Raw genomic sequence first — 144,179 nt, forward strand, 5'->3', positions numbered from 1 at the left:
ACCTTGACGGCAAACAACATCATTGGCCGTTATGACCCTGCGTAAGTACATGGACAAGCATGCTAAGTACAACAGGGTTAGCATCCACCAAAAATAGCAAATGGCATAGTTAAACATCACAAGTCATGTTTTGTAAGTTTGTAGCCATTGAAATGCAACTGTTTAAAAATGGATTCAACAGTTAATTGCAACAGGCTTAATATACATTGAAACCGGTACTGATAAAAATGCAATTGGCATAGTTAAATATCACAAGGCAGGTGCTGCCAGAGCAGAGAATGGCCCAGATGTCTATAAAAAGGTAGGGATAGTAGCAAAAATGTGTTAGGCATGTTTACTAGAACATGATTAATACATCGACCGTACAGAACATAGCCATTAATTGCAACTGGTATTGGTAAGATTGAACTGGTGAGTACATACTTGGTAAGTCCTGTGAGGTAGTTGCCGCAGTACTTCATCTTGGCCAGAGCTCGCCCAAAGTCAGCGACAGCGGAGGCGAGCTGTTCCTCCGGGTTGAAGCGTGGATCAGTGCCACTGACATGTGTACCTACAGGCAACCAGTAAATAGGTAGAAGTTAAACTGCAATTGCACAAATTATGTGAAATACTTTAAGACATGGGATGCAGCTCACCTCGACGGCAAACAAAAGCATCGGCCGTTATGACCCTGCGTAAGTACATGGACAGGCATGTTAAGTGCAACAGGGTTAGCATCCACTAAAAATAGCAAATGGGCATCATCTCTAGTGATATCCTGAGTCATGTATTGTAAGTTTGTTGCTGGTATTGGTGAAATTGAGCTGGACACGGTAATATTTGAACATCACATAGTGTGTAGTACTGAAATAAACAAGGCACGAACATGCTTAATACATCAACCATACAAATCATAGCCGTTACAAGTGGTATTGGTAAGATTTAGCTGGTCAGATCTTACCTGTTAAGTCCTAGGGGGTAGTCGCTGGGGGACTTCATCTGGGCCAGAGCCTGCACCATGTCGGCGGCGGCGACGGGGGCGAGGTGTTCCTTCGGGTCAACACGCACAGCGGCCATCGCGCCATGGACCGCCATCAACTCTTGGCGGGGGGGGGGGACTTGGAGGCATGACGATCTTTCGCAGGCGCCATTTAAGCAATCAGGCCGGGGACGTGATAGAGGTCGGTGTGTTACCTGACTGGATCCGAGCAGAACGTAGATGTGGTTGAAGCTGTGGTTGCGGCGGAGGTTTAAGATGCCGGAAGGGTTAGGCGCATGGGAGGGGGGATACTGAGGGGAAGGGGATGTGGTTGGAGGAATAAATTCTGAAATCGCGCGCCTAATGAAAATTTCGATGCGAAATTTGAAACTTGGGCGGGGGAACACACAACGTTGACGAAGCTCGTAAAATACTCGTGTGCGAGAAAAAAGAAAGTTGGCAGATCCCGTCTCCAAAAAAAAATGTACACGTGTACTTGATTTTTTCGGTCAATGGTACGCCTGGTTTATTAGGAAATATCGCAGAGGTAACTGACTTATGGGTCATTAACGCAAAAAACGCAGACGGGTACGGCATAGAAACCGTGTGCTTTGTGATCTTCTAAAGATTAACGCAAAAAAAACCCGCACACGGGCACACATGCTAATCAACGCTGAAAGCCCTCAAAGGATGCTCTTACCGACATTGCACGTTAATACTACAAACTTAAAGTACTTAAACTACAAACTTAAACTACTTCTCACATGCTGCCATCAGGGCATGCTGGCCAGACGCCGGTGTTCTCCTTCCCGGCCTTGTAGGCGGCAGCCCACCATGCTTCGATCTCCGCCAAGCTCTCCTCACCATGGCGTGCGGCCTCTTTTTTCTTGCGGCGGCGGGACTCTCTTTTCTTGACTGATTTCTGCCTTTTTCGCTCATTCTGTGCGGCTTTGGCCGCCTCTAGATCCACCACCCATTCGGCCATGGCAGCCTCAAAGTCCGCCCATGTAACTGTCTGGCCGGCGGCGGTGATGAACTCGGCGTGGCGAGATGCCATCGCTTCCTTACCATGTGCGTAGTCGCGGGCGGCGAGGAACACGGCGCGGCGGGATGCCATCGCTCCCTTACCAGTTACTGTGCGCCGCAGTGCCATGGACGATGCCTGGAGAGAGCTCTGGGACGGAGGGGCCGGACAACCATACAGTGCGGTGGTTTTTAAGAGCTCAACCACAAACGACAACAGAAATTTGGCTTCCCTTACAATTTTGCTCGTTCATTATTGCACACGGTTCACCTCCGTCGCTTCCGGAAACAGTGTGCGCTGAGCCTATTGTGTGTTGCTTTATGATTGGCCGGAACCCCAGCCACGCGGATCGCGCGTGTGCACCGTTGGATGCGCCTCGATCGAACGACAATCCACATCCCTCACATCACACCTGTGTACCTGTAGCTGGATTGGATTTATATGCGTTAAATGCCTAGAAAATGCACATAATCCCCTAAAATGGTAAATGAACCTGGAAAAATGCCAAAGTTGAACACGGTGATTTGCAGGGTGTATGTTCGTCGTAGAAAAAAACTCCAGGGTAAAGAACGAAGAAAATTTGGATTCCCCTTCAATCTTGAGGATTTCCCTTTCGAAAGCATGGAACTTCCTCGGTGATGGTTCGATTTATGAAGGGCGTGCATGACAACATAAGCCAAACCTTCTCAAATTTTTGCCAAGGCATGGTGAGGTCATACCATGGCACCATGCCAGGCGTCATGTTTTTAAGCATTTATTTCATTTTTCTATAGTTGAAAACCCAACAAACAGACATTTGTGGTTGACTATTGCCACACATTTCATTGAAATATTTGTCCATTCCTTGTAAAAGGCATGATAATTTACTAAATGGCACGAGCATGGTTTTCTAGGCCGTTCTTGTGGACCCTTTCATGCATCAATTATTTGAACTTGAATTATGCGCATTAATTCCTAGGAAATGCACATAATCCCATAAATATGGCAAATGAACCCGGAAAAGTGCCAAATTTGAACACGGGGATTTGCAGGTTGTATGTTCATCATAGAAAAAACTTGTGGAGAAAGGACAAAGGAAATTTGGACCCCCTTCAATGTTGGTGATTTCCCCCTTGAAACCATGAAACTTCCTCGGTGATGGTTCAATTTATGAAAGGCGCGCATCATGACATAAGGAAAACATTCTCCAATTTTACCAGGGTATGGTGAGGCCATAACATGGCACCAAGCCAGGCGCCATGTTTTCCAACAATGTGTTTCATTTTTTGTATAGTTGTTAACCGAGTAAACGACGCGTTTATGGTTGACTATTGCCACACATTTCCTTGAAATATCTGTCCGTTCCTTCTAAAAGGCATGAGAATGTGCTAAATAACACGAGCATGGTTATCCAGACCGTTCTTGTGCACCTTTTCATGCACCGATTGTTTGAATTTGAATTATGTCCATTAATGCCTAGAAAATGCATATAATCCCTAAATATAGTTAATGAGCCCGGAAAAATGCCAAATTTGAACACGGTGATTTGCAGGGTGTATGTTCGTCGTAGAAAAAAACTCCAGGGCAAAGAACGAAGAAAATTTGGATTCCCCTTTGATTCCCCTTTCGAAAGCATGGAACTTCCTCGGTGATGGTTTGATTTATGAAGGGCGTGCATGACAACATAAGCCAAACCTTCTCAAATTTTTACCAAGGCATGGTGAGGTCATACCATGGCACCATGCCAGGCGTCATGTTTTTAAGCATTTATTTCATTTTTTATAGTTGAAAACCCAACAAACAGACATTTGTGGTTGACTATTGCCACACATTCATCGAAATATCTGTCCATTCCTTGTAAAAGGCATGGGAATTTACTAAATGGCACAAGCATGGTTTTCTAGGCCGTTCTTGTGGACCCTTTCATGCATCGATTGTTTGAACTTGAATTATGCGCATTAATGCCTAGGAAATGCACATAATCCCCTAAATAAGGCAAATGAACCGGAAAAGTGCCAAATTTGAACAAGGGGATTTGCAGGTTGTATGTTCATCGTAGAAAAAACTCGTGCAGAAAGGACAAAGGAAATTTGGGCCCCCCCTTCAATCTCGGTGATTCCCCCCTTGAAACCATGAAACTTCCTCGGTGATGGTTCGATTTATGAAAGGCACGCATCACGACATAAGGAAAACATTCTCCAATTTTTACAAGGGCATGGTGAGGCCATACCATGGCATCAAGCCAGGCGTCATGTTTTCCAACAATGTGTTTCATTTTTTGTATAGTTGTTAACCGAGTAAACGACGCGTTTATGGTTGACTATTGCCACACATTTCCTTGAAATATCTGTCCATTCCTTGTAAAAGGCATGAGAATGTGCTAAATAACACGAGCATGGTTTTCTAGATCGTTCTTGTGCACCTTTTCATGCACCGATTGTTCGAATTTGAATTATGTCCATTAATGCCTAGAAAATGCATATAATCCCCTAAATATGGTAAATGAGCCAAAAAGATGCCAAATGTGAACACGGTGATTTGCAGGGTGTATGTTCGTCGTAGAAAAAAACTCCTGGGTAAAGAACGAAGAAAATTTGGATTCCCCTTCAATCTTGAGGATTTCCCTTTCGATAGCATGGCACTTCCTCGGTGATGGTTCGATTTATGAAGGGCGTGCATGACAACATGAGCAGAACCTTCTCAAATTTTTAGCAAGGCATGGTGAGGTCATACCATGGCACCATGCCAGGCGTCATGTTTTTTAAGCATTTATTTCATTTTTATAGTTGAAAACCCAACAAACAGACATTTGTGGTTGACTATTGCCACACATTTCATTGAAATATCTGTCCATTCCTTGTAAAAGGCATGAGAATTTACAAAATGGCACAAGCATGGTTTTCTAGGCCGTTCTTGTGGACCCTTTCATGCATCGATTGTTTGAACTTGAATTATGCGCATTAATGCCTAGGAAATGCACATAATCCCCTAAATAGGGCAAATGAACCCGGAAAAGTGCCAAATTTGAACACGGTGCTTTACAGGTTGTATCTTCATTGTAGAAAAAACTCGTGGACAAAGGAGAAAGGAAATTTGGACCGCCCTTCAATCTTGGTGATTTCCCCCTTGAAACCATGAAACTTCCTCGGTGATGGTTCGATTTATGAAAGGCGCACATCACGACATAAGGAAAACATTCTCCAATTTTTACCAGGGCATAGTGAGGCCATACCATGGCACCAAGCCAGGCGTCATGTTTTCCAACCATGTGTTTCATTTTTTGTATAGTTGTTAACCGAGTAAAGAACGCATTTATGGTTGACTATTGCCACACATTTCCTTGAAATATCTGCCCATTCATTGCAAAAGGCATGAGAATGTGCTAAATAACACAAGCATGGTTTTCCAGACCGTTCTTGTGCACCTTTTCATGCACCGATTGTTCGAATTTGAATTATGTCCATTAATGCCTAGAAAATGCACATAATCCCCTAAATATTGTAAATGAGCCCGGGAAAATGTCAAATTTGAACATGTTGCATTTGAGGAGGTATGTTGATCGTTGGAAAAAAACTGAATGACAAACTAGGACGGAAATTTGGATTCCCCTTCAATCTTGGGGATTTTGCCTCTCGAAAGCATGGAACTTCCTCGGTGATGGTTCGATTTATGAAGGGCGTGCATGGCGACATAAGCGAAACATTCTCAAATATTTACCAGGGCATGGTGAGGTCATACCATGGCACCATGCTAGGCGTCATGTTTTTAAGCATTTATTTCATTTTTTCTATAGTTGAAAACCCAACAAACAAACATTTGTGGTTAACTATCGCCACACATTTCATCGAAATATCTGTCCATTCCTTGTAAAAGGCATGAGAATTTACTAAATGGCACGAGCATGGTTTTCTAGGCCGTTCTTGTGGACCCTTTCATGCATCGATTGTTTCAACTTGAATTATGCACATTAATGCCTAGGAAATGCACATAATCCCCTAAATATGGCAAATGAACCAGGAAAAGTGCCAAATTTGAACACGGGGATTTGCAGGTTGTATGTTCATCGTAGAAAAAACTTGTGGAGAAAGGACAAAGGAAATTTGGAACCCCCTTCAATCTTGGTGATTTCCCCCTCTAAACCATGAAACTTCCTCGGTGATGGTTTGATTTATGAAAGGCATGCATCACGACATAAGGAAAACGTTCTCCAATTTTTACGAGGGCATGGTGAGGCCATACCATGGCACCAAGCCAGGTGTCATGTTTTCCAACAATGTGTTTCATTTTTTGTATAGTTGTTAACCGAGTAAACGACGTGTTTATGGTTGACTATTGCCACCCATTTCCTTGAAATATCTGTCCATTCCTTGTAAAAGGCATGAGAATGTGCTAAATAATACGAGCATGGTTTTCCAGACCGTTCTTGTGCACCTTTTCATGCACCGATTGTTCGAATTTGAATTATGTCCATTAATGCCTAGAAAATGCATATAATCCCCTAAATATAGTAAATGACCCCGGTAAATGCCAAATTTGAACACGATGATTTGTAGGGTGTATGTTCGTCGTAGAAAAAAACTCCAGGGCAAAGAACGAAGAAAATTTGGATTACCCTTGGATTTCCCTTTTGAAAGCATGGAACTTCCTCGGTGATGGTGCGATTTTTGAAGGGCGTGCATGACAACATAAGCCAAACCTTCTCAAAATTTTAGCAAGGCATGGTGAGGTCATACCATGGCACCATGCCAGGCGTCATGTTTTTAAGCATTTATTTCATTTTTTATAGTTGAAAACCCAACAAACAGACATTTGTGGTTGACTATTGCCACACATTTCATCAAAATATCCGTCCATTCCTTGTAAAAGGCATGAGAATTTACTAAAGGGCACAAGCATGGTTTTCTAGGCCGTTCTTGTGGACCCTTTCAAGCATCGATTGTTTGAACTTGAATTATGCGTATTAATGCCTAGGAAATGCGCATAATCCCCTAAATATGGCAAATGAACCCGGAAAAGTGCCAAATTTGAACACGGGGATTTGCAGGTTGTATGTTCATCGTAGAAAAAACTCGTGGAGAAAGGACAAAGGAAATTCGGACCCCCCTTTCAATCATGGTGATTGCCCCCTTGAAACGATGAAACTTCCTTGGTTATGGTTCGATTTATGAAAGGCGTGCATCACGACATTAGGAAAACATTCTCCAATTTTTACAAGGGCATGGTGAGGTCATTCCATGGCACCAAGCCAGGCATCATGTTTTCCAACAATGTGTTACATTTTTTGTATAGTTGTTAACCGAGTAAACGACGCGTTTATGGTTGACTATTGCCACACATTTCCTTGAAATATCTGTCCATTCCTTGTAAAAGGCATGAGAATGTGCTAAATAACACGAGCATGGTTTTGCAGACCATGCTTGTGCACCTTTTCGTGCACCGATTGTTCGAATTTGAATTATGTCCATTAATGCCTAGAAAGTGCATATAATCCCCTAAATATGGTAAATGAGCCCGGAAAATGCCATATTTGAACACGGTGATTTGCAGGGTGTATGTTCGTTGTAGAAAAAAACTCCAGAGCAAAGAACGAAGAAAATTTGGATTCCCCTTGGATTTCCCTTTCGAAAGCATGGAACTTCCTCGGTGATGGTTCGATTTATGAAGGGCGTGCATGACAACATAAGCCAAACCTTCTCAAATTTTTACCAAGGCATGGTGAGGTCATACCATGGCACCATGCTAGGCGTCATGTTTTTAAGCATTTATTTCATTTTTTATAGTTGAAAACCCAACAAACAGACATTTGTGGTTGACTATTGCCACACATTTCATCAAAATATCCGTCCATTCCTTGTAAAAGGCATGAGAATTTACTAAAGGGCACAAGCATGGTTTTCTAGGCCGTTCTTGTGGACCCTTTCAAGCATCGATTGTTTGAACTTGAATTATGCGTATTAATGCCTAGGAAATGCGCATAATCCCCTAAATATGGCAAATGAACCCGGAAAAGTGCCAAATTTGAACACGGGGATTTGCAGGTTGTATGTTCATCGTAGAAAAAACTCGTGGAGAAAGGACAAAGGAAATTCGGACCCCCCTTTCAATCATGGTGATTGCCCCCTTGAAACGATGAAACTTCCTTGGTTATGGTTCGATTTATGAAAGGCGTGCATCACGACATTAGGAAAACATTCTCCAATTTTTACAAGGGCATGGTAAGGCCATACCATGGCATCAAGCCAGGCGTCATGTTTTCCAACAATGTGTTTCATTTTTTGTATAGTTGTTAACCGAGTAAACGACGCGTTTATGGTTGACTATTGCCACACATTTCCTTGAAATATCTGTCCATTCCTTGTAAAAGGCATGAGAGTGTGCTAAATAACACGAGCATGGTTTTCTAGATCGTTCTTGTGCACCTTTTAATGCACTGATTGTTCGAATTTGAAGTATGTCCATTAATGCCTATAAAATGCATATAATCCCCTAAATATGGTAAATGAGCCCGGAAAAATGCCAAATTTGAACACGGTGATTTGCAGGGTGTAAGTTCGTCGTAGAAAAAAACTCGAGCGAAAACGAGGAAAATTCGGATTCCCCTTCAATCTTGAGGATTTCCCTTTCGAAAGGATGGAACTTCCTCGGTGATGGTTCGATTTATGAAGGGCGTGCACGACAACATAATCCAAACCTTCTCAAATTTTTACCAAGGCATGGTGAGGTCGTACCATGGCACCATGCCAGGCGTCATGTTTTTTAAGCATTTATTTCATTTTTTATAGTTGAAAACCCAAGAAACAGACATTTGTGGTTCACTATTGCCACACATTTCATCGAAATATCTGTCCATTCCTTGTAAAAGGCAAGAGAATTTACTAAATGGCACAAGCATGGTTTTCTAGGCCCTTCTTGTGTACCCTTTCATGCATCGATTGTTTGAACTTGAATTATGCGCATTAATGCCTAGGAAATGCACATAATCCCCTAAATATGGCAAATGAACCCGGAAAAGTGCCAAATTTGAACACGGTGATTTGCGGGTTGTATGTTCATCATAGAAAAAACTCGTGGACAAAGGACAAAGGAAATTTGGACCCCCCCCCTTCAATCTTGGTGATTTCCCCCTTGAAACCATGAAACTTCCTCGGTGATGGTTCGATTTATGAAAGGCGCGCATCACGACATAAGGAAAAACATTCTCTAATTTTTACCAGGGCATGGTGAGGCCATACCATGGCACCAAGCCAGGCGTCATGTTTTCCAACCATGTGTTTCATTTTCTGTATAGTTGTTAACCGAGTAAACAACGCGTTTATGGTTGACTATTGCACACATTTCCTTGAAATATCTGCCCATTCGTTGTAAAAGGCATGAGAATGTGCTAAATAACATGAGCATGGTTTTCCAGACCATTCTTGTGCACCTTTTCATGCACCGATTGTTCGAATTTGAATTATGTCCATTAATGCCTAGAAAATGCACATAATCCCCTAAATATTGTAAATGAGCCCGGGAAAATGTCAAATTTGAACATGTTGCATTTGAGGCGGTATGTTGATTGTTGGAAAAAAACTATATGACAAACGAGGACAGAAATTAGGACCCTTCAATCTTGGGGATTTTCCCTCTCGAAAGCATGGAACTTCCTCGGTGATGGTTCGATTTATGACGGGCGCGGATGACGACATAAGCCAAACCTTCTCAAATTTTTACCAGGGCGCGGTGAGGTCATACCATGGTACCATGCCAGGCGTCATGTTTTTTAAGCATTTATTTCGTTTTTTTCTATAGTTGAAAACCCAACAAACAAACATTTGTGGTTAACTATTGCCACACATTTCATCGAAATATCTGTCCATTCCTTGTAAAAGGCATGAGAATTTACTAAATGGCACGAGCATGGTTTTCTAGGCCGTTCTTGTGGACCCTTTCATGCATTGATTGTTTGAACTTGAATTATGGGCATTAATGCCTAGGAAATGCACATAATCCCCTAAATATGGCAAATGAACCCGGAAAAGTGCCAAATTTGTACACGGTGATTTGCAGGTTGTATGATCATCATAGAAAAAAACTCGTGGACAAAGGACAAAGTAAATTTGGATCCCCCTCCAATCTTGGTGATTTCCCCCTCGAAACCATGAAACTTCCTCGGATGATGGTTCATTTTATGAAAGGCGCGCATCATGACTCAAGGAAAACATTCTCCAATTTTTACCAGGGGCATGGTGAGGCCATACCATGGCACCACACCAGGCGTCATGTTTTCCAACCATGTGTTTCATTTTTTGTATAGCACAAGCATGTTTTTCCAGACCGTTCTTGTGCATCTTTTCATGCACCGATTGTTCGAATTTGAATTATGTGCATAATTAATGCCTAGAAAATGCACACAATCCCAAAAATATGGTAAATGAGTTCGGAAAAATGTCAAATGTGAACACGTTTCATTTTGAGGCGGTATGTTGATCGTTGGAAAGAAAACTGAAAGACAAAGTAGGACGGAAATTTGAATTCCCCTTTAATCTTGGTAATTTCCGTCTCGAAAGCATTGAACTTCTTCGGTGATGGTTCGATTTATGAAGGGCGTGCATGACGACATAAATCAAACCATCTCAGCTTTTAACCAGGGCACGGTGAGGCCATACCATGGCACCATGCATGCCAGCCGTCATGTTTTTCAAGCACATATTTCATTGTTCTAAAGTTGATATCCCAGTAAATGACGCGTTTGTGGTTGACTCCATTGAAATCTCTGCCCATTCCTTGTAGAAGGCTTGAGAAATTACTAAATACCACGAGTATGGTTTTTCTAGACCGTTCTTGTGCACCCTTTCATGCACCAGTTGTTTGAATTTGAATTACGTGCATTAATGCCTACAAAATGCACATAATCCCCTAAATATTGTAAATGAACCAGGAAAAGTGTCAAATTTGAACATGGTGATTAGCAGGGTTTATGTTCATTTCAGAAAAAAACTCACGGATGAAAGACAAAGGAAATTTGGATTCCCATTCAATCTCGATGATTTACTATCGCACACGGTTCATCTCCGTCGCCTCTACGAACCATGTGTGTTCACTCACACATGCAAAAGGAAAAGAAAACCCTCGCCCACTTCATCCCCACACTCACTCGCCGCGGACTCCTCCACAACTTTGCACCCTAAGCTCAACGGCTGTTGGCGGTGGCCGTAGGTCGCGCTCCAAACAGCACCGGATTTCGCCTCCACCGTTTTCCACCGCCTATCTGCACCGACATTCTAGACTCTGGTCGACTGGGGTTTTCTGCGGGATTGGGCCGGGGATTTTTTCTCATGGAGAAGGTAATCAACTTAATTAGCGAAATATTCACTCATCTCTTATCGCAGTCCGTCCGTCGCTGTTAATCAACCGGCGGAAATCGCCGTGGAATCATTTTTGTTCTAGCTAATTTGTGGGTGTTCATTCATGTGTGCACAGTGCGAGCACAAATCGGGCAACCGTGGTCGTGGCCAGTCGGAAATGAAGTTCTATCTCACCATTCTGGATGACTTCAGGGAGCGCTTGGTATGTTCAATCTCAACCTACCACGGTCGGCATGGCCTAAATTTGTGAACATATGCCGTCTGTTGCTACATTATCTATATATTTGCATCAAATCTTAGTTACATTATCTATTTTTAATTCTATATTTTTGTACTTTTCTTGCATCTATATATGGATATGTTCTATCAGTTACTCCCATATTTGCATCTTGCTCGGTTATTTCAATATATCTAATTTTCTATCTTAATTTTCATTTCAAGCAGTACATCCCTTGCTTTGCAAGAACAGGAGTAGAAGGAAATCTTGGGCTTTACTTTGCTGGTGACTCCCAGGATGTCATATTGACAACGCAACATGGGTTTACAATGACAGTTAGCGTAATACTTGATAAAGATGGTCACTCCTATTTTAATGCGGACCTTTGGAGAAAAATGTCTAAGTGTTATGAACTGAAAGCTGGCAATAAAATTCTAGTGCGTGCACCACAACCTGGTCTAATTAACATGGATGTTTACTTCCCCAACGTCATCAGCCGATCAAACTCTGATCAAGGTTAGTGTCCTTTCAACTTTCTCCATGCTGTCATATTACTATTTAAGCAACCAATTGATCACTATTTAAGCAACCAATTGTGATATCATATTGTGACTCCGTTCCTAGGCAGTAACAAATTCTGTTTACCAATTTATGCGCACTATATATTCTTCTGCCATGTTCTGAATAAATAATACCTTTCCACCTTTTAAGGAGGATAAGTTGGATGTATAGTGAACGATCTGTATGTTACTAAGCGTACCAAATTTTACTGGAAGGACTTGAAGCATGTCATAAACTTTGTTGATAACCTGACAGAGATAGCACAACGTATGAACGCTGGATTTTGGATGGGATTAATTAGACCTATGGTGCACACACTGAACAAGACCAATTGTGTGCACAAAGCGCTGGTAAAAAGTCTTATTTTAATGTTGATGCTCATAAACTATATATATCTTCAACGATATGTTACAATTGTTTTTATTCTACCTGTCAACAGAAATTGCCCCCTGTAGCCGTTCCTGGATCAATTTCCCTGCGTGGTCGAATTACACTTGTGCCTGCTAATAACGCCAAAGTGATTGCAAGGTACTGCATTTCCCGCAAAAATGGAACCATTCAAATTAATAAGTTCTCGCTTCTCGTGGCAATGCATCCATATTGGAAAATTGGAGACAGTGTTCTACTCCTGCTCTACCAAGGCACAGGAGGGCTCTTCCTTTTCATTGACGAGATGCCAAGTCGCCGTGATCAAGCTGCTTCCAGTGGATAGTTGTGGTTGTTGGCCCTCAGCCTCTTAAAATGTGCTAGTTGTTACTATATATGTTAAGTATGTAGATATGGACCATATGGTTGTTGGCCCTTAGCCTCTTAAAATGTGATAGTTGTTACTATGTTAAGTATGTAGATATGGACCATATGGTTGTGAAAACCGTGTTACGAAGATCCTCCTTTTGTCGAATAGTGTAACCACTATATATATGTTACTCAAATGCCGTTTTCATGGAAACTATTAGTATCGTACACAGTTCATTTAGTTTAAGCGTGTGCCCGATATCCAGAAGGCATTTGCATATTAACTGTCCATATTACAAATTCACACACATGTTCACATAAGGAAATATATGTGTAACATACTAATCATTGCGCACGAGTACTCGCAGATGCATTGTGTGCGATACTCCTAGCCACCGCAAGCAACTAGTTTGCATTTTTCAAAGTTTTTTGTACACACAGAATCACACATGAAGTAACTGTATTGACCGTCTGTGTTGTAATTTCTCATCGCAAACAGTTCATCCGAGTCGGCTGTTTGGCACATGTCACACACATCTTGTTTACATGACTCGTTTGTGTTCTTTTGGCTCATCGCAAACAGTTCATCCATGTGAACTGTATGCTGCATATCACACACATCTTGTTAAGTTGAACCGTTTCTGTTGTGTTCCCTAATCAAAAACAGTTCGTCCGAGTTAACCGTATGCCGTATATCGCACACACATTGATATGGCTGCCCGTTTCAGTTATTCTACCTCATCGCAAACAGTTCGAATGGATTAACTGTGTGTCCTGCATCACACACACATTGTTATGGCTGCCCGTTTCTGTTGTTCTGCCTCATAACAGACATTTTGAATGGATTAACCGTATGCCCTGCATCGCACACGCAACTAAAACTTGAACTGTGTTTGATGCATCCATCATCGCAAACGTTTTGCACCTTTTTTGACACTTTTTTACACCATCGTTTGTGATTATTGCATCGCACACAGTTTCGGCAAAGGGTCTCTGATCGTAGTGTCGCGTTAGCAGTCTCCTGCAGTAGTGTGTGGCATCAGCCATAGTTGTGCGGCGCCCGCTAGAGTAGTGCGTTGGACGGACCACAATGGAGCACCTGCTGGAGACCATGAGAATGAGGGGCGGCGCCAGAGGGAGGAGCAGCCGGGGAGATTTGGCCCTACCCGCCGGCCATGTAGCCTTGCTAGACAGAGCATCGTGGAGGACCAGGCCAGATGGGACCAGTGGCGACGGCTCGCTGGGGGAACCCTAGCGCTGCAGGCAGGGGGTCGAGGTAGAGGGAAAGGGGAGAGGGGATGCAAGCGGGAAGGGCAATGAATGCTTGCGTGTTTGTTTTTACTTGATGGTCATGTGTGACGCGGGCGTGAGCAATTGCATTTTGAGTGTAATATAGGCAGACAACAGAGTCATTTCACTATTCCCATTCCCTTCAATTTTTAGTGAGCTTCTACCCGAAACACCCCCCTCGAAAGCGAAATAAGTTAAGCCCAAGCCCATAACTAAAAAATGACTTCTTTACATCTTTTATCGCTTATTTTGACAATTAGCTTTGAAAAGGTGGAATAGAACCGGCCCTTAACCTGCAGTTCAATTGTGCGCGCAACGATGAATCACTCCTGCCTGCTATAGTGTACATTTAGGCATCATCATACATGGCATAACCAAATACATGTGCATTCCATTGTAGAATCTGGACTATGCAATGTTTATGTTAGTTAATACGTTGCACACAATGTTTAAATGCCCCTTAAATCTGGTCAGTCAAGTGATGGTCTTTAAGCCTCCTTCTTTGCTTCTTTTCTTGATATGTAAGATTTGCTCACACATCTATTCAATTGCTTGTTTGCATCAACCAGCCATACTAGGACTGTTTGCTTTGATTACTTGTTGTTCTTGACCTAACACTCTAACAGAGCTTGTCAACGATTTAAACACTAAGGGCTGCTGTAGTTGGTGCAACACCCCAAAAATTTGACCTTGTTTTACTAATTAAAATTTTGCTAGGAAGTTGAATTTTTATTTTTCTGGATTTCTCCTTTAATTTCAGAACCCTCTTCTCTTTAATATTGTGGGTTTTTACCTCATATGGAAAACTTTCCAAAAGTATTATTGGAACTTGTATGCCCTCTTCATAAAAACAATTCTTTATCAGTGGATTTATTTGCAAAATTATTTTTTCATGGGTTTTACTCTTTTAAAAATGATCTTTCAGAAATTTGGAGCCCCTTTTTGCACTGCAACCAATTGATAAATGCTTTTAAAATTTTCACCAAAATTTGGGGAGGTCATGTAATGTTTCCCCATCACTTTTTTTGCAAAAATATCTTTTGGTTATTGGAGATTTTGAGCTCTACATCAATTTTTCAAATCTGGTCCAGTAAGTATTTTTGTACTATAACCTATTTAAATATTCTTCTAAAAATTCTTCCAAGCGTTTGGAGATGTCAGTGGATGCATATAATTCAACTTTGTCCAAAAACCCAGTGATGTTCTTTGAAAATTTTGAGTGAATCATCTTCATTTTCATTCTGGTCCAGTTTGGTGAATTGTATTGCAACTCCATTTTTCTTTGCTCTAGTGCCCATAAGCTTTTTCCCTACTTGTAGTCCTCCCTACCAAACACTTAAGTCCAGGAGATTGGACCCATTGGAGTATGTTTAGTGCATGCAATGATAGCCTTTAGTTTCTGCCCAAAACTGGTTTTCTCAAAATCTTGCACTAGCAAGTTCCTGTTTTTGCCAAACTAACCTTACCACCTTCTTGAGCTCCTAAAGAGACTAGGATCTGGAGAGTTTGGCCACCCCAAGAATTGCCTAGATGCCCATGGCATTCTGTCGAACACCCTGTGTGCAGGAACAGTTTTGGCATGTCTGCTAGCTTGCATTGTGGACTTGAGCCCCTGACCCATCCAGCATGTCCACTAACCTCCTAGCTATCCCTAACCCAGGCCTGTTAACTACCCGCATCACCCAAGCTCTCTAGAGCGCGCTGGCATATCGTCGAACACCTGGTGCGCGTGCTCTGGGCACGCCCAGAGCGCACGTTTTGCACGCGCGCACACTGAGCCGCCGTCGCCCTCGTCGCGTCCCGTCTCTGGCCCCTGCTCGCCTGCTGAACCACGCCATGCACTCGCCCTCTCACCAGTACCCTCCAAGCACTCCCTGGCGCCCTACAGCGCCGCCTTGGCGGCACGCCGGCGTGGGCAGCGGGCTCTGCCGTGGTCGGCGTCGCCCAAACCACCCGCGCGCGCCAGCTGCCCCCTGGGAACAGCCCGAGCTTATCCGCAAGCCGTCGGCACGCGCTCGTCGCCGCCACGTAGTCCTGCAACTACAGAAAAGTGGTCGCCGGCGATCTTATCCTCGGCCGCCGCGGGACCGTCCTCGAGCGCCTATATAAGTGGACCCCGAGCTCAACCGAGCACTCAAGCAACCCCAGGCCACCCCCATAGCCCTCCCGCAACCAGCAATCGACGGGAAGGAGCCTTCTTCCTCGTCTCCGGCCAGTTCGGCCGCCGCCGAGCTCCGGTGCAATACGTCGCAGCCAGGCCCTCCCCCGCCTATCCAACGCCACCAGACGTCTCCCCATAGCCTTGCGGAGCTGCCCACCACCTTAGCCTCGACCAAGGATCACCATAGCCCGAAGCTCACTTTTGCTCCCGAACCTCCGTCCGCCGCGGAGCTCGCCGCCGGTGACTTCCTCCGTCCCCACCTGCCTAGCGCCCACCGGGAGGACCGCCCCGGTCTGGCGGATCCATCCTTGCCCTCAGTGCCCCGTGGGGAGCTGCCGTTCGCCGACGGCGATCGCCGGAGCCCCGCCCCGTTCGGGCAGAGAGAAAGGAGGGAGAGGGAGACCAGTCAAACCTGACCAGTGGGTCCCCTGGACCCACTGTCAGTGACCCGCTCGCCCGTCCTCTCTGGTTAAGTGGAAGCGCAAAGTCCGGAGTACGTCTCCTCTGCTTCAAAAGCGTATTCTCCGCCGAGCGTTTTCTTTTTCTGGTTTTTATTAAAAACAGAAGTTTGACTAATCTTTGACTGGCTATAACTTTTAAAATAAAACTCCAAATGAGTTGATTATTTTTCCTACCTCTCTCAAATTTCATCTAGTTTATTTTAAGATTTATTTAAAAAATATTTGGGACAACTTTTTGTACTGTTTTTGAAATGTGTGTTATTTGGATATTTCTCAAAATAGGATTTTGGAGAAAAGGCAACCTTCAAAAAAATGCACCCCACATGCATACACTTGAAGGCAAGCATTCTGAACCCTGGTTTAATATTTTTGGATGTTGTTGAAACAGTTACAACATCACCTTGACCTGGAGCATACGCTATTTTATGTGACGGTAAGATCATACGCATGAGTGCATAAGTGGAGATTTCTTTGATGTTATAAACGGATATGCCGGTGATAGCGATCATCCTCGTAAGCTTCTCATGCATGCCGGAAGGAAGTCGGGAAAGTCGCGGTCTTGGGTAGACGCGAGCTTGTCCCTAGTCCCTCGTTGAGACGAGTATATCCGGTATGGCATGGTGGGGCTTGATGAGTGTTAAGCTTATCTGTTATTGGAAATATTTTTGTTATGCTAATCATGCAGGGAACACTTGAACCTCCTGAGTCGGCCTTAGATCGAGTCTTGTCCAGTAACCCCCACACTTGCTTCGTGCTACCACTTGTCCCTGCCATAGGTAGGGTACGGTTCAGTAAGTTGTCAACCTCTTTCTAGCACACACCGTACAGAGAGGCCGTGATGAGGGTCCCATGGCCATGGATTAAAGCGAGTCATTCGGTCCGGGGGCATGGGTGTTTCCGGTTGGGACCGAGAGGGGGGCACCCCTTAGAGCGCGCATATATAAATTTGATCCCATGCTACGTCGAGGTTGTAGCCTTCCCACTTAGAGTTTGGCTTGACAGGTGTTGTGGGTGATTCCAGACACCGGTAAGTTAAGCTGGTGTGTGCAGGTCAGGCGTGTTGTCAATTAAAAGACCGTAGACGGAAATAGCCCTGATGGACTAAAGAAATCCCTTACCCGTGGGTAAAGAGTACCCCCTCTGCAGAGATTATACATCTATTCGAATAGCCGTGTCCATGGTTAAGGACTACAGTCTGGGATAGGTCAAGTGTCGGTCTTAGTGTCGGTCTTCGGAGGAAAAACTGCTAAACTAGAACATTGATTATGAACTGTGACACATATGGATTATGATCATTATTATTATGGACTAACCATTTACTTCATTTGAATTATTGAGTATCCCCGGGACAGTTCTACCTCCTGGATATCCACTGTGATTATTCTTATATAAGCCCTTTTTGTGGCGTCGCTCAGACGCCCGACTGCGGCATGCTTGTTATTTAATTATTCCTTTTAAGCCCTTTACGTGGTGTCGCTCAGACGCCCGACTGCGGCATGCCTGTTATTTAATTATTCTTTATAAGCCCTTTATGTGGTGTCGCTCAGACGCCCGATTGCGGCATGCTTGTTATTTAATTTATTCCTTTAAGCCCTTTATGTGGTGTCGCTCAGACGCCCGACTGTGGCATTGTTAATTTATTGCATCCCTTCGAGGGGTCACTTCAGACACTCGATCCGTGCATTCTTTTATTTTTCTTCCGTATTGCATGTCCATATTTTTCTGCATGCGTGCATCACAGATTCCCGTTTGATTCGTGATAGACGTCATTATCATAAAATATTGCGGAGTGTGATTACCCCTTGTTATATTGTACCCGTGTTCTTAATGTTTGCGAGTACATTCAAACGTACTCACTGGCTTGTCCCTGGCTATTGTCTTGGCCAGATTCCTTGCGTGGAGAAGAGCGTTACGACGACAACCCCGGAACCCATGTAAAGGTGATAGCAACCTCGCGAAGATAGGAGTTATCCTGGTCAGCTGTTCCTGTGGGAAATGGAGTCCCATAGACGCCGATGGACCACAAACCGCTTCCGCCGTCAACCACTAGAAACCAAGTGTAGTACTCATAGGCCACAATGGCCTTGTACTACATATTTTGTACCTTGCTTGGATTTCTTGTATCAAGTTGGTGTCTCATCAGCTAACAGTAATCCTGGGGCTGGTGAGCACAACGGCCATTTTCTGGAGAATTGATATCCCGAAAATCCGGTCGTGACAGACTTGGTATCAGAGCCAGGCTGACCATTGGCTAACCCTATCTTAGCCAGGTCAATAAACCTAGGTTAACCAACCCACTAGACGTTAACCTAACCCCGGCCAAGCTTCTCGTGTAAGATAGCCACACAATGACCCCGACGCTTTTGGTAGTTGGTGCCCAACCTATCAACTTAGCCTGTCGATCACGCGCCAGTCACCGACACTTAGCTTGTCTCATTCGCAAGCGTGCGAAGGAAGACTCCGCCCCTTTTTTCTATAAAAAGGGCACGCTAGCCTCAACACAGCACAACCTCTTTCCCAAACCAAGTCAAGATGCCTGGCCCCATTGTTCACAATGAGACCACAGCAACCAACCTTGGAGGTTTTGTGACCGTGCTCGCAAACCTCACCCGCCGTGCCTATACATTAGAAGAGCCCCTAGAATTTGTTGTGTACCAAGAACTCATGAGCGGTGAGAGCCGTCAGTTCTGGGCCACTGTACACATTTATGGTAGGGGTCTATCGCCAGAACGCCCCTACAGGGTCAGTGGAAGGACCACTTCCTTTGAACCACAAGCCATCCAACTGGCAGCTCGAGAGGCTATAGTTCAGCTCCGGCACTTGTCGCCCAGAGTTAACTGTCGCTCGTTCTACTACTACCCTAGTCGTAACGGGTATGGTAGGCCGCCCCATGTTGCCAACGGAGATCACGAGACGGATCCTGCACTTTTGCATCTGGTGCGCTATGTAAGTGCACTAGAGGAACCGTTCGATCAAATCACCCTTGATCTGATCGCAGCTCGTAGAGAACTGTTTCGCCGAGCCCCGGCGAGAGGAGAGGTGGAGCCCGACGCCGACAACCCGGTCGTGCTGTTCGGACACCCAATCGAGCCCTTGAGGTCTGCCCCAGCCATCGACCAAAATCCTTTGATGTCCCCAGAAGTGCTTCACCGCCTTTTGGGAACACACTCCAACGGAGTTGTGGCCAACAACCCCCGCGATGGTCATCATCGCTACCCCGACCCGGCAGCCACGCAACCTCTTCCGGCAAATCCCGACGGTGAAACCCGTGGAGAAGCTTCATCGTCCACTAGGCAAGCCCGCTTAGATATTAACGGAGTAGACTGATTCACTCGAGTAGTAGTGAGCCTTATTATTTTCTACGCCTTGTAAATTGTGTGATCCTGTATCGCCATTATAAAAGGATGTCTGCTTGTGCGCCCCAGTACCAGAGACGTTTTCTCAGGACCCTGTCCTTTTGCCGTTTTCTTTGTCAACATCATGGCTATGTTTATTTATGTGTTGCAACTTATGTTTGTACCCTAAATTTGTGCTTTGAGCAAACTCTTGGTTCCAACTAATGGGAGTATTATTTTTTAACAACCCTTAGCAAATCTCGAGGACGAGATTTTATTCTTAAGGGGGGTAGTGTCGTAACACCCCAAAAATTTGACCTTGTTTTACTAATTAAAATTTTGCCAGGAAGTTGAATTTTTATTTTTCTGGATTTCTCCTTTAATTTCAGAACCCTCTTCTCTTTAATATTGTGGGTTTTTACCTCATATGGAAAACTTTCCAAAAGTATTATTGGAACTTGTATGCCCTCTTCATAAAAACAATTCTTTATCAGTGGATTTATTTGCATAATTATTTTTCATGGGCTTTACTCTTTTAAAATGATCTTTCAGAAATTTGGAGCCCCTTTTTGCACTGCAACCAATTGATAAATGCTTTTAAAATTTTCACCAAAATTTGGGGAGGTCATGTGATGTTTCCCCATCACTTTTTTTGCAAAAATAACTTTTGGTTATTGGAGACTTTGAGCTCTACATCAATTTTTCAAATCTGGTCCAGTAAGTATTTTTGCACTACAACCTATTTAAATATTCTTCTAAAAATTCTTCCAAGTGTTTGGAGATGTCAGTGGATGCATATAATTCAACTTTGTGCAAAAACCCAGTGATGTTCTTTGAAAATTTTGAGTGAATCATCTTCATTTTCATTCTGGTCCAGTTTGGTGAATTGTACTGCAACTCCATTTTTCTTTGCTCTAGTGCCCATAAGCTTTTTCCCTACTTGTAGTCCTCCCTACCAAACACTTAAGTCCAGGAGATTGGACCCATTGGAGTATGTTTAGTGCATGCAATGATAGCCTTTAGTTTCTGCCCAAAACTGGTTTTCTCAAAATCTTGCACTAGCAAGTTCCTGTTTTTGCCAAACTAACCTTACCACCTTCTTGAGCTCCTAAAGAGACTAGGATATGGAGAGTTTGGCCACCCCAAGAATTGCCTAGATGCCCATGGCATTCTGTCGAACACCCTGTGTGCAGGAACAGTTTTGGCATGTCTCCCAGCTTGCATTGTGGACTTGAGCCCCTGACCCATCCAGCATGTCCACTAACCTCCTAGCTATCCCTAACCCAGGCCTGTTAACTACCCGCATCACCCAAGCTCTCTAGAGCGCGCTGGCATATCGTCGAACACCTGGTGCGCGTGCTCTGGGCGCGCCCAGAGCGCACGTTTTGCACGCGCGCGCACTGAGCCGCCGCCGCCCTCGTCGCGTCCCGTCTCTGGCCCCTGCTCGCCTGCTGAACCACACCATGCACTCGCCCTCTCACCAGTACCCTCCAAGCACTCCCTGGCGCCCTACAGCGCTGCCTTGGTGGCACGCCAGCGTCGGCAGCGGGCTCTGCCGTGGTCGGCGCCGCCCAAACCACCCGCGCGCGCCAGCTGCCCCCTGGGAACAGCCCGAGTTTATCCGCAAGCCGTCGGCACGCGCTCGTCGCCGCCACGTAGTCCTACAACTACAGAAAAGTGGTCGCCGACGATCTTATCCTCGGCCGCCGCGGGACCGTCCTCGAGCGCCTATATAAGTGGACTCCGTGCTCAACCGAGCACTCAAGCAACCCCAGGCCAGCCCCATAGCCCTCTCGCAGCCAGCAATCAACGGGAAGGAGCCTTGTTCCTCGTTTCCGGCCAGTTCGACCGCCGCCGAGCTCCGGTGCAATACGTCGCAGCCAGGCCCTCCCCCGCCTATCCAACGCCACCAGACGTCTCCCCATAGCCTTGCGGAGCTGCCCAGCACCTCAGCCTCGACCAAGGATCACCATAGCCCGAAGCTCACTTTTGCTCCCGAACCTCCGTCCGCCGCGGAGCTCGCCGCCGGTGACTTCCTCCGTCCCCGCCTGCCTAGCGCCCACCGGGAGGACCGCCCCGGTCTGGCGGATCCATCCCTGCCCTCGGGGCCCCGTGGGGAGCTGCCGTTCGCCAACGGCAATCGCCGGAGCCCTGCCCCGTTCGGGCAGAGAGAAAGGTGGGAGAGGGAGACCAGTCAAACCTGACCAGTGGGTCCCCTGGACCCACTGTCAGTGACCCGCTCGCCCGTCCTCTCTGGTTAAGGGGAAGCGCAAAGTCCGGAGTACATCTCCTCTGCTTCAAAAGCGTATTCTCCCCCGAGCGTTTTCTTTTTCTGGTTTTTATTAAAAACAGAAGTTTGACTAATCTTTGACTGGCTATAACTTTTAAAATAAAACTCCAAGTGAGTTGATTCTTTTTCCTACCTTTCTCAAATTTCATCTAGTTTATTTTAAGATGTATTTCAAAAATATTTGGGACAACTTTTTGTACTGTTTTTGAAATGTGTGTTATTTGGATATTTCTCAAAATAGGATTTTGGAGAAAAGGCAACCTTCAAAAAAATGCACCCCACATGCATACACTTGAAGGCAAGCATTCTGAACCCTGGTTTAATATTTTTGGATGTTGTTGAAACGGTTACAACATCACCTTGACCTGGAGCATACGCTATTTTATGTGACGGTAAGATCATACGCATGAGTGCATAAGTGGAGATTTTCTTTGATGTTATAAACGGATATGCTGGTGATAGTGATCATCCTCGTAAGCTTCTCATGCATGCCGGAAGGAAGTCGGGAAAGTCGCGGTCTTGGGTAGACGCGAGCTTGTCCCTAGTCCCTCGTTGATACGAGTATATCCGGTATGGCATGGTGGGGCTTGATGAGTGTTAAGCTTATCTGTTATTGGAAATATTTTTGTTATGCTAATCATGCAGGGAACACTTGAACCTCCTGAGTCGGCCTTAGATCGAGTCTTGTCTAGTAGCCCCCACACTTGCTTCGTGCTACCACTTGTCCCTGCCATAGGTAGGGTACGGTTCAGTAAGTTGTCAACCCCTTTCTAGCACACACCGTACAGAGAGGCCGTGATGAGGGTCCCATGGCCATGGATTAAAGCCAGTCATCCGGTCCGGGGGCATGGGTGTTTCCGGTTGGGACCGAGAGGGGGGCACCCCTTAGAGCGCGCATATATAAATTTGATCCCATGCTACGTCGAGGTTGTAGCCTCCACACTTAGATTTTGGCTTGACAGGTGGTGTGGGTGATTCCAGACACCGGTAAGTTAAGCTGGTGTGTGCAGGTCAGGCGTGTTGTCAATTAAAAGACCGTAGACGGAATTAGCCCTGATGGACTAAAGAAATCCGTTACCCGTGGGTAAAGAGTACCCCCTCTGCAGAGATTATACATCTATTCGAATAGCCGTGTCCATGGTTAAGGACTACAGTCTGGGATAGGTCAAGTGTCGGTCTTAGTGTCGGTCTTCGGAGGAAAAACTGCTAAACCAGAACATTGATTATGAACTGTGACACATATGGATTATGATCATTATTATTATGGACTAACCATTTACTTCATTTGAATTATTGAGTATCCCTGGGACGGTTCTACCTCCTGGATATCCAGTGTGATTATTCTTATATAAGCCCTTTTTGTGGCGTCGCTCAGACGCCCGACTGCGGCATGCTTGTTATTTAATTATTCCTTTTAAGCCCTTTACGTGGTGTCACTCAGACGCCCGACCGCGGCATGCCTGTTATTTAATTATTCTTTATAAGCCCTTTATGTGGTGTCACTCAGACGCCCGATTGCGGCATGCTTGTTATTTAATTTATTCCTTTAAGCCCTTTATGTGCTGTCGCTCAGATGCCCGACTGTGGCATTGTTAATTTATTTGCATCCCTTCGAGGGGTCACTTCAGACACTCGATCCGTGCAATCTTTTATTTTTCTTCCGTATTGCATGTCCATATTTTTCTGCATGCGTGCATCACAGATTCTCGTTTGATTCGTGATAGACGTCGTTATCATAAAATATTGCGGAGTGTGATTACCCCTTGTTATATTATACCCATGTTCTTAATGTTTGCGAGTACATTCAAACGTACTCACTGGCTTGTCCCTGGCTATTGTCTTGGCCAGATTCCTTGCGTGGAGAAGAGCGTTACGATGACAGCCCCGGAACCCATGTAAAGGTGATAGCAACCTCGCGAAGGTAGGAGTTATCCTAGTCAGCTGTTCCTGTGGGAAATGGAGTCCCATAGACGCCGATGGACCACAAACCGCTTCCGCCGTCAACCACTAGAAACCAAGTGTAGTACTCACAGGCCACAATGGCCTTGTACTACATATTTTGTACCTTGCTTGGATTTCTTGTATCAAGTTGGTGTCTCATCAGCTAACAGTAATCCTGGGGCTGGTGAGCACAACGGCCATTTTCTGGAGAATTAATATCCCGAAAATCCGGTCGTGACAGTTGGGGCTTGTCTAACTCATAGGTGACATAAAGGTTTGGCTGTACACTAAAGTAGGCTCTCCAAGAGTACCTGGAGATCCAGTTCGAAGGTATGCCCAGTTTTTACATAGTGCACACATAGTAAATGCTCATTTCATTGTGTGCAAGTGCAAGAGATGTGGCATGTTTCATTTTGTGGTGTTGTTTTGTTATATCTCATCGTTTTGTGTTGTTCACAGACTGGAAAGTATGCATATTTATCTTCGAAGGAGACGAGTAACTAGTTTGTGTCACCTTGCAAAGGGGGTGCAATGAAGATAAGACTGAGGATTTCCAAGTACAAGATGTTAGGAGGGAGCCTAGCAAGAGAAGTAGGAGCAGCGCTGAGCCTGTTCAACCAGTTAAGGTAAGTCACTATATCCAACTCAACAGTTCAATTCCTTGTTTGTTTCAGGCATAGTTAATTTGCTCTTTTCAATTGCTTTATTTGTCCTCAGTTAATGAGATGCCCAAACAATGATGCCTGATGTTGGGTACTTGTATAACTATTAGTTGACATAATTAAAGGACTTACCATTTAATTACTCTGGCAAAGTGTTCCTGAAGCTTTGAAGTCTATTAACAACCTATTACTACATGAGGCTCACAATCTAGTTTATTCTAGGCTAACGATTCAATAGTTTTGCTTGCTATAGTAGGTTTGTATGAATCCCTCTGCTGTTCATTATGCTCCCTAAGACTTTAATTGAGCTACAGAATGGCCAACTCCTTGCTTACTTATACGCAACGTGTTGTCTAAATTTGTAACTTGTCTGTGTTTTGGATTTGGCCCCAACATCATGCTCCTCTGGTGAGCTAAGAGAGATTTCTGTATGGAGGCTGCACAGACTACCATTTTTATAATTTTTAAAATATCACCTACTTATGCTTCATGACATGTAACATTATTGTTAGTCCTGTTTTGCCATGCACAAAATAGTCTGTCTTGCTCGCTTCACTATTGTAACTATATTTTTGCCCTAGTCATGTGTACTTGCAGAAACATTTCAGGATGAAGTGACATCAACACAAAGATCTGCGAGCAGTGCGACATGGCCGTTACGGAATGATTATGGATTGGAATTGGAATGTGCCGATGTTCTCGAGCATCAACTAGAGGTGGCAAGACAACGTGTACATGATTCTCAACGCACAATCAACAAGTTGAGACTGGACATGCAGGTATTAGATGCAGGAGTCAAAAAAAATGAAACAATACACTGAGGTAACCACGAAGGAATTGGAGATTTTGCAGACTGAAATTTGTGCTATCTAAATCCGGCCAATCCTATTTTCTGAAGAGATTATAGTTCAAATGGTAAGTTCTGTTGATGCGTGTCCATGATGTATGAGCTTTATTTGTCCAGTGTATGTAATTTGTTGCTTGTGTACGCTTTATTATCACTTGTGCCAAACTATAATGCCCAGTGGGTATATTCGGCTGTAATTTCTTTATTCTATAGTGTAAGATTATCCTACGTTTCTATGCCTTTATCTTTTTATTGTATAGTGTATGTTTTTAGAGGCGATAGTATAGAGTAGGATAATTCTTGAATATGCTATATCATTGAAACGGGGGCCAACACGCCCAAAGATTTCCTGGATGCCATACAAACGAACAAACATGTGTTGTCAAAGCGGGCCTTAATTGGGCTGGTCAAAATAATATTAAGTGGATCCCAAATGATGTGGCCCACCGTAACAACGGCTCTTAGCAAGCCGTTAATGGGCCAAAAGCTCAATAGGGCCGTATAAATGGAAATGGCCCACGGGCCTCTAGGAGGCTGAAATAATTGTCAATTTTGTCTCGGCCCTTTTACTTTACGGGCAAGTAAGAGGCCGAAAGTGTTATGGGCCAGAGGAGGCCCAATTTGCAAACTAGGCTTTTAACAGGCCGCTAGTCGCGTTGGGCTGAAATGATGCCCTGCGGAATGTGGGCCCCTAATGGACCTAAAGTCAAAGGCCCAACTATTGTGCAGTCCGTTAACAGGCCGGAGACAAAATGGGCTAAGAGTTGGCCCATTTATCGAATGGGCCGAAGACATGCCGAAAGTTACAGCGGGCTAGAATTGGCCCAACTGCAGAATGGGCCGAGAAAAGGCCGAAAGACGTTCCGGGCCGTTAACGGCTGGAACTGACGCTGGGCTGCTAACAGGCCGAAAGAAGCTCGGGCCGCAATTGGGCCTAAGGACATAGCGGGCCGTTAACGGGTTTAAACTAACGATGGGCTTGAAATTGTCAAATCTAGAATGGGCCTTTGATGGGCCGATTTTGTGTAACTTGTATGGGCCGTACTTGTAAATGGGCCTGACTCCAGTAGGCCGCTAATGGGACGACCCGCTTATTTTGACAGGCCCGACCTTTTAACCTGAATGGGCCACTGTTGGGCCGAGACACGTGTTGACGTATCATAGGCGCGTTCCGTCCATTCGCTGGATGGCAACTGTCCGAACGCAAGACCGACACGTGGATCTGCCGGCCAATGAGAATATTACACGTGGAAAATCTCCATTGGTCCGCGCTGTTAACGGGTTATCCGATCCAAACCGGAACCCAATAGCTTAACGGCGACCCGTTACGGTGGATGCCACGTGTCGGTCACCCTTGACGAAAGCACTTCTATGACACATGATTTTGTTGGGGAACGTAGTAATTTCAAAAAATTTCTACGCACACGGAAGATCATGGTGATGCATAGCAACGAGAGGGGAGAGTGTTGTCCATGTACCCTCGTAGACCGAAAGCGGAAGCATTAACACAACGCGGTTGATGTAGTCGTACGTCTTCACGATCCGACCGATCAAGTACCGAACGCACGGCACATCCGAGTTCAGCACACGTTTAGCTCGATGACGTCCCTCGAACTCCGATCCAGCCGAGTGTTGAGGGAGTGTTTCATCAGCACGACGGCGTGGTGACAATGTTGATGTTCTACCGACGCAGGGCTTCGCCTAAGCACCGCTACGATATTATCGAGGTGTAATATGGTGGAGGGGGGCACCGCACACGGCTAAGAGATCAATGATCAATTGTTGTGTCTAAGGGGTGCCCCCTGCCCCCATATATAAAGGAGCAAGGGGGAGGCCGCCGGCCAAGGAGGAGGGCGCGCCAAGGGGGGAGTCCTACTCCCACCGGGAGTAGGACTCCTCCTTTCCTTGTTGGAATAGGAGAAGGGAAGGGAGAAGGAGAAAGAAGGAAGGGGCACCCCCCTTCCCTAGTCCAATTCGGACTAGTTTATGGGGAGGGGTGCGGCCACCCTTTGGAGCCTTTCTCTCCTTTCCCGTATGGCCCATTAAGGCCCAATACGAATTCTCGTAACTCTCCGGTACTCCGAAAAATACCCGAATCACTCGGAACCTTTCCGAAGTCCGAATATAGTCGTCCAATATATCGATCTTTACGTCTCGGCCATTTCGAGACTCCTCGTCATGTCCACGATCTCATCCGGGACTCCGAACTCCTTCGGTACATCAAAATACATAAACTCATAATATAACCGTCATCGTAACGTTAAGCGTGCGGACCCTAGGGGTTCGAGAACTATGTAGACATGAACGAGACACCTCTCCGGTCAATAACCAATAGCGGAACCTGGATGCTCATATTGGCTCCCACATATTCTACAAAGATCTTTATCGGTCAGACCGCATAACAACATACGTTGTTCCTTTTGTCATTGGTATGTTACTTGCCCGAGATTCGATCGTCGGTATCTCGATACCTAGTTCAAACTTGTTACCGGCAAGTCTCTTTACTCGTTCCGTAATACATCATCCCGCAACTAACTCATTAGTCATAATGCTTGCAAGGCTTATAGTGATGTGCATTACCGAGTGGGCCCAGAGATACCTCTCCGACAATCGGAGTGACAAATCCTAATCTCGAAATACGCCAACCCAACAAGTACCTTTGGAGACACCTGTAGAGCACCTTTATAATCACCCAGTTACGTTGTGACGTTTGGTAGCACACAAAGTGTTCCTCTGGTAAACGGGAGTTGCATAATCTCATAGTCATAGGAACATGTATAAGTCATGAAGAAAGCGAAGGCAACATACTAAACGATCGAGTGCTAAGCTAACGGAATGGGTCAAGTCAATCACGTCATTCTCCTAATGAGGTGATCTCGTTAACCAAATGCCAACTCATGTCTATGGCTAGGAAACATAACCATCTTTGGTTAACGAGCTAGTCAAGTAGAGGCATACTAGTGACACTCTGTTTGTCTATGTATTCACACATTTATCAAGTTTCCGGTTGATACAATTCTAGCATGAATAATAAAAATTTATCATGATATAAGGAAATAAATAATAACTTTATTATTGCCTCTAGGGCATATTTCCTTCAGTCTCCCACTTGCACTAGAGTCAATAATCTAGTTCACATCGCCATGTGATTTAACATCAATAGTTCACATCACCATGTGATTAACACCCATAGTTCACATCGTCATGTGACCAACACCCAAAGGGTTTACTAGAGTCAGTAATCTAGTTCACATCGCTATGTGATTAACACCCAAAGAGTACTAAGGTGTGATCATGTTTTGCTTGTGAGATAATTTTAGTCAACGGGTCTGTCACATTCAGATCCGTAAGTATTTTGTAAATTTCTATGTCTACAATGCTCTGCACGGAGCTACTCTAGCTAATTGCTCCCACTTTCAATAAGTATCTAGACCGAGACTTAGAGTCATCTAGATTAGTGTCAAAACTTGCATCGACGTAACCCTTTACGACGAACCTTTTATCACTTCCATAATTGAGAAACATATCCTTATTCCAGTAAGGATAATTTTGACCGCTGTCCAGTGATCTACTCCTAGATCACAATTGTACTCCCTTGCCAAAATCAGTGTAGGGTATACAATAGATCTGGTACACAGCATGGCATACTTCATAGAACCTATGGCCGAGGCATAGGGAATGACTTTCATTCTTTTTCTATCTTCTGCCGTGGTCGGGCTTTGAGTCTTACTCAATTTCACACCTTGTAACACAGGCAAGAAACTCTTTCTTTGACTGTTCCATTTTGAACCACTTCAAAATCTTGTTAAGCTACGTACTTATTGAAAAAACTTATCAAGCGTCTTGATCTATCTCTATGGATCTTGATGCTCAATATGTAAGCAGTTTCACCGAGGTCTTTCTTTGAAAAACTCCTTTCAAACACTCCTTTATGCTTTGCAGAATAATTATACATTATTTCCAATCAATAATATGTCATTCACATATACTTATCAGAAATGTTGTAGTGCTCCCACTCACTTTCTTGTAAATACAGGCTTCACCGCAAGTCTGTATAAAACTATATCCTTTGATCAACTTATCAAAGCGTATATTCCAACTCCGAGATGCTTGCACCAGTCCATAGATGGATCGCTGGAGCTTGCATATTTTGTTTGCACCTTTAGGATTGACAAAACCTTCTGGTTGCATCATATACAACTCTTCTTTAATAAATCCATTAAGGAATGCAGTTTTATTTATCCATTTGCCAGATTTCATAAAATCCAGCAATTGCTAACATGATTCGGACAGACTTAAGCATAGATACGAGTGAGAAACTCTCATCGTAGTCAACACCTTAAACTTGTCGAAATCCTTTTGCGACAATTCTAGCTTTGTAGATAGTAACACTACTATCAGCGTCCATCTTCCTCTTGAAGATCCATTTATTTTCTGTGGCTTGCCGATCATTGGGCAAGTCAACCAAAGTCCATACTTTGTTCTCATACATGGATCTCATCTCAGATTTCATGGCCTCAAGCCATTTTGCGGAATCTGGGCTCACCATCGCTTCTTCATAGTTCGTAGGTTCATCATGGTCTAGTAACATAACCTCCAGAACAGGATTACCGTACCACTCTGGTGTGGATCTCACTCTGGTTTTCCTACGAGGTTTGGTAGTAACTTGATCTGAAGTTACATCATCATCATCATTAACTTCCTCACTAATTGGTGTAGGAGTCACAGGAACAGATTTCTGTGATGAACTACTTTCCAATAAGGGAGCAGGTATAGTTACCTCATCAAGTTCTACTTTCCTCCCACTCACTTCTTTCGAGAGAAACTCCTTCTGTAGAAAGGATCCATTCTTAGCAACGAATGTCTTGCCTTCGGATCTGTGATAGAAGGTGTACCCAACTGTCTCCTTTCGGTATCCTATGAAGACACATTTTTCCGATTTGGGTTTGAGCTTATCAGGATGAAACCTTTTCATATAAGCATCGCAACCCCAAACTTTAAGAAACGACAACTTTGGTTTCTTGCTAAACCACAGTTCATAAGATGTCGTCTCAACGGATTTAGATGGTACCTTATTTAACGTGAATGCAGCTGTCTCTAATGCATAACCCCAAAACGATAGTGGTAGATCGGTAAGAGACATCTTATATCGTACCATATCTAATAAAGTACGGTTACGATGTTCGGACACACCATTACATCGTGGTGTTCCAGGTGGCGTGAGTAGTGAAACTATTTTACATTGTTTTAACTGAAGGCCAAACTCGTAACTCAAATACTCTTCTCCACGATCAGATCGTAGAAACTTTAGTTTCTTGTTATGATGATTTTCCACTTCACTCTGAAATTATATGAACTTTTCAAATGTTTCAGACTTCTGTTTCATTAAGTAGATATACCCATATCTGCTCAAATCATCTGTGAAGGTCAGAAAATAATGATACCTGCTACGAGCCTCAATATTCATCGGACCACATACGTCTGTATGTATGATTTCCAACAAATCTGTTGCTCTCTCCCTAGTTCCGGAGAACGGCGTTTTAGTCATCTTGCCCATGAGGCACGGTTCGCAAGCATCAAGTGATTCATAATCAAGTGATTCCAAAATCCCATCAGTATGGAGTTTCTTCATGCGCTTTACACCAATATGACCTAAACGGCAGTGCCACAAATAAGTTGCACTATCATTATTAACTTTGCATCTTTTAGCTTCATTATTATGAATATGTGTATCACTACGATCGAGATCCAACAAACCATTTTATTGGGTGTATGACCATAGAAGGTTTTATTCATGTAAACAGAACAACAATTATTCTCTAATTTAAATGAATAACCGTATTGCAACAAACATGATCAAATCATATTCATGCTCAACGCAAACACCAAATAACACTTATTTAGTTTCGACACTAATCCCGAAAGTATAGGGAGTGTGCGATGATGATCATATCAATCTTGGAACTACTTCCAACACACATCGTCACCTCGCCTTTTACTAGTCTCTGTTTATTCTGCAACTCCCGTTTCGAGTTACTACTCTTAGCAACTGAACCAGTATCAAATACCGAGGGGTTGCTATAAACACTAGTAAAGTACACATCAATAACATGTATATCCAATATACCTTTGTTCACTTTGCCATCCTTCTTATCCACCAAATAGTTGGGGTAGTTCCGCTTCCAGTGACCAGTCCCTTTGCAGTAGAAGCACTTAGTCTCAGGCTTAGGACCAGACTTAGGCTTCTTCACTTGAGCAGCAACTTGCTTGCCGTTCTTCTTGAAGTTCCCCTTCTTCCCTTTGCCCTTTTCTTGAAACTAGTGGTCTCGTCAACCATCAACACTTGATGTTTTTCTTGATTTCTACCTTCGTCGATTTCAGCATCACGAAGAGCTCGGGAATTACTTTCGTCATCCCTTGCATACTATAGTTCATCACGAAGTTCTACTAACTTGGTGATGGTGACTAGAGAATTCTGTCAATCACTATTTTATCTGGAAGATTAACTCCCACTTGATTCAAGCGATTGTAGTACCCAGACAATCTGAGCACATGCTCACTGCTTGAGCTATTCTCCTCCATCTTTTAGCTATAGAACTTGTTGGAGACTTCATATCTCTCAACTCGGGTATTTGCTTGAAATATTAACTTCAACTCCTGGAACATCTCATATGGTCCATGACGTTCAAAACGTCTTTGAAGTCCCGATTCTAAGCCGTTAAGCATGGTGCACTAAACTATCAAGTAGTCATCATATTGAGCTAGCCAAACGTTCATAACGTCTGCATCTGCTCCTGCAATAGGTCTGTCACCTAGCGGTGCATCAAGGACATAATTTTCTGTGCAGCAATGAGGATAATCCTCAGATCACGGATCCAATCCGCATCTTTGCTACTAACATCTTTCAACATAATTTTCTCTAGGAACATATCAAAATAAACACAGGGAAGCAACAACGCGAGCTATTGATCTACAACATAATTTGCAAAATACTATCAGGACTAAGTTCATGATAAATTTAAGTTCAATTAATCATATTACTTAAGAACTCCCACTTAGATAGACATCCCTCTAATCCTCTAAGTGATCACGTGATCCATATCAACTAAACCATGTCCGATCATCACGTGAGATGGAGTAGTTTCAACGGTGAACATCACTATGTTGATCATATCTACTATATGATTCACGCTCGACCTTTCGGTCTCCGTGTTCCGAGGCCATATCTGCATATGCTAGGCTCGTCAAGTTTAACCTGAGTATTCCGCGTGTGCAACTGTTTTGCACCCGTTGTATTTGAACGTAGAGCCTATCACACCCGATCATCACGTGGTGTCTCAGCACGAAGAACTTTCGCAACGGTGCATACTCAGGGAGAACACTTTTATCTTGAAATTTTAGTGAGAGATCATCTTATAATGCTACCGTCAATCAAAGCAAGATAAGATGCATAAAAGATAAACATCACATGCAATCAATATAAGTGATATGATATGGCCATCATCATCTTGTGTTTGTGATCTCCATCTCCGAAGCACCGTCATGATCACCATCGTCACCGGCGCGGCACCTTGATCTCCATCGTAGCATCGTTTTCGTCTCGCCAACTTATTGCTTTTACGACTATCGCTACCGCTTAGTGATAAAGTAAAACAATTACATGGCGATTGCATTGCATACAATAAAGCGACAACCATATGGCTCCTGCCAGTTGCCGATAACTCGGTTACAAAACATGATCATCTCATACAATAAAATATAGCATCATGTCTTGACCATATCACATCACAACATGCCCTGCAAAAACAAGTTAGACGTCCTCTACTTTGTTGTTGCAAGTTTTACGTGGTTGCTACGGGCTTAGCAAGAACCGTTCTTACCTACGCATCAAAACCACAACGATAGTTTGTCAAGTTGGTGCTGTTTTAACCTTCGCAAGGACCGGGCGTAGCCACACTCGGTTCAACTAAAGTGAGAGAGACAGACACCCGCCAGTCACCTTTAAGCAACGAGTGCTCGCAACGGTGAAACCAGTCTCGCGTAAGCGTACGCGTAATGTCGGTCCGGGCCGCTTCATCTCACAATACCGCTGAACCAAATTATGACATCCTGGTAAGCAGTATGACTTATATCGCCCACAACTCACTTGTGTTCTACTCGTGCATAGCATCAACACATAAAACCAGGCTCGGATGCCACTGTTGGGGAACGTAGTAATTTCAAAAAAATTCTACGCACACGCAAGATCATGGAGATGCATAGCAACGAGAGGGGAGAGTGTTGTCCACGTACCCTCGTAGACCGAAAGCTGAAGCGTTAACACAACGCGGTTGATGTAGTCGTACGTCTTCACGATCCGACCGATCAAGTACCGAACGCACAGCACCTCCGAGTTCAGCACACGTTCAGCTCGATGATGTCCCTCGAACTCCGATCCAGCCGAGTGTTGAGGGAGAGTTTCGTCAGCACGACGGCGTGGTGACAATGTTGATGTTCTACCGACGCAGGGCTTCGCGTAAGCATCGCTACGATATTATCGAGGTGTAATATGGTGGAGGGGGGCACCGCACACGGCTAAGAGATCAATGATCAATTGTTGTGTCTATGGGGTGCCCCCCTGCCCCTGTATATAAAGGAGCAAGGGGGAGGCCGCCGTCCAAGGAGGAGGGCGCGCCAAGGGGGAGTCCTACTCCCACCGGGAGTAGGACTCCTCCTTTCCTTGTTGGAATAGGAGAAGGGAAGGAAGAAGGAGAAAGAAGGAAGGGGGCGCCCCCCTTCCCTAGTCCAATTCGGACTAGTCTATGGGGAGGGGTGCGGCCACCCTTTGGAGCCTTTCTCTCCTTTCCCGTATGGCCCATTAAGGCCCAATACGAATTCCCGTAACTCTCCGGTACTCCGAAAAATACCCGAATCACTCGGAACCTTTCCAAAGTCCGAATATAGTCGTCCAATATATCGATCTTTATGTCTCGGCCATTTTGAGACTCCTCGTCATGTCCCCGATCTCATCCGGGACTCCAACCTCCTTCGGTACATCAAAACATATAAACTCATAATATAACCGTCATCGTAACGTTAAGCGTGCGGACCCTACGGGTTCGAGAACTATGTAGACATGACCGAGACACCTCTCCGGTGAATAACCAATAGCGGAACCTGGATGCTCATATTGGCTCCCACATATTCTACGAAGATCTTTATCGGTCAGACCGCATAACAACATAAGTTGTTCCTTTTGTCATTGGTATGTTACTTACCCGAGATTCGATCGTCGGTATCTCGATACCTAGTTCAATCTCGTTACCGGCAAGTCTCTTTACTCGTTCCGTAATACATCATCCCGCAACTAACTCATTAGTCACAATGCTTGCAAGGCTTATAGTGATGTGCATTACCGAGTGGGCCCAGAGATACCCCTCCGACAATCGGAGTGACAAATCCTAATCTCGAAATACGCCAACCCAACAAGTACCTTTGGAGACACCTGTAGAGCACCTTTATAATCACCCAGTTATGTTGTGACGTTTGGTAGCACACAAAGTGTTCCTCCGGTAAACGGGAGTTGCATAATCTCATAGTCATAGGAACATGTATAAGTCATGAAGAAAGCAATAACAACATACTAAACGATCGAGTGCTAAGCTAACGGAATGGGTCAAGTCAATCACGTCATTCTCCTAATGAGGTGATCTCGTTAATCAAATGAAAACTCATGTCTATGGCTAGGAAACATAACCATCTTTGATTAATGAGCTAGTCAAGTAGAGGCATACTAGTGACACTCTGTTTGTCTATGTATTCACACATGTATCAAGTTTCCGGTTGATACAATTCTAGCATGAATAATAAACATTTATCATGATATAAGGAAATAAATAATAACTTTATTATTGCCTCTAGGGCATATTTCCTTCAGATTTATCGTAATGGAAGTGGACACTTCCGTGATGTTAATTTTGGTAATGTCATGGAACACTTCTACGACAAGACATCTATGACTATCTTGATTCTGTCATAAAATCGTCATGGATGTACACGCATGACAGAAAACGTGACCTACTGTGACAAACACGTATCATCACGGAAGTGTATTTTTTGTAGTGAACAACCAATGCATTATTCAATTGATAGGTACATATGTTCAATAATTACATAAGAACCAAATAAATAATGATGAACCGCAGTTGTATACTTGTACTATTAAATATAGTAAAGAAAGAGACGAAATATATTCTGGTTGCTGAACAAGGTGAAGCGGAATGCCCATATTGTGCCCTCCTCCATGTAGAAGGCACGAACGACTCTAGTCCAACCCCTTGTGATGGCCGACCGCCTATCCTTCACGGTCTTCATGAAAACATCTAGATAATCATCGTGTTATGGTAGAAATACTTTAACCTTTGCATGCCCACCACTTGTAGTTTGAGGTAATCTTGAGAAAACTGCTTTGGCAACCACTGCAAAGGAAAAAGATTCAGACATTGTCATCTAACACAACTCATTATGGGCAGTAAAAAGAAGGCTGCAGAGTTCGTACTTACCATCCTGCAGTTCGCTGTTGTCTTGGATAAAGTGTAAACAAATAGTATAATTGCCATCTTTGGACCCATTTTACTAACAATCTTTATCAGCTTCCTCACTTGATGCTGGTTCATCAATATCTCATTGCCCCATACGCAGAAAGGGTCGAAGCGCGGATCTTTACCAATGATATATGTACCTAAAAGCACCAAGTTAATATTAGAAGCTAAACAGCAATTGCACAATGATGTAGTACAACACTCTTTTCTAATACTCCCTCCGTTCCTAAATATTTATCTTTCTAGCGATTTCAACAAGTCACTACATACAGAGCAAAACGAGTGAATCTACACTCTAAAATATGTCTATATACATCCGTATGTGGTAGTCCATTTGACATCTCTAAAAAGACAAATATTTAGGAACGGAGGGAGTATCTTATAACATCCAATATACTCACATATTAGATGAATTAACATCTTATATTATGGGCCGAAAGTTGTTTAGTGCATTCTTACAAATTATCGGTTGATTAACTGCTGCTGTAGCTATGGGTTACAGTTAGTTTGAGCTAGTTCGGGCTCAAATAGCCCTAAAGTATATCTAAACATGAGGGCTAGTTTGAGCTAGTTGCATCTATAACGCACCCAGAAAAACTATCCAACCCAAGAGGTGCTAATTGGAGCTAGTTCTCCTAGTGCATTTATTATAAATCTAACTCTGCCATCCAAACAACTGTTTGGATGGAGATAGTTCAGGGTTAGCCATGAGCTAGAAATTAACTCTAACCTCTAGCTAAGTTGAGTATCCAAATAGGGCTGTGTTGTTGTTGTTGTTGTTGCTGCTGCTCTTCTACATATATCTAGACATCATTAGAACCTTAATGTAACACTCTTCCTTGTTGCTATGTAGCCTAGGATTGCATATTTAGACATTAAGTACAATGCATGTTGCTATGTAGCCTCAGATATATTACATATGGCCCTAGTTAACCGAACAATAAATGGGTTGCAGATATATTCAGTTAAAAGTCCAATTCACCGATTAGTCCCTTATCAGCCCCCGGCCTATATGGTACCAGCTACCGTTATCCTGAACAGTGAGTAGATATAAACCATGGGATGAAACTAACCTCGATGGAAAACAACAGTCGTTCCCAAAATTGTCCCGTGTAGGTACATCGAGAAGCATGTTAAGCACAACAGGCTAAACATCAACCAAAATTATCCATGGCAGACAAAATAATCTCCAAAAGATAGCTTCAGTGTGCAGGTTTAAGCACGCTAGTAAAGCAAAACAAGTGGAAAGGTGTGTTAACTGCAACAGGCCTAACATTTAACAACAAGCAAACATAGGCATTCAAACTGGTATTGTGCCGGTCTAAGTACACTGGTTATTGTTAAATAAAAATGGAAATGCGTGTTAACTACAAGATGCAGCAACCAAATGTAGTCATTCATAGTGGTATTGTTGAAACTGGTACAGATGAAATTGAACTGCATAGTTCATACTTGCACATATAGAACATCACGTTCTGAATAACTGGAATAAACAAGGCATATTACAAACAACCAAAGATAGCATTTGAAACTAAACATATGCTAGCTACAAATAACCGAACAATCAGAAAACTTTAAAAGAGGCATATGCTAGCTATAACAGGCAAAACAACAAGCAAATATATGCATTCCTATCGGTATGTTTAAAACTGGATTTATGAAATGTACTACACAGTAAATAATTGCACATATAGAGCATCACATTGTGAACAACTGAAATAAACAAGGCATACTGCAAACAACTAGATATGAAGAGGCACGGCAAAACAAATCATGGGCTTCCTCACTTGTCACAGATGGGCTCGTTCCCGTGGGAAGAGCACGGACCCTAAATGCGCTCCATGTTGTCGCAGATGGGCTCCTTCCCCTTGGAAGAGCACGACTGTAGGGTGCCCTCCCTGAAGTCGCAGACGGGCGCTTTCCCCTTGGAAGAGCAGATGGGCTATTTCCCCTTGGAAGAACGAAGAGCGTGCCCTCCTCGTGGTCGCCATCGGTGAGGTCTGACTTGGAAGCTGTGGATCCCAAGCCAGCGTCGCAGAATGTGTCCTTTAGAAATGACAAAAGGGGCTCGATGGCGATGTAGGATGGCAAATTGTTGACAGCGAGCCAGAGGAGATCAGCGGCGGGGCCATGGATGAGATCGATGGCGGTTGAACCCAAGGGGCTGGGGGTGGGCCACTTAACATGTGACATAGCCTGCCTCAGGCCGTCGCTGTCGAGGACCTCGATGTCGTAGCCGGCATCCGAGACATGCACGAATACTCTAGCCCGCTGCTTGAGTGCCTACCGCCAGTAATGGTCGTCAGCTTCCTCGGTGACGTCGGGTGAAGAGACTGCAATACACCTCTTTTGGGCTAGTCGCTCCTCGAGCTCCACGGGAAGCGTAGCCGGGTTTAGGCTGCGACGCTCTGCAGTGGGGGATGGGGATGGGGATCTGTGGGAAAGGGGGCGTTTGGTAGGCGTCATCTAGAAACTCAGGGCGGCCTGGGTATGGAGATCGGTGGGTAAGCTGCACGGGCAAACCGACAGATGTTGACAATGGAGGCCTTGCGGCGGTGGCGGCAGTGGCGGGGGGGGGGGGGGGCTTGCTAGGGTTTCGAGCGAGGGAGGGTGTGTGTGTGCACGCGCGCACGCCCGAGGAGGTTTTGGTGTGTGTGTGGAGGGGGGCGGGGGGTGTTTGAGGAAATGACGCGGGTACTGAAAATTTTACTACGCGGGAGTGAAATGCCAGGGCTATTGAAAATTTTGATGATAGTGCATCGCACATGGTTCGGAGATAACAACCGTGTGTTATGAAACAGAAAACCCTCGAGGCGAGCAGATATTTTCTATGGATGCAGGCGGGATTGGGAACAAGAAACATCGCACATGGTGCGGAGATAACAACCGTGTGTTATGAAACAGAAAAAGCCTCTAGGCGGGTAGATATTTTCTAGGGATGCAGGCGGGATTGGGAACAAGAAACATCACACACGGTCCGGAGATAACAACTGTGTGTTATGAAACAGAAAAACCCTTGAGGCGGGCAGATATTTTTGAGAGGGGGAGCCCCATGGAGCCCAATGTACTATGCAGATGTGTGCGTGACAGGGGCACCGCCGTGGCACATGGTTAGTTTGAGTGAACCGTGTCTGTTGCATCATCTGACTTGTCTAATGTTCATAAATTTTTAAAAAAATGACGCTGGAGAGGGTCAGAATACGAATACACTTGCATCTGGACCAAATTTATGTATGAAAAGGGTGGTTTGATTTTCAAATACCAAATGCAACTTCAATGTGGCACCTATCTTGCAAAGCACACGGTATTGCTTGCCCCCACCCCCCCTCGTGTCGGCACGAAGGGAATCCTAAGCTATGAATGCATGCCCCCTCCCCCCCAACCAAGGTTCACCTAGAAAAGTGCAAAGTAGCTAGCAGCCCCCCTCCTCCCTCGTGTTTGCACGAAGGGAATCCTAAGCTATGAATGCATGCCCCCAACCAAGGTTCATCTAGCAAAGTGCGAAGTAGCTAGCAGCCCCCCTCCCTCGTGTCGGCACGAGGGGAATCCTAAGCTATGAATGCATGCCCCCCAACCGAGGTTCACCCTAGCAAAGTGCGAAGTAGCTAGCATCTCCCTCCCTCGTGTTGGCACAAAGGGAATCCTAAGATATAAATGCATGCCCCCCTAACCGAGGTTCACCTTGCAAAGTGCGAAGTAGCTAGCAGACCCCTCCCTCGTGTTGGTATGAAGGGAATCCTAAGCGATGAATGCATGCCCCCCAACCGACGGTCACCTAGCAAAGTGCGAAGTAGCTAGCAGCCCCCCTCCCTCGTGTCGGCACGAATGGAATCCTAAGCTATGAATGCATGCCCCCCCAATGAGGTTCACCTAGCAAAGTACGAAGGAGCTAGCAGCCCCCCTCGTGTCGCCACGAAGGGAATCCTAAGCTATGAATGCATGCCCCCCAACCGAGGTTCACCTAGCAAAGTGCGAAGTAGCACCCCCCCACACACACACTTTCAGTCGGCGGGCCAGAGAGGCATATCTCGCCAAGATGGATCGTAAAACAGACCAAGAAAAATCCACCTTGGTCGTACAACCTCTCTCTTGTTTTTGGTCAAAGTGATGGCCGTCCATGCGACCCCGGAGATGGGCTAGCTCGCCAATAATCACGCAAGTAGGTAGTCCCCGAAGACAACCACTGCATGCGTGTCGCCCAAACATATGTATGGAGAGGTGTGTTTTTGAGTAACAATGGAACAACTAGAAATCCCCACATTGTGTGAGGGTTATGTTGACGATGCATATGTATGTTACACCACACTTCAAGCCAACGACGGGGATTCATACATGCATGCGTGCATAGTATATGCGCTCAAACTTAAGGTCTGAATCTCACCATTACCTATACTATGATAACACGAACCAAATGAAGAATCCGCCATGGTAACCTATCTTGTTGTTGGTCAAGGTGATCATGGATGTCCACGCGGGCCCACGAATATATAGGCTTGTTGCCGATAACCACGTGAGGGAGTGTACCGTTTGAAGGCAACCACTACATGCATATGTATGGAGGTGATGCATGCCTGCAAGTTTGAATACCATTTCACAACATTGATGTGGCGCGTGCGTAAAAAATCGTACACTGCTCCCCACACAGAGCGAGATCGGTTCATGACGTGTCGTTGTACTAGCCACTTCGACTCGATGGGAGGGATTCATGCGTACACATGCATGTGTGTGTGCTGAAACTATATCATGCATATCATCCCAGAGCATGACCTATATATATACTGTATTACAAGAAAAAATAATAATCCCCTCCTAAGTAAAATTTACCTCTCTTGTTGTCAGGCAAAAAGTAGTGATGGACCAAGCGGGCCCACAGATGGAAAGCATCGATATCGCTGATAACCGCTTAAGTGGGTGCGAGAGGACAACCACCACCGCTTTGCATGTGGGCCGAACATATATATGTTGAATACCCAAAATGCACAACTTTGAGGTGCCACATGCCTCAAAAACCGTAAACCATGCACCCACACAGAGCGAGGTTCATGAAGCGTACTACATATGAAGGTCCGCTTCCCCCCTCTTCACCGCATACTATATGCTCTTGCCGCAATATGTACAACCCAAAAGAATCCTCATCGATGGTGAAATTAATTAACCTCTCCCGATGTAGGTCAAAGTGATGCATGCATGCATCGACGATGGCCTCATGGGTCCACGGATGGGAGCATCACACGTCAGTGTTCTAGCTAGGATAACCACCGCGTGCATGCATGTGGCCCAAAAAGGTGTTGTGTGATGTTTGAATAGCCAATTTCACAATTTTGATGTGGCACGTGCCTCAGAAACCAAAAAGTCCCAACACTGAGTGAGGTGTACTTGTTCATGGACGTGTACGTATAGTATATATGCTAGTCCCCTCCCACCTCTTCGACGCGTACTATATAGCACCATAACACAAACAAAAAAGATTCTACCTTGCTGGTCAAATTAACCTCACTGCCGGTTGTTAGTCAGTTATGGACGATGACCTGGCGGGCCCATAGAAAGCGTCACACGCGAGTATCGAGTGTCGTGTAGGACAACCATCGACTGCATGTGGCCAAAACATGTATGTATGAAAGGGTTGTGTAATCTTTTAAGTAACGATTTCACGACTCTGATGTGGCACCGACCTGCCTAACAAAACGGCCAACCCAAACGGTGGCTCACAACTCATAGTGTACTGCGAGCCACCCGCCACCCCCAGACGCACACACCCACACACACACACACACCGCGAATCCACCGCAACTACGATGCACGTTAAATTAATTATCCCGCGGTGAACATATGTTACCAAACGGACATTTTAATTTCAAAAAAATCACAGAGATCATTAAGACATTTTAGTACTTCAATTGATTGATTTTCTACGGGTATAATGTGCAAAAATCAAATTTGAGCTACATGCACACGTGACAGTGCACCTAAATGGATTGCAAAAACACATGTGTCTCACTGGGTGCATGTTTACTCCCCGTGCAACAAATTTCGAACGTTGAGAATCTTGATTTTTAAATTCTAGTACATCCAAAACTTATTTGAAGTTCATGAAATTTACCGTGTTGTCATATGGACACCAATACAAAGTGGCATTGTACTTTTTTTGTCAAATTTGAGACCAGTTTTGATGTAATCTTTATCTAATTACAAACGGGAGATTATTAATAATTGGGAACCAATATCCCAAACGGATTATTTAATCGAACCGTGAGCGTTAGACCAAGAATGGATACGTGTCATGCTTCGGTTCAGCAACAAAGTGGCAACATTAATCATCCAAATAGAAAAACAATATACGTGCCGCCACGCAACCCGTGTGCCGTGCGAGCAGGCGTGAGTTGATGGGACGCATGCGAGCAGTCCACCGCGCATGCAGATGCGGAGGCGTGCGTGCAGGTGTGTGAATTGACGGAGGTGTGCTCGCTGTGCAGTGTCATCGGGAGGCGTACGAGTGGCTGCGTGAAACTTTGGTAGGCCTGCCAGCAGTCCTGTGCGCAGGCTCCCTGGGAGGCGAGCCATCGGTTTGACCGCCGCCCGCCTCTCTCCCACAACTCCCACTACTCCATATTAATGGTGCGCCCGAGCAGCCACACCCCCCATCCTTGCCACACACACACACAATCCTCTCTCTCCGCTTGCATCCTCGACGCCGCTCTTAGTCCTCAAAGCCGTCAGTGTATGAGGATTCTGCCGAAGCACCCCATCGGAGGGAGTGGCGACGCCGGGGCTGCTAAAGCACCGAAGCACGGCGTGGAGATGGAGACAAAGGTTGCCGTCACTGCCGGTGAGTTATCGCTGCACCCTGACATCGTCGAGCTTCCACAGCCGGAGGCGAAGTTCCACACCGACTCCAGTGACGAGCCCGGCGACGACTCCGACGACCACTCCGGCGATGACTCCAACGACGACGGATAGCTGGTTAGTCATCTGTACCCATTTATGTGTCAAATAGATCATAGGGTTTCTCTGGTAACTCCTGCCTCCCCCCTTTTTGAAATAGAAATCCTATGGTTATGTTCTCCCGATCCATGAAATCTGAGTAGGTGTCGTTAGATCCGTGTAGTGTATTGATTGTTTGAATGGTAACAAGTGATAAGTGATTAGTTGTTTCATCTGTGCAAATGATTTATGCTAGTAATCCGACTAGGGTTAGTGTTCGTGCTAATAATTCCTAGCCAGGACTTGACAATTGATTTTGAATGACCTACATATGTTTGTGCCATAATTTTCTTCAAGATTGGTCTCTACATAGACGACTGTGCTTAAAAATCGAACCATAATCTCTAGATATGTATAAATAAATAGCCATAAATTCCTAATCCTACTTCACGACATGTAATCATTGATTTGATGCCAAATTTGTTTTACTACTTGTATAGGTGCTGTCTGACGATGTGGACAGCGAGGATGAAGATGGCCAGAGGAGGTACAAGAGGCAAATCCCGAGGGAGCTTTATGCGGGAATGCATAACAGGCGTATTAGGACTAGGAATGGCGGCTATCGATGCCCATTTTGCAACCACAAGCTTCATGACGTGTATCTAAGTGTTCTGGAGCATGCAAGAGGACGGCCCGTTGGCTCCTTCAAGCAGAAGTATTCTCGCAGGGTGGCGCACGACGCGTACGCCGAGTACCTGGAGAAGCTTCAGGATCATGCCGGCATGTGAGATGAGATGTGGGATGGATCGAACTATGTACGCTTGAGTGTGCTTAATGACGATTGAACTATGTACTTATGCTTGAACTATGCTTATGTACGTGTACGCTTATTATCTATGTCTGAGTATGTTAAATATTTGGTCAAAATTTGGTAAAAATTACAAAGGGGGACCAATAAACTAGGACGGAGGTAGTACGTCAATCACACACGGTTCCCAAAATTTGAACCGTGTGCAATGACTTTCATTTTGCATGTTGCGTCAATCACACACGGTTTTCTCTAGCAAACCGTCGCCTCCAAAATTCTTTGTGGGACAGAAAACCCTCTCCACCCAATTCAAAAAAGAAAAGAAAACCCTCACCATCCCCACACCACAAAAACCCTCACCCGCCCGCCACTCCCTCCGGTACGGTCCCCATTCACACCTACACAAGCTCCTCCACGTCTATTCCATGGCACCGCCTATCGCGGCGGTAAACACTTAGCTTGACGCCTGCCACCACCACCAGGCTGCCGGCAAAGCCCACCGCATTTCGCCACTTCCGCTTGCTGCCACCTATCACCATCAACTTTCTTGACGCTGCTCGCGGTCGAATCATGGACGACAAGGTAACTAATTTAATGAGATATTTTCTCATCTCTTATCCCAGCTCATCTGCCTCCTTTAATCACCCGGCGGAAATCGTTGTGAATTCATTTTTATTCGAGCTGATTTGAGGGTTTTCTTTCATTCATAGAATGTATAGTGCACCGACACATCAGGACTTTGCGACCTCCGCCAGAGATTCCATCTCACCGTACCAGATCACTTGAGGACGCGCGGTATGTTCAATCTCACCCTAAATCGGTTGGCATGGCCTACTTTCCTGAACATATTCTAAATATTGCTACATTTGATTTTTACATCTGTGCCCCTGGTTCCTTAGCTCTACTCATCCATCCCCACGCTCTTAACTTTTGCTCACTTTTCCCCACTCCCTTGCACGAAACCCTCAGAAGAGGTCACAACGGACGTCGCCGTCGGGTCAATGCTCTGACCGTTAACTCTGACGAGTGGGGCCATGTTGGGGGTGTAGCTGTTCGACCGTTGGGCCGTGGTTTCGTTGGGCCGTCCCTTGCATTAAACGCATGCGCGCGCCGCCATGACAGAAGCTTGCTATGCGTGCACCCAACAAGCCTGCCTGCATGCGACGATGCGCCGACCGAGCCTGCATGCGCTGATGCGTGCCGCCACAATGCACTGACCGGGCCGCTTTCGTGCACGCCAGCCGCCACGGATGCAGCGACGGTCGCTGCCGCTGGTTCCTCCCTTCTCGCACACTTGTCTCCTCGATTTAGAACCCGTTTTGCTACGACAAATAAATTGAACAAATATGTTGTGGCTGCATGCACTAGCTAGGTGGCTACATATTTGTGGCTTGTGTAAGAAAAGAAGGGTTCATTGTGGCTGCATGCACTAGGTGGTTACTAACAAAGCGAGCTCTCTAAGAAAACAATCAACATACATGTAGATAGGGCCATCAAGCCCATAGCACGATCACATAGTTGAAACTAGGTGTAACATCATGATAGAATAGATAGAAAACTTAATAATAGAACTTGATAAAAGGGCCAAGAAGCCCATAGCATCTCTCACATAGTTCAATGGGATTACAACTTAACATAACATAGACTCAAAAAAATAGATAGAGGGTTTAGAACCCTAGACGCCGCCTTCTCCACCTTGCTCCTCCTCCCGGTGCCCTTCACTGCTCCTCTGGGGCGTTGTCGATGGGGTACGGAAGAGTGTGCATGCGGGATGCGGTGGGGAAGATGTTGGTGTACTCCGTGAACATGTTGTGGGTGGTGAAAGCGATGAACTCGCAGCCACACCAAAACACCCGGCCGAGGAGGTAGAAGGCGTCGAATGTGTTGGTGAAGTGAGCAAGGAGAGCAACCACCACCCTGTTTTGGATGACCTCCTCGACAGGGAACATCCTTGGAGATCCCCGCGGGAGGTGGTGGTAGCCGGACGCGAGGAAGAACTCGGTGAAGTTCCTTGCGGTCCCCCACCTTGATATTGCCCACACACGTAGTGTGCGCTCAACGTACACGCCAGGAGGGTAGAGCCTCTCCGGCACAGTGGGTGGGAAGTGGTAGGTTGGTCCGGTGTACTGCATGGCTGAGGATGTGCTAGAAGAAGGAGAAGTGGTCGAAGAGCAAGAAGGGCAGATGGCAGAGAGGATGGGAGATGGATGAAGGATGGCAGAGGCAGAGGGTGGCTTAAATAGCCGTAGTGCTACGTGTTGTTTGGCCGTGGCAATAACGGGGTCAAATGTGAAGTAACCCGCTTTCAAACCCACCGCAACATCGGGAGTGTACACGCGTGGGAAATGGTGGTTTCAAAAATAAGAAGAAAAAGAAGCTAATTGCACGCGTGGGAATCCGTGGTCATATAAAAGAGACAATTTTTGAATAATTTGTGGCCATTTTGCATGATAAAAATAAATTTGGCCCTTAAAAATTGGTCATTTGCTACGCAATGTCAATTGATTTCAAACGATGAAAAAATACAGAGCCAACACGTTCACAAAAACAAAATAAAAGATGCAAAAATACACAGCCAGCACGTTCACAAAAAATAGAGCAAATGATGCAAAAAAATGATGCAATTCGACAGCCCAACCAGAGCTTGGTTTCCTTTTGGGCCCAATAACGTTTTTTTCATGGAGTTAGTGGTGGGCGAGCAGCCGAGCACAACGAATAGGATCGCCTCTCGCGGATCGCCCCACGATCCAACGATGCGGAGCCGTCCTTGTGATCCAACGGCGCGGAGCCTGCACACAGCCAGCCCACCTAGTTCCTTCTAGAAGGCCATATCTGAGGGCTATCACTTGGCGCGAGGGTATGATCGGACGGCTGACGTTGGGAGCTAGGGTTAGGCGAAACCTTGTGGGGTTTAGAGGGGTTTTGAGCTAGTCAACGGGGTTTCAAAGGCTTTGACTGAGCATAACTAATTTAAAAAAAATCGAAAAAAATATGAAACCTTCGCCGTTCGTCGTTTTATAAGACACACAAAGAGGAAAAATACTAAACTTGGTCTATGGTCATTTTCATGAAAAAACCCTAGCTGGCACGATCGAGGTCAAATGAGCACCATTAAGACACACATATGAGCTATCACCTACATGATTTCATAGAGTTCAAGGAGAGGAGGTGGTGTTACTTTCTGTTTTTGAAAAATTAAAAAAATCACTAAACCTTTATTTTAAAGTGAATAAGAAGGATCTGAAGTTAGTTTTCCATTTTCATATTTCAAAACGTGTTTTTAATAGTTTTTATATTAAAGCATATGTTTTCAAAAGAAAATGTAAAAATATGAAGATTAATTCAAAAATAATAAACTTGGCCTATAGTTTTTATATTAATGTTGTCTTATGTGACATGTTACCAACCAAAAATCATAAACTTGTCCTATGGTCATTTTCATGAGAAAACCTTCACACATATGAGCTATCACCTACAAGATTTCATAGAGTTGAAGGAGATGAGGTAGGGTTACCTTCTGTTTTTGAAAAATTTAAAAAAATCAAAAAATATCACCAAACCTTTATTTCAAAAAATATGAAGATTAATTCAAAAAATAGTGAGACTTCGAATCTACACTATATAGATTGAATAGGTGTTAATAAAAAACATTTGGCTCATTTAGAGTAGGTCCAAAAACTTGATTACAAATGGGCTGTTTACCCTAGCCTGGGAGCTTATTTGGAGCACATTTCTCAAATTCAAATTTCTTTGACCTCCTCTAAATCACCTCAAATTTTGCACACATGATCTCCTACACAAACATAGATAGTTGATAATACATCTTCTTTAAAATGTTGTTTTTTGCTCTTTTATTGGAATATTTGATAAAAGGGAAGCCTTGATAAAATGATGGATTGCAGCATATTTGCAGCATATGTGTGATCATTGCAGCACCTGAACTTTCAAAACACTGAAACAAATCATAGCAGATAAATTTAAAAACACAAAAATACCGAACATAGATAGCCACGTGCATATAAAATTCATCCAACCACCAAAAGGTAACCCACATCCTGTTCACAAACATAGTTCACCCACATAGTTCAGCAAACAACCTAAAGTACTTAAAACACATCATAACATCAGGGAAAGGGAGACATGACTTTGGCTAGGGCAGCATGCTGCCCCATGATCTTGTAGTCCTCGCCGTGGATGGCCACATCTTCTGCATGAGCTAGAAGGTGAACGAAGCGGCCGGACTTTGGCTTTGGCTTGGTGGTGCAGTAGGGGCAGCGCCAAGTTTTGGTCCTGCTCTTGTACTAGTAATCCACGCCCTTGACCCTGATCTTCTCCTCTTCCTTCTCTTTGAAGGAGGCGAAGTTGCCGCGGTCCAGATCCACATCTTCCCCAGAGACATACTGCACACACGAATGAATTATATTAGTACATTATAGATTCATGGGAATACACCATGTCAAACGAACTAAATGAACAATCTAAATTTCAAGTAGGCTTACCTCATACTCTTAATCGTCACCATGCGCTGGATCGTACGGGTCGTTGAAAGTATAGTCTATCTTACTCCTCTTCCCCTAACCATCATCCTCCTGAATATACAATTACATCCATCACTAGTAAATACATAAGCCAATTGAAATTTTAGATATGCACAGATGACACATTGATCATAGGGCTAATATACTATGATCCTATTTGCATTTTCCATTGTCATGCACACACATTGAACAACAGAGCTAATATAACTACATATTGAAATTTTGATATGCACACTTGAGCATAGGGCTAATATACTATGATCCTATTTGCATTTTCCATTGTCATGCACACAGATTGAACAACAAAGCTAATATAACTACATATTGTGGACATATTGTGAACAACAGAGCTAATATAACTTGAATCATATAACTTGAGTAGCATTAAAAACCCCAATCTACGAGCACTAAAACAAATCTAATAAGCATCATAGCATTAAAAACCTCAATCTGTTCACAACATCTAGCATTTTTGCAATGAATTTATCCAAATCTAAAAACAAATCTAAAAACCCCAATCATTGCAGCACCTAAAATCATAGTTCACAACATCTAGCTAGAATTTTTGCAACGAATTTATCCAACAAACCCTAGTCCAAAAACCCCCACCCCCTAACCCATAAAAAAACCCCAGCCCATCCGTCAAACCAACTACTCTAACCATCTGAACTACTGTATGAATCATAATCGAACTAACTCTACAAGATAAGCAAGTGCAAATACCTACTCCTCCATGGCAGGCGGCACAACGGGGCATCGGGATGGACCACGCCGCTCGACGCCGTCACCTTCTGCAGCGATGAGGCGGAGCCCACCACATCCGCAGCGGTTGCGAGTTTCCCCGCACCGCCGTGGACGCCGCCGATATCCGTGGTCACCGCACCCTCACCCTGCAGCTCCACCACATCTCCGGCCGCTGCGCCGGCGTCGCCACGAGCGTCTGCCATCTAACAGATGGGGGCGATGAAGGTGAGGAAGAGGGTGCGGTGGGGGGAGAGCGAGATGGTGCGGTGGAGGCAGTGGAGGAGAGCAAGACGACGCTGGTGGGGGAGAGGAAGATGATGCGGCAGTGAGGGGATTTGGGGGAAAATGGTAGGGGCGATGGAGGTGGTTGCCCTCTTTATATGATGGGACGTTTCGGGCATGTCCATGGACACGTGCTACCCCACGACCATAGTCTTGCATTCGCCCACGTATACGCGGCCCCACTCGTCAGCTAACGGTCAAAGCAATTGACCCGACGGCAACGTCCGTTATAACCAGTTATGAGGGTATCGGGTGAGGGAGTGGGGAAAAGTGAGCAAAAGTTAACAGAGTGGGGATGAATGAGTTGACCTAAGGAACCAAGGGCACAGAAATAAAAATCCCTTTGGATAAAAGGTGCCACATGCACCATATACGTCAAAGGGGATTTTTCCCCTCTTCTGTCTATATTAGGCAAATTAATGATTTATTGTTCTTTCGACTACTCTCATATTTCCATGACATCATGTTTACCCTATCTGTTTAATTATAGATTTTTGTCCTTCGATTTCAACTGCTGTACAGTTCTTTCAATTTGGGCCCATATTTGCTGTTACCATATTTTCTTTAACAATCCTACCATTTTCTGCAGTGCATCCCTTGGTATGCAACAGATTATGTAGTGCACAATCTTTCCCTTTACATAGATCAAGACTGCATGGATGTCATACTGCACACAAACCATGGATTTACAATCGTTGCTACTATAAGACTTGATGAACGTGGTGACTCCTATTTTGGCACTAGCTTTTGGAAAGAAATTTCGAAGTTTTATGTACTGAAAGTTGGCACTAAAAGAGCACTGCACATAAAAGGGCCTGGTCATGAGATATATGCTAACTTCCCCGACAAAATCATCCATCCAGACTTTGTTCGAAGTAAGTTTTCTTTTCAACTATCTGCATGTTGACTTACCCAGCAATGTCAAATGAATTGTGTAGTATTTAAGCAACCAATTGTTATTCTCTTTTCTTACTATATTCCTACCTAATAATTTCTAGTTACCAACACACTTTTCTATTGCCTTGTTTTAACTAAATATTCCATGTACTCCCATTTCTATCAGAAAGCGCCGCTGACAAGGAGACCCCGAAGGTGGAGAACGGGGCTGCCAACAAGCGGAGGCGGGGCGAGCTAGAACCGCAAGCGACTCCAGCAGGCCTAGACATCATCAGCGGACTCCCCGATGATATGTTGACAGTCATCATCTCCCTCCTTCCAATCAAATATGGGGCGCGGACAACCGTCCTTTCTCCGTGGTGGCGCCCACTATGGAACTCCAGCCCTCTCGACCTCATCGACACCCACGAGCTCTGCCATGGCTATCGCAAAAGCTTGGATGCGTTCTCTAAGATCCTCGGCAGTCACCTTGGCCCAACCAGAGGCCTTAGAATGGGCAAGTTCCATTCCAACGGCAAGGACCGAGCCAAGCTTGACGACTAGTTCCGATCCCGCGCCCTAGATCAGCTCGAGGAGCTCACTTTTGATGATGGGCATATGCGGTCGTTGCCAACGTCCGCACTCTGCCTCGCGCCCACGACTGAAGCACCTCGAGCTCGTCGCCGTCTGCCTCTCAAATGGTGACATGGAGCGCCTGCTCCGTGGCTGTACTGCACTTGAGTACCTTCATCTTCAGGCGATCAATGGGTTGAGTACCTTCCACATCACCTCCATGACTCTCCGGACTATTTATGTGTGTTGCTGGTGCGGCAAGAAGACATCACAAGATGTGTACCACGGTATGGTCATTGAGGACACACCTGCACTTGAGAGATTACTTGTAGTTGCTCAAGAAGGTCCAACAAGAAGCAATGTCATTTCTATGCCGAAATTGACAGTGGTGGGCTACTCGTCTCACAAATACTCCGAACTTGTTATTGGATCCACACCCGTTCAGGTACAACAGCCGCCTTCTACCTCTCCTTCTACAAATTAACATTATTTCTAATTTTGAAGATGTTTGTTCGTCTGTCATCCAGAAAATGATTCCGACAAGCTTGACCCCGAAACTGCACACAGTGAATATCTTGGCACTAGAATCTATCGGCCCCAACCAGGAGCAAGTTGTCAGTTTCCTGAGATGCTTTCCGTGCCTGGAGAAGCTATATACCGAGGTGATGTTCCTTTCCTGTTAAATGTTAACCATAAGGGAGTTCAATTTGTGACACCTTTTTCCATGTTTACAATGACAATGTACTACGATTTCTGAAGGTTCTTTTGGAGGATTTCAGTACATACATGTTCCCCCATATTGGTTGCTTGATCCAGATGGTTACAATGAATAAGCATTTCTCCTTTGGATTCATCTGTATTAATTTTCTTAGGGAACTTTTCATCCACTCCAACCCTTGTGAAGAAGGCTACATTTTTCTAGAATTTAATCAAATGCCCATGTTAATCATGTCAGATCGAAGATGGCATGTTAGTGGATTTAACAAATCCTGCAAACCAAATAGGCCTGTAGTAATGTTCAAAACTGCATGTAGGCACTAACATGTTATCTTCTTTTGCAGATAAGATTAGGCCCAGCGGTGGATAATGTGATACAAATAACAATCACGTCGAATGTCTAGATCTGCATCTCTCAGAAATTACTTTGAACTCCTTCCGTGGGACCTTACCGGAGATTATATTCGCCAGGTTCTTTGTTCTCAGAGCAAGGGTGCTGAAGGAAATGAGGTTTGCCCTACATTTATTTCACAAAAATGAATGATTCGTTGATCAGCGCCGGCGCCTGCGGCAGAATGGAATAGGCTCCAAAAATGCTGAATTTCATTTTGCAACTTCAGATGACAGAGTAATCGGAAGTCATCGTGTCAACCCCATACATGACTTCTCAGTGGCTGACCCCTTTGCAAAAATTGCGAGGTTTCGAAACCAGACTTAGAAGTGGTAATATTAGTTTGAACCTCTCTGATATCCATGTTCAGCGGATCAACGCGGGCGTTTGTAGCTGATGAGCTGAATTTCATTTCTAATATCAGTTTGAACCTTGTAATCTTCAAATTTGAGCCACATAACTCTGGAATTTGAACCTTGTAATATTTTGAGCTTTTGTGGTACAATCGTTGAAATGGCATCGTATGAGACTCATATATTGCTAGCACTATTTTGACCTTAATATGCAATGGTCTTAGATTTTATTAACCATTCTCGAATCTGTTTACCTTGTTGATCTCACAGCACACAATTTGTATATCTAACTCGACTGCGATCTTCGACATTACTACACATAGTTGGTTTCTTGCACCGTGTGCACTGTAGAGCGCAGAATTAATTATCACACTCGAGTGTCCATCATCACCCTTCTGTTTAACTTGGACCTCATCATCCACAGGTAAACTTATGACCGAAGTCATTCCACACACTTCGTTTTTACAAAGCTTTTTGCCAATAAACGCCCATGATTTGTCCCTCTTCTAGCCGACGCGTGGGCAAACTAGCCGGGCGGGAAGCTTGCGTGGTAAACAGCGCGGTAGCGCGGGAACAGGCTCACCGACGATACATTTGGCGCCTCTTTGAGCCCACACGTGCAGTGCGGTCTTGTCAAGCGTGCACCGGAATCCTCCGCTATTAACTCCATGACAAGACGTGACGATTATAGGCCGGCCGGCCCCCATTTATTACAGCGGCCATTTAACCCTTGTGTCTCTTCAACCTTTCGATCGCGCCCCACCATTGCAAGAAGCACACCCACCACGAGAAATTCTTAGAGGGTATCCTGCGCGGCTCCAATGGCACTCCGAGCGGCTGCCGACGACGAGCAGCAGTTCACCATGCGTGCCGTGGTGGACACCCACAGAAGGTTCATGGACCTCTCGGTGGTCTACACCAACGACCCGATCTGGGTGGAGCACTCCATCCACATCATGGAGCTGTTGCTTGCCGAGGAGAAGTACAAGGTGGTCAGGTTCGACCTCAAGTACACCTGCGCTCGTGCCGTTTCTCGTCCCAAGGTAGCCGTCACCCAGATGTGCGTGTGCCACCACGTCCTCGTCTACCACTAGTGCCTGGCCACAATGTAACAGCCCCAAAATTGGGTTATCAATTTTGTGCTGTTATTCCTTCCTGGCAATCATTTTCAAAATCTCTCTCCTGAGTTTGCTGGATGACTCTGAGAATTCTTGCCATTTCCAACCATTCAAAATCTCGCTCATGTCTTTGTCAGTGGGCAAGACCTCATTTGCATCATCTAAAACCCTCTCAAACCCTAATTCCAAATTTTTGGAATTTGAATATGCCCTTTGTGAATACAAAGGAGTCATCATTTTCCTTGATCTTTTGATCATCTCAATTGTTCCCAGAGACCCTTCTACCTTTCTGAACCCTGGATATGCAAAACTATTGCTAGGTCCCATGCAATATTTTTGAATTGTGATTTATTCCTTTCTTGCCTTTCTAAGGAATAAAAATCCAAAGGCATAGCTAGCCATATCCTAAATTCATGAGAATTGGTGCAGTTGATATTTATGCCTCATCCAAGCTCTGGAAAAAATATTGGCCATAATTAAATAAGGGAAATTACCTTTTCCTATTTTAAGCCAATATTGCATTTCTGCCATTTTCTAAAGGAACTACTATTTTTATAGCAGAGAAAATTCCCACATAAATTTTGGAGCTTGTCCTTGCTATATAATCACTAGTTCCATCCTTATCCCATGCTCCTCACTTCAAAAATTGGGCACATGATCCAATGCAAGTTTCTACCTTCTCTGAAATTTTGCAAAGGAAGTGCTTTATTACTAATTCCAATTTAGCTGCAATTTGGCAGGGTGATTAACATGGACAAGTCACCCATGGATACCAAAGATCATCTCAATCCCTTCCTCCTAGCTCCCTGTGCAATTTTTCAAAATTTCTGACCAGATTGCAACTTTGTGAAGGAAGTACCTTCATAGAGTTTCCAAATGGGATGAAACTTTGCCATCTTCTCAAATATCCTAAATCATGAGCTGTGATAGCCTGGATTTTTCCTTCTCTCTTTTTCTGGACTTGGTTTTTGCCTTTGCCTTGATTTGAATTTTTGGAATCAATTCAAATGGACTTGTCACTTGGACATGCCCTTGACTTTCACCCAAGTGACCTATCTACTTCTCATTCAGCCTTATTTCTCTGATAAATCCCCAAAATAATCAAATGAATATTTTTCATAAAAGAAAAATGTTCATTTTCCTCTCTGAAACTCTTTTCAAAAACTAGTGCTCCAAAGCAACCCTCATTTTTATTGCTCCAAATATCCTAAAATAATTCCTGAATATTCTTTGGACCTTGGCACACCTTCCCAGGCAAAAATATTGCATGACTTTTTGTAATATTTTTGCTATAGAAAATAATTTCTCCTCTGGTCCAGAAATGCACTTTGTTCAGCAAGTGCATTTTTCCTTGATCTTTTGGCCCTGATTCTTCATGAGCCTAATTACCCTCCTAAGAAACCCTTAACCCCAGGAGCTAAGCCCTAATGGCAATCTAGAAGCTAGCCAAACTTGGCGACCAAGTTCCTGGTCAGAAACTTGCCAAGTTGGTTGCGTCAAATCTGGTTGGCCTGGTGATGTGTCCTTGCCTCCTCTAGACTAAACACTGCGTGGACTTTAGCCCAGACATGGTTTGGCTGCGCGTGGGCGCCGTTTTGACCATGCCAGGGCGGTGACCGCATGAGGACACGGCGTCTGGCACGTGTTTGACGCGCTCTAGGTGGCGTCAATGCTTCTGTTCGGCGCGTGCTCGAGCCAGAGCTCGCCGACGACTGCCGCGCCGCGCCACCAGCCTCGACCCATCATCCATGACCCCTCCCTGGCGCTCGCCGACGCCGCAGCGAGCACGGGCATGTCGCGGCCAAATGCCACAATGCGCTCGTGCCCTTGTCCTCTTCTCCACTGCTCCCTGTGCTCGTCCGCGAGCATCGACAGCCTCCGCCTTGACACTGAAACCTTGCCCCCTCGCACTGGCGCTTTTCGTCGCCGTTCGCCGGCTTCCAGAGCACTCCGGCGGCGCCACGTTACCCCCTCTCGCTCCGGCTATAAATATCGCCCCTCTCCAAGCTTCCAAGCCTCACACCGCTCCTCACCACCGCCACGACCACGTAGGAGCACAGTAGCCCGGTCGAGTAGGCCTCTGGCCATCGACCCCGACCGGAGATCTCCGGCGACCTCCGCAGCCCAGCCACCTCGCTCCAGTGCCCCTCGAGCTCGACCAACCTCTCGAGCGTGGCATTGGGGATCCTCTGGTGCCGCCTGCACGCTGCTGAGCCCTTGGATCCGTCTCTCGCCGTCGCCTTCTTTCTCTCCGGCAAGTCCCGTCCGCCACCGTCGCTTGTGAGCTTGACTGCGAGCAGCTCCGGCCATCCCACGGCAAGCCACGGGTACGGGCAGGTGCGCCGTGAACCCCTCTTCGTTTATATCCCTCTGGAGTAGCCCCAAACCCACTCCTCGCCGGCGTAAGCTCCGGCGAAGCACCGTCGCGCTCTGATCTCTCTCTCCCCCTCTCTCTCCTGATGGGTGGGGCCAGCGTCAGCCTCACCACTCGCGCCCAAAGCGGTACGAGTGGAGGCGTACTCCCCCTTTACGCCTTCGACGTCACCCCCACCCCCAGGATTTTCTGAATTATTCAAATTTAATCAGATTTTGACTAAAACTTTGACCAGCCACGACTTCTCGCCTATAAGTCCAAATGAGTTGATTCTTTTTGCATTGTCTTTATTTCAGAAAGCTCTAGCAGCACACCAAAATGTGGATTTTCCTTGCTTTCTAGAATTTCTGGTGATTTTCAGATTGGTTTTTGATATTTGTTTTTGTGGTTTTTAAATATTTTCAGAAGGAGAGACTTGTCTTGTAGCCAACCAGGAGAAGTGTGATCCTCCTTTGCACTAAGGCAAGCCACACCAGCATTTGGATGGTGTTATTTCAATATCTATGATTTTCTACTTGAATATGAGTTGTTATTTGCATTTAAAATTTGTTAAATAAATTTTGTTGAACGCTAATTACTTTATCATGCTTGAAATGCTTGTTTAGGTTACTGGTTGAATGCATGGACTAGTTTGGTCAAGTAGAACAAAACTTTGCCTTAGTTACATTGCCATGATGAATAATGATAGTTCTTTTATTAAGAGAGATATTCATATTCATATGAATTATGAGTTAATCAAAATATTGCATGATAATAAAAATGAGGTAGAACCAGTAAAGTTTTTGAACCTGAGTAGTGCAAGATAATTATGTTGATCCGTATCTATGAGTTCCTAGCTTTGCATGTCGATTAGTTGCATGACAATGGCATAATATGGTTTTTATATAATGTTTTTATTTCAATGTTAAACCTGATTTAGTCCAACTTGAATATAATGTTGATCACGTCATGGTGCCGCTGAATCGGATTTTACTCAGTGCGACCACATTTACCTTATGGGGGGTCATGATTCGGTCCTTTGTTGTGCCTCTCACCGGTGCCTCCCGCGAGGGAAGGTTATGGGCGTGCATACCCTGGCCCGGTAAGCAGACTTAACCTTGTGTGCTCGTTTTGTTTTTATGGTACCTTGTCCCCGTTTGGGACCGTTTTTGCCACGACGGTGGCCTTGTTGCCTTTGGTAGGCACAGCGCCACCCAAGACCTAGCCCTGAGAGGGAGTTGGTCGGAGTGGCCGTGAGAGTGTCATGACAAGGGGAGGGTTTCGCCGGAAAGCCATTAGTCCACCCGAATGGGAGTGCGAGGCCATGGGTTCCGTGGTGTGGGTAAAGTGCACTACCTCTGCAGAGTGTATTTAATCTATCGATAGTCGCGTCCTCGGTTATGGGCATAGCTCGGAAGTAAGTCACACCATGAATCAACTCTTATAATTAATCTTGCACACTAAATGATTGTTGTTGGCACTGGTTTCGTGATGATTCATGAACTCATGAGTTGCATCATGAGCGATTGGTTTCAGTTGTGACCCAGCTATGGTCACCGTTTGGTTACAAGGTAACTCGTCTGGTAAGCGATTCTGCGAGACTCGATGCACATGTTGGTTTCACCGCATTACTAGTATTTCTTGTATTGCATTAACCTGATTAATTGTCATGATATTGTTTGTCATCGTGCTTATGTTTGTTGTGAGCTTGCAAGTACATTCAATGTACTGACCTGGCATGTCATGCCAGCTTTCAGGCAAGTCGGTTCGCATGGGAGCGCATCTCGCGTCTAGGCCGTGTCCACGTTGGTGTCCCTGTGCTATGGAGTTTCCACTTCGTCGTTCTTCCGATGGCACGTAGTTCATGTGATCGAGGCCCTTGTCACATTCATTAAATAATGTACATACTGTCCAGCCGCACCGAGTGTGCCGCTTGGCCTCGTATCTCGATTTAATACTAGACTTATGTAATCCGCTAGCTTCAATGTCGGTGTGGAACGACACCTATGGGATCACAAGAATCCCTACTACGGTTGCCAGGGCGCGGGGTTGCAAGAAGAGCAGGGCTAGTAGACAGCACAAGGATCGTTTACCCAGGTTCGGGCCGCGAGGATGCGTAAAACCATAGTCCTGCTTTGGTGGGTGTATTTCAGAGAGTTCTTGAGCTCTCGAACTAGCTGTGGTGAGTGCGTGGTTCGAAAGTGCCGAATCCTTCTCCCGTATGCCATGGGCCTCCTTTTATAGTCGGAAGGGGCTGCCACAGTGGCACACAGGAGGTGGAAAGGCGTACAGTGCCCTGAGCTTATCGCTCGTATTACAGGACAAGACGCATTTAATGCGTAGCTTAGGTGTCCTCTTGCTTTATTAGGGACGGGGGCGAGGCCCGTCCCGTCCGTCGCCGCTCCTCCTCGCTTTGACACGCGCCTTGGCCAGCGATGCGTGTGGCGCCATGTAGGCAGGCCGGCAGCTGAGGTGGCGCGGTGGTGGAGCCTTCACGAAGATCTGCATGCCGCCACGCAGGCGCTCGATGAGTTGGCCTGGGAGCTGCATGTTGCCACGCAGGTGCCCGCCCAGCTGGTTGGGCTGGCAGCTGCATGTGAACGGTGGTGGAAGCTTGGTTGGCGTGGGCCTGGCGGTGGCCCTGCTGGCGCTCTGCGCGAGGGCCTTGCCGGGTGCCCCGGCAAGGGTGTTGACGTGTGGCCCGGCAAGGGTCTTGCCGTGGCGCGCTGTCGTCCCCGGCAAGGTCCTTGCCGGGGGTCTGGTGGCCTTCCTCGGCAAGGATCTTCCCGAGGATCGTCGTCTTCTAATCCTCATCTGATCTTGAATATGTCTTCACAAAGAACTGCATGCCACCACGGAGGTGCCTCCCAAGCCCTGACCCAACGTGATGTTAGAGACCGTGGGCTCAAGGGTGGCCCGCTCCGTTGGTGCGGGGCGAGCTGTCCCGGCAAGGATCTTGCCGGGGCTGCTGAGGCTGCCCCGGCAAGGTTCTTGCCGGGGAACCTGCTTCGTCCCTCTGCTCTTTGTGGTGTTGGCCTTGGCGTTGCTCTGATTATCTTGGGCTTCGGTCTTACCTTGGTTCACCTCCCCTGTTCTGCTTTGCATGACCGTAGGCACGGCTCTGACTACCCGTGCACAGGTATAGGGGTACAAAAACGCACCCCTCTTTTTGTACACCGACAGGAGCCCCCAGGCCTAGGCCACACATAAGCGCGACACGTTGTCGGGTCAGGCCCAAAACGGTGCGCGGGCAGGCGGCGCGGTTTTTACCGCGGTAAGACTTTTCGCGTGCGGCGCTTCCCATGACCCGCGCGCATGGCGCGGCGTGGAGGGGCGTGCGTGACGTGGGCGGCATGCGTGGGGCGGTTTCCACACGCATGCGTTATATCGCAGTAAAGAGGCGGCTCGCACCTTCCCCGTAAAAAGAGGGAGGCGTGGAGGCGCGGCTCATTTACTGAACGGGGCTGGGTCGCGGTCTTCAAGGCATCCACTCCCCATGATCACGGGGTGGGGAGAGGTCGTTTCACCCGTCCCCTCAGTTCTGCACGTCCGCCACGCGTCCTTCATGCGTCTGGGATGGCAAGCGGTGGAGGCGGGAAACCGGGCCATCGCTGGTTGGGGCAACGGGTCGGTCCTGATTCCCTGCGCCTCCGGTGGCTGGATTGGCCGAGCGGGGCGGCCAAGCTCCGACCCCGCCCCTTTATAAAGAGGGGGAAGGGGGATGGCGTCCCGCATTCTTTTGTCATCTATCTCCTCTTGCTTCTGCTTCTTCCTTTCACTCGCCATGGAGAAAGGGAACCCGGGTCCCTCGATGGTGGCGGCGAGGGTCGCCGCTCGACAGCGCGTCCCTCCTCCTCCTGAGCCCGTGGTGGTGGAACCGGCCGCGAGAGGAAGGGGGAGGGGGCGAGGCCATGGGCGAGGACGGGGCAGAGGTCGTAGTGCTCGGGGAAGAGGAGGACGGGGCGGCGCGCCGGCTTCGGCCCCGCCAATTGTTCCTTTCCAGATGGAAGGCCATGTCGGAGACCAGCCCTGCGAGTTCTTCATCAGGCTGCGCTGGCCCCCGTGTCGCCGTCTTCCCGCCCCGTTTGCTCGGGAGATGGAGCGTGACCGGCGCCAATCCCTCAGATTGCACATGAGGGGTTGTGGGAATGGGGGCACGCGGGTCGACGTCGACTTCCCGGCTCCTCGGGTCATGTACCTACGTCGTGGGTGGAAGACGTTTGCTCGCATCCACAGCCTGACGGCGGGGCTCGTCCTCTACTTCAGATTAATGGAGGACGGCATGCTCTCCGTCAAGGTCTTCGGAGAGTTCAGAACTCGCCTGAAGTGCTGCGTGGAGAGCTCCTCCGACGGAGATTCCGACGATGGAAGCTCTTCCTCAAGCGAAAGTGATGAGGAGGATAGCGGGGCAGATGACGGGGACGAGTCCGACTAGGCGTCGGACGCCCGGCGCCTGGGCGGGTGCAGCAGCAGCAGCATCTGCACCTGGCTGCTCTTCCAACAGAGGTTTGCCGGGGGTGGGGCCTGCTCCTTGAACTTCTCGGGGCCATCTCCTTGGTCGGCTGGCGTCGGGAGGCTGCGAAAGAGGAAGAGGGCGGGCGGCAAGGCCATCAACTCGGAGTACGCGGGCACCGACGCCTTCATCGTGTATTGCCAGTCCTGCCGCCTCGTCTTCCAGCTCCTTTCCCGGCACCTTCATCACCGGCCCACCCGTGGGTGGCCAACGAGGGTGTTCTCTTGGTGCTTTTTTCTGCTCGTAGCTCGCCTAGGTGCCCCTTTTGCCTTCTTGCCTCCTTGACCTGCCTCCTAAGGAGAGGGACAAGAAAGGGATTACGGGCATCTTATCTCTTTTTTAGTTTGTAAGCTTTCGGGCCTTTATTAAATTTAGAACTTGTAATCCCCCTTGCTCATGTTTTTCATTTCGTACGAACTGTACCTTTATGGGATGTTTTTAATGAAAAAGGGATGCTTGCCGGGTTTTTCGTTCGTGGGTAAATCCCGCGACAAGGAGCGATTCCTTGTTACTGTTTAGGATAAACGTTTCTCGCCCGGCAACAGGCCTTGCCGTTCCCCCACTCCACTCGACCGTTCTCGCGCTCTTGGCGGAGGCAGGGATGAAGTGGGCTTTAGGCTCCTCGTTCTACCTCCTTGCCGCTGTGGCTACAACCTAATCCGGACCCAGGAAATAATCCTTAGGTATAGGAAAAAAGGGGAGCACGACAACCTAGAGATAAAAACGAGGTTTCACATGCCCCAGTCCTGTTCCGAAATGCATGATAGAGGATGAAAGACTTGTTTGGATCTGCAGCCCCCGGCAACCTTGTCTTGCCGCGGTTGGATCCTTGTGCTTGCAGCCCCTGGCAACTCTGGTTTTCCGGGGTCGATCCTTGTGCTTGCAGCTCCCGGCAACTTTGGTTCGCCGGGGTCGGGACGTCGGTCCATTTCCTTCTTTCCAAGTAGCTCAGTAGAAGTGCTCATGTGTCCTGCGAACCAAAGTAGACGCGCACTCGACCTCTAGGCTAGGGGTTAGTCGCCCGCTAAGCACTATCAACCCTAACCAAGGAAGAGACTCGACCTAGCATGCATGCTATAACTTAGGGCGCTAGTGCTTCATTTATTTATGCTCAGGGTCTGCGCCTGGCTTTGTACAAAGGGTCACATGCCTTGCCGGCAAAGCTTGTACAAAAGGTGGCTTGCCGGGAGGCCCAGCAAGCCGCGCCTTATGGGTAAAACTTGCGAAGATGCTCGATGTTCCAGGAGTTGCTCACAGGGACGGCATCTTCGGTCTCTAGGCGGACTGCGCCGGGCCTGGTGACTCGCATTACCCAATAAGGGCCTTTCCACTTCGGCGTCAACTTGTTGGAATTCTTGGCCGACTGAACGCGCCGAAGAACAAGGTCGCCTTCCTCAAAGCTTCGGGCATGAACCTTGCGGCTATGGTAGCGGCCCAAGGCTTGCTGGTAGCATGCTGCTCTCACAGCCGCCCAAAGACGATCTTCCTCAAGGAGCGTCGCGTCATCTTGGCGCAACTGCTCTTGCTCAGGCTCATCAGAAGCGAGCACTCGAGGTGACCCGTATATGAGTACCATGGGGAGAACTGCTTCTGCCCCGTAAACCAGGGCAAAAGGTGTCTGGCTGGTGGCTCGATTTGGCGTCGTCCTGATCGACCAAAGAACCGCTGGCAACTCATCAATCCAGCGCCTTCCACTCTTGTGCAGCTTGTCAAAGGTCTTCGTTCTCTGGCCTCGCAACACTTCAGCATTTGCCCTCTCCGCTTGGCCGTTGCTCCGTGGGTGTGCCACGGAAGCAAAAGAGACCTTGCTACCGAGGTCTTGAATGTATTGCACGAAGGTGTGGCTTGTGAACTGTGTGCCGTTGTCGGTGATGACTCTGTTTGGCACATGAAAACGGCAGACCAGTCCCTTGAAGAACTTGACGGCTGACTGAGCAGTCACCTTTCTCACTGCTTCCACCTCCGGCCACTTTGTGAACTTGTCGATTGCAATGTACAAGTACTCAAAGCCCCCGACAGCGCGGGGGAAAGGGCCCAGTATATCGAGCCCCCAGACCGAGAATGGCCAGGAGAGAGGGATTGTTTGAAGGTCTTGAGCTGGTTGATGAAGCTTCTTTGAATGGAACTGGCACGCTTCACACTTGGTTACTAGTGTCGTCGCATCCTGGAGGGCGGTGGGCCAGAAGAAACCTTGCCGGAACGCCTTCCCGGCAAGGGCCCTTGACCCTATGTGGGAGCCACATATGCCTCCGTGTGTCTCCGCCAACAGCTCCAGTCCTTCCTCCCGGGGGATGCACTTCAATTTCACACCGTTTGGCCTTCTCCTGTACAGGACGTCTTCGACGAACTGGTACAGGGCGGACCGACAGGCTACTTTTTCTGCTTCTTCCTGCGTTCAGGAAGCTCCCCTGCTTGGAGGAATTGGACAGTATGCTGTGCCCATGCCGGAGCCTGGGGCTCGACGGCAAGGACCAAAGGCATTTCTTCCGCCATGGGAGCGGCTGTCTCTACGGCCAGGGCTTGACGCCCTACCGGAGCCAGCTGCTCTTGGGCAGGCTCAGTGTCCGCGGCAGCACCCTTGCCGGCAGCCCCAGGGGGCTCGGTAGGAAAGTACTTGCCGGGACCTGACTTCCTCCGCTTGTTCTGCCCCGTTGATGGCTCGACGGATGGTTGAGTTAACCAGAGCAAAAAGGTACCTGGTTCCACAGGTAGCTTGAATGCAGCACGCTTTGACAGGTAATCGGCGATGTCGTTTTCCACTCGGGGGATGTGCTCCGCTTGGTACTGTTAAAGCCTTCCTCCAGCTTCCTCGCCTCATCTACGTAAGCTTCCATCAATGGGATCTGATAATCCTTGTTGACCTGTCTGACAACGAGCTGCGAGTCACCCCTGACGATGAGCTTCTTAACCCCGAGGTCTGCCGTGATCCTGAGACCGGCAAGCAATCCCTCATACTCAGCAGTGTTGTTGGTGGACATCTCCCTGGGGAAGTGCATCTGGATCACGTACTTGAGGTGCTCTCAGGTGGGTGCGACGAGCAGCACACCAGCACCGGCGCCTTGCAGCGAGAAAGCCCCATCAAAGTACATGATCCAGTCGTGGTCTGCTTCCTTGCCGGGGAGAGTGGTCTCCTGGATTTCTTCGTCAGGCATCGAGGTCCATTCTGCAATGAACTCCGCCAAGACTCTACTCTGAATTGTCGAGGTACTTTCGAACTTGAAACCGAAGCTTGATATCTCCAAGGCCCATTCCACAATCCTTCCGGTTGCATCTAGGTTATGTATTATCCGTTGCAACGGGAGGCGGGTGACGATAGTGATCTCGTGGGCTTGGAAGTAATGACGCAGCTTCCTCGAGGCCATAAGGAGGCTGAAGAGCAACTTTTGCACACCGGAATACTTCGACCTAGCCCCCTGCAAGAGGGAGCTGACAAAGTAAACCGGGTGCTGCATCATCTTCTTCTTCTGCACCACCTCACTCGACTGCACGGGCACTGCCTTGGTGGCATCAAACTTTAGTGCCTTGCTGGCACCAAGCCCTGCCGGGGGAATCTTTGGCTTGCCATCCGCTGGTTCTGCCGCCGTCACTGCCTCCTCGTCGACCTCCCTCTGTGCCACCAGTGCGGCGCTGACCACCTGATTCGTCGCCGCCAGATATAGCAACAACGGCTCTTGTGGTTTAGGCGCAACTAGTATTGGCGTGGAGGAAAGGTATTTCTTCAGATCCTGCAATGCTGCCTCGGCTTCTGGGGTCCACTCCATTGGGCCCGCCTTCTTCAAGATTTTGAAGAAAGGAAGGGCGCGCTCAGCGGACTTGGAGATGAATCGGCTCATGGCGGCAACGCAGCTGGTGAGACGACGCACATCTTTTATCCGCTCTGGCGCCTCAATTTGCTCAATAGCCGTAATTTTGTCTGGGTTTGCCTCGATCCCGCGCTTGCCGGACGGGACGCCGAAGACACACTTCTCAGGGTTCAGCTTGAGGTTGATCTTGCGCAGGTTGGCAAATGTCTCTTCCAGATCTTGCACAAGAGTTGGCCCGTCCTTGGTTTTGACCACTATGTCATCCATGTATGCCTCCATATTTCTATGGAGCTGAGGTTCAAATCCAATTTGGACTGCTCTTGTGAACGTTGAGCCAGCACTCTTCAACCCGAAAGGCATCCGTAAAAAACAATACGTACCACATGGGGTGATGAACGCCGTTTTCTCTTCATCCTCTCTTGTCATGAAGATCTGGTGGTAGCCTGAGTAGGCGTCGAGGAATGACAACAGATCACACCCGGCTGTGGAGTCAACAATTTGGTCGATGCGCGGCAATGGGAAGGGGTCCTTAGGACAAGCCTTATTGATATCTGTGTAATCAATACACAACCTCCTCTTCCCATTCGCCTTGCGCACCACTACTGGATTGGCCAACCACGTCGGGTGGAGCACTCCTCTCACCAAACCTGCAGCTTCCAACTTCCTGATCTCCTCTATGATGAACTCCTGCCTCTCCAGAGCCTGCTTCCTGACCTTCTGCTTGACGGGCCGCGCGTGGGGGCAGACAGCTAGGTGGTGCTCAATCACCTCCCTAGGAACACCGGGGATGTCGGATGCTTGCCACGCAAACACGTCGACATTCGCCTGCAGGAAGGTTACGAGCGCGCCTTCCTATTTGCTGTCGAGGGTGGAGCCTATGGTGAAGGCTCCTCCCATGCCATCCTCCCTGACGGGCACCTTCTTGGTCTGCGGCAACTCGGCTCTAGATCTCTTGCTCTTGTCGGTAGAGCTCTCTGGCACGTCCTCGACGGTAGCACAACACTCTGAGGAGGTGCGCTTGCCGGAGTGGGTGCGAGAGGTCTTGCCGGGCTTCTTCTTCCCTCCCGGGCCTTCAGTAGGAGAAGGTGCCTTGGCGGCAGCTACTGCAACTGCTTCCCGGTAGAGTTGGTCGGCGCAGATCAGCGCGTCCTTCTTGTCGGAGGGGACGGAGATGATGGTCAACGGCCCGGGCATCTTTAGCATGTCGTAGGCGTAGTGTGACGCCGCCATGAACTTGGCTAGTGCCGGGCGGCCGAGGATCCCGTTGTAGGGCAAGGGGATATCGGCCACGTCGAAGACGATCCTCTCCGTCCTGTAGTTCAACTCTCCTCCAAATGTCACGGGCAGTGTGACCTTCCCCTTCGGCTGGCTCCTCCCCGGACTGACCCCTTGAAACGTGCCTGTTTCTTCGAGGTCTCCATCAGGGATTTGCAACTTTTTGATCACGACAGGCGAGATCAGGTTCAGGCCGGCCCCACCGTCAACCAACATCTTGTTCACCCCGAGGTTGCGTATCATTGGTGATACCAACAATGGAAAACACCCGACTGCGGCAGTGCGGTCAGGGTGGTCCTCGGCGTCAAAGATGAGGGGCGTGCTGGACCACTTCAGCGGCTTCTGAGCATCGAACGACGGCTCTGCTGCTGTAATCTCACGCGCCCATTGCTTGAGCTGGCGGTGAGAGGTATGCAGCGAGGCGCCGCCATCGACGCACATGGCCTCCGTAGCCTTCTGGAACCCTTGCTCACCAGACTCGTCGTCCTCGTCGTGATCATCGTCTTCTTGTTTCTTGTCAGGGCCCCGGGCAGGCCTCTCTTGCTGGTTGTCCTTGCCGGGGTGGCCTCCTTGGCCGCCACGCTTCTTGCCGGATCCCTCAGCACCATCCTTCTCCTTCTCCTTGTCCCGCCTCTCGTACTCAGCCTTTTGCTTCTCAGCAAGCAGCTCGACTTGTCGGCAGTTCTGGAGGTCATGGCCCTTGGTGCGGTGGATCTTGCAGTATTGCTTGCCGGAGCTTCCTGACTTGTCGGTAGCCGCCAAGGCCCGGTAGGCGGCGCACCCGACAATCTCCTTGCCGGGGGCATCTGCCTTGACCTTCTTGCTGGCACCGGTATCGTCGGATCCCTCAATGGCAAGCACGGCCTTTCCTTTGCGTTTCCTGTTGCGACGTCGGCCCTTCTTCGTCGGGGTGGCGGCGTCTTCATCGTTAGAGTCGGTTTCCGCGCCGGCGTCTTCGCCGGGGTACTTCCTTCCCTCTTCAGCTCGGGCGCACCTATCGGCCAGAACGTAGAGCTCGGCCACATCCTTAACTTTGGTCATCGCCAGCTCCTCGCGCATCTTGCGATTGCGCACGTTCTGATGGAACGCGCTAATCACACCGGCGGGATGAACGTAGGGGATGTTGTACTGCACCCGGCTGAATCTCTGGCTGTACTTGCGCAGGGTCTCCTCTTCCTTTTGGGGAATGATATGCAGATCACTGGCCTGGCCATGAGCTTGGTGGCCCCCCTGTGAAGGCGCCAACGAACTCATGGCACAGATCCGACTAATAAGAAATGGAATCCACCGGCAAATGCATCAACCAATTCATCACATTGGGCTTCAGCGCCAGCAGGAAATAGTTGGCGAGCACCTTGTCGTCGCGAGCTCCAGCAGCATGCATCGCGATGGTGTAGATGCTGAGGAACTCCGACGGATGGGTCTTGCCAGTGTACTTCTCGCCAACGTCGGGCTTGAACGTGCGGTGGGACGGCCACCGGAACTGCCGCAGCTCACGGGAAAAGGCCGAGCAACCCACCTCATAAGGTAGGCCGCCAAGGCCCCCCGGTGCGGGGTGGTCCATAGAGGCCCTCGCCCGCTTGTCCAACTAGCGGCGCGTTTCGCGCCGGCGCTCGACGGTGGTTCGAGCGTCTTCGTGAGCTCGCTCCCGAAGGACCTGGCGCTGGTCGCGGAGGGTCCGCGGGTCGGACGATGCTATGGAGATGTTATCGCAAGCATCGTCGCACCGGGCCGACACCCGCGGCGGCTGGCGAGGAGGAGGAGGAGAGTGAACCGTGGCCGCAGCTCCCCCGGTCCTCCTAGCGCCAGCACGTGGTGGCTCGATGGAGCGCCGACCCGAAGGCCCCGCTGGTTGCGGATCGGGTTTGTTTGCGACGGCGACGAGGCTCCGGATGGTGGCCCTCCACTCGTCGAGCTTCTCCGAAGTAGGAGGGAAGTCGAGGAGCAGCTGCGCGCACGCCAAAGCTTCCGCTGGCGTGGGCAGCGGCGACAGCTGCATGGATCGCAACGCGCTTCAACTTCTAACCATGTTAGAAGGAGCTCCTTTATGACCCAGCGGCTTTGTGCCATTTTCGACAGCGCTTCGGCGAGCGTGCCGAACCCCTTCATCTTGCGGATGACGCACAGGGCTCTTCCCACGGCGGTGCCCAGTGTCACCAACGTGGTGACACTGCTCGGTGCGCACACCATGGGAAGGGCGCGCGGTGGTCGCCGGTGTGGGCATCTTGGAGGTCGCTGCGCCGCCCGGAGGTGGCACAACGACACCCCTGGAGGGCCCGCGCCGCGTGCGGGGGGCCCGGCTCTGTCCTTGGATCTGGCGATGTGCGGCTGGTCGTCTGGCGCGCGAACGATGCTGCTCGACAGGCTCTAACTGCCTGGGCGATGCTGGTGCTCGCGGACCGCGGCCTGGGTCCTGTCCGCGACCGGTCCACTGGTCGTCCGCACCGGCACGGGCCGTTCGGCTCCCAACGATCCGATCGCCATGGCCGTCTTCTTCTTAGGAGCCATGGCGACGAAGAACTGCTAGGCTAACTATTGGACCAGATTCTCACAATCGCGCCCCCTACCTGGCGCGCCAAAGATGTCGGTGTGGAACGACACCTATGGGATCACAAGAATCCCTACTACGGTTTCCGGGGCGCGGGGTTGCAAGAAGAGCAGGGCTAGTAGACAACACAAGGATCGTTTACCCAGGTTCGGGCCGCGAGGATGCGTAAAACCCTAGTCCTGCTTTGGTAGGTGTATTTCAGAGAGTTCTTGAGCTCTCGAACTAGCTGTGGTGAGTGAGTGGTTTGAAAGAGCCGAATCCTTCTCCAGTATGCCATGGGCCTCCTTTTATAGTCGGAAGGGGCTGCCACAGTGGCACACAGGAGGTGGAAAGGCGTACAGTGCCCTGATCTTATCGCTCGTATTACAGGACAAGACGCATTTAATGCATAGCTTAGGTGTCCTCTTGCTTTATTGGGGATGGGGGCGAGGCACGTCCCGTCCGTCGCCGCTCCTCCTCGCTTCGACAGCCTTGGCCAGCGATGCGTGTGGCGCCATGTTGGCAGGCAGGCAGCTGAGGTGGCGCGGTGGTGGAGCCTTCACGAAGATCTGCATGCCGCCACACAGGAGCTCGATGAGTTGGCCTGGGAGCTGCATGTTGCCACGCAGGTGCCCGCCCAGCTGGTTGGGCTGGCAGCTGCATGTGAATGCCGGTAGAAGCTTGGTTGGCGTGGGCTTGGCGATGGCCCTGCTGGAGCTCTTGGCGAGGGCCTTGCCGGGTGCCCCAGCAAGGGTCTTGCCGTGTGGCCTGGCAAGGGTCTTGCCGTGGCGCGCTGTCGTCCCCGGCAAGGGCCTTGCCGGGGGTCTGGTGGCCTTCCTCGGCAATGATCTTGCCGAGGATCGTCGTCTTCTAATCCTCATCTGATCTTGAATATGTCTTCACAAAGATCTGCATGCCACCACGGTGGTGCCTCCCGAGCCCTGGCCCAACGTGATGTTGGAGACCGTAGGCTCAAGGGTGGCCCGCTCCGTTGGTGCGGGGCGAGCTGTCCCGGCAAGGATCTTGCTGGGGCTGCTGAGGCTGCCCCGGCAAGAATGCTTCGTCCTCTCTGCTCTTTGTGGTCTTGGCCTTGGCGTTGCTCTGATTATCTTGGGCTTCGGTCTTACCTTGGTTCACCTCCCCTGTTCTCCTTGGCGTGACCGTAGGCGCGGCTCTGACTGCCCGTGCACAGATATAGGGGTACAAAAATGCACCCCTTTTGTACACCGACATTCAATAAAGCGGTTGTTTCTGTACCATGTTGTTGTGTGTTGCCAGAAGACTTGATCTCTGGGCTGGCAATGCAAGGTAAACCGGTTGCTATGAGCCGGGGTGCCACAACGCTTGGTATCGGAGCCGCGCTGATTGTAGGACACGCTAGACCGTTAGTGTGTTAGTGGAATGGTAGATAGCTTTGTCTGAGTGCCGATAGTCATAGAAATTGGTTGCTGCATTGCATGCATGTTTATCTATTGTTATTACTAACCGTATAGTTTGTGAGTGTAGATGGCTCCAGTACCGATTTTGTACCATCCTGAGCCGGCTCCGTACACATCGCCGCACCTGCTTCAGAAGGTGTGGCGATGACTCTACCCAGAGGGTGCTGATCCAGAGTATCGGGTGTATCGGGAGGATCTGGCCGGTGCATTGTATGAGTATTATGCTGAGGTCACTCTACACCACAGTTACCCTTCTGGCGCTTACACTCGTTCTAATAAGGGTGTTCTCGCTTCTATGCCATCTCAGGCGGTCCAGTTCGCTGCTATCGAGGCTCTTGTAGACTTGCGCTACAACGACGTTCTCATACACACCCACCCAGGTCTCTTTTACTACCCATCTCTACACGAGAATGGGCGTATCCGCTTTCCTTTGATTAATCCGGCGTGCGATCGCCCCACTAGCCACCTTTCCCGTTATATCACTCCCAGTTATCTCCTAAACTATGAGTTAGCTCGGGAGCTAACCCGCGCCCGGACAGCTCTCGCTGTCGGTGTCAAAACCGGCGGATCTCGGGTAGTGGGTCCCGAACTATGCGTCTAGGATCGATGGTAACAGGAGACGGGGGACACGATGTTTACCCAGGTTCGGGCCCTCTCTATGGAGGTAATACCCTACTTCCTGCTTGATTGATCTTGATGAATATGAGTATTACAAGAGTTGATCTACCACGAGATCGTAATGGCTAAAACCCTAGAAGTCTAGCCTATGTGTATATGGTAGTGAATATATCCTTTACGGACTAACCCCTCCGGTTTATATAGATACCGGGGGGATCTAGGGTTTACATGGAGTCGGTTACATAAGAAGGAATCTTCATAGTTGGTCGCCAAGCTTGCCCTCCACGCCAAGTAGAGTCCAATCCGGACACGGTGCAGTCTTCGGCCTTCATGTCTTCACATCCCATCTGTCCGGCCCATGGATAACAGGCCAGATGCCCGAGGACCCCTTAGTCCAGGACTCCCTCAGTAGCCCCCGAACCAGTCTTCAATAGCAAGGTGCTCGGCACACATATTGTCTTCGGCATTGCAAGGGAGGTTCCCCTTCAATGATCTCCAAGTAATGTATTCGGCTATTGTTCCAACGTCGCCTCCTTGTCTTCTGCGCGTTAAATAATCTTCGTCCTCCACATGTCGAGCGAATGTGGAAAGTCAGGGTATTTTTGCGAATAACACCCCATCCACGCAAGGAAGAGCGCCTATTTGAAGAGATTGGATCCCATATCCATTCAGCGCTACGCAGAAGAAATCCCCAGAGAGTGCCTAGGAGAAACCATTCCAGCATGGCTAGTGTTCCCAGCTTCTCCGCTCGTCCCGGCCCAGAGAAAGGGAAGTGGGAGAGGTGTTCTGTGTCTCATAGCCGATTGACGAAGTTGCAAATGCAGGGATTCCTTTCCTATGCAGATCTAGTCCCTGTTCGAACGGGGCTAGCTTCCTTCAATGAGGGGACTCAGGCAGAGGACTTCCCCAATCCATCCGGGGGAGAGCGAGTTTGTTTTGTCCCCTACCTGCTGAGAGGCGTTGGATTTCCAATCCATCCGTTCCTCTGAGGGCTTCTGGAGTACTACGGCCTCCAGCTGCACAACTTCACTCTGGCCTCTATTCTGCACATTGTGGGTTACGTCGCTTTATGCAAACTATTCCTGGGCGTCGAGGCTCATTTCGAGTTGTGGATGAAGCTGTTCAGTCTCGTCCCGCGCAATCACGAAGGGTCAATATTTGAAGTGGGCGGATCCGAAGTATGGCGCGTCGCCGATACCGGATATCCATCCGGCACACCAAGGAAGGCACCTGATGAATGGCCCTCCGAATGGTTTTATATGGAGGACGTTGCGCTTCCCGACCCGGTTCGAAAGGGTCTTCCTGAATTTGCGCGCGTCCCGCTGAAGAAACGCCACAGTTGGCGTCCCCGGAGTCTTGAAGAGGAAGATGGCGCGGAGGTTCGTCAGCTGATGAGCAAGATAAAAGAGCTCACTCAGTTTGGACTCACAGTAATCGAGGTTATGGCGATCTCCATAGCGCGAGGGGTTCAGCCGCTCCAATACAAAGGGCTTCCAATGTGGCACTATAATGGGGAGGATGACGCCTCTCGCCGCGGCCGGAAAGGTCCGGATACCCCTGCCGCTTTGGCTAAGATATTAGCCGAACTGTTCAAAGGGGAGGAAAAGGAATTTCTTCACAGCAAACTCAGAGACCGGTACTCTATGTATAACCCTCCCAGTTGGGTAAGGCCCGACCCCTCTGTTTTTACTCCTTCTATCTCCAAATTGCCTTTGATAAATTTCTAGTTTGTTTGCTTATGACAGCACTGGCGAAAGGTCACCGAGGGATTTTATAGTCCCGCCCCATAGCCGGAGGACCACAACCAGGAGCTTGATCCCGGGTTTGAAGAGGATCCAGATATATTTGTGGTGCTCGCGGAGGGGGTGTTTTACCAGACGAGCTATGATGGCACAGAAGTGGCCACCATCGCCGACTACCCTGGTCTTCTTCCTGCTTCATAGGTAAGTAATCAAGAAACACCTCCTCTGAAAGGGTGCTCGTACTCTGCCTCACCCACCGCATTGTCGCGCATTCTACAGGGGAGGCGTTTGACGATACCGAGGAAATCGGTTCCTGCGCCGGGCAGGCCTTCGAAGAGGAGGGCCGGTGAAGGCACCACCGGGCCCTCATCGAGGAGGTACGGATAAATATATTTTTCAGAGGCCGTGTCGAACTGTAACCTATGCGCCTATTTGATTACAGGAAAAAGGTTCGCCGAACTGTGTCCGGGGGTCCGGCCGGCCGCGCTCCCAACAACCAAGATTTAGATCCGGTCGGGGAGACGGGAGCCGATGTAGGAATAAAGCTGGACTGCCCTTTGGCCGAGGGTTCGGACAATATGTCTGTTACCAACTCGGAAGTAGAGAGCGCCATGAATCATCGGCGCTGTAGAGCTGTTTTATGAGACCCAAAGTTCTCGGATGAGGCATTTAATGCCTTTAGCTCGGGCGACACATACATCCGAGCTGCTCGAGACGGGCTTAGAAAAGCCACGAGGCAATATCTGACAGATGTGCTGGTAAGTTTTCTTTGTCAAAAAAGGATAGCCATATACCCGTAGCCCCCAAGACTGAAAGCAGTAGGCACAACTAATTTGTTGAACAACCAGGTCCTTGCGGAGAAGAATAGTCTGCTAGCCCAAGAGCTGGAGCAGTGTCAGGCGCAGCTAAATGCTACTACCGCCAAGCTGGAAAATTTGAGGAAGCTGTCCACTAGTAGCGTTCACCTCCATCGAGGAGCAGTAAATGTATACTAATTGTGCTCATACTGCCATTGATCGTGTAATAGGGTCGCCTGATCAAATTGAGAAGAAGTTGAAGATCGCCCAAGAGGGAGAAAAAGAGGTAAAGAGGCAACACGCCGCAGGCGAGCGTGTGCTAACCCGCGTCAGGGACGAGAAAAACAAGCTACAAGATTCCAACACTAAGTTGGGTGAAGAGTTGAAAGATGTGCGGGCCCAGCTAGCCAACTCCGTAAAGGAGAACAAGAAGCTGCGGGGCGGCATGTTTAGTATGTTTCCGAACTTGCTAGTTTTTAGTAGTTCGGAGATGAATGGAACTGATATAGCTATGCTTGCAGGTATATTGACAGGCCGTCCGGAAGAGGAGGTGTCCGGATCAGCAAGTGATCTGCTGTAGAGGCTGTCAGAAGTGCACGAGCATGCTCGGCTAGCCATGCAGAGTGTGGCTAAGGCCTTAAGGCCATCCGACTCCCCTCCAGGAAGTATGGAGGAGCTTGTTGAGCTGTTCAAGGGAGCACGGCGGCGTATCCGGCTATGGAAGATATCGGCCTGCCGAGAGGGTGCGCCGGAAGCCTGGGCCATGGTGAAAACGCGATATACCAAGCTGGACCCGAATCATATGGCCAGGGTCGGACCACTAGGGTCAGATGGGGAAGAAATTCCTGTTAGTTTAGTATATGACCAAGTAGAGGTGGCCGCGAAATATTCTCAACAGGATTGTAAGCTAGACTGCATGTTGGATGGTATAGAGGAGGAAGTGTTTGAGTCCAAGTGACTATGTACTTTCCTCACCATGTGAAATTCTAGCTTAATTGTATATCATTTGTCATGGCAGACCTTTTCGCTTCAACCTCCGGACCCGAAGGTGCGGAGTGTTTCCGAATACCGTTATGGCCGAACAGGCCGGGGTATGCGTGGAAAACTAAGCGTATGGATCATAGTTTCTTGAACAGACAAGTTGTATCCGGCTAGTTATGTTATATTACATTGAGATTGTAAGAAACATCTTCCAGGGAGAATAGTTCCGTTAAGGGTTCCTTTCCATGGGTGTGCATGCATTAGTAGACATGTTCGAATTGTGATGTAAAAATCACAGTGTGTATAGCTTCTGGGGGTTCACAATAGAGTAAGTACAAAGAATATTTTTCATCCAACGACCGAATATTCCATTAAGAACTCTAGCTTTCGGCTTCACCCAGTCTGAGGTACACATCCGGATGACCCGGCAGTAACAATCGTAGAGGTGCTCCCTTTACCACCTAGCCGAACAATCGGGAACGTAGGGGTAAGCACAGGAGCCAGGCAACCCAGCTTGGCCAAAACTTAAGTCATATCGATGCATATAATAGTGAAGAAAAGACACACGGGAAAAACGCGTATGTATGATGAGCTTGACGCTCGGCAAATAATGTTTACAAGCTTCTGTTCGAGAAGCCCCCAGGTATAGTGGACGTACATATGTAAAGATGTGTATGTCAGCGGTGTTCGGTCGAGCCGCATGAGAGTTTTAAAGCGAGAAAAAAAAGAATTGTGTAAAAGGGAGAAAAAGTAGTGGAAACTATAGGGGAGAAGGAGACTAACAAAGAGTTCGGCGCTTAGGCATAGAACCTTCTGAGTCTGGCCGCGTTCCAGGGGTTCGGCTCGAGGCGATTGTCTGATGCGTCATGAAGACGGTACGCTCCTCCAGTAAGAACTTCGTCAATGATGAAGGGACCCTCCCATTTGGGCTTGAGTTTGTCCTTTTTCTTCTCCGGCAAGCGTAGAACGAGTTCGCCAACATTGTAAGTCTTGGCCTGTACTTCTGTGCTTTGATATCTTCGAGCCTGCTGCTGATAAAATGCCAAACGGGCTTTGGCAACGTCCCGCTCCTCCTCCAGGGCGCCTAGGCTATCCTGCCGATCCAACTCGGCCTCTTTCTCTTCGTACATACGCACTCGAGGTGAGTCATGTATAATATCGCAGGGCAATACAGCCTCTGCACCATACACCATGAAGAAAGGTGTGTATCCGGTAGTACGGTTGGGCGTGGTTCGCAGCCCCCAGAGTATGGAGTCAAGCTCCTCGACCCAGTGTTTGTCTGATTCTTTCAAAGACCGCACTAGCCTGGGTTTGATGCCGCTCATAATAAGACCATTAGCTCGCTCGACTTGACCGTTTGTTTACGGGTGGTAGACAGAGGCGTAATCGAGCTTAATGCCCAGATTAGCACACACACCAGGTTTTCACCTCATCAGCTGTGAAGTTGGAACCGTTATCAGTGATGATGCTATGCGGTACACCATAACGGTGCACCACATCAGATAAAAATGCGATCCCCGGTCCGGACTCGGCCGTTTTAACTGGTCTAGCCTCTATCCACTTGGTGAATTTGTCCACCATGAACAACAGATATTTTTTCTTATGGCTTCCCCCTTTAAGGGGTCCAACCATGTCCATGCCCCAGACCGCAAAGGGCCATGTAATGGGGATTGTTTGTAGGGCGGTTGGGGGCATATGGCTTTGGTTGGCGAAGAGTTGGCATCCCACGCAGCGCTGGACGAGGTCATGTGCGTCTGCCCGGGCCGTAGGCTAATAAAATCCTGTCCGGAAGGCCTTGCTGACAAGTGCTCGGGCTGCGGCGTGGTGCCCACCGAGACCGGCGTGAATTTCTGCCACGAGTTGCTGCCCCTCCTCCTCGGAGATACACCTTTGAAGGACTCCGGTAGTGCTTTTCTTGTAGAGCTCTCCCTCGTGAACTTTATAGGCCTTCGAACGCCGGACGATGCGGTGAGCCTCGTTCTGATCTTCTGGGAGCTCCTTCCTATTAATGTAGGCCAAGAATGGTTCGGCCCACGGGGCAATTACTGCCATGGTAAGGTGGGCCGATGGTGTTATTCGGGTGGCTGAGCCTCCGATGATATCGGCTAGTTCGCTATCTGTGTTTGTGTTCGGAACGGGACTGTCGTTGCGGTCTCCCCCTTGCCACACCACGGATGGCGTAAAGAGTCTTTCAAGGAAGATGTTAGGTGGGACGGGGTCGCTCTTAGCGCCAATGCGAGCTAGGACGTCTGCCGCCTGATTACTTTCGCGGGCGACGTGATGAAATTCGAGCCCCTCGAACCGAGCCGACATCTTCAAGACGGCATTGCGATAAGCTGCCATCTTTGGATCTTTGGCATCAAGGTCTCCATTAATTTGGGATATTGCGAGGTTTGAGTCTCCGCGGACCTCCAGGCGTTGTATGCCCATTGATACGACCATTCGAAGGCCATGTAGCAAGGCCTCGTATTCGGCTGCGTTGTTGGAGTCTGTGTATAATATTTGGAGTACGTACTGGACGATATCTCCTGTGGGGGACGTTAATATGAAGCCCGCCCCTAGCCCTACCAACATTTTGGAGCCGTCAAAATGCATAACCCAGTTGGAATATGCGCCGTACTCTTTAGGGAGTTCGGCCTCTGTTCATTCGGCGACGAAGTCAGCCAGTACCTGGGATTTGATGGCTCGACGTGGTTTGTACGTGATGTCGAATGGCAGGAGCTCAATGGCCCATTTGGCAATCCGACCTGTTGCATCCCGGTTGTTGATTATATCATTGAGGGGCACTTCGGAAGTGAAAGATCGTGGATGTCGCCTAGAGGGGGGGGGGTGAATAGGCGCTTTAAAATAATTACGGTTTAGGCTTGAACAAATGCGGAATAAACCTAGCGGTTAATTTGACAAGCACAAAACCTACAACAACTAGGCTCACCTGTGTGCACCAACAACTTATGCTAAGCAAGATAAACAACTAAGTGATAGCAAGATATATGACAAGAAACAATATGGCTATCACAAAGTAAAGTGCATAAGTAAAGGGTTCGGGTAAGAGATAACCGAGGCACGCGGAGACGACGATGTATCCCGAAGTTCACACCCTTGCGGATGCTAATCTCCGTCTGGAGCGGTGTTGAGGCACAATGCTCCCCAAGAAGCCACAGGGGCCACCGTAATCTCCTCACGCCCTCACACAATGCAAGATGTCGTGATTCCACTAAGGGACCCTTGATGGCGGTCACCGAACCCGTACAAATGGCAACCCTTGGGGGCGGTCACCGAACCCGTACACTTTGGCAACCCTTGGGGGCGGTCACTGGTACCCGTCAAATTGCTCGGGGCGGTCTCCACAACCTAATTGGAGACCCCAACGCTTGCCCGGAGCTTTACACCACAATGATAGAGCTCCGAACACCACCAACCGTCTAGGGCGCCCAAGCACCCAAGAGGAACAAGCTCAAGGGCACCAAGCACCAAGAGTAATAAGCTTCTCAACTTGTAACTTCCACGTATCACCGTGGAGAACTCAAACCGATGCACCAAATGCAATGGCAAGGGCACACGGAGTGCCCAAGTCCTTCTCTCTCAAATCCCACCGAAGCAACTAATGCTAGGGAGGAAAAAGAGAGGAAGAACAAGAAGGAGAACACCAAGAACTCCAAGATCTAGATCCAAGGGGTTCCCCTCACATAGAGGAGAAAGTGATTGGTGGAAATGTGGATCTAGATCTCCTCTCTCTTTTCCCTCAAAAACTAGCAAGAATCCATGGAGGGATTGAGAGTTAGCAAGCTCTAAGAAGGTCAACAATGGGGGAAGAACACGAGCTCAAGAGATAAGGTTGAATGGGGAAGAAGACCCCCTTTTATAGGGGCTCCCGAATCCAACCGTTATGTGCTCAGTCCGCGCACGAGCGGTACTACCGCTCAGGGGAGCGGTACTACCGCCCGGGCGGTAGAACACGGAGAGCGCAGCAAAACAGAAGGCGAGGGAAAGCCGTATGAGCGACACTACCGCTGGAGCCAGCGGTACTACCATTGGCCGCAGCGGTACTGCCGCGTGGCCCAGCGGTACTAGGGCGGTGGTAGCCGCCGTACTGCCGCACACGAGCGGTACTACCGTTCCTACTGCTGCTACTACTGCCGCTGAACCCGACACGAGAAAACCACGTCTCGAGTCGAGGCGGTACCAGCGCGGAACCGGAGCCGTACTACCGCTTATGGCCATAGGCGGTACTACCGGTGTGGGACGGCGGTACTACCGCTTGTGGCGATACACGGTATTGCCGCTCCGATCCAGCGGTACTACCGCTGGCGCCAACTTTATGCCAAGTCCACGAAAACAAGTACACTCCAAGGAAGACCAGAACTGCCATAACTTCTGCAAATGAGCTCCGAATTGAGCAAACTCAAGCTTGTTGGATAGTAAGAAGAGGCAGGGGAGGTATGCCTAACAAAAGAGGAGTGAAACCTCCAACGGAGAAGAACCGACAGAACCTCCAACATCGAAAACATCATAGAAGAAGCATGTGAACTCCGTTTTCGATGAACTCGAGCTTGTCATCAAGATGACCACGAGCTCTAAGACTCACAAAGAGAATCAAACAAGAACCAAGAAATATGATGCAAGGATGCAATGGTTTGAGCTCTCTACGAATGATACGATCAAGCTGCTTATCGAGAGCCCCCCTTGATAGTACGGCAAACGATCCTATAACCCGGTCTCCCAACTACCACCATGAAACTGGTAAAATAGAAAACCTATCAAGGGAAAACCTTTGCCTTGCACATGATCCACTTGAGCTAGATGATGACGATCTTGACTCCCTCAAGATGGACCACCTTTCTTGATTGCGTTGGCTCGATGAAGACTAGTTGATTGCTCCCCCATACTCCACTATGGGTGAGCCACCCTTCCGCACATCTTCACAAGTCCATTGTCACCACAAAGGCTTCAAGCATTTGATCTCTTCGTGATGCTTTACTTGAACTTGCCCGCTTCACTTGAACTTGCACACCGCAACCTAACCCCACAAAGAACTCTCAGAAAGACCATGGGTTAGTACACAAAGCGTAATTGACAATGCTTACCATACCATGGGATCGCTTGATCCCTCGGTACATCTTGTGCGCTTTGTGCGTTGATCAACTTGATTCACTCTTGACTTAGTATTGATCAACCTTGACTCTTTCCAACTCTCTTCATTTGGATGATGTCTTGAAGGTAAACATGAATGATCACACAATCTTCTTCTTCAAGACATGCTTGCAATAAGCTCAACTCTCACATGACCAATCTTTGGATAATTCCTTAATAACACCTTGGTCACCACATAAACTCCTTGAAACCAACACATGGACTTCAAGAAATGCCTATGGACAAATCCTTCAAATATAACTCAAGGCAACCATTAGTCCATAGAGATTGTCATCAATTACCAAAACCAAACATGGGGGCACCGCATGTTCTTTCAGGAAGCCACCGTGATCGAACACTCCTGAAAGTAGTGTCGCAATTTTCGAGATGCCATGAAGACTGCATATGCTATCTTTTGATAGTGAGGGTACCGGGATTTGCATGGTGTGAGGACGGTGGATACGTAGTATACTGGCTTTTGGAGCGGAAATTTGTGTCCGTTCTGTTCTCGTTCGACGACGAGTACGGCGCTCACCACCTGGTGTGTTGCCGATATATATAGGAGCATGGGTTCACCGACGTTTGGCACGGCCAGGATTGGGTTGCTTGCCAAAAGGGCTTTTATTTCCTCCAGTCCGGCTGTCGCTGCGTCTGTCCATTCGAAGTTATTGGTGCGCCGCAGAAGGCGATAAAGGGGCAGCGCGTTTTCCCCCAACCTGGAGATAAAGCGGCTTAACGCTGCCACGCACGAGCCGAGTTTTTGGACATGTTTGAGTTCGGTTGGCGTGGCCAACTGCGATAGAGCTCGGATTTTAGCTGGATTTGCCTCAATTCCTCTACTGGAAACGATGAAGCCCAGGTGTTTACCGTTGGGGACGCCGAAGACGCATTTTTCCGGGTTAAGCTTGATGTCGTATGCGCGGAGGTTGTCGAATGTTAGACGCAAGTCATATATTAGTGTTTCGACGTGTCTAGTTTTGATGACGATGTAGTCCATGTAGGCCTCCACTGTCTTGCCGATCTGTTTCTCGAGGCATGTTTGGATCATGCGCTGGTAGGTGGCGCCGGCGTTTTTGAGCCCGAAAGGCAAGGTGTTGAAGCAAAATGGCCCGTATGGTGTAATGAATGCTGTTGCAGCTTGATCGGACTCCTTCATTTTGATTTGATGGTATCTGGAGTATGCATCGAGGAAGCATAGCGAGTCGTGTCCTGCGGTAGCATCAATGATTTGATCAATGCGAGGAAGGGGGAACGGATCTTTAGGGCAAGCCTTGTTAAGGTCTTTGAAATCGACGCATAGGCGCCATGATTTATCCTTCTTTGGTACCATTACCAAGTTTGCCAGCCAGTCCGGATGTTTAATATGTTTGATGAATCCGTCCTTGATGAGTTTGGCTAGCTCCTCCCCCATAGCTTGTTGTTTGGGTTCGGAAAAGCGCCGCAGGGTTTGTTTGACCGGCTTAAATCCCTTTAGTATGTTGAGGCTGTGTTCGGCCAACTCACGTGGGATTCCTGGCATATCTGAGGGGTGCCAGGCGAATATGTCCCAGTTTTCGCGCAGGAAGTCTCGTAGTGCTGCATCTACTGAGGGGCTGAGTTGCGCTCCGATAGAGGCTGTCTTCTTCGGGTCTGTTGGATGGACCTGAAATTTGATCGTTTCTTCTGCTGGCTTGAAGGAGGTAGATTTGGGTCGTTTGTCCAGGATAACATCTTCTCTGTCCATAGTGGAGCATAGTGCAGTTAGTTCTTCAGCCGCAAGGGCCTCAGATAATGCCTCGAGGGCCAAGGATGCAGTTTTGTTTTCGGCGCGGAGTGCTATATCCGGATCGCTGACGAGGGTTATTATTCCATTAGGCCCGGGCATTTTTAGCTTCAGATACCCATAATGGGGTATGGCTTGAAAGCGCATGAAGGCCTCTCGCCCTAACAGGGCGTGGTATCCGCTGTTGAAAGGGGCCACCTAGAAAGTTATTTCTTCGGATCGATAATTCTTTGGTGTGCCGAATACCACATCGAGTGTAATTTTTCCCGCACACCGCGCTTCCCGACTGGGAATGATACCTTGAAAGGTCGTGCTGCTTTTCTCGATGCGGCTCCTATCTATTTCCATCTTATGGAGCGTGTCCTCGTAGATGAGGTTTAGTCCGCTGCCGCCGTCCATGAGGACCTTTGTAAGTCGAAAACCGTCCACAACGGGACTGAGGACTAATGCAGCTGGCGCTCGGACTGTTCTGTATTTGGGTTCGTCACTGGCATTAAAGGTTATGGCCGTGTCGTTCCAGAGGTCAATTGTGGCGACCTGGCAAACTTCGGCGAGATCGCGCAGTGCCCTTTTATGCTTATTGTTTGAAGCGAATGTCTCGAAGACTGTCAATACTCTAGTGTCGTCGTTTGTTGGAGGGTGCTGTTCTGGGGTGTCCTTGATAAGGATGTCTTCGCCGCTCTTGGCTACCTACCGAAGTATCCAACATGCTCTAAGGCTATGGGTTGCCACGGTATCTGGCGTCATGTGTATTTTGCATGGGCCATTAAGCCATTCCTCCAGAACGGTGCCGTGCCGTATAGCAGCTTTGTGCTTTTTGACTGTTAGACTGGGCGTGCCCCGGGGGTATGCCCTTTTCGCCTGTAGGGGAAGTTGGGTTGGGGTTGGTGGTTCCCAGCGAGCTGCCCGAGTTTCCCAGGCGCTTTCCATCGCGCAGTATTTTTGTACGATGGTTGCTAAGTCAGCAAATTTTAGAATGCGGCAGCGATTGATGGCGTTGAGGATTCCTTCATCTGTGCAATTTTTGCAGAACGCTGATATTGCGTCCTCGTCACGGCAATCTTTTACCTTGTCCTTGACAAGGAGGAATTTGGCCCATAAGTGGTGGACCTTTTCCTGAGACTGCTGTTTTATGCTCATTATAGCCTTTGTGTCCGGGAGGGTGGGTGGAACGAATTCCGAACCCTGACCCGATTTTGGATCGAGAGTTTGAAGATCTACCGGTCCTGGCAGTTCGGGTTCCGGGATATCGACTGACTTTTTAGGCTCATCGTCCAACTCCAAGTTCGGGGGACGGGACATGCCTTTCTGCCGGAGAATATCCGGCCCTTCAAGATCGGAGATCCGGACATAGTTCATCTTCAATATAGTAGAAGAGTTGCTCCGCACCTCGACTACCGCTATCTGGTGGGTGATCGGCGGAGTTTTAATTTCTCTCTGGTCGGGATTAAGCCCAACCCGATCGTAGTCTGTAGCGACCCCCAAGGCGGCCATGCGATCAAGGAGTTTATTCAACGACGATAACTCCGTTGGATCCTTCCGGGCGGAGTATTCGGGATCAACACGGAGGCGATTATCTTTGACTTGAGAGGTCATCGTCGGCTTAAGGGCCGACCCGGCGGACATGACGAAGCCGCCCAGCCGGAGGGTTTGGCCTGGGGCCAGGGTTCCTCCGGAGATGATATTATCCTTGAGAACAAGGCGAGCCCTCAACTCTCTTGGCGACGGCACAGTGGAACTCTCAATGAAAGCACCAATGTCGGTGTCAAAACCGGTGGATCTCGGGTAGGGGGTCCCGAACTGTGCGTCTAGGATCGATGGTAACAGGAGACGGGGGACACGATGTTTACCCAGGTTCGGGCCCTCTCTATGGAGGTAATACCCTACTTCTTGCTTGATTGATCTTGATGAATATGAGTATTACAAGAGTTGATCTATCAGGAGATCATAATGGCTAAAACCCTAGAAGTCTAGCCTATATGTATATGGTAATGAATATATCCTTTCCGGACCAACCCCTCCGGTTTATATAGACACCGGGGGGATCTAGTGTTTACATGGAGTCGGTTACATAAGAAGGAATCTTCATAGTTGGTCGCCAAGCTTGCCCTCCACGCCAAGTAGAGTCCAATCCGGACACGGTGCAGTCTTCGGCCTTCATGTCTTCACAGCCCATCAGTTCGGCCCATGGATAACAGGGCGGACGCCCGAGGACCCCTTAGTCCAGGACTCCCTCACTCACCGCTGCTCGTAATAGGAACCCTCTACCTACTGTCGGTTTCGCTCCTCCAGTTCCTTCAGTTTCCGTTCCTTCGGTGACTTCGCAGGGTATCGTTAACCCTCTGGCAGTGACCCCTCGCAGTGCTCCTGTTGCGCGGGCTTCCCTTGTCGCTACTTCTGCAGCTCCTATGCTTAGCTCCCATTCCGCGCGTGCCCCTGAGGTAGAACCCTCGGGGCAGCGCCGTCGCGTCTCTCTTAACCCGGAGGTCTCTACTATCAGTTCAGGATTTGGGTCCGGCTCAGGAGAGGAGCCCGCAGCAGCACCGTCCGAGCAGTAGACTGTGAGAGTATCGCTTTCATCATGAGTATGATGTATGGGTGTAATCACACGTGTCATGATGCTTAGTGTCATGTATGAGGGTAGTAGACCCGTTGTGATGTTTACTTTCATGTTGAGTCTATGTATAATTATGTTGGAACCTTTTATTCGCTTTGGTTTTCTTTCGCTGTTTTCTTCTGAGATTTGTCAATGGCTTTCCTCCCATGTTGGATTTTTCTCATCGCGGTTGCTATGTATTGGGAAAATAAATAATAGCACTACAAAAAAATACACTTCCGTGATGATACGTGTTTGTCACAGTAGGTCACGTTTTCTGTCATGCATGTACATCCATGATAAATTTATGACAGAATCAAGATAGTCATACCTGTGCTGTCGTAGAAGTGTTCCATGACATTACCAAAATTATCATCACGGAAGTGTCCACTTCCATGACGATAAATCGCGCATCATAGAAGTGCTTTCGTCAAGGGTGACCGACACGTGGCATCCACCGTAACGGAACGCCGTTAAGCTATCGGGTCCGGTTTTGGATCCGATAACCCATTAACAGCCCCGACCAATGGGGATTTTCCATGTGTAAAATCATCATTGGCTGGAGGAAACACGTGTCAGCTCACCGTTGGGACAGATGTCATCCACTCATTGGACCCAAAGCGCCTATGATACGTCAACATGTGGCACGGCCCAACAGAGGCCCATTCCTGTGAAAAGGCCGACCCGTTTGACTTGGTCAAAAGGTGGCGGTCCGGCCCATGGCAAGCCTGTTAACGGCCTGTTCGCATATAGCCCATTTACAGCCCGCTAACCCAGGGCCCGTTTACGGCCTATCCGAATTAGGCCCAGTAGCGTCATCTCGGCCGTCAAATATAATTCCAGCCCGTTTTAACTTCCGGCCCATGTATGGCCCATGAGGTCTTTCGGCCCATATGAGGCCCTTATTACTCTCGGCCCATTAACGGCCCGTGGTAAAACTGGCCCGTAATGAACAGTGTATCACTTTATACACATTAACGGCACGTGGTGAAACTGGCCCGTAATGAACAGTGTATCACTTTATACCCATTAACAGCCCATTATTCCGTTGGGCCGTTTCCAGCCCATGTTATCTTTCGGCCTTCTCGGGGCCCATTTATTCTTGGGCTCATTTCCACATTCGTTTACTTACGGCCCGTTACTGTCATTTTCTGCTTGTGGGCCAAATTCAGCCGTGGTTCCAGTCGGCCTGTTTGTGGCCCGTTAATATGCTGGGCCATTTTCATAGCGTCATCAAAATACGGCCGATTAACGACGGCCCGTTACGGTCGGCCCATGAACGGACGACTTCAACTCTAGCCCATTTACGGCCATAATGTGGTCTATTATTGGCCCATGTTTGGCCAACCGATCATAAGACCGTAGAAGGCCCATTGATGATACGGCCCATAGAAGGCCCATTATGTCTACGGCCCGTATAAGGCCCATTGTTCCTACGCCACGTAGAAGGCCCATTGTTTCTACGGCCTTTAGAAGGCCCATTGTTTCTACGGCCCGTAGGAGGCCCATGTTAACTACAGCCGGTGGGCATCAAAGTTCGCCACCAGTGCAAATATAGGGAACACCCTACACTATACAAAAATGGCTTGCTGTTTTCTTCAGCCGGTGGCTGCACGTTAAGAACAAATTTTGTATCACACCAAAAAAATTACAACTATAAAACAAAAGGAAGGTTGGCATAAAAGTTAACAATCTAGCAGATAAATGCACCACCAGAAGTTCAGAAGCTCGGTTCATTAGACCTGACTATTACGTTTTCATGGTGTATTGTCCGATGGAGCACCATAACCTTCGCCTTCAGTTCTCCTAGGCTCCTGAACAACATAGCAAATGTCTGATAGTCTGGTTTCAAAACCATGGATATCTTGACAACATCGAACAATGTCTCTCCTTGTTTCACAAAGGGTCTCTGTTAGGGAATGGACTTGTGTCTGGAGCGCAGATACAACATTGTTTTGAGCTTGCATATCTTGATCATGAGGCAGTTTGGACGACATTGCCTTAACAACCAAGCCAGTATTACGCAGGAACGTGCTTTTGGCACTGTTAGTGGACAGGTACTGACCCACTGCAGCAAGAGCTGACATTGCAGTTATAATTGCCTCGCCACCTTTGGAAGGTGGCGGTTCCACCATTTTTTCCATAGCTCGCTGAAAAGTTGTGGTTTTACATTAGTAGTACCAGAACAGAAGATATTAAGGAGGCAGCAAAACCAAACAAAATAGCTTTGGTCTATATACAGAACTTATTCTGGTGAACCCATGTAAAGTAATAGTTGTATTTTATTGCAAAGTACAAAAACAAAAACCAGGTTCCAAACATATGACCATGTACTATCGCTAATGTATTGTCTATTTCTTCACATTGTATTGAGGGCTAAGGATAAAGAGACGAAGTTTATAATAGGGTAAGCATAGTATGACACCATTCATATCACAAAACAACTGAGAACAGACAAACAGGCAATTGTAACATTGTGTGGGCAAGTCAAGATCAAAGGAACATCACACCTCTCTTTTAAACCATGTAAGGTGCAATGATACGCTAAGACAATTGTGTATAAAATTGAAAAGAGTAATAGACATTGGCTGCAAACCATGCAGTTCAAGGCACAAGTCAGAGTAAGTAGTAGTTAAAAGGCATGAGGATTAAGGATTTACAACAGCGTCTTTGACTAGTGCATGTAGTCATGCCCTTCTTCTTGTTGGTGTGACAGTCCTTGAAGATTTCCACAGCATTTGGTTCAGGTACTTTTTGGTCCTTGCGGGCTTTCCTCTGCATTTGGAACAAGTCAATATAGATATAATAATATGGTACATCGAAAAGAGTGAAATAGCAGCTAATTACAAGAGCCTCGCAGTGTGGAATATAGCTACGAGATCCTGTCGTCTGTCGGAATTTCACTTTCGTACGGTTGGCCTTGTTCTTTGAATAGTTCACCTACAATAAGATAGATTTGTGTGGCACATGCGTAAATAGGACCTCAACATGTGATGTGATGACATATATATAATGTACCTGGTACTTCGGATCGGACCAGTGTTTAATGAGGCCTCTCCAGTCTTCATCAGATATATTTTCCACTGGAGATGTTTGGGCAAGTTCACTGTTAGCCTTGCCTTCAAAGTGAGTTTTCCTCAAGTTATACCGATACTGCCGCAGAGTAGACTTGAAAACATGGGTGCAAGCTTTTCTGGTTGCATCATCTTGGCTATCCAACTTGAACCTCATCTCTTGAAAATTATGGGAGTCTCATTATCAGCAACCTAGAAAGTATTGGAAAGAGCAAGACGATATTACAGTTTCCATACATAACCATACTTCCAGATAAATGGTCGAGGAAGGTGTTGAACTGGGTTTCGTCATTGTCATTCCTGTACTGAATCCATGTTGGGAGGATACGTACATGACACCTAACAGCAACCACTGCCTCTGATACTAACTTGGCTGACTCTGTAGCATCACGTGCCCTTTTTAAACCTACCTCAAAACATATCTCCATTCTTCCTCCTCTAGATTTAGTTAACCTATCGAGCATTGTCCCTGATGTTTGTTTCCTCTTGCGCCTAGGTGCTAGTCCAACAACAAACATAGGAAGTGTTAGTGTACATCAAACTGTGAGACTACATATAAAGAAGCATGCAACTGTAACTTGACTCCAGCAACTACCTTCTTGCTGTTGAAGCTCACAAAGTTCATCTGATCTTGCCAACTCATCTTGTGTCAAGAGTGCTTCAGAAGTAGTGTCAGGTGGAAAGGGAGCTTGGGAACGTGCTGCTAGCTGAGTTGACGAACGAGTAAATCGTGCAGCTTGTGGTACTGTGGAAGGTGTTGCAACAACTAGGGTTGTCTCTGCTTGTTTGGTGGCAGCTATTTGTTTCTGTTTGGGTTGTTCTGCAGCTCCTGTAGCATGGGATACCCCATCGGTACAATTTTCCGCGGGACTTTGACCTTCTATTGCACCATGAGTACCAGCAGAAGCTGCAGGATTATTCCGCTTCCCTTTCGCTGTCGTTCTGTCTTGCTTCCTCTTTCTCTGTGCCATGTTAAGTCAAGCCGACAAGAAAAATGAATAACAATTTAGTTCTTCAGAACAAATGTACTTTGATGTAAGAACATGGTGTGATAGACAGATATTGTATGTTCTAGAAACAGGAACACGTGTCTTAGTCACAAGTATAATGTGTAAAGTAAGCAGATGAAATTCAACAAAATTAGAAGCAAGACAAGCTAGACATCATACATAACATGCAACCACATATAATAGTGCCAAGTTAGAGGGAGTACCTGTGATGGTGCACTAGGGGACACGTGCTCATCACCAACACAGCTACGTTGAGTGTCTATGCATGTGTTGTCTTGGAAATCATCTTGGGGGGATGGAGGTGTAGAATCTGTAGAGGCCCTCCATTTGGAAGGAGCACCTTCATCCGCTGCCTTGCTAACTTCCTTCCGCTTTATTGATTTTGAATTGTCAAGTAAAACCGACAAGAAAAAGCAATAAAATTCACTCTTCAGAACTCATTCGTGCATGATACTGACAATCACTACTTTGATGTAAGGCAAACACATGATTCCAGGATGGAATAATACGAAAACATGACGGCATGGCATATTCACAACTGTTTGTGTAAACTAAGCAGAAACCATTTCACCAAATAAGAAGCAACGCAAGCTAGACACCACGTGAAAGATGCAACCAATATGACTCTGCCAAGTTAAAAGTGTCCCATCATAAATGGCATTTCAACAAATTAGAAGCAACGCATGCTATAAATCATATCAAAGATGCAACTAATATCACACTGCATATACTGAAGGTGTCTCGTCATATTGATTTATGCGGGATACAAAAAACAATAGTTTTATGTGAGGACATGCTTAATAGACAGATGTACTATGTACTAAATACAGGAAGGCATGTCACATTAACATGTATAATGTATAAGCTAAGCAGAATAGCACATGCAGTTTAACCAGATTGGAAGAATTACAATCTAGACACCATATGCAACATGCAACCGCATATCACGCTGCCAAGTTAGAGCAAGCACCCGCGATGCTAGTGTAGGGGAAATGCCGTAATCAACTACAGAGCTACGTTCACTATCTTCATCTAGCCTTGCTGTTTCTTGAGAATCATGTCGGGAGGCTGACGCTGCATTCTTTAAATGAGGAGTACTCCACTTGACTGACTGCCTCATCATAAGTGATTGATGAGGGATACACAAGAACATTAGTTTGATGTAAGAACATGGTTAATACACAGATGTACTAGTATGTACCAAAAACAGAAACGCATGTCATATTCAAAGGTATAATGTGTAAGCTAAGCAGATGCAATTTAACCAAATTGGAAGCAATACAAGCTAGACACCCGGCTGGAGTGGTGAGCATGATCATCTAGGACTTGAGAGCCTGGTGGGAGGCGGGCTGCTTCGCCACCATCGCGGCTTTTTAGTTGGCTTCCAGGTGATGCCTCTCTTTGCTGGGCTTGTCACTGGCTCGCCCAGTGCCCTGACTAGCTATTTGTCTTCTGGTGCTCGCGGGTTGGTGGTTCATGTAAAAAATATCTTTCCTTATCTTAATAAAGACCGACTTCGGCCTTTCGAATAAAAGCTAGACACCATATGGAACATGCAACCACATATAACACCGCGAAGTTAAAGCAAGCACCTTGGATGGTGGTTCATTGCGAGCGAGGTCATCAACTCTAGAGCTACGTTTACCGTCTGCATCTGCTGACACTGCACCCTTTAAAGCCTTGAAACGTGTCTGGCCTAGCCGCGTACCACGCTGGATTGACTTCTCTCTTCTCTTTTCTGCTTCTGTCAAGGCAGGGTCTGAAATACCCTTTCATAAAAACACAATAGTGAGAGTATGGGTGAAGTGTGTGTGCAGAACTAGTGCACTGTAAAAGTAGCAGATAGCAGGTGGCTGAAAAATAAATGACAGGAGACATATGATAGCTCTACAACATTGCATGGCAAACAAAATTAGATTCTACTCTGTATGATTTTGTAATATATTAGCATAGGAAATGCAGGTACTCCTCCAGCACACCACCACATGTGGTCCTATCAAGATAACAGTCAACTGAAAATAAATAGGTCAGTCAATTTTTTTATGAACCGTCTGATCTATAAGGAATGGGCAGATGGCCTTCGTCTACCTCCCGCCGGTCACTGTTGCCGATCTTTCTCGAACAGCCAGCGACCACCGGCCCAGACCCCTGCCTCTGCCGCCCCGCCCTCCCCTCGACCTCACACCACCGCCGTGCTTGGCAGTGCCCCTAGGCCATCCCTTTAATCTCGGCAGACCTCCAGATCGGGCGCCAGTAGCTCTAGGCCCCACATGCCCCTAAGATAAACACCGAGGCGCTGCTTCCCCGGTGTAATAGGCGGACTAGCGCCTGTTACACCGGGGAATGCTTCCGTTAATTGGGAATCAACTGACCAGGAATTGAAATTCAGGGGGGCGACGGACCTCTAGCTAAGGTGAAATAGTATATGAGGAGAAACCTTGTGCATCGCGAGTTACTAGGAACATCTAGTATCAAGAAGAAGCGGTCAACTAGTGTCTTCTGTGGGATGAATACCGTGCAAGCAGACACGTAAGATTTGCATGAATAAGGGAAGAGGAGTAGCATTTTCGGTTGCCGATGTGGTCGCTTCCACATGCCGCGCCGATCTTCTTCTTTTTGCCGGGGAAACCGATGTTCTGGAGGGTGCAGGCTTGGACGAACCATGGCCAAATTGTTGACTGTGTTGCCGTGGCCGTATGTCGGCAGAGGTGAAGCAGATCCGAGGCGGCGAAGGACGGCGTAGCAGGAATAGCTCCGGTGCGGTGGAGGGTGGCAAAGTTGGAGCGGCAGGGGTGAGGTGCAGGACGGCGTGGTTGAACTGGCTCAGGTACGGACGGCTCGGCCTCGGCTTCAACTACTAGCCGTGGAGGGCATTGTGGTTGAGGTTGCGGTGGACGACAGCGTCGGGGTATCGGCTCCGGCGTGATGGAGGAGGGTGGCGGTTGATGGGTGGAATGGGGTGGCGGACGGAGGACGCCAGGGTTTCGCGGCTGGTGGAGAGGTAGTTTTTGTGCCCACGGAGTACGAATGGGGAATCGGACGGGTGGGCGGGGGGGAGGGGAGAACCATGTTTCGGTCTAGGACGCGCTTGTTTTTGGCTTTTTTCAACAGAATATGGGACGCGCTTGTTTGAAATTTGGGGAAAGTACAAACTTTGCCCCCCTCTTAAATTTCGGACCTACTGCGGGTCGGGGGTAGGATGGTAATCCCAGGTGTCCCAAATAGTGGGCGGGAGCGATTTCAGCCACACACATGTGTGCTTAGGCGGCCATTGTGTATGAATGTTTTTCGGAGGCGGTTGCGTGGCGTTGCTACCTCTTGAGCACTACGTTGGTTTTCCCTTGAAGAGGAAAGGGTGATGCAGCAAAGTAGCGTAAGTATTTCCCTCAGTTTTTGAGAACCAAGGTATCAATCCAAAAGGCGGCTACACGCGAGTCCCTCGCACATACACAAAACAAATAAATCCTCGCAACCAACGCGATAAGGGGTTGTCAATCCCTACACGGTCACTTACGAGAGTGAGATCTGATAGATATGATAAGATAATATTTTTGGTATTTTTATGATAAAGATGCAAAGTAAAATAAAAGCAATGGAAATAACTAAGTGTTGAAAGACTAATATGATGGAAAATAAACCCGGGGGGCATAGGTTTCACTAGTGGCTTCTTTCAAGAGCATAAGTTTTTACGGTGGGTGAACAAATTATTGTTGAGAAATTGACATAATTGAGCATAGTTACGAGAATATCTAGGTATGATCATGTATATAGGCATCACGTTCGAGACAAGTAGACCGACTCCTGCGTGCATCTACTACTATTACTCCACACATCGACCGCTATCCAGCATGCATCTAGAGTAAAAGTTCATAGGAACAGAGTAACGCCTTAAGCAAGATGACATGATGTAGAGGGATAAATTCATGCAATATGATAAAAACCCCATCTTGTTATCCTCGATGGCAACAATACAATACGTGCCTTGCTGCGCCTACTAGCACTGGGAAAGGACACCGCAAGATTGAACCCAAAGCTAAGCACTTCTCCCATTGCAAGAAAGATCAATCTAGTAGGCCAAACCAAATTGATAATTCGAAGAGACTTGCAAAGATAACCAATCATACATAAAAGAATTCAGAGAAGATTCAAATATTGTTCATAGATAAACTTGATCATAAACCCACAATTCATCAGTCTCAACAAACACACCGCAAAAGAAGATTACATTGAATAGATCTCCACAAGAGAGGGGAGAACATTGTATTGAGATCCAAAAAGAGAGAGGAAGCCATCTAGCTAATAACTATGGACCCGAAGGTCTGAGGTAAACTACTCACACTTCATCGGAGAGGCTATGGTGTTGATGTAGAAGCCCTCCGTGATGGATGCCCCCTCCGGCGGAGCTCCGGAATAGGCCCCAAGATGGGATCTTGTGGGTACAGAAGGTTGCGGCGGTGGAATTAGGTTTTTGGCTCCGTATCTGATCGTTTGGGGGTACGTAGGTATATATAGGAGGAAGGCGTACGTCGGTGGAGCAACATGGGGCCCACGAGCGTGGAGGGCGCGCCTGGGGGGGTAGGCGCGCGCCTACCTCATGGCTTCCTGGAAGCCTCTCTTACGTAGGGTCCAAGTCTCCTGGATCATATTCGTTCAGAAAATCACGTTCCCGAAGGTTTCATTCCGTTTGGACTCCGTTTGATATTCTTTTTCTGCGAAACTCTGAAATAGGCAAAAAAACAGCAATTCTGGGCTGGGCCTCCGGTTAATAGGTTAGTCCCAAAAATAACATAAAAGTGAGTAATAAAGCCCAATAATGTCCAAAACAGAAGATAATATAGCATGGAGCAATCAAAAATTATAGATACGTTGGAGACGTATCAAGCATCCCCAAGCTTAATTCCTACTCGTCCTCGAGTAGGTAAATGATAAAAACAGAATTTTTGATGCGAAGTGCTACTTGGCATTATTTCAATGTAATTCTTCTTAATTGTGGTATGAATATTCAGATCCGAAAGATTTAAGACAAAAGTTCATATTGACATAAAAATAATAATACTTCAAGCATACTAACTAAGCAATTATGTCCTCTCAAAATAACATGGCCAAAGAAAGTTGATCCCTACAAAATCATATAGTTTAGTCATGCTCCATTTTCGTCACACAAGAATGCTCTCATCATGCACAACCCCGATGACAAGCCAAGCAATTGTTTCATACTTTAGTAATCTCAAACTTTTTCAATCTTCACGCAATACATGAGTGTGAGCCATGGACATAGCACTATGGGTGGAATAGAATATGATGATGGGGGTTATGTGGAGAAGACAAAAAAGGAGAAAGTCTCACATCAACGAGGCTAATCAATGAGCTATGGAGATGCCCACCGATTGATGTTAATGCAAGGAGTAGGGATTGCCATGCAACGGATGCACTAGAGCTATAAATATATGAAAGCTCAACAAAAGAAACTAAGTGGGTGTGCATCCAACTTGCTTGCTCACGAAGACCTAGGGCACTTGAAGAGGCCCATTGTTGGAATATACAAGCCAAGTTCTATAATGAAAAATTCCCACTAGTATATGAAAGTGACATAACAAGGGACTCTCTATCATGAAGATTATGGTGCTACTTTGAAGCAAAAGTGTGGTAAAAGGATAGTAACATTGTCAATTCTCTCTTTTTCTCTCATTTTTTGGGCCTTCTCTTTTTTATGGACTTTCTCTTTTTTTTATTCCTCACTTGGGATAATGCTCTAGAAAATGATGATCATCACACTTCTATTTATTTACAACTCAATGATTACAACTCGATACTAGAACAAAGTATGACTCGATATGAATGCCTCCGGCGGTGTACCGGGATATGCAATGAACCAAGAGTGACATGTATGAAAGAATTATGAATGGTGGCTTTGCCACAAATACTATGTCAACTACATGATCATGCAAAGCAATATGACAATGATGAATGTGTCATGATAAACGGAATGGTGGAAAGTTGCATGGCAATATATCTCGGAATGGCTATGGAAATGCCATAATAGGTAGGTATGGTGGCTGTTTTGAGGAAGATATAAGGAGGTTTATGTGTGAAAGAGCGTATCATATCACGGGGTTTGGATGCACCGGCGAAGTTTGCACCAACTCTCAATGTGAGAAAGGGCAATGCACGGTACTGAAGAGGCTAGCAATGATGGAATGGTGAGGGTGCGTATAATCCATGGACTCAACATTAGTCATAAAGAACTCACATACTTATTGCAAAAATCTACAAGTCATCAAAAACCAAGCACTACGCGCATGCTCCTAGGGGGATAGATTGGTAGGAAAAGACCATCGCTCGTCCCCGACCGCCACTCATAAGGAGGACAATCAAAGAACACCTCATGTTTCAAATTTGTTACATAACGTTTACCATACGTGCATGCTACGGGACTTGCAAACTTCAACACAAGTATTTCTCAAATTCACAACTACTCAACTAGCACAACTTTTATATTACTACCTCCATGTCTCAAAACAATCATCAAGCATCAAACTTCTCTTAGTATTCAACAAACTCATAAGAAAGTTTTTACTAATCTTGAATACCTAGCATATTAGGATTTTTTAAGAAAATTACCATGCTATTTAAGACTCTGAAAATAATCTAAGTGAAGCATGAGAGATCAATAGTTTCTATAAAACAAATTGACCACCGTGCTCTAAAAGATATAAGTGAAGTACTAGAGCAAAAACTATATAGCTCAAAAGATATAAGTGAAGCACATAGAGTATTCTAATAATTTCCGAATCATGTGTGTCTCTCTCAACAGGTGTGTGCAGCAAGTATGATTGTGGTAAACTAAAAATCAAACACTCAAATCATACAAGACGCTCCAAGCAAAACACATATCATGTGGTGAATAAAAATATAGCTCCAAGTAAAGTTACCGATGGAACTGGACGAAAGAGGGGATGCCTTCCGGGGCATCGCCAAGCTTTGGATTTTTGGTGTCCTTAGATTATCTTAGGGGTTCCATGGGCATCCCCAATCTTAGGCTCTTGCCACTCCTTGTTCCCTAATCCATCAAATCTTTCACCCAAAACTTGAAAACTTCACAACACAAAACTCAGCAGAAAATCTCGTGAGCTCCGTTAGCGAAAGAAAACGAAAGACCACTTCAATGTACTGTAATGAACTCATTCTTTATTTATATTGGTGTTAAACCTACTGTATTACAACTTCTCTATGGTTTATAAACTATTTTACTAGCCATAGATTCATCAAAATAAGCAAACAACACACGAAAAACAGAATCTGTCAAAAACAGAGCAGTCTGTAGTAATCTGTAACTAAGGCAAACTTCTGGAACTCCAAAAAATCAGCCAAAATAGGACGACCTAGAAAATTTGTTTATTGATCAGAAGCAATTGGAATCAATATTTTATCACGTCGTTGGTGATTTTTAACAATTATTTTCGTGAACAGAAAGTTTCTGGAATTACAGCAAGATCAAATAACTATCATCCAAGAAGATCCTATAAGTTTAACTTGGCACAAACACTAACTAAAACATAAAAACACATCTAACCAGAGGCTAGAACAAATATTTATTCCTAAACAGAAGCAAAAAGCAAAAAGCAAAAAATAAAATTGGGTTGCCTCCCAACAAGCGCTATCGTTTAACGCCCTAGCTAGGCATAAAAGCAAGGATAGATCTAGGTATTGCCATCTTTGGTAGGCAATCCATAAGTGGCTCTCATGATAGATTCATATGGTAATTTTATTTTCTTCCTAGAGAAGTGTTCCGTGCCTTTCTCTAATGCAAATTGGAATCTAATATTCCCTTCCTTCATATCAATAATTGCACCAATCGTTCTAAGGAAAGGTCTACCAAGAATAATAGGACATGAAGGATTGCAATCAATGTCAAGAACGCTAAAATCTACGGGCACATACTTCCTATTTGCAACAATAAGAACATCATTAATTCTTCCCATAGGTTTCTTAATGGTAGAATCCGCAAGGTGCAAGTTTAAGGAGCAATCATCAAAATCATAGAAACCTAGCAAATCACACAAAGTTTTTGGAATCATGGAAACACTATCACCCAAATCACACAAAGCATAGCATTCATGATCTTTAATCTTAATTTTAATAGTAGGTTCCCACTCATCATAAAGTTTTCTAGGGATAGAAACTTCCAACTCAAGCTTTTCTTCATAAGATTGCATCAAAGCATCAACGATATGTTTGGTAAAAGCTTTATTTTGACTATAAGCATGAGGAGAATTTAGCATGGATTGCAACAAGGAAATACAATCTATCAAAGAGCAATTATCATAATTAAATTCCTTGAAATCCAAAATAGTGGGTTTATTAATATCTAGGGTTTTGATCTCTTCAATCGCACTTTTATCAATTTTAGCATCAAGATCTAAAAACTCTTAATTTTTGGAACGCCTTCTAGGTAAAGGTGGATCATATTCAGTCCCATCATTATCAAGATCCAGATTCCAAAACAAAGATTTAATAGGGGACACATCAATAACTTTTAGATCTTCATCTTTGTTTTCATAGAAATTAGAAGAACACGCTTTTATAAAGCAATCTTTCTTAGCACGCATCCTAGCGGTTCTTTCTTTGCACTCATCAATGGAAATTCTCATGGCTTTGGGAGACTCATTGATATCATGCTTAGGAGGAATAGATCTAAGTTTCAAAGAATCAACATCAAGAGAAATTCTATCAACATTCCTAGCCAATTCATCAACTTTAAGCAATTTTTCTTCAAGCAAAGCATTGAAATTCTTTTGCGAATTCATAAATTCCTTAACACTAGTCTCAAATTCAGAGGGCATCTAAAGTTTCCATCAGAATTGTTGTAGGAATTACCATAATTGTTAGAGGAATTACTAGGATAAGGCCTAGGATTAAAGTTCCCTCTATACGCGTTGTTACCAAAATTATTCCTACCAACAAAATTCACATCCATAGATTCATTATTATTATCAATCAAAGTAGACAAAGGCATATCATTAGGATCAGAGGAAACACTCCTAGTAGCAAATAATTTCATAAGTTCATCCATCTTTCCACTCAAAACATTAATTTCTTCTATCGCATGCACTTTTTTATTAGTAGATCTTTCAGTGTGCCATTGAGAATAATTAACCATAATATTATCTAGGAGTTTAGTAGCTTCTCCTAAAGTTATTTCCATAAAAGTACCTCCCGCGGCCGAATCTAAAAGATTTCTAGAAGCAAAATTCAATCCGGCATAAATTTTTTGTATAATCATCCACAAATTCAAACCATGTGTAGGGCAATTACGTATCATTAATTTCATCCTCTCCCAAGCTTGTGCAACATGTTCATGATCAAGTTGCTTAAAATTCATAATATCGTTTCTAAGAGAGATAATCTTAGCGGGAGGAAAATACTTAGAGATAAAAGCATCTTTGCACTTATTCCAAGAATCAATACTATTTTTAGGCAAAGACGAAAACCAAGCTTTAGCACGATCTCTAAGCGAAAAAGGAAATAGCTTTAATTTAACAATATAATTGTCCACATCTTTCTTCTTTTGCATATCACACAAATCAACGAAGCTATTTAGATGGGTAGCAGCATCTTCACTAGGAAGGCCGGCGAATTGATCTTTCATAACAATATTTAACAAAGCAGCATTGATTTCACAAGATTCAGTATTGGTAAGAGGAGCAATCGGAGTGCTAAGGAAATCATTATTGTTGGTATTGGTAAAGTCACATAATTTGGTATTATCTTGAGCCATCGTAACAAGCAAGCAATCCAACACACGAGCAAACAAGAAGCAAGCGAAAAAGAGGCGAACAAAAAAGAGAGGGCGAATAAAACGGCAAGGGTGAAGTGGGGGAGAGGAAAACGAGAGGCAAATGGCAAATACTGTAATGCGGGAGATAAGGGTATGTTGACTTTTGCGTATACCTCCCCGGCAACGGCGCCAGAAATCCTTCTTGCTACCCCTTGAGCAATGCGTTGGTTTTCCCATGAAGAGGAAAGGGTGATGCAGCAAAGTAGCGTAAGTATTTCCCTCAGTTTTTGAGAACCAAGGTATCAATCCAGTAGGAGGCTACGCGCGAGTCCCTCGCACCTACACAAAACAAATAAATCCTCGCAACCAACGCGATAAGGGGTTGTCAATCCCTACACGGTTACTTACAAGAGTGAGATCTGATAGATATGATAAGATAATATTTTTGGTATTTTTATGATAAAGATGCAAAGTAAAATAAAAGCAACGGAAATAACTAAGTGTTGAAAGATTAATATGATGGAAAATAGACCCGGGGGCCATAGGTTTCACTAGTGGCTTCTCTCAAGAGCATAAGTATTTTACGATGGGTGAAAAAATTACTGTTGAGCAATTGACATAATTGAGCATAGTTATGAGAATATCTAGGTATGATCATGTATATAGGCATCACGCTGAGACAAGTAGACCAACTCCTGCCTGCATCTACTACTATTACTCCACACATCGACCGCTATCCAGCATGCATCTAGAGTATTAAGTTCATAAGAACAGAGTAACGCCTTAAGCAAGATGACATGATGTACAGGGATAAATTCATGCAATATGATAAAAACCCATCTTGTTATCCTCAATGGCAACAATACAATACGTGCCTTACTGCCCCTACTGTCACTGGGAAAAGACACCGCAAGATTGAACCCAAAGCTAAGCACTTCTCCCATTGCAATAAAGATCAATCTAGTAGGCAAAACCAAACTGATAATTCGAAGAGACTGGCAAAGATAACCAATCATATATAAAAGAATTCAGAGAAGATTCAAATATTGTTCATAGATAAACTTGATCATAAACCCACAATTCATCGGTCTCAACAAACACACCGCAAAAGAAGATTACATCGATTAGATCTCGACAAGAGAGGGGGAGAACATTGTATTGAGATCCAAAAAGAGAGAGGAAGCCATCTAGCTAATAACTATGGACCCGAAGGTCTGAGGTAAACTACTCACACTTCATCGGAGAGGCTATGGTGTTGAGGTAGAAGCCCTCCGTGATGGATGCCCCCTCCGGCGGAGCTCCGGAACAGGCCCCAAGATGGGATCTTGTGGGTACAGAAGGTTGCGGCGGTGGAATTAGGTTTTTGGCTCCGTATCTGATCTTTGGGGGTATGTAGGTATATATAGGAGGAAGGAGTACGTCGGTGGAGCAACATGGGGCCCACGAGCGTGGAGGGCGCGCTTGGGGGGGGGGGGGGTAGGCGCGCCCCCCTACCTCGTGGCTTCCTGGAAGCATCTCTTACGTAGGGTCCAAGTCTCCTGGATCATGTTCGTTCCGAAAATCATGTTCCCGAAGGTTTCATTCCGTTTGGACTCCGTTTGATATTTTTTTTCTGTGAAACTCTGAAATAGGCAAAAAACATCAATTCTGGGCTGGGCCTCCGGTTAATAGGTTAGTCCCAAAAATAATATAAAAGTGAATAATAAAGCCCAATAATGTCCAAAACAGAAGATAATATAGCATGGAGCAATAAAAAATTATAGATACGTTGGAGACGTATCTGGCGTCTAGATGAAGCTATGAACCTACCCCAGTTTAGACCTTTGGACGTCGGGCCGGTAGGTTTCACGGGTCGAAGTTATTAGAAAAGTAATTTCCTTGTACTACCAAACATTGGTCTCACGCGGTTTCGGGCGAGTAGAGGCTCTTTTGGCGCTTCGTTCGAAATTTTGAAACACAAGCATTCACGTTTAGAGTACTCTTGAACTTTGAGGATTGACCTAAATAGACAACGTTAAATTTGACCTTGTATGTTTGAAAACCTCATTAAATTATCCGCTTCTTTTTGAAATTTTGACACTTGAAAATCCTATAACTACGATTATTTTGGAATGGAGGAGCTAAATTAGAATCTATTTTGTACACTACTACATATGCTATTATGTACAAAATCAGAGCAAAGATTGGTGCCCCCATAATTTAGGTATGATTTACAAATGCCATGATACCAAATTCAAATAATTGAATGGACTTCATGTTGAATTCGATTTTTTAAAACCACCTTAAGTTGAATTCGAAATGTATGCTAGTTCATAGGTAGCTATTTATAATGTTCATTGTGTAACTTTCGTATGTATAATGTGCTTTACACACACAACATGAACTATACTCACGTTTATATTCGATTGCTAAAGCGATGCATTGTCTGGAGTTCAAAATACTAACTATGTGGATCAATTGTGTCGAATAATAACATAGACATGCTCAAATTCAGTAGAATCTAGATGTTTGATGGATCAATGACCGTTCCTTACGCGAATTGCAAATATCACGATCCCATCCAAATATTTGGATACAATTTATATCATTAATCAATGTGTACAGCAGTCTTGTACGTGTACTTTCACTCTCCATCGGTGGTCTCTCACACATGCTCACACACTCTCTCCCGAGGTGTCTTTCTCGCACACATGCTCTCGATATAACCCTCCCTCCCTCTCGTAACCATTTATGACTGTTTTCAGTAACCTTTATCACAAGCACTCTTCCTCTCACAAGCATACACACGCACAATCCCCATCGGCCCTTTCTATATACATAGACCTGCCTACGTGTCTCCTGTACACACATTATCTTTAGGCCTGTCTCTCACGCATTGTCTCACACCTCCACACCCCTCTTCCTAATCGACGAGTATGATTCTAGCAGAGCATTCTGTAGGATGCCCCTTAAAGTTAGGTTGGATGAATAGTAATATCAGAGATAAAGGGTTTACCTTTGTCCGAGAACCTAGATTTACAAATCCTAGCCGGCTTTGTCAGTGGACATAGATTCCTTCACAATTATGCTATGTTTGTCTTGTACGACTAGTCATCCATGGGTCTCCTTAAATGCGTCACGGGCCGACCAATGTGGCGCAGGACGGAACCGAACGAAGGGCCTGACCTCGACCCACCAGACCTCACGCGGTGACACACCCTCTGCCCCCACGTCTCGTTATGTTCTCACACCCACACATACCAACACAGACACTACACACAAAATATATATTCTCCTGGTGCCTCTATCCACTCCCCCCTTGCATATACACAATCGAGGGAATCTCTCGCCGTGACGTCATATTCATCTCTCTCTCTCTAGACCACTCTCATTTCTCGTGCTATCTCTCCCACTCCCCCCTGTCGGCCCCTCTATCCATGCCTCTCTCGAATACGTAATACACACACATACCTCTCTAGGCCCTGCCAAATGCATCAACTACACATTCGCACATGTTACATCACGTACCCAATTGATCTAAAAAGCCCTCTCTTCACGTTTATTTCGCATACAACATTCCTTTTGAATAAAGTGTGGCCAAAAAAATATTTTAGAATTTCTACATATATACAACATTACAAAGTTATATGGAGGAGTATGAATGCTTGCATTGCATGGTGCCCACAATGATATTTATTCCGCACTGTGAATTTGTATATTTTTATACTATATATAAAGTTAGTCATAATAAAGAGAAACGAAGAGCATCTCTCTCTCCATCGCATACCCCCCCCCTCTACGCCGCTTTCACGTACGCACACAAACTATCTCTAGGTCCTCTAAAAGTAAGCCCCCAGCACATTCACGCATGTTTCATCTTTCTCTCGCGATATATACAGTGACGATCATTGTATTTGAAGCGAAAGCACGATACGTACATTGGACTTCAGAATCCACTCATTACGGTCACCATTTACGTTTTGTGGTTATTATACAGTCACGGGCTCACCGTACAACTCTGTATTTGCTCAAGACACGACTAGTTGACCAGCTAAACGCTCCACGTGGCACCTCTAGTGTTGCATCACATTATCGCACTACCATCAGGCCCACCTGTCCGCTTGTATCTACTCTACATCTACACTCATATAAAATACTAGCAAGATGCCCATGCGTTGCACGGAACATCAAGATGCATTTGTATGAGTAGTTTATCTTGTGGGAGAAAAGGACGAACAAGGGAAGGCCTTATTTGCAAGTGTGGAGAGGGGTGTGGGTATCTTTTTGCAAAATTGCCATAGCTTCCTTCCTATCCGTCAGATATAGATCAGACAGCCTATATTGCAGGATGGCAGGCACACGATCATCACTGACTATGCTTTGCAAGCTTTCATACTCCTCCATAGAAAACAGCAACATCATGGAGGCTACTTTGCAAGCTTGCTTCAATCAACACATGGCATATCATGAAGAGTGGATTGCACCACAGCGAAGATGGCATGTTGTAGCTCATAACACATGTAGACTTCGTGCTCAAAAGAAAATCACACAAAAAGATGTAAAAAGACAAATGAGCAAGTTATGACAGTCTCAGCAGGTCAACATCATATAGCACTTTTGCGACGATGATTAGGGCATCAAGATGAATTCAAACAAGCATGACACAATGGAACAAAATGAAGAGAATCTCACAATGAACATTTCGATATATCATATGCATGAATCGGAGCTATATGCATGGAGATATGACATGATGAACAGGGGCACATGAGATGGACATTTCAGGACAGAGAGAAATTCGACCTCGGGGAAAGTGGACGAGACGGTGCGGGACGAGGGGATCTGGGACGCGGGGAGGCCGTTTGGATCGGGGGACGGGTGGATCTCATCCACCTGCCCAGATCCGGTGCGGAGCGGACTCCGGCGAGGTTCGTCGGCGGCGGGGGCGCGCGGAGGTGGCCGGGGACGGCGCCGGAGGACCGGATCCGGCCGGAGAAGGTCGCCGGTGGCGGCCCTTGACCGGATCGGGCGGAGGCCGAGCAGGGCGACGAGGTCGCGGGGCGGCGAAGGCGATGTCGGGCGCCGGCGGAGCGAGGGCGCGGGGCGGCGACGCAAGGCGGCGAGGAGGAGGCGGTGCAACGCGGGCGCTCGGCGGCGGGGCGAGGCACGGCAGTGGGCTGGCGGCGGAGCGAGGGCGGGGCGCGGCGGACCGACGCGCAGGGCGGAGCGGGCGGGCGGCACGGGCGCGCGGGCCGGGAGGGCCCAACCCAGGCCACGGCGAGCCTGGCGGCGGGGAGGAGAGAGAGGGCACGGGTGAGGTGGCGCGAACAATTGGTCCGGGCGCCGACGGCGCTGATGTGGCGGCTTGTGGTTGGTCGGGGCAAGGTGGCTGGCGGACATGTCCGGCGCGGACGGATTTGTCCCGCGGCGCGAGGTGGAAGGAGGCTAGGGTTTGCACCGCGAAAATGGAGGGGAAGGACCTATATATAGGTAGAGGGAGCTAGGAGAGTCCAAATGCGGAGTAGTTTTCGCCCACACGATCATGATCGAATGACCGAGAGCATGGAGGGGGTTTGGATGGGCTCATGGGCTATGGTGAAGGGGGGCTGGGCTGCAAAGAGAGTGGGGCTTCGGGCTACGCGGTTAACCGTTAGGGCGTCAAACGAACTCCAAATGGAACGAAAATTGACAGGCGGTCTACCTACTCTAAAACAACACCGCATGCCAAGTTTCATCCCATTCCGAGAAAATTTAAATGCCACTCATGAAATGAGGTCTGAGAGGGGCAACGTGCGCGTGTGAGAGTGTCGGATCGCGAAACGAACAACGAGGAAAAGACGGGATGCAAGTTTTGAAAAAATATGAGGATGCAATGTAGATGATGACATGGAAAAATGCAACACGCAAGCACATGACATGGCAATGACGGCGAATAGCTGGAAGACACCTGGCGCATCGGATCCGGGGCGTTACAACTCTCCTCCACTAACAAGAGATCTCGTCCCGAGATCTTAGGACCGAGATAGAAGGGAAAAAGGATGAGGTGAAACAAGAACGAAGAGATAAGGTGAACAAAGACCGAGAGCACTCGGGTAGAAAAGGGGAACGACGAATATGACGAGAATCAAAAGAATTTAGGGAGCACTCCGGCAAACATGGAAAGGATAGAACATGAACTTGAGAAGATGGAATGATACTTGACGAGAGGAACAACACAATACCTCCGGAAGAGTTGAAAGAGTGGAATAGGAAGAACGGGGAAGAAGATGAAAACTTCTACCACGAATGAAATAGAAAACATCCTTAGAAGGAAGCATTGAATGGAGTTGTTGAGAAAATCAACAACAAAAAAATAAGCTTGTTGTGGACTTATTGAAAACATCACCAAAACTTGAGGTGAAACTATGCCACAAACGAAAATGATTGAAATAGCTGAGAAGGACGAAGAAATGCAAAACTCCACTTCAAAAGAATACAGAGAAATAATTGCACCTCGCGAAGCAAGAAGAAGAATACTTGAGCTTCTCCTACAAGAATCTTGATGAACACTTGAGGAATGAATTAAATCATGATGAACCACTGTAAGAACTCCGGTAACAAAAGGATGACGAGATAAAATTGAAGGATGAAAGGATAAGATTAAAGCCTTGCGATGATTCAGATGGAGCTTCGCGACGAAACCAGCGAGAAGCTTGAAACTCCAGAAAAGAAAGGACGAACAACTTAGAACTGAGAAATCACTCATCACGAACAATCTCCAAAGAAAAGAATTAATCAACTTGACCACGATGAAATGAGAATAAGAATTATGTTATGCTTATCCTTCATCAGTTAAATTAATGCGAAGCAATGGATTTGGCATACTACTTATTCTCGTTAGCGCAAGAGTTGAGGAAGTCTTCATGAGCCACCGGTAGGACTGGAAAGAATGAATGAATTGATATGGTAAGAACGGAAAAGGAATCTCTCAACGAACCACTGTAGGAATTCAAACTTGAATGACGAGAAGGAATGAATCACCGGGAAGAATTAAAAAACACGAAGACACTTGAGGGAATTTGATACCACGGAATGAAGAGGTATCGAACAGATTACAGATTACTTGAACAAAGCACCGGAAGAATATTGAGACGAACCAAGGGGCACAGATATAGAATAATTGAAGAACAAATTCAAAAACATAGAACGAAGAAATATTCCGAAAAGATGGCCTCCGAATGATCAAGAGAGGGAGTAACTCTCGAAATGCATTGAATGATTGAAAAGAACTTGCGCGATTGAAAACAATTCGATAGGACAACATCGAGCTCGCACCGTGAATCTTCGGGAGAACGGACAAGATTTAGGGAAAACTCTACTTTGGTCTTCAAATGTTGCGAATGACGACGAGAAACACCATCAAAATTGTTGAGATACTCCGGGAGAAAGAAAAGAGGAAAGATTGACCCGAACAATGAAAATGATTTGGAATCGATCTTGGAAAGGCGTCTGACTGATGAAATTCATACTTACGTCATACTTCGAAAAGAATTTAAGAATAGCTCCGGAAAATTAGAAGAGTCAGGTAAGATTCTGGGAAAAGGCCTGTGGGTTAGGGCCGACTGAAAAGAAACACCGTTGGAAAGGATCGTTGGAGAGAGAGATGATGCACCGGAACAACTGAGGGACTTGAATGAGGTGACAACCTTGAAAAGATTGAATGCAAACACGAATCTTCTGCGATGTTTTGGACACTCCAGAAGGATAAACTGGCGAGAGGCGAACAAGCAAAGAAACCACTTGAGTCGAGGAAATGAATACGATCAACAACAAAAGTCTTGAATTGGATCCACCGGAAAGAAAGAAAAAAACGAGATGAACAATGCTGAACTAGATGAGAATACAACGGTTGAGGCAATAGAGGAAAAACTGAAGAGGCTCCGCACGAATAACATTGATGCTCGAATAGAGGCTCAAACTCCGGGAATAAAAAGGGTGGCAGGGCGGGAAAAACAAGGCAACTGGAACGACGAATAATTGAATCGAAAAGCGCCGGTTGAAATGATTGAGGAGAGAATGCAAAGGCTTCGCACGAGTAGGATGGATACTCGATTTTGGACTCCGGTTCCGAGAAGAAGAAGGGTGGGCGGGTGGGAATAAACAAGGACAACTTCGGACAGGGAAACAATGTCGATTGAAAAGAGCTGAGGATTGATCTTGCAAAAGATGACGAGGATCGAAACCACTCGAAGAGAGGTGTGCCGGATTGGAAAGAGGATGGACAACGAACGAAAACTAACCGCGTGATCCTAAAGAAAAATTTGAAGGGGAAAAGGAGTAGTTCAAAAGACCTACGTCAAGATTCCTTACCAGAGCGATGAAGGGGCAGAGGAGTAAAAGAAGTCCTACTCTTCGATATAACTAGACTCCAAAAAAGTTTTCTTCTAGACTCAACAACAGGCAAACTACACGATCAATCAAGGGGGCTCCTATGGTCGGTCGAGGCTCTGATACCAACTTGTCACGCCCAATATGCGAACCTATCCAAGAGGACTCGAAGGTACCACCAAGGATAGAGCCGCATATTGGTAACGCTTTTGCAAGGTGGATATCATTACATCGTCCCATTACATAATAGTTGGGGATACATACAAAAGGCACAAACGCCCAAGAATACATCAACATCATACATGAGAAGAACATCCGACTACGGATGAAACACAAAAAGAAACTCAAACGACATCCACCCTGCTAGCCCAGGCTGCCGACCAGGAACCTAACCCAAGATCGACGGAGAAGAAGAAGAACTCCAACACAAATAAACATCGCTCTCACGTCAAGATCATCGGATAACCTGTACCTTCAACTGGTGTTGTAGTAATCTGTGAGCCACGAGGACTCAGCAATCCCATTACCATGGGTATCAAGACTAGCAAAGCTTAATGGGTAAGGAAGGGGTAAAGTGGTGAGGTTACAGCAGCGACTAAGCATGTATGGTGGCTAACTTACGAATACAAGAGTAAGATGAGAAACTACGCAAGCGGTCGCCAACTAGTAATGATCAAGAAGTGATCCTGAACTCCTACTTACGTCAAACATGACACAAACCGTGTTCTCCTCTCGAATATCCCCGAAAAGAGACAATCACGGTTACGCACGCGGTTGGTGTATTTTAAAAGAGTTTACTTCAAGTTTAGTACAACCGGATATTAACAAATTTTCCTCTGCCACATAACCGCGGGCACGGCTTTCGAAAGTTCAAACCCTGCAGGGGTGTCCCAACTTAGCCCATCACAAGCTCTCACGGTCAACAAAGGATATTCCTTCTCCCGGGAAGACCCGATCAGTGTCGGAATCCCGGTTACAAGACATTTCGACAATGGTAAAAGAAGACCAGCAAAGCCGCCCGATGTGTCGACAATCCCGATAGGAGTCGCACGTATCTCGTTCTCAGGACACACCGGATAGGTCAAGCTACGAGTAAAACCAGCCCTCAAGTTGCCCCGAGGTGGCCCCGCAGGCTGCCCGGTTCGGACCAACACTTAGAGAAGCACTGGCCGGGGGGGTTAAAATAGAGATGACCCTCGGGTTGGCCGACCCAATGGAAGGGTAATAGGTTGTTAGGCAAATGTAAAACCAAGGTTGGGCCTTGCTGGAGGAGTTTTATTCAAAGCGAACTGTCAAGGGGTTCCCATAACACCCAACCGCATAAGGAATGCAAAATCAAGGAACATAACACCGGTATGACGGAAACTAGGGCGGCAAGAGTGGAACAAAACACCAGGCATAAGGCCGAGCCTTCCACCCTTTACCAAGTATATAGATGCATTAAGTAAATAAGAGATATTGTGATATCCCAAGAAAGTTCATGATATCCATGTTCCATCATGGAACAACCTGCAACTGCACCTGCAAAAAGCAACGCTATAAGAGGGGCTGAGCAAAGCGGTAATGTATCCAAACAATGGTTTGCTAGGAAGGGTGAAAAGGTTAGAGGTTTTCATTGCAATTTGGGAGGCTTGACAACATGTGGTAGGTAGCACGACATAGCGATAGCATCGAGACAACTAGCATAGCAATGATAGTAATGAGATCCAAGGTGACGGTCATCTTGCCTGAAATCCCGCTAGGAAGAAGAACGAGTCCATGAAGAAGATGAAGCCACGAAGAAGAACCAAGCGTAGTCGAACGAATCCTCACGATCGCAACGAAACATGAACTATCGAGAAGAAGCACAACCGGAAAGAAGCAAACAACATGGTAAACACACAACACATAAACATGGCATGATGCACATCCAAGTATGATGCATGACAAGGCTACATGAAGCTACGCATAGCAAGAGATGATGCATACAAGAGCAACACATCAAAGCAAGTTTAAATGAGGCCGGAAACAACATATAACAATTCCGGTAAGTCCCCATATGTAAATTTAGAATTTGGTACTGATCTGAACAAAACATTATGTTGAATTGGTTAAACAGCAAGTTAAAGAGCACTAAGATGATCTACACGGCTTTCTAGTCAAGTTACATATAAAGTTCATTTGATTCGGAGCTACGGCCTAGAAGATATGAGCAAAACAAGTTAAACATGGCATTGAAGCAAAATGCATTCTAACATCAAGCAAACACACTCCAAACATGGATGCATCAAGGTAACATGAAACTACATGCAAAATGAAGCAAGTTTCATATAGAGCATACTCAAAACGGAGCAACAGTTCAACACATACACATGAAACAACTTTAAAGAACAAGCTGTCCAAAACAGCAACTAGGCATCTAGCATGCATCAAAACAATATGCTACAGCATCTCAACATGAAAACAAAAGGAATGGACATGATTTACACGTAAAGCATGACAAAACATGAACACTGAGCTATCTCCAGAAATCATTAGAACATGCTCAAAAGGACATGGCAAGATTGCAAATAATAACAGTTTCACTGACTTAGTAGAAATCACTGGACATGTCAGAAATAACATCAGGTTGCGATATTTAGAGCTATCAAACCACATGCTACGAGAACTTATCATCGCAAACAAAGTAATAGCATGCTGGTACTAAAAGAAATTAACAAAACTCCCTTACTGAACTTATTCCAAAGATCAACATAAAAGATTGTAGCACCCATGCAAACATGGCAAATGATATGACAGATTCAGACTCGGTGAAAATAACAGCAAATGGTAGGAACAACGATAAGTAGGCATGTTGGTGAGCTTGTAAAACTCACTACATAGCATTTCATGGCATGTTAAGTCAACCAACAGTAAGATGGAATAATTATAAAGCTAATAATGGCAATATCACAGACATAGGGTGCATGGATCACTAGCAATACACATGGCAAAACTGAACTTCATGTTAACAGGCTGACAGAAACATTATTTAGCAAGTTTGGAGCATAATAACAACAAACTACAGCAGGATATAAATGCAAAACAAGGCATGGATGGATTCATCATAACATGTGTAACAAAACTCCCTTAGGGAACATCTCCAGAATATGCATAGAACTCATGGTATCAGCAGGTTTACATAGCATCACAATATAACAGACTCGGACTTAACAGAAATGACTACGTCATACAAAACAGCAACATCATGGAGGCTGCTTTGCAAGCTTGCTTCAATCAACACATGGCATATCATGAAGAGTGGATTGCACCATAGAGAAGATGGCATGTAGTAGCTCATAACACATGTAGACTTCATGCTCAAACGATAAATCACACAAAAAGCTGTAAAAAAGACAAATGAGCAAGTTATGACAGTCTCAGCAGGTCAACATCATATAGCACTCTTGCAATGATGATTAGGGCATCAAAATTAATTCAAACAAACATGACACAATGGAACGAAATGAAAAGCATCTCACAATGAACATTTTTATATATCATATGCATGAATCGGAGCTATATGCATGGAGATATGACATGATGAACAGGGGCACATGAGATGGAAATTTCGGACAGAAATTTAACCTCGGGGAAAGTGGACGAGATGGTGCGGGGCGAGGGGATCCGGGGGCGCGGAGAGGCCGTTTGGATCGGGGGACGGGTGGATCTCATCCACCCGCCCAGATCCAGTGCGGAGCGGACTCCGGCGAGGTTCGACGGCGGCGGGGGCACGCGGAGGTGGCCGGGGACGGCGCCGGAGGAGCAGATCCGGCCGGAGAAGGTCGCCGGAGGCGGCCCTCGACCGGATCGGGCGGAGGCCGAGCGGGGCGACGAGGTCGCGGAGCGGCAAAGGCGATGTCGGGCGCCGGCGCCGCGAGGGCGCGGGGCGGCGACGCAAGGCGGCGAGGAGGAAGCGGCGCAGCGCGGGCGCTCGGCGGCGGGCTGAGGCATGGCGGCGGGCGGGCGGCGGACCGATGCGCAGGGCGGAGCGGGCGGCCGGCTCGGGCGCGCAGGCCGGGAGGGCCCAACCCGGGCCACGGCGGGCCTGGCGGCGGGGAGGAGAGAGAGTGCGCGGGCGCAGGTGAGGTGGCGCGCAGCGATTGGTCCGGGCGGTGACGGTGCTGATGTGGCGGCTTGTGGTTGGTCGGGGTGACGTGACCGGCGGACATGTCCGGCGCGGACGGATTTGTCCGGCGGCGCGAGGTGGAAGGAGGCTAGGGTTTGCACCGCGAAAATGGAGGGGAAGGACCTATATATAGGTAGAGGGAGCTAGGAGAGTCCAAATGGGAAGCAATTTTCGCCCACACGATCGTGATCGAACGACCGAGAGCATGGAAGGGGTTTGGATGGGCTCATGGGCCATGGTGAAGGGGGGCTGGGCTGCAAAGAGAGAGGGGCTTCGGGCTACGCGGTTAACCGTTAGGGCGTCAAACGAACTCTAAATGGAACGAAAATTGACAGGCGGTCTACCTACTCTAAAACAACACCGCATGCCAAGTTTCATCCCATTCCGAGAACATTTAAATGCCACTCACGAAACGAGGTCCGAGAGGGGCAATGGGCGCGTGTGATAGTGTCAGATCGCGAAACGGACAACGGGGAAAAGACCGGATGCATGTTTTGAAAAAAATATGAGGATGCAATGTAGATGATGACATAGAAAAATGCAACACGCAAGCACATGACATGGCAATGACGGCGAATAGCTGGAAGACACCTGGCGCATCGGATCCGGGGCGTTACATGCCTCTCTTTGTTGGGCTTGTCATTGGCTCGGTCGGTGCCCTGACTAGCTATTTGTCTTCTGGTGCTCACGGGATGGTGGTTCATGTAAAAAATATCATTCCTTATCTTAATAAAGACCGACTTCGGCCTTTTGAATACAAGCTAGACACCATATGGAACATGCAACCACATATGACACAGCAAAGTTAAAGCAAGCACCTGGGATGGTGGTTCATTGCGAGCGAGGTCATCAACTCCAGAGCTACGTTTACCATCTCCATCTGCTGACACTACACCCTTTAAAGCCTTGAAACGTGTCTGGCCTAGCCGCGTACCACGCTGGAGTGACTTCTCTCTTCTCTTTTCTGCCTCTGTCAAGGCAGGGTCTGAAATACCCTTGCATAAAAACACAATAGTGAGAGTATGGGTGAAGTGTGTGCAGAACTAGTGCACTGTAAAAGTAGCAGATAGCAGGTGGCTGAAAAATAAATGACAGGAGACATATGATAGCTCTACAACATTGCATGGCAAACAAAATTAGATTCTACTTCGTATGATTTTGTAATATATTAGCACAGGAAATGCAGGTACTCCTCCAGCACACCACCACATGTGGTCCTATCAAGATAACAGTCGACTGAAAATAAATAGGTCAGTCAATTTTTTTATGAACCGTCTGATCTATAAGGAACGGGCAGATGGCCTTTGTCTACCTCCCGCCAGTCACTGTTGACGATCTTTCTGGAACCGCCAGCGACCACCGGCCCAGACCCCTGCCTCCGCTGCCCCGCCCTCCCCTCGACCTCACACCACCGCCATGCTTGGCAGCGCCCCCAGGCCATCCCTTTAATCCCGGCCGACCTCCGGATCGGGCGCCAGTAGCTCTAGGCCCCACACGCCCCTAAGATAAACACCGAGGCGCTGCTTCCCCGGCGTAATAGGAGGACTAGCGCCTGTTACGCCGGGGAATGCTTCCGTTAATTGGGAATCAACTGACCAGGAATTGAAATTCAGGGGGCGACGGGCCTCTAGCTAAGGTGAAATAGTATATGAGGAGAAACCTTGTGCATCGGAAGTTACTAGGAACATCTAGTATCCAGAAGAAGCGGTCAACTAGTGTCTTCTGTGGGATGAATATCGTGCAAGCATACACGTAAGATTTGCATGAATAAGGGAAGAGGAGTACCATTTTTGGTTGCCGGTGTGGTCGCCTCCACATGTCGCGCCGATCTTCTTCTTTTTGTCGGGGAAACCGATGTTCTGGAGGGTGCAGGCTTGGACCAACCCATAGCCAAATTGTTGACTGTGTTGCCGTGGCCGTATGTCAGCGGAGGGGAAGCAGACCCGAGGCGGCGAAGGACGGCGTAGCAGGAACAGCTCCGGTGCGGTGGAGGGTGGCGAAGCTGGAGCGGCAGCGGTGAGGCGCGGGACGGCGTGGTTGAACTGCCTCGGGTACAGACAGCTCGGCCTCGGCTTCAACTACTAGCCGTGGAGGGCGTTGCGGTTGAGGTTGCGGTGGACGATGACGTCGGGGTATCGTCTCCGGCGTGATGGAGGAGGTCGGCGGTTGATGGGTGGAATGGGGTGGAGGACGGAGGACGCCGGGGTTTCGCGGCTGGTGGAGAGGTAGTTTTTGTGCCCATGGAGTACGAATGGGGAATCAGACAGGTGGGAGGGGGGAGGGGGAGAACCATGTTTCGGTCTAGGACGCGCTTGTTTTTGGCTTTTTGAACAGAAGATGGGACGCGCTTGTTTGAAATTTGGGGCAAGTACAAACTTTGCCCCCCTCTTAAATTTCAGACCTACTGTGGGTCGGGGGTAGGATGGTAATCCTAGGTGTCCCAAATAGTGGGCGTGAGCAATTTCGGCCGCGCGCATGTGTGCTTAGGCGACCATTGTGTATAATGTTTTTCGGAGGCAGTTGCGTGGCGTCTAGATGAAGCTACAAACCTACCCCGGTTTAGACCTTTGGACGTCGAGCCGGTAGGTTTCACGGGTCGGAGTTATTAGAAAAGTAATTTCCTTGTACTACCAAACATTGGTCTCACACAGTTTCGGGCGAGTAGAGGCTCTTTTGGCGCTTCATTTGAAATTTTGAAACACAAGCATTCATGTTTAAAGTACTCTTGAACTTTGAGGATTGACCTAAATAGACAACGTTAAATTTAACCTTGTATGTTTGAAAACCTCATTAAATTATCCGCTTCTTTTTGAAATTTTGACACTTGAAAATCCTATAACTACGATTATTTTGGAATGGAGGAGCTAAATTAGAATCTATTTTGTACATGACTACATATGCTATTATGTACAAAATCAGAGCAAAGATTGGTGCCCCTATAATTTAGGTATGATTTACAGATGCCATGATATGAAATTCAAATAATTGAATGGACTTCATGTTGAATTCATTAAAACCACCTTAAGTTGAATTCAAATGTATGCTAGTTCATAGGTAGCTATTTATAATGTTCATTGTGTAACTTTCATATGTATAATGTGTTTTACACACACAACATGAACTATACTCACGTTTATATTCGATTGCTAATGCGATGCATTGTCTGGAGTTCAAAATACTAACTATGTGGATCAATTGTGTCGAATAATAACATAGACATGCTCAAATTCGATAGAATCTAGATGTCTGATGGATCAATGATCGTTCCTTACGCGAATTGCAAATATCATGATCCCATCCTAATATTTGGATACAATTTATATCTTTAATCAATGTGTATAGTAGTCTTGTACGTGTAGTTTCACTCTCCATTGGTGGTCTCTCACACATGCTCACACACTCTCTCCCGAGGTGTCTTTCTCGCACACATGCTCTCGATATAATCCTCCCTCCCTCTCGTAGCCATTTATGACTGTTTTCAATAACCTTTATCACAAGCACTCTTCCGCTCACAAGCATACACACGCACAATCCCCATCGACCCTTTCTGTATACATAGACCTGCCTATGTGTCTCCTGTACGTACATTATCTTTAGTCTTGTCTCTCACGCATTGTCTCACACCTCTCTTCCTAATCGACGAGTATGATTCTAGCAGAGCATTCTGTAGGATGCCCCTTAAAGTTAGGTTGGATGAATAGTAATATCAGAGATAAAGGGGTTACCATAGTCCGAGAACCTAGGGTTACAAATCCTAGCCGGCTTTGTCAGTGGACATAGAGTCCTTCACAATTATGCTATTTTTGTCTTGTACGACTAGTCATCCATGGGTCTCCCTAAATGCGTCACGGGCCGACCAATATGGTGCAGGACGGAACCGAACGAAGGGCCTCACCTCGACCCACCAGACCTCACGCGGTGACACACCCTCTGCCCCCACGTCTCGTTATCTTCTCACACCCACACGTACGAACACAGACACCACACACAAAAAATATATTCTCCTGGTGCCTCTATCCACTCCCCCCATGCATATACACACTAAAGGGAATCTCTCGCCGTGATGTCATATTCGTCTCTCTCTCTAGACCACTCTCATTTCTCGTGCTATCTCTCCCACGCCCCCCCTGTCGGCCCCTCTATCCATGCCTCTCTCGAATACGAATACACACACATACCTCTCTAGGCCCTGCCAAATGCATCAACTACACATTCGCACATGTTACATCACGTACCCAATTGATCTAAAAAGCCCTCTCTTCACGTTTATTTCGCATACAACATTCCTTTTGAATAAAGTGTGGCCAAAAAAATATTTTAGAATTTCTACATATATACAACATTACAAAGTTATATGGAGGAGTATGAGAACAAAGCTGACCCGACAGGTCCTTTGCTAATTTATTTATTTATTACCAAAAGGGCCTCTGCTATTTATTTATTTATAAGCAAAAGGGGATACCCCCTGATTTCCATTAATAGAAATCGTTAGATGTTCACAACACTACGCCCAGCCTGCTACACACGTTTCATTCGTTACTAGTTTCAGCAAAGTGCTCATGTCATAGCCACTGAATACATCACGAGTGCTACATACACTCCAAATAAAGAGACAATCATCCTACAGACCACATCGATTTTGCCCATTATCTTCACAAGCTCTTTCATATCCTCATTGCTGTAAGGCCGTTCAGCAGCTGTTGCTTGGCCATGATTAGAGGAACTGCATCTTTAATCTTCTGCTCTGCATCTTCCTCTTATGCCGTTCCTTCAGTTACTTGTCCAACACCCCAACCTGCTGGTATTGGGATTCCTCGGCTAACCAAATAATCAGCGTAGTTGCACTCCCCCACATCAGCAACTTCCCAGAAATACAAATCACACGAATCTTCCCTTTTCTGCACGAATCAAATTGGAAGATCATCAACCAAACTATTAAAAAATCAGAAACTGAAAGCAGCAGAACAACACTTAAACATATTATTACCCCATGATTCGGGCATTTGTAGAAGACTCGGCCAGGGTTGAGGATTGTGGTTGAGACGCGACGGATGACTCTGCGTGATTTGCAGCAGTGGCACGACACCAACGGCAGTGGGTTGCGATGAGCAACCGGCTGCGGTGCGCGTGCCGGCGGGGGTGTGATGAGATCCACAGGCGATGGTACGGGTGGCGACTTGGCGCATATTTGGTTGTTGCCTGCTGAACAGCAGGTGGATGAGCAGCCAGCGGACATGGTTGTTGCAGCCAGAGATTCTGATGCTAGGCAGAGTAAGTACAGAAGAGGAGAACCGAACGTTGGATATGTCAGTTTCATTACTTGCAGAGTAGCATAGCACCATATATAGTCATAGTCTAGGTTTGTATTTGAACCAGCTATAGGAGCACGTCTCTCTTTTTTCTAAAACTCAGCAACGTCTCTTTACTGGTACACTAGCTTGTTCTGTACGCCTTCTCAAGTCTTTGATTCCTCCACCTGACATCTGGGACCCACCGGAAGGGCCTCTGTATTTCACGAAAAAAACATGCCCCCCGCTGACAGGTCGGACCCACCAACTATCTTCGCACGCAAGGAAGATGTCGTGGTTTTGTCACGACAGATGTCCTAAGGAAAGGACTTAGTCGTGGAGCCATCGCTACGGGTTAGCTTAAAGGGGTTAAAGCGGACAGGGGACGCAGAGAGTTTATACTGGTTCGGCCCCTTGCGGTGAAGGTAAAAGCCTAATCCAGTTGTTGTGGAATTGCTAGGGTTTCGATGACCAGGGAGCGAATACGATTTGCCTGAGTCTCGAGTTGTTGTTGTCTGTCCTGAACCGCTGCCGGGTCGTCCCCTTATATACACGGGTTGACGCCCGCTGGTTTACAGAATCCCTAGGCCGGCTCATAAACGTGTCCGGCTCGGTCTCCGCTCTTTCTATCTTACAACACAAGTTTACATATCCATGTCAGTTTATGTCTACAGGCCTTAAACCGGCTTTGGGCCCTGGGCCTTCATAAAGCGTCACCGTCTTTGTCTCCATGGGCTTCAGGTATAGTGAACCACCATGGGGTTAACCCGGCCTCTCCTGGTCGGTTTATGCCCAATGGTAATATCCCCAACATTAGGCCCCAGATTGATTTGAACTAGTTCATGTCAATCCTCAATACTTAAGAAAATTTCTTCTTCAGCACCTTCACATAGTCTTGTAAACCGCCGTGGCGTCACCTTCCAGGACCATGATAAATCGCCATGACATCTTCCGTTATTAAAAATTGCATATAACCCACCTTCATTAATGGGCCTTCGACAATCGAGGCAACAGAGCTGTCACATATCCCATTTTTCGGGCTCCTCGATTCTCGCACCTGCCTTTTATCCATACACCTTATAAATAAGGCCGAGGGGTCCCTTTCACTTTTCCCCCTCGTGCCTCTTCGCGTTGTCTTCTTCCTCGCGCCGACCGACCTTCGACCTCTGCCGCCGCCGTCGTCCTTCACCTCTGCCTCGACAACGGCCGCTGCATCAACCTGACCGTACTAGAGAAACGCGGCGATCCTCCGCTACTTCCTCAGCACCAGTAAGTTCCTCTTCTCTTCACTCCAGATCCCCCATTAGGGTTCAGTGTTCTTCATAGTATTTCAATGTTCTTGAAGCTGTTCTTCCTTGTTCCTCTACAGTAATACCAATGGCTAGTTAGATATGATTTTTCCAGCGCCCTTGTATTTTAGACTCCTTTTTTCTTTGTTCAGGGATCTGTTTTATATCAAACTCATATGAACTTTGCTGAACTATTCGAACACTTGAAATTAGGTCAGAACATATTTTGATTTTCCAACGCACAGCAGATCTGAAATTACTATGCCCAGCTGTGAAACTTGTTTTTCCCTCAATTAAGTACTTTTAGATCTATCCCTTATACTACAGAATTGGCGGTTTAATCTCATAGAAAATTGATAATTCGGTGGGTACCATTAGTCCCCTGTTGAACCGCCAAGCCAATTTATCTTTGTATATCTCCCATGTGTCATTCCGGTTTAATAATATCAGACTCCGGTTTAACAATATGTGTACATCTCTGCTTTAACTTGCATCGCTTTATAGTTGTCCACTGTGAATCTTAAACCATCAATAATCATGTTCCAGCTTCTCATTGCAATGGCCAAGCAAGTCTATGAATGCAACTGGGTTCCTTCTCGGGTCACCGAAGAGCAGTTAAACAGATGCGTCGCAACAGGCGCTTTAGCTAAGAAAGATGTCATCCACTGGAGGGCCCCTGGCCCGGAAAATCCTCCTACACCCAAGGACGGAGAGGTAGTCGTTTTTGTTGATCATCTGGGTCGAGGCTTTAGCCCCTCCCCCCCCAGTTCAATATTCTTCCGAGATGTGCTGGCTAGTTTCCAGCTTCACTCTCAGGACATCGGTCCAAACTCTGTATCCAACATCTGCCATTTCCAACTGTTTTGTGAGCTTACCTTCAAGTAGAGCCCACAGTTGAGTTGTTTAGAAATTTCTTCCACTTAAACTGTCGCACAGAGTTCACGGATGGACCCAATACTGAATTGGGCGGAATGGCGGTTCAGAAAAGAAAGGAAGTCAGCTTCCCTCAGGCCAAGCTTCATAGTCACCCTAGGGAATGGAACCAAACTTGGTTTTACTGTAAAGACACATCTCCAACTAACGAAAACCCCTTGCTGGGTTACCGGCCTCATCGTCTTAGCAATACACATCTTTGTCCTTAGAGGTTGACTTCAAAGGAAAGGGCCAACTATGCCCCACAACTGTCAAAGCTTAGAGCCTTCATGGCGAACGGTTTAACAGGAGTTGATTTTGCTCGTTGTTGGATAAGCTGGAGTATTCTGCCCTTAAGCCGGCGCCCCGGTTTGATGTGTGAATACACAGGGAGTTTGAAGGATCCTCAACGACACATTGATATTTAGCTTACAGATGCAGAAGTTACTGAGGCTATGAAGAAGATGCTGAATGAACCGGAGGCTGTCTGTAGCCAGACCGGATTAAGCCCTTTCTGTGTTTCCAATAAACCGCCAAAGCTAAGGATCATATACCCTTTTTAACTTTAACTTGCTTCTTTCAAAAGATCTTATGAAAATTGTGTCCATCTTTGACAGGGTGATGATCCGTTCTGGAAGAAAAAACCACAAGATAAACCGGCAAAACCACTTCGCCCGAAGACCAAGGTTGTTAAAAAACCTACCAAGAAAAGGACCACTGCATCTTCCGAGCCAAATGCCGATGACGATGTGGCTAACCCGGACTCAGAGGTAGAACTTGACTCTTTTGGTTCATTTTTCATACACCTCATTGACGATGACTATTATCAGGATGATGCTGAAGGCAGTCAAGCTGATGACGTAGAGGTAATTATTCTTTCCTCGGATTCAGATCCTTTGCCAACATCAAAAATCCGTCGAGCAAACCGGAAAGTAAAATTTTCTCACCCTCTTGCTCACTTGGACCCAAACTTTCTTTTGAACACGCAGCAACACGAAGCTCGCCGCACAACCCGGCACAGTGGCCAGGTAGTTACCTCCACCGGTTTACCAAACACTCCGGTTCGGAAACGCGGATCAGAGGTCTCTTATACTCTTGACACTTCTTGCCCCAAGGCGGGTTGTTTCCGACAGCCTCTAAATCCGTCTGATTCAAATTATCAGGGTACTTCCCACTCATCTTCTGGCAAGTCATCGGCCACAAAGCTTCCACCCATGAAAACAGTTCCTGGGTGAGCTATGCACTTATTTTTATCCTTGATGTGTTATTCTTACACTGTACCAATCCTAATGTTTATTTTTCTCAGCGCCAAGCCTAGACCCAGCAAGAAAGCTCGGTTAAGTAAACCGGTTGATGATAACATGGCTGTTGAACCGGAGAAGACTCCAGATCCAGAAGAAACTGATGCTGATGCCATGCTTGATGATCCGCCGCCTCAAGACCATGACTTGTTTACTGAACAAGTAGAAATTGACACCACAGGCCATGCTGACAAACCGACCAGCCCCGTCCGAAATACAGACAAACTGGTCAGTCAAGCTAAGGAGACTGACAAACCATCAACTCCAGCGAATGCTGCTAATGATAAAGAGGATGATATCATGATTACTGGTGTTGGCCATACCACTCTTGGCAATCATGTCGCTTTATCAAAACATACTGCCAAGGACGAGCTTTCTGCTATTGGTAAAGGCAAATGGAACGCCGATTTGTCAAGCTACGCCCATCTCAATGCTCAAGACATTCATTCCGGCTTCTTGAACGGTCTGTATACCAGCCGCGACTATGAAGCCGGTTAGGTAAACTTGATGAAGGAACGATATGAGGTAACATAACTATTTTTCTCTTATGTCCAATTGCAGTTTATCAACTCCAGTAGCCCCCAAGTGACGGTTTATGATACCAATCTGAAACGGGACTTTTGTAATATCTCAATTGTACATGCTTAGTCTCCGAGGGCCGGTTTAACTTATGAAGATGAACCGGGACTATGTAGAAGAAAAAACCCACAGCGTCTCATTGAGCAAACATACATTAGCCCCCAAGTGCCAAGAGCAATACTTGTATTGTACTTGGGACTTTGCAGAAATTTCTGATCCAGAGCAAATATGCATTAGCCCCCAAGTATCAGGTGCATAACTTGTTATGTGATTGGTACTATAAATATGTACTATCAACTCATAATATGTTTCTTCCTTACAGGCTGAGCTGAGCAAAAAGGAATCACAAACCACCGATCTGCAAGAAAGTATCAAGTTCCAGCAGGCCGAAACTTCCAAGGCAAAGGATGAGCTGACGAGCGCTTTAGCCGCTATGGAAAGGCTAAAGAAGAGTTTCAACAAGGAGCGGGCGTATTGGAACACAGAAAAATCCGCTTCGCAGAAAAGAGCAGAAGACGCAGAAGCAGCTCTTAAACCGGTGGTAGATGAGCTGACTGGCGTAAAGCGGTAGATACATGCCATGACTGCTGTTGTGTTCGGTAAGCGTCCTTGCTTTATACTTTCAACATATCTTCCCATGTGTTGCCGGTTTACTGATGTTTGTAATGATGCAGGAACTCGCATTAGTCATCTGGGCTCTGATGTACAGAAGAAGCTGAAGGCTGCCTACACGCTGATAGAGCAATTGTACACCGACACGCAACGAATCATCTGCACCGCTTCGCACAATAAGCCACCCCCGACGTTAATCAAACATACCTTAGACAGGCTATCTATGCTGCCTGCCCGGGTAGAAGAGCTAAAGAGATCTGCTGCAAGGGCTGGCGCTCTGACCGCACTAACCTGGGCAAAAGCATGGGTGCCTGATCTTGATTCGGCGGACATAGCTAAAGGCTACCCAAGCTTGAAGGAAGACGGATCAGAATTTGGCAATGAAGACCTCCGTGCCATAAACCGGGAAGTATGTCCACGGGCTTGTCAACTTGCTGAAGAGGCTGATCTTTCGTTTTACCTGGCGAGTTATGATAATAATAACAAACGGGTTGCTGCACCGACTCCTGAGTCTCAAAACCTGATCCCTCCAATCCGTAAGCACACTTATGCCCCTGGCATTGAACTGTCCACCCTTATAAGCGACGAAGTTGTGTTCCAAGCTTTAACTGGGATCAACTGGACAACTATTGACTTCCAGCCGCTGGGTAGAGACGAAGAGGATGAACCGGTGCAAGATGATCCGCAGCCGTCAGTTCAAGCTAGTTACCAATCATAATCCGGAGGCCGGTTTAGTCATCCACGTGCTGCAACACTTATTTGATAAACAATTATCCTTTTGGGCACTGGAACGCCTTGTAATAGGCTAGTTAAAGCACTTGGTCTGTTATGCCTTCGTGCATATTTATTTGCTCCTGACACTTGTTAATCCGCCATGCTTAAGACATATGTTGCTCATAAACCGTAGCGATTTACTCAAGTCATTCCTGCACACAAGAAATATATAGTGTCCTGGCGGTTTGCCGCCGGACGGGTCATGATGCCCAGATATATAGCCAGAGTTTACACCCGAGGCTGCAAAAAGATAATCAAATATGAAAATAATTAATACCTGTGACCTTGAGTCATAATGTTGGCTGACCAACTTGTTGTAGTGAGGGTAACACCCCTAATCCGGAGTATCAATAACTCCTGTTATATTATGCCGGTTTATGGTAAAACCGGTCCGGGTTGTGATAAACACCAATTTATTCAATGCTGGCGACTTTGAGTCGAAACCAGACCGGGTTAGGAAACTCCGGGTTATAAGTGATTACGTACTGACAACTTGGAGTTGACAGCCTAGCCGGGTTGATGAACACCGGTTTAAAAAACATCATAAGTCTTGTCAAAAGAGAGAAAAACTTAGCAAAAAGCAAATAAAAACCCATGTAGTCGAGGCTTTTCATGGGCTGCCAGGCCCCAAATTCGAGGCTTTTCATGGGCTGCCAGGCCACTGAGTTAAACCATTTTGCAAAGCCTTTTAAGATGGTCCTCAATCCTTAACCAAACATCATTTTAACTTGACAAGTTCAGGGTCTTATCAGAGTAACTTGTCAAAGTTCGATGGGTCATAGCAGGTTTACCTGGGCGGAGTGACTTACTTAAAAAGGCAGGCTAACCCGGGGTTTTAGGTGTATACACCAGGCTTCCAAGACATGGCTTGATAGCCTATTACAAGTGTAGATTCTTTGTTCATTGCGACAGCAAAGTATCCCCAAGTAACATTTTGAGCTGTGCTCAGTGGGTGCCTATGTTTGAGTTGTTGTTTTAGAACACACTCTTTGGCCCTGGAGTAATTTGGTTTTGAGCCGATCAAGAGGTGTGACTATGGTTCGGATACAACCAAGCCCCCAAGTGATGTTGTGGCATTGCGCCGATCAAGAGGTGTAGCTATGGTTCGGATACAACCAAGCCCCCAAGTGATGTTGTGGCATTGCGCCGATCAAGAGATGTAGCTATGGTTCGGATACGACCAAGCCCCCAAGTGATATTGTATAAAGCTTTGATAAGCTGAATCAAGGGGTAAACCGGATGCTGCTTTATAAACAGAAGCCCCATGTAACGACACATGATGTAAGAAAAACAACAGATACCCCGCTTTAGCTGAGGTTCCGGTTTATTATATTGACCATAATATATACATTGTCATAACTATGTACATAAGCAGAGCCTATGGCTCAAGTATAGTAGGGCCGAAGATGAGCGATATTCCACGGCCGGTGGGTCTCCTCCTCCGATTTACGTGAGTCTTTGCACTCTCGAACATCGATTAGGTAGTATGACCCATTGTGCATATTCTTGTTGACCACAAAGGGTCCCTCCCAAGGGGGGGATACTTTGTGCATATCCGCCTGATCCTGGATGAGTCGGAGCACCAAATCGCCTTCTTGAAAGGTTCTGGTTCTGACCCGGCGGCTGTGATAATGACGCAGATCTTGCTGATAAACCGCCGAACGGGCTGCCGCCAAGTCACGCTCCTCATCTAACAGGTCGAGAGCTTCCTGTCGTGCCTTCTCATTGTCAGCTTCGACATACGCCGCTACACGGGGTGAGTCATGACGGATGTCACTAGGAAGAACTGCCTCCGCTCCGTAAACCATGAAAAAAGGCGTGCACCCCGTCGATCTGTTGGGTGTGGTATTGATGCTCCATAATACAGAAGGTAACTCCTCAACCCAACAACCCGGCGTCCGTTGCAAAGGAACCATAAGCCGGAGTTTGATGCCTCTCAAGATCTCTTGGTTGGCCCTCTTCGCTTGACCATTGGACTGGGGGTGAGCCACTAATGATACGTCAAGCCGGATGTGCTCACGTTGACAGAACTCCTTCATGGCACCCTTTGACAGATTGGTACCATTATCTGTTATAATGCTGTGTGGAAAGCCAAACCGGAAAATCACCTTTTTGATGAACTGAACCGCCGTAGCTGCGTCACACTTACTGACTGGCTCTGCCTCCACCCACTTGGTGAACTTATCAACCGCCACCAAAAGGAGGGTCTTCTTATCCTTGGATCTCTTAAAGGGTCCAACCATATCGAGCCCCCAAGTCGCAACCGGCCAAGTAATTGGAATCATCCTCAACTCTTGTGCCGGTACATGAGCCTGTCGTGAGAACTTTTCACATCCATCACACCTTTTGACTAAGTCCTCGGCATCAGCATGAGCCGTCAACCAATAGAAACCATGACGAAACGCCTTGGCTACGAGTTATTTTGAACCGGCGTGGTGACCACAATCTCCTTCGTGGATCTCACGCAAAATTTCACGGCCTTTTGCAAGGACTGCGTTGAAACGCCCCTGTCACACTGCAATGATGTAACTCTCCATTGATAATAGTCATGGACTTGGACCGCCGGACGATCTGCCTGGCTGAAGTTTCGTCTTCTGGTAACTCGCCCCGGTTCATATACGCCAAATATGGAACCGTCCAATCCGGAATAACATGAAGAGCCGCCACCAACTGAGCCTCCAGATCAGGAACAGCCAAATCCTCTTCACCAGGGAGCTTGACGGACGGATTATGCAGCACATCCAGAAAGACATTAGGTGGAACCGATTTTCGTTGGGAATCCAAGCGGCTTAAAGAGTCCGCCACTTCATTCTTCCGCCGGTCCACAAGATCCACCTGATAACCTTTGAAGTGACCTGCAACAATGTCCACCTCATGTCGATATGCCGCCATGAGTGGGTCCTTGGAATCCCAAGTGCCGGACACTTGTTGAGCCACCAGGTCCGAATCACCAAAGCACTTAACTCGGCTGAGATTCATCTCTTTAGCCATCCGAAGACCATGGAGAAATGACATGATACTGCCCACTATTCATCTGCTTCGGGTTGCTCTGATAACCCGACTGCTGCTGCTGCTGATTGCCTTGATGATTATAACCACCTTGGTTGCCCTGATTGCCTTGATTGCTATGTCCATTCTGATTACCGTGAAAACCTGAACTGCCTCCGCCGTAACCCAGGCCGTGAGATCCGGGACCTGAACCACCACCCGGTCCATGATCATACCGAAAAAATCGGAATTTTTGAATTCCTGCATGATATAACAATCCTTCCAGAGGTGCGTGGCCGGTTTATCCTGCGACCCGTGCTTTGGGCAAGGCTGTTTCAACAGATAAGACAAGCGCTCCGGATTAGGACTTGGTTCTCCACTACGCCAGGGCTGTTTACCCTTACGCCACTGGCCCTTGTCCTGCGCGCTGGTATTAGCCACAAAATCCAGGCTGGCATCCGCTTTACGCTTACCATTGTTTTCATGACCCGCCGGGTTATGTTGCTGCTGCTTGGTGTTGCTGCTCTTCTTTCCCTTCACTGTCTTATCATCGTCAGACTCGGGATCCTTGGTACTATCAGAGTCGGCATACTTCACCAGAGCGGCCATGAGAGTCCCCATGTCATTGCAGTGACACTTGAGCCGTCCCAATTTTAACTTCAGCGGTGTAAACCGGCAATTGCCTTCCAATGTCAAAATTGCTGTATCAGCGTTGATGCGGTCTGATGAATGCAAGATTTGCGAAACCCGACGCACCCAATGGGTTGTTGATTCTCCTTCCTCCTGTACACAGGCAGCCAAGTCCACAATCGACATGGGCTGTTGGCACGTGTCTTTGAAATTTTGAATAAACCGGGCCCTCAACTCGGCCCATGACCCAATGGAGTTAGCTGGTAAGTTTTTCGACCAAGTGCGAGCCGTTCCTTCCAAAATCATGGTAAAATACTTAGCGCACGCCGCATCATCCACATCTAGCATCTCCATTGCCATCTCATAGCTTTCAACCCATGTTTCGGGGGCTAAATCGGCGGTGTAGTTCGGCACTTTGTGAGGGCCCTTGAAATCCTTGGGCAAGCGCACATTGCGCAGCGCCGGGACGAGACACGGCACTCCCAAAGCGCTGGAGGTAACCCCTGGTTTACCGACGTGGTTGGACGAACCGGAGTAAGTTGGCGGGCCTCATGCTGTGCTGCTAACTCGGCCTCTCGACGAGCTCTAGTGCGATCCACCACATCCTGAGCATCACCGCCACCACCCGTCGGGTTATGGCCACGGGGTGGATCACGGTTTCGCGCACTGCTTGACACGGCCGGTTCATCAATACGCCTGCTGTAGCTCCGGCTTGGGCGGGGAGTAGAATTGATCCTTTCGCGACTGTATGAATAAGCCTGCTGCTGAGTTAAAGCTGTCTGAAGGAGCTCCCTAGCCCGTCGCGTCTCGACCGCTACTGGGGACTCGCCTTCAATCGGGAGGGCCGCCAGTCGTGAAGTGGCCGCGACAATGTTATCCATCGGGTTAGAATAGTGACCCGGCGGTGTTGGGACATGCCGCGACGGAACGAGGTTCTGACGAGGTGGATCTGTTGGTCGCGGCTAAACCGGTGGTCCCGTTCCAAGTGCCTCTGTCCGGTTTACTGCTGGCGGATTACTGGTCCCTGCTCCTGGGGTATTAAAGAGGTTCCTTGCCTCATAAACCGGCGGCAGGTGAGATTGGTACCTTCTTCTCATAACGTCGTTTGACGCACTCTGATCTAACATGACCCGATAGGCTTGTGCATCTAACGCGGCCCGTTCTGCAGTCATCCTGGCATCCTCTACTGCTAGATCGGCCTTGGCCTGCGTTATCTGATCCTTCACCTTTGCAATCTCCGCAGTATGCTCATCCGGATTCGCCAGATTAACCTCCGCCATCAGCGTTGCCAGAGCGTCGAACAAATCAGATAAAACCTGAGCCTGCGGTCTCACAGGGCCTCCTGCCTCGGCCGCTGTCGCTGCTGCTGATCCGGAAATCATCGCCGCTGCGGTCGAAGAGTGGAGCGCTGGCTGTGTACCGGCCATGAAGATCGCAACTCGATTTGGCGGATCAAAGGGGTCTGGAGTACTGTCGCCATCGGAACAGCCCCCAATCCGGCCATCTTGCAACTGATATAACGATTCGGTCCCTCCGGTCGATGACTCGTCGCGGAATAAACGACGGTTTTCCCCCAAGATTCCGATCTATCCTCAAATTCCCCTTCGTGGATGACTCCCACGAAGGCACGCTTCATGACAGGCTTAACCCGGGCAGATCTCGCATGCTGAGCCGTTTCGACGAGGTCGGTGCAGATATCCTGCTCAGGGCCCGGTTCACCGATCTTGCCAATGAAAACGTGTATGCCGCCAAAGGGGACCCGGTACCCGTACTCGATTGAGATGGCCTCGGGGCCCCAGCCTGCATCGTCGATGTAGAGCTTGCCACGATGACTCTTGGTCATCCGGCCCACAGCGTAGTCCTTGAGTCCTTCGAAGCTGCCCTCTATGAACTCGAAACCATCATGGAATAGCCCCACGGTGGGCGCCAACTGTCGTGGTTTTTTCACTGCAGATGTCCTAAGGAAAGGACTTAGTCGTGGAGCCATCGCTACGGGTTAGCTTAAAGGGGTTAAAGCAGACAAGGGACGCAGAGAGTTTATACTGGTTCGGCCCCTTGCGGTGAAGGTAAAAGCCTAATCCAGTTATAGTGGAATTGCTAGGGTTTCGATGACCAGGGAGCGAATACGCTTTGCCTGAGTCTCGAGTTGTTGTTGTCTGTCCTGAACCGCTGTCGGGTCGTCCCCTTATATACACGGGTGACACCCACCAGTTTACAGAATCCGGAGGCCGGCGCATAAACATGTCCGGCTCGGTCTCCGCTCTTTCTATCTTACAGCACAAGTTTGCATATCCATGCCGGTTTATGTCTACAGGCCTTAAACCGGCTTTGGGCCCTGGGCCTTCATAAAGCGTCACCGTCTTTGTCTTCATGGGCTTCAGGTATAGTGAACCACTATGGGGTTAACCCGGCCTCTCCTGGCCGGTTTACGCCCAGTGGTAATATCCCCAACAGAAGTGCCTCCTTATTACGCATAAAAAAATGAATACTCCCCCTGCCAGCTGGAACCCAGCATCGTGGGAGGCTGACTTGTCGGCCTACCAAGGTGACGGGGACGGAGGGCTTTGTCAACTTAGTCAATATGAATGTTCTAGCTCCAGTTACCGTACGATGTTCATCCAACGATAGTAGTGCTTCTTCAACCTCTGGTCTTCTTGCTCCAGCCGCCCAAACCAGTGCCGGTCGTGCCGCGTGCTCCTGCCTCCCGTGGCCGGCTGTGATGCCGCGGAGGCCTCACCGCCCCTACTACTCCCACCGCTGGCCCGGCCATCCCTCTATTCACCCACACCCCCTGTTATTCTGCGGCGACGGTAGCCTCACACCGCAACGAACTAGTGAACCCTCGTACTCCTCTCCGCATGGGCATCCACTGCCGCGTCTTCCCCGGCTCCGCGTCGTCCCCTTCCTAGGCCTCGCCGTCGTCCACCGCCCTGGTGCTCTCGGCGTGGCGTGGTCAACGTGGACAGGGAACGACTTTCATCGGAAGAGTACTGTACGTGGAGAGGCTGACAGCTGGGTCCACGACAGCCGCAAGGAAGTGCCTCCTTATTACGCAGAAAATAATTATTCCTCCACCTGACAGTAGGGACCCACCGGACGGGCCACCGTATTTGGCGAAAAAACGTTTCCCCCTGACTGCTGGGACCCACCGGCGGGCCAACGTATTTCGCGAAAAAACGTTCCCCCCGCTGTCAGCTCGGACCCACCGGAGGTGCCTCCTTATTACGCACAAAAAAATGAATTCTCCCCCTGCTAGTTGGGACCCACCTTGGTGGGAGGCTGACTTGTGGGGCTACTAAGTTGACAGGGACGGAGTGCTTTGTCAACTTAGTCAATATGAACGATTCTAGCTCCAGTGATCGTACGATGTCCATCACACAGCCGTAGTGCTTCTTCAACCTCTGGTCTTCTTGCTCCCGCCGCCGAAAGCAGCGCCGGTCGTGCCGCATGCTCCTGCCCCTTGTGGCCGGCTGTGCTGCCGCGGAGGCCTGATCGCCCCCTACTATTCCCACCGCTGGCTAGGCCCTGCGGCGACGGCAGCCTCACACCGCAGCCGAACCAGTGAACCCTCATACTCCTCTCCGCGCGGGCTTCCACTGTCGTGCCTTCCCCGGCTCTGCGTAGTGCCCTTCCTAGGCCTCGCCATCATCCACCGCCCTGGTGCTATCGGCGCGGCGTGGTCAGCGTGGTCAAGGAACGACTTCCATCGGAAGAGTACTGTACGTGGAGAGGCTGACAGCTGGGTCCACGGCCGTAGCAAGGAAGTGCCTCCTTATTACGCGCAAAATAATTATTCCTCCACCTGACAGCGGGGACCCACCGGACGGGCCACCGTATTTCACGAAAAAAACATTTCCCCCTGACTGCTGGGACCCACCAGCTACATCTTCGCACGCAAGGAAGTGCCTGACAGTCGGGACCCACCTGGTCGAAGCGTACGTAGCGTTTTCATTCTGGTCGCTAACGTGTACGTACATACTGGTTGATGTAGAGGCACGCACGTGTCGTAGTAGAGGCGCGCACGTAGCATGTACACGTACGTACAGCGGCAAGTGTGCAAGAAAGAAAATACGGCCACGTATATACGGGCAGAGTCTTGAACGCCTACTCGCGCATATGTACGACCAGGGCTTGTGTACATGGCTGGATCAGAACAGAGAAACAACGTCGTCGTCGTGTTCATGGGGAGCCAACTGGATGGGTCGAAACGGAATGCGTCGTCGTGTTCATCGGGAGGGCTTGGACGGAACAGCCGATGGAAAGGAGGCCTGGTGTACCGCAGAACGGAGGAAGCGGCCTTGTGTTCGACCGGCCACGTTCGAAACGGGATCCTGTTCATCGGGAGGGGTCTGGCGTACCGCAAAACGGAGGAAACTGACCTCCTATGGCCGAAACGGGCATGTTGATCGGGAGGGGTGTGGCGTACCGCCAAACGGAGGAAACGGACTTGTGTTGGAGCGCTATGGTCGAAACGGGGGTCCTGTTCATCGGGAAGGGTGTGGCGTACCGCAAAACAGGACTCCACGGGATACTGTTCATCTCCACCGTCGACCCCCTCCAGCCTCCACGGGCTACTGTTCATCCACCGTCGACCTCCTCCAGCCTCCACCTGCGACTATTCATCCATGGGCTCCTGTTCATCTAGCCTCCACCGCGCGCTACTCCACCGGCTACTGTTCAACCAGCCCTCTCCACGGGCTCCTGTTCAACCACCCCTCCACGGGCTACTGTTCATCCAGCCCTCCACTGAGCAAATCATGCGAATGTTCGGCCCAAAATGGCACGAATGTGCCTTTTTTGTAGTGTAGGATGACGCGGGGAGGCAACAGCAAAGCTTGTGAGGATGTCCCTGTCCGTCGCTCCGCAAGACAGGCAAGACATTCCCCCTAGCCATACCAGCCACCTCCGTCTCCACCGCCACATCCGCCCTCCACTAAGCAAATCATGCGAATGTTTGAAGAAAGAAGGAGCAATGATCTGTTGGAAATATTGAAAAGTGTGCAAGTTATTGTTGGGCAGAATGGAAATCAGAATGGTCATCACTCCAAGCTGTCAGATTTTCAGTGAACCAAGCCTCCCAGCTTCAGCCAAGTTATTGATCCATTGGACGCCGATGATTGGTTAAGGACTATTGAGAAGAAATTGGAAATTTCTCGCACTGAAGAGGGAGACAAGGTTCCCATTGCAACGCATTATCTCGAAGGAGCTGCCGCTATATGGTGGGATAATGCTAAGGCCATGTGGCCCGCGGACGAGGAAATTACTTGGACTAAATTCAAGGATCATTTCCGCAAGTATCATATTCCCACCGGGATTATGAAAATCAAGCAGCGCGAATTCCTTGCCCTCACTCAAGGCAGCATGACAGTCAGCGAGTACCTGAATAAATTCAACCATTTGGCCCGCTATTCTCTCTACGATGTGGCCATAGAAGAACGGAAGGTCGACAAATTTCTTGGAGGACTGAATCAGCATCTCAGGTGCACTCTCAGCATGTTTGATTTTCCAGACTTCCAAATTCTGGTGAACAAGGCCCTCATCAAAGAAAGGGAACACAAGCTCATACACGACAACAAGCCAGCTATTGATGACCACAAGCGCAAATTCGAGCCTAAGAAGGATATGCAACCGGTGCAAAAGGCTCGTACTTGGCAACAGACTCAGGTTGAGTACAAACCCAACTGGCAGCAAAATGTCAACAAGACCACCACCCAAGTCAAGAATGTCGTGACCAGCCCGGTGCACGAAGATTGTCAGCAAAACAATTCCTGTTTCAACTGTGGGCAAACGGGACATTACGCGAGACAGTGCCCCAAGAACAACAAACAAACAGCTCCATTCCATCCGCAAGTCAACAACATGGAGCCGTATTCCGCCCCAAGTACCATCCAAGGGCAAATCCATCATATCTCCGCAGACGAAGCCCAAGAGGACCCGAAAGTCGTCATTGGTATGTTTCTTGTTAATGACATACCCGCCGTAATTTTATTTGACTGTGGGGCTTCCCACTCTTATATTTCGCGGAGTTTTGCTACCCAAAACACATTTTCTTGCTCGATCTTGGGAAAACACATGCTGGTACAATCCTCGGGATCCCTGCTCAGAAGCAATCTGGCCTGCCGCAATTTGGAAATTGACATCAAGGGCATCAAGTTTCCAACATCTCTGATAATCATCGATTCTAGCAAATTGGATATTATTCTGGGCATGAATTGGTTAACCCAATACCAAGTATGCATCAACTGTGCGACCAAAGAAGTTACCATGACAAATACGGAAGGCCGCACCACAAGTTTTTATGCCCGCAAAAGCATACCCAAGAAGGATATGATTTTCACAGCCGTGGCAGAAGAGGTGGAACTAATTCCAGTGGTCGGTGAGTATCCAGATGTATTTCCTGAAGAATTACGAGGCATGCCGCCAGATAGAGAACTGGAGTTTGCAATTGACTTGGTGCCTGGAACCGCACCGATACACAAGAAATACTATCGGATGCCTTCATCAGAATTGGTGGAATTGAAGAAACAGCTGGATGAGATGCTGCAGAAAGGATACATCCACCCAAGATCTTCAACATGGGGATCACCAGCGATATTCGTGGACAAAAAGGATGGCAGTCTACGAATGTGCGTAGACTACCGACAGCTGAATGACGTCACCATCAAAAACAAGTATCCACTACCAAGGATTGACGATTTGTTTGATCAACTTAGTGGGGCCAAAGTATTCTCCAAAATTGACTTGAGGACCGGATATCATTAGCTCAAAAGAAAGAAGGAGGATATTTCCAAGATCGCGTTCACCACTCGGTACAGTCTTTATGAGTATACCATTATGTCCTTCGGCCTCACCAACACCCCGGCCTTCTTCATGCATATGATGAACAAGGTGTTTGTGGATTTCTTGGACATATTTGTGGTGGTGTTCATTGATGACATCCTCATTTACTCAAAAAACAAAGATGAACACAAGGACCGCCTCCGAGCAGTTTTGCAAAGGCTCCACGACCATCAGCTTTATGCCAAGTTAAGCAAATGTGAGTTTTGGCTCCAGCAAGTTGGATTTCTTGGGCATGTGCTCTCGGTAGAAGGAATATCCGTGGATCCAAGCAAGGTGAAAGATCTACTTGATTGGTCCGCACCCACGATAGTCTCAGAAATTTGGAGTTTCCTTGGACTAGCCGGATATTATCGCCGTTTTATTGAAGGATTCTCGAAGATTCCCAAGCCAATGACCGAGCTCTTAAAGAAGGATAAGAAGTTTGAATGGACTTAGGACTGCGAACAGAGTTTCAATGAGCTAAAAATCAGGCTGATGTCAGCACCAGTATTGACTCTTCCAGACATCTACCGGAGTTTTGATGTCTACTGTGACGCCTCCAAGAAAGGTCTCGGATGTGTACTTATGCAAGATGGCAAGGTTGTGGCTTATGCATCCCGACAACTACGGCCACACGAAGGAAATTACCCCACTCATGATTTGGAATTGGCCGCGGTGGTGCACACTTTGAAGATCTGGAGACACTATCTGATTGGAAAGAAGTGCCAGATATTTACCGACCACAAGAGTCTCAAGTATATATTCACTCAGCCTGATTTGAACCTTCGAGAGTGAAAATGGCTCGAGTTGGTTAAGGACTACGACCTCGGTTTAAATTATCACCCGAGCAAAGCTAATGTGGTGGCTGACGCCCTCAGCCACAAACTGGCCAACCTAAATGCTCTAATGGATTCCTTGCCTCCCGAGCTTTATGAAGAAATCACTCAGCTTAACTTGGTGATTACCGATGCCCGTCTTGCCAACATATTGGAAGTTTCCCCTACTCTCGGAGGAGAAATTCGCAGCGCTCAGGCAGATGATCAATCATTGCAATTATATGCCAAGAAGATGCACGAGGGGCATACACCGGATTTCTCTAGAGATCAGGAAGGTACGCTAAGGTTCTGAGGAATGATTTGCATACCCAACCACGAAGGTCTGAGGAAGAAGATATTGACAGAAGCACATGAATCGCCATACTCAATTCACCTCGGTGGTACCAAAATGTATGAAGACCTTCGTCGAGTATTCTGGTGGGATGGAATGAAGAAAGACATTGCCTACTTTGTGGCTTCTTGCGATATATGCAACAAGGTAAAGGCGGAACACCAAAAACCCGCCGGACTCCTCCAACCTCTGCCCGTATCCCAATGGAAATGGGACGATATCTGGATGGATTTTATCACCGGATTACCATAGACTCACCGAGGAAATGATGCAATATGGGTCATAGTGGACACCTTAACAAAGGTGGCACATTTCCTTCCCATCCGGATCACCTACCGTGTCGATCAGCTTGCACAATTGTATGTGTCCCGAATCGTCAGTCTGCATGGAGTACCCAAGACTATCACTTCAGACAGGGGATCTCTCTTCACTTCAGCATTTTGGTCCCGACTACATCAAGCCTTGAGGACTGCTCTATAGTATAGCACGGCTTATCATCCACAGACAGATGGACAGACTGAGCGAGTAAACCTAATACTCGAAGATATGCTCTGGGCATGTGCATTGGCCCAAGGACCCAACTGGGAAGACTGTCTGCCCTACGCCGAGTTTTCCTACAACAACAGTTTCCAGACCAGCTTAAAGATGTCACCCTATGAAGCTCTGTATGGCCGTAAATGCCGCACTCCTCTGAACTGGTCTCAAACCAGAGACAGCCGTATTTTCGGGACTGATTTAATGCTCGAAGCCGAGAAGCAAGTCAAGGAAATCCGAGACAGATTGCAATAGGCCAAATCGCGGCAGAAGAGTTATTATGACGCCAAACACCGACACATCAGCTTCGAACCCAGAGAACACGTATATCTCCGAGTCACCCCTATGAAAGGAGTCAAGAGGTTTCAGACCCGCGGAAAATTGGCACCCAGATATATCAGTCCGTTTCCAGTCATGGCCAGAGTTAGAACAATTGCCTATCAGTTGGAATTGCCACCCGAACTGTCAGAAGTACACAACATGTTTCATATCTCACAGCTAAGGACATGCATCTCGCCACCGGAGAAAATGACTGATATGGCAGAGATAGAATTGGCTAAGGATTTGACATATGAGGAAAAACCAATCAGAATATTGGATAAGACAGAGAGAATCACTCGCAGCAAAGAAATAAGGTTTTACAAGGTTCAGTGGGAGCATCACACCGAGGAGGAAGCAACCTGGGAAAGAGAGGATTTTTTAAGGACTGCATACCCAGAATTGTTTTCCCAAGCAACCGAATCTCGAGGACGAGATTCATCCTAAGTGGGGGAGGTTTGTGACAGCCTGGATTTTTCCTTCTCTCTTTTTCCGGACTTGGTTTTTGCCTTTGCCTTGATTTGGATATTTGGAATCAATTCAAGTGGACTTGTCACTTGGACATGCCCTTGACTTTCACCCAAGTGACCTATCTACTTCTCATTCAACCTTATTTCTTTGATAAATCCCCAAAATAATCAAATGAATATTTTTCATAAAAGAAAAATATTCATTTTCCTCTCTGAAACTCTTTTCAGAAACTAGTGCTCCAAAGCAACCCTCATTTTTATTGCTCCAAAAATCCTGAAATAATTCATGAATATTCTTTGGACCTTGGCACACCTTCCCAAGCAAAAGTATTGCATGACTTTTTGTAATATTTTTTCTATAGAAAATAATTTCTCTTCTGGTCCAGAAATGCACTTTGTTCAGCAAGTGCATTTTTCCTTGATCTTTTGGCCCTGATTTTTCTTGAGCCTAATTACCCTCCTAAGAAACCATTAACCCCAGGAGCTAAGCCCTAATGGCCATCTAGAAGCTAGCCAAACTTGGCGACCAAGTTCCTGGTCAGAAACTTGCCAAGTTGGTTGCGTCAAATCTGGTCGGCCTGGTGATGTGTCTTCAGCTCCTCAGCTCCTCTAGACTAAACACTGCATGGACTTTAGCCCAGACATGGTTTGGCCGCGTGTAGGTGCCGTTTTGACCATGCCAGGGCGGTGACCGCGTGAGGACACGTCGTCTGGCACGCGTTCGACGTGCTCTGGGTAGCACCAACGCTTGTATTCGGCGTGTGCTCGAGCCAGAGCTCGCCGACGACTGCCGCGTCGCGCCACCAGCCTCGACCCATCATCCATGACCCCTCCCTGGCGCTCGCCGATGCCGGAGACACTGCAGCGAGCACGGGCACGTCGCGGCCAAACGCCACAGTGCGCTCGTGCCCTTGTCCTCTTCTCCACTGCTCCCTGTGCTCGTCCGCGCACGTGGACAACCTCTGCCTTGACACTGAAACCTTGCCCCCTCGCACTGGCACTTTTCGTCACCGTTCGTCGGCTTCCAGAGCACTCTAGCGGCGCCACGTTACCCCCTCTCGCTCCGGCTATAAATAGCGCCCCTCTCCTGGCTTCCAAGCCTCACACTCCTGCTCACCACTGCCACGACCACGTAGGAGCACCGTAGCCCGGTCGGGCAGGCCTCTGGCCGTCGACCCCGACTAGAGATCTCTGGCGACCTCCGCAGCCCAGCCACCTCGCTCCGGTGCCCCTCGAGCTCGACCAACCTCTCGGGCGTGGCATTGGGGATCCTCTGGTGCCGCCTGGACGCTTCTGAGCCCTCGGAGCCATCTCTCGCCGTTGCCTTCTTTCTCTCCGGCAAGTCCCGTCCGCCACCGTCGCTTGCGAGCTTGACTGCGAGCAGCTCCGGCCATCCCACGACAAGCCACGGGTACGGGCAGGTGCGCCATGGACCCCTCTTCATTTCTATCCCTCTGGTGTAGCCCCAAACCCACTCCTCGCCGGCGTAAGCTCCGGCGAAGCACCGTCGCGCTCTGGTCTCTCTCTCTCCCTCTCTCTCTCCTGACGGGTGGGACCCAGCATCAGCCTCACAACTCACGCCCAAAGCGGTACGAGTGGAGGCGTACTCCCCCTTTACGCCTTCGACGTCACCCCCAAGGATTTTCTGAATTATTCAAATTTAATCAGATTTTGACTAAAACTTTGACCAGCCACAACTTCTAGCCTATAAGTCCAAATGAGTTGATTCTTTTTGCATTGTTTTTATTTCAGAAAGCTCTAGCAGCACTCCAAAATGTGGAGTTGTCCTTGCTGCCTAGAATTTCTGGTGATTTTCATATTGGTTTTTGATATTTTTTTGTGGTTTCTAAATATTTTCAGAAGGAGAGACTTGTCTTGAAGCCAACCAGGAGGAGTGTGATCCTCCTCTGCACTAAGGCAAGCCACACCAGCATTTGGATGGTGTTATTTCAATATCTATGATTTTCTACTTGAATATGAGTTCTTATTTGCATTTAAAATTTGTTAAATAAATTTTGTTGAGTGGTAATTACTTTATCATGCTTGAAATGCTTGTTTAGGTTACTAGTTGAATGCATGGACTAGTTTGGTCAAGTAGAATAAAACTTTGCCTTAGTTACATTACTATGATAAATAATGATAGTTCTTTTATTAAGAGATATATTCATATGAATTATGAGTTAATCAAAATATTGCATGATAATAAAAATGAGGTAGAACCAGTAAAGTTTTTGATCTTGAGTAGTGCAAGATAATTATGTTGATCCGTATCTATGAGTTGCTAGCTTTGCACGTCGACTAGTTGCATGACCATGGCATAGTATGTGTTTTTTTATAACGTTTTTATTTCAAAGTTAAACCTGATTAAGTCCAACTTGAATAGAATGTTGATCACGTCATGGTGCCACTGAATCGGGTTTTACTCAGTGCGACCACATTTACCTTATGGGGGATCTTGATTTGGTCCTTTGTTGTGCCTCTCACCGGTGCCTCCCGCGAGGGAAGGTTATAGGCGTGCATACCCTGGCCCGGTAAGCAGACATAACCTTGTGTGCTCGTTTTGTTTTTATGGTTCCTTGTCCGTGTTTGGGAACGTTTTTGCCACGACGGTTGCCGTTGGTGCCTTTGGTAGGCACGGGGCCACCCAAGACCTAGCCTTGAGAGGGAGTTGGTCGGAGTGGCCGGGAGAGTGTCATGACAAGGGGAGGGTTTCGTCAGAACGCCGTTGGTCCACCCGAATGGGAGTGCGAGGCCATGGGTTTCGTGGTGTGGGTAAAGTGCGCTACCTCTGCAGAGTGTATTTAATCTATCGATAGTCGCGTCCTCTGTTATGGCCATAGCTCGGAAGTAAGTCACACCATGGATCAACTCTTATAATTAAACTTGCACACTAAATGATTGTCGTTGGCACTGGTTTCGTGATGATTCATGAACTCATGTGTTGCATCATGAGTGATTGGTTTTAGTTGTGACCCAGGTACGGTCACCGTTCGGTTACAAGGTAGCTCGTCTGGTAAGCAAGTCTGCGAGACTCGGTGCACATGTTGGTTTCACCGCATTACTAGTATTTCTTGTATTGCATTAACCTAATAAATTGTCGTGATATTGTTTGTCATCGTGCTTATGTTTGCTATGAGCTTGCAAGTACATTCAATGTACTGACCTGGCGTGTCATGCCAGCTTTCAGGCAAGTCGGTTCACATCGGAGCGCATCTCGCGTCTAGGCCGTGTCCACGTCGGTGTCCCTGTGCTATGGAGTTTCCACTTCGTCGTTCTTCCGCTGCCGCGTAGTTCGTGTGATCGAGGCCCTCGTCATGTTCATTAAATAATGTACATACCATCCAGCCGCACCGAGTGTGCCGCTTGGCCTCGTATTTCGATGTAATATTGGACTTATGTAATCCGCTAGATTCAATAAAGCGATTGTTTCTGTACCATGTTGTTGTGTATTGCCAGAAGACTTGATCTCTGGGCTGGCAATGCAAGGTAAACCGGTTGCTCTGAGCCGGGGTGCCACATTAGCCTCCACCTAAAGTCAGCTCATTTCATTGAACTATGTGAGCACAGGAGCAATTCTTGTTTTCTACCCAAATTTTCAGTTTGTGAAGCAAGTATATTTTATCTTGCTCCATTGTGGCTGAAAATATCCCGAGGCCTTCTCCTATCCATATGATCCACCTCCACAAGAGTTTGGCTCATTTCAATTAGCCAATATTTTTCTAGAATTTTCCCAAGTTTCTGGACAGAAGAGATGCTTGTGAAACAAGTACCAATTTGGCAAGTCCATATGGTATGATCTTTTTGGAGCATCTACATATGACCAAATCTTCAAGCTTTGCCAAGTTTTAGCCCAATCCAACAATCCTAGTGAGTGCTCCTTCCTCATTTAGTTTCTGGACATAATTTAGCAGTTGCACAACAACTATGCTATATTCTTGTCCTAATGACCTCATAACCCCCAGGGCCGTAGTCCTTGCTACCCTAAGCCTCTCAGACATCAAATTTACCTTTTAACCTCTCTAGTTTTATCTCTAGAGCGTGACCAAGTTTGCAACAGCAAACTTGTGAGGCTTAGTTTACTCAGCTCCCTTTGTCTTTGCCCGTTTCTTTACCGTAGTAATACTCTACCTTGGATGGACTACGCTGTAGGCATAGTTGGCATGGAGTAGAGTGCCAGAGCGTGCGTTGTCCATGGTGACCACGGGCAATGCTGGCCAAAACGGTGGTCTACGCACTGTTCTCGTCGGCAGCGCTGCTCTGACCGGCTCTGGCCTCCCCATTAATGTCCTACAGTTCCCCCTCGACATCGTCTTCTCGCCGGACCTCTCGCCCCCTCCGTTTTCTTCTCCGGCGAGTCGTTCCAATGACCGAACAATGAGCCCCGTGGCCATCGTCGCCTTCCTCGCTCCTGTCCTCTTCTCCCTCTCGTCCATGAGCGTTGCCCGACTCTGTGAGCTCCTGCGCGTCGTCCGCTTCCCCCTCGTCGCCTTCCCACGGCTCCCCGTGACCGCTGTGGCTGCCAGAGCGTTGGCCGGACTTGCCCGGCGGCACTCGGCTCGGCCACACCTCGCCCCGGCTATATAAAGAGCCCACGACCCCCTCGAGCACTTCAGCAGCTCACCCACCCTCCTCTACGCCTCCCCACGCTCCTCATTTCGCCCCGGAGCTTCTCTCCGATCCACACCATCGCCATGGCCGCCGTCTTGGTTTCTCTGTGATTCCGGTGATGCCGCGCCCCTCCCTCTGCTCATCCACCACCAGCGCATTCCCTAGGGTCCGGTGAGCCTCCCCGTGGCCTCGGCCCCTCCCCTCCTCCACCATAGCTCCATAGCCACCGGAAGCCGAAGCTCTTCTCCTCCGCGCTCCTTACTGCTTCCTCTACAGAGATCCTCGGCGGAAGAGCTCACCTCCATCCGATGCATCTCCTTCCCCTGAGCTCCTGGGTAGGTCGTCCATCCGCTGCCGTGGCCGGACGCGCCGGCGAGCGCCGTCGGGGCGGACGTCTCCCTCGGCCAGGCGCGCATCAAGCGGGAGGAAGAAGAAAGACTGGCCAGGCGGGCCCCTCCCCGCGTGACCCCACCTGTCAACGACTCAACCGAGTCCATGTCAGCGTAAGTGGAGACGCCTAGACGGGAATACGCTTTCTATTTCTGGAAACGTATTCAGTGTAGTGCGTTTTCTATTACTAAAATCGTTTTACCTGAAATACGCTTTTTGTTCTCTGGAAACGTATTTACTGAAATGCGCTTTCTGTTTTCAGCCCCGTCCGCCGGAGTGGTTATTTTGTGAACGTTCACTGTTTAAGCCACTTTTCTGCCTAAAAATTGAACGGCCACAACTTTTCAACCGTAACTCTGAATGAGGTGATTCCAACGCTCACATTCTCTATTCGTCGAGCTCTTTTTGATGGGACCATTTTCTTTATGTTTGCACATTCTTAAAATGCCCATTTTGCCCCTGCTCTAATTCAGCCCCTCTAAGAGAGAACCGTTCTCCGACAATTTTTTTCGAGAATTGATTGCACCCATCCCCGGAGTATTCCTCGAACCCCAGGCAAGCCAACCTCTTATCATGAGCCCCGAACTTGCATGTTGACTTTGCTTGCACCTCCTTTGTGTGTTTAGTTGCAGTAGTTTCTTGCCTGTTCCGTCTGCTGTTATTTCAGTCGTGCTATATGTTTTTGTTATCTGCCTTGCATGCTTGTGCTTTCATGAAATAATTTGACATGCTAGCTGGATGTTGTTGCTGATAATATCATGCCTCTGTCTAGTTTAGTTTCATGTTAGTAGTATCAATGTTATGATAATTCTGTTGCACTAGTAAGATTGGCTGATACTTGGTATTACCATGTTTCACATGCTATCACCGTTCACTTGCAAAGATTGATGTTTTGTTACCGTATCTGTATGTTGCATGCTAGTTGTTGCATTCATGTTATAAATGCTTGCATGATGATTGATGATGGGGAAGTTAATAATATGACTTAATAACAAACCTCCTCCGTCATCGATGGGATCGAGTCATAGTGCCACCAACTCGAGCTTTTTCCAGTGCAGCCACATTTGCCTGTTATGAGCAGGCCCTAACTTGGTCTATTGTAATGCCTCTCACTGGTGCCTCCAACGAGGGAAGGTTATGGGCACGCGCTACCCTGATCAGGTAGGCGGACATAAGTCTTGTGTGCCCGTAGTTTGTTGATAAGCATGTTTGTCCCCGTTTGGGACCGTTTTTGTTTTGCCACGATGGTGGCCGTGGTGCCTTTGGTAGGCACGGGGCCACCCAGGACTGAACCCCAAGGGGTGTTGTTCGGAGTGGCCGGGAGAGTGTCATGGCAGTAGGACGGTTTTGTCGGAATGTCGTTGGTCCACCCGAATGGGAGTGCAAGGCCATGGATTCCGTGGTGTGGGTACAGTGTGCTACTTCTGCAGAGTGTGTGTTAAATCTATCGATAGCCGTGTCCTCGGTCATTGGCACAAGTTCGTAGTAGGTCACACTATCGGGTCTTGGTCGAAATGGAGGATAAACCTGAAATAATTAAGTTGATGAATAATGTGTAACAAATAATGTGGTGACTTGGACTATGAGATAGTCGTGAGAAGTCACGGTGATGTTTTGATATGATCACGAGATGAGGTCATGATGAGTGTTGAACCAAGTGTGGTTCCGTTTGTGATCCGTGAGTGATCACCATTTGGTTACAGGGTAACCCGTTGAACCGGGTATGGTTCCGTCTGTGATTCGTCATGATCACCGTTCGGTTGTGGGGCAACCCGTTGGTAAGAGAGTCTGAGGGACTCAGTGCACAAGTTTGTTTGCATTGCATGAGTAATATGTTGTTATTTGCATTTAAAGAACCATGGTAGAAAAGGAGATGGTTGCATAAAGTTAACATGTTATGTCTGCATTGGATATGACCGGTAGTTTATATTCAGCATAGTTTCATGATGCCATGCCATGCTTTGATTGATATGCTAAATTATGCCATGATTGAGATGATATGCTTTGCTATTGCCATGTTAGAAGCATGTTTTGATATGCCATGTTATGGTTAAGATGTGATGCTATGTTTTGTGTTGCCATACTAGAAGTAAGTTTGATATGCCATGTTATTGCCATGATAGTAGATGCCATGATGTTGTTCATGCTTATTTTGATCCATGTCTCTAGTTAATATCATGCCATGCTTAGTTTCTACTATGAGATAGGTTGTTGCAGACGCTTGGTTCTTGCTTTGTCATCTGTTTGTTTGGATGCTATGTATTTGGTTGTCTTGCAAGTACATTCAATGTACCGACCTGGCGTGTCATGCCATTTTTGTAGGTCGTGCCCAAATTGTTCGCTTGTTCTGTCGTGCTAGGCCGTAATCTTGCCAGTCCTGTCAGTCGTGGAGCCCAGCTAGAGTCGATATGCTGCCAAACCAAGACTTCCACAGCCTTTTAAATAGCCTTAGAGCTATGCCAGATGATTGTATTCATCAATGATGTAATCTTCTATACATGTATTTGATGAATATTCTTGTACCTGGAATGTTGTATCATGGACCTATCGTGCGACAGGTGTTATCCTAGGCTGACGTGGGAAGGCCCTCTGCTCCATGCGGATCGGGGTGCCACACACAAGGCCTTGCGAGTGTTTCGCCAGGTTTGTCAGCAGCCCCCACTACATGTTCACTACGGTGGACATCACCAACGATGTAAAGGCGCTCGAGAATTCGGGCATCGCCTGCCAGAATCTTGTTGACATCCAGGGCCAATACAAGATCTGGGCAGCAAGGAGCATGATAAGGACTCACTGGTTCACCTCGCCGAGGCCATAATCGACCCCTACTACAGAGACATGAAAGATTCATGCAACAAGGACAAGCGTTCCTGGTACTCGGCCTGGATGGAGAAACTCGACAGAGCTCACGTCGTGTACGCTGCCAAGGAGGCGTACACGAGCTATGACATGTACAGGCGAATCGTTGACATGAGGAAGTGCCTCCTTCCCCTAAATGGCCAGGATCCAGCCGGAAGCAGAGCAATGGCAAGCGTCGTCGCAACAATAAGTAGATGATTAGATCCTCATTTCTCCGACTTTAGTATGCATGTAATTGCTTACTTTGGTGTGTAGAAATGTTATGTGTGTAGTCACTTGTGTAATTGTATGCTTAATTTGGTTATGCAATGCTGTCTTTTTAAGTATATATCTTGATGCTCTATAGACAGAGCGTAGATGTTGTGCGGACAAAGAAAATCACATCGCACATAGACTAAACAATGGAACCCGTCGGTGATGCTTTCATCAATCACTCACAATTGTATACCAGCAATCGTTTGCTCACAACACACACGGCTTGTTAGCAGTAATCGTCAGTGTTGTTATCGGTCTTCACACACATTTCCGATTACAGACCTGTTTGCCGCGTATCACACACATCTTCTTAAGTTGAACCGTTTCTATTCTCATGTCTCAACGTAAACAGTTCATCCGAGTGAACCGCATGCCGTATATCGCACACACCTTGATCTGGCTGACCGTTTCTTTTGTGTTGCCTAATCACAAATAGTTCATCCGAGTGAATCGTATGCTGTATATCGCACACACCTTCATCTGGCTGCCCGTTTCTTTTGTTCCTCTTCATCGCAATCAGTTAATTGAGCTGAACCGTATTCCCTGCATCGCACACACAACTAAAATCTGAACCATGTTTCATGCATCCTCCATCGCAAACGTTTTGCACCTTTTTTGACGGGGTTTTAACACCACCGTTTGCGATTATGGCATCGCACATAGTTTCTTTGAAGGGTCTCTGATCATAGTGTCGCGTTAGCTGCATCCTACAGTAGTGATGCAAGTTGCATGAAAGTAAAGGGATGGGATTGGATTGGAGTGTGCAAACGCCATTGGAGACACGGAGATTTTTGGCGTGGTTCCGATAGGTGGTCCTATCGTACATCCACATTGGTGGAGACTTCAACCCACGAATGGTAACGGTTGCGCGAGTCCACGGAGGGCTCCACCCACGAAGGGTCCACAAAGAAGCAACCTTGTCTATCCCACCATGGCCATCGCCCATGAAGGACTTGCCTTACTTGGGTAGATCTTCATGAAGTAGGCAATCTCCTTGCCCTTACAAACTCCTTGGTTCAACTCCACGATCTTGACGGAGGCTCCCAAGTGACACCTAACCAATCTAGGAGACACCACTCTCCAAAAGGTAATAGATGGTGTGTTGATGATGAACTCCTTGCTCTTCTGCTTCAAATGATAGTCTCCCCAACACTCAACTCTCTCTCACAGATTTGGATATGGTGGAAAGATGATTTGAGTGGAAAGCAACTTGGGGAAGGCCAGAGATCAAGATTCTTGTGGTCGGATTGGAATGTCTTGGTCTCAACACATGAGTAGGTGGTTCTCTCTCAGAAAATGACTGCTGGAAGTGTACGCACGTTCTGATGGCTCTCTCCATGAATAGAGGATGGGTGGAGGGGTATATATAGCCTCCACACAAAATCTAGCCGTTACACACAATTTACCAAACTCGGTGGGACCGAATAGTGAAACTCGGTCAGACCGATATGGTTCAAAATGTGAACGTTAGAGTTTTCGGTGGGACCGACATGATCAACTCGGTGGGACCGATGTGCTAGGGTTAGGGTAAAACCTCAACCTAGTTGAACCGATTACGCAAACTTGGTGAGACCGATTTTGGTAATGAACAAACAGAGAGTTTGTCAAGCAAACTCGGTGGGACCGATTGCATATCTCGGTGGGACCAAAATAATTGCAACATGCAATCAAAGAGTTAGCAAGCCCATCTTGGTGAGACCGAACTGATTAGGGTTTCTAGTAGTGGATATGTCAAGTGAACTCGGTGGCGCCGGATAGATCAAAATCGGTGGGGCCGAGTTTGACTTTAGGTTTAGGACATATGTGGAAATGAGAAAGTGGTTGAGGGCTTTGGAGAATATCACTAAGCACTTTGAGCAAGCAAACCATTAAGCAACACCTCATCCCCTTTTAATAGTATTGGCTTTTCCTATGGACTCAATGTGATCTTGGACCACTAAAATGAAAATGTAGAGTCTTGAGCTTTTGCCAATGTATGTCCTTAGCATCTTGAAGGGGTTCCACATCCTCTTGTCCATGCCACTCCACCGTTGAACTCATCTGAAATATACTAGATAAAAAATATTAGTCCAATAAGAGATATGTTGACATTATTACCAAAATCACCCAGGGAGCACTTGTGCTTTCAATCTCCCCCCTTTTTGGTAATTGATAAAAACATACATCAAAGCTTTAGATAAAGATATAAGGAATAGCAAGTAAAGCTTTGGGAAGACATGTAACATGCATAGGCTCCCCCTACATGTATGCAATCATGTGAATATGGAATATAAGAGCATGTGAATGCATAAGCACGACAGAGCAAGCAATGAGTTACATGTATCGTGGTTATATGCATCAGAGCAAATGATGTAACTATAGGACATGTACCTCCATGTTCATGATTCCTTCTTGCAAACAATATGTACAGTAGCAAGAAATCATCATGCACATGAGTGTGATGCATATACTTACCTTGTGGTCTTGAGATGGCTTTCGAAGAGATGAACCTGAGTAAACAAGGTTAGATAACACATGAACACCTACTGGACAAAGCAAGTTGAGAAAAACCAAAAGAGTACCAAGATTGGGATGACATGCAGTGAGTGAGTACTTAGTACTCTATTGGATATAGACATGTCCCCAAAGAGTAAAGATATGCAATGAATTCAAAGATTTCATTTCCTTCCCTTAAATGTCTTTCTCCCCCTAAATCTTATATTGGATAATGGGAGAAGATAGTGTAAAAGGAAATCAGAGCAAAACAATCGTAACAAACATATCACGTACTAACATGTCTTTCCCCT

Source organism: Triticum aestivum, chromosome 2D (assembly GCF_018294505.1).
Source record: "Triticum aestivum cultivar Chinese Spring chromosome 2D, IWGSC CS RefSeq v2.1, whole genome shotgun sequence".
NCBI classification, from domain to species: Eukaryota; Viridiplantae; Streptophyta; class Magnoliopsida; order Poales; family Poaceae; genus Triticum; species Triticum aestivum.